The sequence below is a fragment of the Pithys albifrons genome, chromosome 10, assembly GCF_047495875.1.
Source record: "Pithys albifrons albifrons isolate INPA30051 chromosome 10, PitAlb_v1, whole genome shotgun sequence".
Classification (NCBI taxonomy): domain Eukaryota; kingdom Metazoa; phylum Chordata; class Aves; order Passeriformes; family Thamnophilidae; genus Pithys; species Pithys albifrons.
The window spans coordinates 18,476,486-18,598,381 of NC_092467.1; the positions used below are offsets into that span (position 1 = coordinate 18,476,486).

Genomic DNA, 121,896 nt, shown 5'->3' on the forward strand with positions numbered 1-121,896 from the left:
GAACGCAGTGCCAGATGTAACAGAAATAAACCCCATTGAAACTGGCTGAGGATACATATCGTATTCTGATTGGTAACAGATTTGCAGATTATTGGACAGGGAGGAGAATTTACTAAAAAACAAAAGTCAGTTAAAATACCATCATGGTTCAAGCATAAACCCTCCATGAAGTAAGAGTCTTTCCCAAGAGGAATGCTCAGATGGAAACATACCTTCTACCCTAGCACAGGATCCCAGAAGGAAGCAAGAGGAAACCTTTTACTGTAACGCTGCCCATGGCTGAACACAAGAAAACTCTGGCGCCAATAGGACTTCTGGAAAAAGAAGAAAACATTAGGTTTGGATTGAACTAAAACCTAGGAATGTCAGACCTGTGGCAGTATGCTTTGTGGGTAACCTGTAGAGGAGCAAGTTTCAGAGTGAATAAAAGGTGTCTCCATCACTTTACAGAGGGAGAAGTATCTTGGTCCCACAGATCAAGGCATGGGAAGGGGACAGCCCTCCTGTACCCACCCTGCACTGAGCCCAGCTGCCACCAGCATGTCAAGTTAATTCCTGCAGCCTGAAGAACTGATCCTCAGCATGGGTCTGCCTTCCAGAAAGCTGCCCAAAACAGGGCTGGTGAGTGAGGAAAGCAGCTCCTGGGCGGCCCAGCTCTGCCCTGGCTCCTCCATCCTGCTGCAGATGAGTCATGTAGAGAGCCGGAAAGGAAATAAATGCAAACACATGGCAGACAAAATGGCTTTCACAGAAAAGAAAACACTGGGCTGGAGCTGCTGTGCGTGTGCAGCGTGGAGCTGGGCCTCGTGGCATGCAGCTCCACGGAGCCATCTGCCATGGCATGGGCATGTAGCAGCATTTCCTGACTTGATAAAGCTCTTTGCCAAGGTCAGGTAAATACATAATTTCTTCATAGCTGGATTTGAAATGTTTAACTTACATGGTTCTGTTTGACATAAAAAAGGCTGAAAGAGGGAAAAAGGGGCAGTAGAGCAAACAGAAAAGACAGCAAACCTGGATACAGCAGGAGTGGAGGGACACAAGGGAAAAAAATCTATCTGGAAAGAATATATCTGTCTACTTCTAGTATTAAATGCAAATATACATTTAAACATACAAGATATACAATCAAATCTGGAAATATCATATATTTATCCCATGCCACTTTTATTTCACTTCCTCTTAAAAGGACTGTTTTTAATTGCATTATCACGTTCTCACCTTTCCATAGCACTTCTCTGCAAAGGAAGGCCGTCAGTGGCAGATGGACTGTGGTGTAGCAGATCCCTGTTGCAGGACCCCCCCTTTCCTTTGCTTTGGAGGAAGGCTTTCAGTTGGGCCTGGTCTTGCTTCTCCTCAAGAAGTACCCCTGCTGCTGCTCTTGCTGAGCTTTCTGCTCTGACAGGAGTGTAAAAGCACCTATAGAACAACCCATGACTTTTATTTTGATGGTCTGACAGCATTTTCCCACGAAATTAAAGGAAAAAGATACTATATTTTCAAGAAAAGTTTTCAACATTTGATGTGATAATGGACAAAAAAAGTACTCTCCTTGCAAACCTCCTCTATTCCTCCACCCAGAATGATGTGACTTTTTACAAAGCATGTGCCTGTCCTGCAGCTTTCAAAAAGGTTTATCTCTAAGCAGGGCCAACATACTGACTTTTACCAGAGTCCTCTGCCAACACAGTCTCAAGCTTTCTATGTGTTCTTGGGCCTTATTCCTTTCAATATCTGGGAAGACCTTTCCATAAACAAAGAAGATTCCCTGTCTCAAAACACAATGTGTCTCCAAAGTCAAGGAAAATACTCATGATTAAAACGCTCACAGAGCAGGGCCATGACTTTTTAAATGCCTGAGTAACAAAATAATTCAACTCATTAATATCAGCACTTCAAAATTGAGAAGAATTCAGTAGTTATTGCCAGAAATACTTTTCATATGTATATCATGGATATCAGCTTCTTATTTTATGATGAATACACATATACATGTCAGGTGTAAAGATGTAAGAGAACAGCCAGCCACAGCATGTTTTATAACATGAGGCAAGATGCTCCCCTCAGTTTTTGCGTAACTATCTAGCCGTGATTTTAAGTACTCATTCTACTTGTATGACTTCTTAAAATTCCCTGCAATATAAATATACTGATGGGAATGCAGACAGATAATTGCTTTTAGAGAAAAGTTTCTCTTTTGTGTCACATTCATCTGGGTTCCATAAATAGAACAGGAGACCTTGAACAGCAGCAATGTGCATCCATGTGTCTCTAGCTATTTACTTACAAAGCTAGACCTCGACAAATGTAATTTGTTCAATAAAATTAAAAAGTATGCACAATAATTCATTTGGACAAAAAGGCTTGAAAAGGAAAATCACTGGGAGTGTGTGGCATCACTGGAAGTGATCAGCTGGTTCCTGAAGAATTGGCAGGTGCTCTCCTTTTGGAAACCAGCAGTGAGGTAGTCCTTAGGAGAGGAAAAATGTGAGCTAGGAATCAGCAGCTCTTTATTCAGACAATAATTATACAAATTAGATCCATGAAAGCCAGAGAATGACTGTGCCTTGAACCCTGTCTGTGTGCATAGAACAATGAAGAAATTAATAATTAAATCTATTACATGTGCTCATAACTCAGCACAAAAGATACTTCACTAGCTCAAACAATTCTGCATTTTCATTTGAATAAAGATTTCACACATTATTTCTCATTATATAAGTATTATATTTTAAATTTAACAGCTTATTTTGTTGCCTTTATGTCTTGAATTAATAAGGCCACACTTTAACACTCTAATGTTGAATAGCATTAGAATGCTTTACAGTCATTACTTGGGGGTGGGGTGTGGTAGAAATCCCTACTTTCCCAGTGGTGAAATCAATTTGCCCATAACTTCCTGTGTCTCATAACCTATGCTAGCATAGCTTGAAACTTTGGGCTGCTTTTCGTACCAAAAGACTTGTTTATATGTTCTGGCTGCGGCTGGGGCAGGATCTGAAGGTAACACTACTCTGTTAAGTTTGCACAAACAGTTCAGGAACAGACTGAAATCTTTTCAGCCAGTTAAAGCAATTAGCAGCCAGATACACCGACCTAATGCTATTTCCTTTGTAAGAAATAATTTAGCCTCAGAAACACAGATGGCTCAGTGAGTTCTGCCCCAGAATTATTTTCCTTTGGCCAGGCGGGGGGATGCAGACACCCGGGGGAGGGCGGGGGCTGCAGCACCAGCCAACTGCGCCCCTTCCCAGCTGGGAAGAAGGACTGGCTACAGCATCTGAATGCCGAGGGTGGAGGGAAGAGGACATGGGGGAGAGAAACCACTGAGAGACTTCAGATAAAAATTTCTGAGAGTTCCTCCAAAGTCCTCTTCCTAGATGGAGGCTGACGCTGGGCCCTCACAGCCTGCAGCCCACGCAGGCCTTCCGACGGCTGCCAAGTCAAATAACGCTAATTGCATTACAGATTGCAAGCAGAATTCGCTGTTCTTTTCAACCAAACCCAAGACTTTCCATTTCCATTTTGTTTGGGGAATTTAAGTGGCCTGAGTATTCCTACCGCCAGCCGGGATGTGGGGTTAGGAAAGGGGTGGCAATCGCTCACTCAGAGACCAAAAGCAGATCTGTAAACTTGAGAAACCAGAGAGGGTAAAACTGCAGGAGCAGGCCAGAGACTGACAGCTGTGCGAACAGGCGCCTGGGAGGGGCTGGCTGCTGGGCAGTGCGGCCCCATGGCGGTGGCTCGACCCTGGTCCAGCAGAGGGACTGAAGATGCTGCTGTGGCTCACCACAGGTGCCCACAAACCTCCTGCTCCCCAGCACGGGGCACCCACATCCCCTCTCCCTGTCCCACTATGGGAGGCACCAGGGGCAGACACTGAGCCACAACACAGCCCTCACTCATCCTCCCAAAAACAGGAACGCGGCACAAGCAGTGCTGAGGCTGCTCCCTGAGCCCCCATGGAGAAACAGCCCATCTCAGGGGGCACAATCACAGTCAGTGGTGCTTCCTTGCAGCAGCAAACGGGGAGATGATTTTCAGTATCACAGCATAAAATTTCCCCCCTTTTCCCCCCTTACTTTTTGGAGTAAATTTTAAAATATTTAAAAACTTCTGTAGGAAAACCAAATGGCATATTTAACTTAAAAGCTTGACATCATCCTATTATTTCCTCCTATAATACAAAAACACACATGTGGCCTGTCTCTTTTTGCTTAGTTGCACATGTCACATTCAAAATCACTAACACTACCCAGTCTTGAAGCACTTTGCAAATATTAGGATGCCCCTGTTGTCTGGCAGCTCCAAGGAGAAATTAACTCCAATTTTTGGAGTGAACAGAAATTCTGACAAACCCTCCCATCAGTCATTTAATACAAGAAGAGTATAGTCCCACTCCATCAGCTGCAGTGTAATACACACTTGGTACTGCAGCATCCCTTCCAGTGGCACTTCAGCTGAACAGAGATGTTAGACTGTCACACTTATTTAAGCAGAAGGGTTATCACTGTTCCTTCATACAATATGATATAGAACAAAGGTGCAATAAGAAGCCCAGAAATATGCCAAAAAGGTTTGAGAAAATAAACAATGTCAATTTGCTCTTTTAAGTATCATCACGACAAATTTACCAGGAGGCTGGAGAGATAAAATGCAGCACTTTAAATACCTAAACTAATCAATAGAGAGAGCCGAGCGTGCAATCCATTTTCTGAGAAGGGCAGCCTCTTAAGGTTAATTCTTCATTCATATAAACACAATGCCAGGGTCATTATTTAACTTAAAGCAGCCCTTCATTAAACTATAATAATTAGGCTCAATTTAGCACTAAGATTGGCCAGGAACACGAGTCAACTTACAGAGAGCGCGGGCAGAGCGCGCTCCGTGCCCGCCGGGGCCGCGGGCAGGGGCGGCCGCGCCGCTCCTCGGGCGCCACCTCGTGGCCACTCCGCAGGTGGTGCCGCCCCGACCCCGCTCGGGGAAGCGACGCGACTGACCGGGCTGGTCCTTCCCTTAACGCCTCGGGTTGCTCTCAGGAGCCAAGGGGAGCAGGGAGCAGGGCACGGGCGCAGAGCGGGAGCACTGAGGGTGACCCTGCCGAGGCCCCCAACCCCAAGGCTTCCTCCTGCCAGTGGTCCGTAGAATCACAAAATCATTAAGGTTGGAAAAGACCTCTAAGATCATTCAACCAGTAGCCTAACACTGCCAGGTCCACCACTAAGCCATATCCCTAAGTGCCACATCTACTAAACCATAAACATCTATGCACTAAACCATATCCTAAGTGTCATATCAGACTTCCAGAGATGGTGATTCCTCCACTTCAGAGCCTGATTGAGACTGAACTCTGCAGCTAATGGTTTAACCATCCCTGGATCCAGCTCAGAACACCATCCAATTAAAGACTAGGCCCTTAGGTCACAGTAATAAAAAGCACAATGATCTTTCTGATTCCCAGCCATGTCACTGCAACTGTGCAGCTGCCGCCTCCTAACAGAGGCAAGGGGACAGCAAGCAGCCCCCACGCAGCCTCAGTGTTGGCAGCACCCATGTCCACAGCCCCCTTTCCCCATGCCTGCCGAGACCCCATAGCAGTGTGGCACAGGCAGAGGTCCTGCCTCTGCCATGGCCTTGGGCAGCCAGCTCCAAGTCCTGTTTGCAGAGTGGGTTCTGAGGGGGTGAGGCCAGGGCCCTGTCACTGGCACCATGCTACAGGGCTCTCTGGCAACACAGAACTTCAGTCATTTGTTGGCCAGGCCATTCCATATGTTAGTGCCAACAAAAAAACCTTTCTGTCTGATCTTGCCATGCCTCAATTTTCCCCCTTATAAACCAGAGCTAAATCCTTTTTTTTAACTGTATGATAGCACTGTAAAAATCCAGTGCTGTTTCCATTATTCTCATCTCCGAATATCCATCCTTCTGCAACATATTATCTAATTTCTATCCCCTAATAGGCTCAACTGCTTTTCCATCACCCTTCTGTGGTAGTGCACATCTTCAAATACTGCTTAGAGAAGAAAACAAAGTGATTGTGACTAAAAAACCAAAGCTTTTTGCAAACTTTTCCCTCAAACATTGTCCACTATGCCCTAAGTGACACTGGGGAGCACTGGCATCACCCTCTGCTAAGGTACAGCACGCAGACGGGGACAGATACAACCACCCCCCCCCAGTCCTGGGACAGACTGCTCTGGCAGCCACTGGCCTCCCACACCATCAGTGTTAATGCACAGTCAACTTCACAAGAAGGAAAAGGATTAGCAGCACTTCTGGTCAAAGCAAAAGAGATAGCACGAGTTCAAAATTACTTTCCTATGGCCACACAGGAAATGTGCAGTGAGATGGAGAGTATGACCGGAGACTTGTGACCACAGCTCATGCTGGGCACGGCAAAGGGGCACCCTGTCAGCACTGGTGGAAGGGCACAGGCACACACGTCTGAGATACAGAGTGAGCTTAATGCCTTTCCTTGGCATAACACATCAGCAATGTGGTTGCAACTGGCCTAAAAGGTGAAATAAAAGTGAACTCTCTTAGAACTTGCACTGACTTTCTTTGCTTTGGTCTTTCTTTCTCGTAAGTAGAGCAGTACTTAAATGTAGTGAACCAAACCTTAAAAAGAAAATAAATTCTTACATCTATTTTTCAAAAAAACCCACAAAACAGGTCTTTTGCCTTCCAAGAGAGTCTTCTGCAACACATAGCCACAGAGGCTCTGGCCCCTGTGTGTGCTGAGAGCCGGTGACAGGCAGGAGCAGTTCTAGGCAGGAACTGATTTCAGTGGTTTTCCAATGCATTAGCACAGACCTAAAGCTCCCTGCCTGAGAGGATGGAGGCATCAGGGCAAACACAGGAAACACATGACACCTACAAAGAGGCCAAAGGAGGTAGCAAAGCTGTGGGACTCTGCTGGGTTGGCGGGGAGGGGATTGCTTGGAAACCCTTGCAATGGCAGCACACTCCCGGTGTGTACCACAGATGTCACATGCCCTGGACATAAAGATTCTTCTATTGCCATAAAAAGGGAAAAACTTAGTTTGAAGAGGAAGGGGGAGGGGAGAAAAGAGATGTAGAAACAAACAAAGTTTTATGAGGAGAGCTGAAGAGCACTCAGCCTGTAAAACAGCCTGTGGTACCGTCAGGTCACCACTGGGCAAAGGTACCTCACAATGGTGAATAATCAGGTTTTATGAGAGGGATACCACTGTCAACAGGTGATTGAATAGCTTTTTGCATGACGGACCTTGCAACGGATCAGCAAAGGGAAAGACAGAGACGGCCATTTACCTTGACATGCTTCTTCTACACAAGCCAAACTAATTGCACACGTCAAAAGGAAAAGGCAACGCATGGCTTTCATCCGCTCCTGATAACAATCAGATAGGGCTCTTCCTGTCTTCTCCAGCAGCCCTTCCTCCAGCATAGCATGCAGAGGAGGAAGAAAATACAGCTTTGAAGGTCAGGTAATGGCCTAATTAAAGCAGAATTCCAACTCAAATGCTGTGGCCCTGCCCTTTTAAAGCACAGCACTGGGTCAGGCTGTCAGTTGTGGTTTAGTGCACTGGTGCTGTTAGCACACCCCTAGTAATATGCTCTTTGGCTTAACGTGGGTCATTTGACAAGGGGGCTTCTAAATAATTGCAGCAAGTGTAAAGAGATGCGTTAAATTTAAAGCAGTTACTGCCCTGTGAAGGACACCCACCCCCAGCCCTGCTGGAGATGGGGAGAGCTTTCAGAGGTCATAAGAGCAAGCCTCCCCTACAAAAACTAAAGCACAGAGTGGGTGGTCAGGGACGGAGAGAACAGTAAAATGGCCTTTGCAGCAGTGGCCAGTCAGAGTTTAAATCTGTTACTTGTCCAGAGTCTCAAAAAATTGTGCAGTGGCCCTGTGGGTATGGAAAGCCCTGGGAGCATGGCCCTCTAAAGCAGAGGTGATGTTACAGCCCTCAGCTTGCACAGGCATGTATTTATGGTCCAATGGTATTTGTTTGGAGTGTAGGGGAAGATAATACTCCTTTTGACAGTTTTACTGCATGGCAAGGGCACAGGTTCTTTTGGGCATGTTTTAGTTATACATAGGCCTGAATATATACCAAAAAATGAAGCTCTTTTGGCATGATCTCAGACCATTTTGTATGACTAGTCCTTGCTAGGGCAGAGGAAGATCGCTTGCTTTATTTTTCAAAATGAAGTAAAATAACCTTTTTTCTACCCTGCTAAATATAATAGTTTGGGCAAGAGGGATGTTGGTCTGCGAACACAAATTCTAATATGTTGCTTTTTTGTCTCCCTAACTCTTCCCACCAGCTGCATACTTCACAAGGCTATCTGAAGCATTCACTAGATAGGACTCTGAAACACTATTCCTAATAGTTACAGATGTCCAAAAGGATCAGATCACTTTCTCTGATCTTTTTCTCCTTGTTTTTTAAAGTATTTAATATAGCAGACAAAGAAGGTAATTGTGGCATTTCTCTTCCCTAATCACAGAAACCCTCAGAAGCAAGAATCAGACCTTGGGGGAGAAAAGCAGGTGCAATTGCTGCACTGTAATCCCCTAAGGCTGCCAGCACAGACAGCTGTTCCTGTTCTGACTCTTTTCCAAATGAGTCAAAGGAGTTAGTTCCAACTTTCAGAAAGTTGTTGTATGTTGCTTTATTTCCCACTTCAGGGGCTAGGATTCATTCTGGACCCCCACATAACAACATCTTCTTCCCTGATATGGGTAAATTCAGCAAGTTTGAGGAATTCATAACTCATGACCACTGATGCAAATACAGACCTCTCCTGACATCCACACCTGTTCTTTGACCCTTTATGGTGCCTGAAATGTGACAGGGGAATACAAAAATTAAATTCTGTATTAAGACATAAATTATTATTTTATTATATTAAAATGCTAAAAGTTAGTACACATTATTGGAGAACATTAGAAGGTCATATGGGCATAAGATTAGCACAGAGACATAGTAGGAGCCTGTGCAGGGCTCAGGAGGTCTCAGCTGAATTCCTGGCTCCCACACAATGGTCTTACATAGCTGTAGGCAACTCACCTATACCAACACCCCTGCTATATTGGCAGGCACCACACTCTTGTCTTAGGAGTGTAATGGAAAGTCCAATCTTGCTGTTTTCTCAGCACGGACCAGTATCAAAGCACTTCAATGAGCAGACCCACTAGGTGAAGGCCTCATTCCTCAAAACTGTTCCTGGCTGCAGTACCTGACAGCAGTGTTCCCACTGCTGGCAGAATCAGGAACCCAGTGAGCCATTCCCTCCCTGGCACAGGGCAGGCCTGCTGAAGTGCCAGCCAGCCCATGCTGTAGCTGGGTGAGGTGTGAGCAGCAAGGATCAGAAGATGCAGTTTCTCAGGACAGGTAAATCTCACCTGTGTTCCAGAGCCTTATGTCTGACACAGGGCAACAGTACCAGATTTTCTAACAAAAATATTGGAAAGAATAAGGGAACTTTATTCAATATTACCCAATAACAGTCAGACATTATGGCAGCCACAAGCTCATAATTCTTACCAATACAGTCTTCCTTTTAATCTGCAGCACTATTGGTTTATGTGCTAATAAAAATATTTATGTGCAATAATACTAACACAGCTCTTTATCTAATTGATCTACAAAGAACAAGCATCTATACTGCTCCCAAATAGGAAAAGAAAGTTCTTACCTGATGGAGACATTTTTCTCTGCTGGATAGATGGTGATGACAACAGATACCCAGAGATGAGTAGAAAGACGAGATGAGCAAGATGCAACAATTCACATCTGGCATCTACGTTTGTCTACTTGTTTTGCACGTGCAGGGTGAAACATCTGTCTCTGGTGAGTAACTGTGAGGAGGTTACTTAAACTTCTCAGTTATACTCTGTGTCATCTAAGAGACTGGAAAACCATCATTCCTAAAACCAGACACCAATATTCCACAACTAACCTCTCTCCTGCTTTTCAACAGACAAGTCTTCGCTCAGCAGCCAGTACTGCCCATCACTTGGATATTCCTCATAAAAAACTGAGACATGAACAAATGCTGCTAATAAATCTCACTATTTGCTGCAGTTCTAGAGAGCTGATGCATCAACAATTGAAGGCTAGAAACCAATCTGCAGGACCCTAGAAAACACTCCTAATCTGAAGGGACGTTCAGAGAGTGGAATCCTATCAATTTTGAAGTGATTTGGGTAAGGATTGGCCCCAGCTTTAGGCAGGGGGGAAATTTGGCTTTGTTTTTAATTTATATTGTTTGAATCTGGTTTCTCAAAAATCTGTTGCTGTCCTGTTTTTTTGTGGCAGCAACACCACATGAAAACCAACTACTTAATCCTGATTTGGGAAAAACAGTAGTACGGGGTTCTTTTTGATTTATATGGAAAGAGGAAACCACTCTGGGCTAAAAAGTCTACAGTCATCAGAAGCATTGCTTTGCCTTCAAAGACTTAAACACAAGGCTCCCAAATGATTGATGTTCCTAAATCACACTTTTCTTGCAGATGTGGTTACAGAAGAGAATATGAAGAGGATTTTTAAAAAAACTGCTAGAAATGCATGTATATATTTTCATGACAAGGAATGAAACAACAGAAAACAAATTTCTGTGTGGTTTTAAAGAACAAAGTCAACAATTATAAATTCAGATGCCAAAGTCTTGACCCATGTCCTACCTTGGCATCAAAACTAAATATTCTGCTTTCCTAGAAAGTTACTGATATTTCTTCAAACTGGGGAAAAAAAAACCACCAAAAAAACCCCAAAAACCAAACCCATGAATAATTTATTACATAACCACAAATTAATAAAAATACCTAAATTCAGGCTCCACATTTGAAAAATTGACAAATACTGTCAACAAATAGTTTTTATTGCTTTTAGCTATGGAGTATCACATACTGTAAGAAACCTTAGAATATCCTCTATGGCTGTGATACCCAGGTCCCCATTTCCTTGTTTTCTGGAGTATCTTTGGAATCTGACAGTAAGTCTTCCAATTATCAATCATTATTTCAATTTGAATAAACAAAATGAGAGTGCCATGGGGGAGAGTCTACCAGTGCAGCTACAGAGAAAAGCACATTCTTTTCAGTTTTTGAACACATCTTTTTCGTGCATGTAAGAAAGGACAAGAAAGGGTTTAAATCACCACACATAAGCCGTGGACATAAAATGATGAAAGAAATTTGAACAACCATCTATGAACATCTATGATAAACTATGAAGACATCAGGGTTTCTCCCTCTTCTCTCAGTTGCAAGGCAAATAATTGTCTTGGAAACCACTGTTGTCAAAAGAGCAACAAGCTTTAATATCAGGATCTTTCATTGCAGAAAGCTCTATTAAATCTGTTTCCTGATTTCTTGAACCGAGTACAGCCCCAACTGGACTGCTCAACGTATATTGAGAGGCTGTTTCACAAAGCAGCTGGGTTTTGAAAGCATGTTCAGGCATCTGCCTGGGCATGCTTTGCTCCCTCTGTCTACCGAGAGGGTTTGCAAATTTGTCTTCCAAAGCTGCCTTTGAATTTTTTTGGCTTTGTAATTCACGCTCCATTTTCCTTAGTATGATGAAGTGATGAGAACTAGGACTCTGTTTGAGTAGACACACACACACATTTATATGTAAGAGAACATTCCTGGATGGGTGAGTTGGGAAGGAGGGGCATGGAACCAAAGATACATGTGAGCTAACTGCAAAGCTTTCTTTAATAAAACCTGATGATTGCAGCCTGATTCTCATCTTGTCAGACACTTCTCCTGCACAAAGAGTTAAAAAAATCTCCCCCTCAGACCTGAAAGTTAAATATCCTTGCAAGACACATGGGGTAAATGTACCCAAACTGTTGCAGCACTCTCACTATAAATCACAAGCTAATTCAACACAGTATACAAGTGCTGCCTCCAACACACAGGACGGGGACCTCCATTGCCACAGGCTCTCAAAGGTGATCCTGAGTAAACACCAAGTTTGATAAACTCCATACTGGAACATGATCTCATGTCCTATAACAATACCTGTAAGATAAGACTTGTCCTTTGCAAGGCTTGTGGAGGAATGAAAACCACTACACTATCACACAGAGCCAGCTGAGAAACAGGAGAGTCTGAACACAGATGTCATACACTCATTCACATTTTTCCATACACTTGGGGGAAAAAACAATAAAAGGCCACAGACAAAGATTGTTTGCTGGGGTGGGGAGGGCACTGATGTGTTCCTGTTTTGCTCTTTTTAAGGGGAAAATTCCCTGTTTGTCTTAAGAAAAAAAACCAACCCAAAACCTTGTTGAAAAATTTTGTGGAAAAACAATGTTTACAGCAATTTTTGCTAAACGTAAAACTCAGACTTCCAATCATCTTTCTGAAGTAGCCTTTAGTATTAACAGATGTCTGGTTGGAATCTGCCTGAGCTGGTGAGCTCATTCTGAATGGACACCAAAAAAAGTGCACAGTTTTTGCTCCACATAATCTGAGTGTAAGATGCTTTCTCCCAGTTTAAGGACTTGACTTCTCTCATGAAATTATTGTTTTATCTTCAAGAAGCAAAGACCTCAAATGCAGAGCAGACAAGCCTGCATTCAATGTAATTTGCTTTTCCAGATCTATAGCTTAGCTATAAGTAGTACTGGACTAAAGTGCTGGAAGAAGGTATTTGGTCTGAGATTATAAATAGGAGACATTCCATTTGTCCATGTACAGGCCTTGCTTATAATAGCAGTAGCCTTGATGGCTGCAACTATGAGTTCATTAACTCAGTCAAGAGAAGGCACTGAAGATCCAAAGCAGATAATTAGGCCAGAGATAGCCATCATAGCTGTTAATTTAAGCAATTACTGCAATTTATAATGGTTATATTTCTGCCTGCACTTTCCTCTGTGTTCTTTATATACTCTCTTCGCAGACATAAATACACCCTTTCCCACCATCGACCGCTTTACCCAAGGATCGCCCATATATCCACTGGTTGTTGCACACAGCCAGCCTGGAACTGCACAAGCCTCTAGCAGTTAAGCATTCCTTTTCCTCTTGCCAATTCTCCAAGTCACACAACATTTTAAAAGTTATTCAATTCTAAATAAAGGAGATTAAGGATGCCAAATTCTATTCAGTGCTAAAAACAGCAATCAATATTTGTCAAGACAATAATAATGGGTTTTGGGCCAGAAGACTGCTATTCTCTAGACTAGTTTTTTTCTCTTTTTTGGTAAAGAAACAGTTCATAATACTTTCCAGCAACTGCTGCATCAAACTCAGAGTTCTGGTCAAGTTAGAGCATTTAAATTATCATACCAAATTAGGTATGTTTCTCTTTCAAAATAGAACAGTGTTTTTTCTTATTAATACTGAAACAAAACTTGAAACAACACGTGCATATATACAGCAAGGCAGCAAACCATTTCTTAAACCATCAGAGGAATGCATTCTGGAACTATAACCACAATTCCCATATATCACCATTTTAACCTATTTTGTTTTGAGGGGTTTTTTAATAGGAAGATTATTCTCTGTGCAATTATTTTGACAATCATATTTATTATGAGAAGTCAATGTCTGTGTGCAGCAAATCTTAGTGGATTCAGGATCAGCCTTGTAAATGTGCAGAGGCTGTTTATCACAGTATTTTCCATTTTTATGAGGATGCAGTTGGTTATTATGACAAGGTGAAAGGTCTCAAAGCCTTCATTTTTAGGCCACAGGTGTTCTTTGTAGAGGTTTTTTTTAATAAAGAGTATTATTAGTCCTTTAAATTAACTCTTATTGAAAGTTACCACATCTGTGTTATGTGGTAATGAAGCCAGGGAGGAGGTCATAGCAGGGGACTTGTGCTTGAAGAAAACATCTGGACGTTGCTTTGACATTCACTAGCAACTTCTTTTATTTTATTAAGAAGTAAGGAAATTATACTGAAATCAATTGCAAGAGGCAAACAATAAATAAAATGAAAATACAGGATCTGAAAAAAAAAAACCCTAGGCTGGAACAAAAATCCCCTTTCCACTCTCTTGTTCCCCTCCCATGAATTCCAACCAAGATTAAGTACCTGTGCAAATGGCAGCATCAGTTAAAAAATGGTTCAACCATTATTTAACATATACACTACAGTCATTATGTCTTTCACAGGAAAAGCTACTGTCATTTTAAATAAAGGTTTTCTTGCATGGCAACCTTTTTTGGCTGTCATTTTATTTACTACATCATTTCAGAGACAGGTACAGTGGCCTTAGGAAGTCCTGTACCTTTATATAGGCATTTTTTTCCTTCACTTCTCCCTCGCTGATATAAGCAGAGAGATTGTGTTTCCTGTGCACAATTACACCTATCACATCCACTCATGGTAGGACAGAAAAGTCTATTTTCAACAAAAAGGTGATTGAAAAGCCATCAAAAACATCAAATGGAAGTTGCTGAGTAACTACTGGATGGTTCTTAATCATCAAGACTGATAGCTAAATATTGAGGAACTTGGCTGGGTCAGAGGACTGTTCAGCTCCGCAGCACACAGTGAGGGACGTTCAGAGGGCAGTGGCTACAGGAGGCCTTGGAAACCCCAAACAGCAGCACATCCATGCTCACTGCTTTTCTTGGTCTAAGTGCTGGCTTACAAATACAAATGACATTCCTGGTCTACTCAAGTTCTTATACCACTCTTAACACCACAGTAACAGAGGGTCTTCCCATATCAGTGGTCAGGACATTTGTTCCCTCAGGCAGGGAAGTGTGTAGCAATCCACTGCTTTAATGCCAGTTTTCTGTTCTCACAAATCTTGGCTTTAATATGAAGCCCTTTCCATTGACACTTCCTGCACAGTGTATACCCTCTGCAAACTTACTATATATCTGGTTAGAAAGCCCAGTTCAAATTTCAGAGGCCTATAAATATATTTGGTTATAGCTATATGCAATTATTACAGACAAGCTACAGCTTGAGCTCCAGCTCACCCCTCCCCTTCCAAATCACAGTAACTGCCGACAAAGTTCACAATACTGCATAACATCTTCCAGATAAAAGCATTCAATGTGAATGTGACATGCAAATATTAAGACAGGACACCAGACTTCTTTTCTTTCCCCTTCCCACTGGGTCTTTTATTTTATAGCATTTGCATTAGGTAATCAACTGAAACACTTCAACAACAGAAAGCTGGCAGCATAGTGAGGAAAAACGGAGATTATTTCTCAAACAGCTGTGACAAAATGGTTTCAAGTTGGAATAGTATTGCACAAACAAATCAGTTTACGGAGGGTGAGTGGGAGCAAGCATCTTCAACATGGATTGTGAGGAAAAAAGGCACTATTTAGCTATGTGTGTGTTTAAAAAGAAAAAAGTCATGGAGCACAATCCATGTTTTTCAAAATTACATTCAGTACTGCTTTAGAAATGCTCACAAACCTGTCTCTTTTACAGAAGCTACAGAAAGCTGCTGATGTAAATATCAGACAGTACAAGTGCATGAACATTTATAATTATGCTCCAGAAACGTCTCAGGAAGAGGGCTCTTTCCCTAAATAGTGTTGCAAGGGTTACACAGTTGCATAGGCTTACAGTAAAGGAAGCATCCATCCAACTAAGCAGCCTTACATTTTCCTTCAGTTTAATCTCTAGTAGTCATAAAATATGCTCTGAGTTTGAAGAGCTAAATTGGTACTGCACTTGAATCAGGCTTTTCCACCGACTGCTTAAGCAGCACAGACAGCATCATCCACACAACTTTTTGTCACATACACCTTTAGCAGGTAAGCTTAATGGAAAATTTTAACAGAAGTATGACAGAAAATAGCTGAATTCTCCCTGATATAAAATATAACTGCTCTAAGACCATCAAAAGCAAAAGTTTATTCCTGTAATGTAAAAATAGCTAGGTATCTTCAGAAAAACTAAATACCCAGAAAAGGCATTTCAAATGACCAAGATGGGCTGGTTCTTCATCTCCCATATTCTATGACTATAAATTTTCATGCCTGTTTGAAAATGAAGCCATGATCAGCATAGTAATAGAGAGACTGCTTGAAAATCCACCCAGAGCAAACAGGAATGTGCACAGGGGATGTTTTGCACCCTAGCCTTGAGTCTGCTTACAGATGCACTAACAAAGTAAGAGTGAAATTCTTGTTGCATGGCTGCAGAATTATTATGGGAAGGAGCTAAAAACACTGTAGCTCTCCTGTCAACACTGCCCAGTGTATCACAAGGGCTCTGGGGCATGCTGTGGGTATGGCTATGCAGTCACCAGTGCAGCTGGACCTTGTGCCACTGGGCTGACAGCAGAGTTTCAACAGGGCTACAGTTTTGCACAAAATCTGGGCAGTAACCTCGTACAGAAAGTAAGGAACAGTGTAACAAAATCTACTCTCAACTATATATATAAATATATGAGTATTTCAGCACCTTTCAAATGGACTTAGCCCTGCAAAAAGCCAATCTCGCTCCTCTGCACAGGGTACAGTGACTTCAGTTACAGATCCATCTTCAGGAGGCTGCACAGGGGTTCTGACCATACAACCTGCAAAACCAAAAATTCATGTATTGCTGCTTTCTACTATGAGTCATTAAGGGAAAATATATGAAATAAATTATATTTATATACTATAAAATATTTTAATGGCAACAACTTGGATTGTTTTCATTTCCAAATAGAAGATGAATACAGTAGACTAATAAAAATCTGTAAAGCTCTTTTGCCTAAGTTGCCTTTTAGAAAATCCAGGTTTGTCAGTTCTGAATTCAAAGAATTCTTAAAAATTCACAGTTGACTTTAATGGTTGCACTAGATAAAAAATTAGAGAGTCTTGGTTCCTTCTGTGTTCTACACAGGATCACATTCTCAGAGCACATGTGGAATGAATAGTCTCCAATTGTTGCTAGCATTTTTAAAACATATTCCTAAAATTCTTGTTTGTCTCAACCTTGTAAGTTCATAGAAAGGAACAAGAAGTGATATTTGAATAAATAAAATGTGGTCTCTTACATGAACCATGAAAAATATATTGCTTTTTTGAAAGTAAAAAAAATTTGCATTGTTCTATTATTTTTGTTATTGAAGACTCATAGTTAAGAAATTCTAAATCCTGGAAGGAAGAAAAAGAACCACAGCTTTTAAAATTGCTTGCAGAACAGGTTTCTGTAGACCCTACTGAAATCAGTAGAAGTTTCACCTATTGTTTTCTTTTCAATACAGAAGCATTTATCTACATACCTATTTCATTACTTGGATGAATATTTTGTATTTTCACTTAGTATACTCTTCTCTCTTAGAAGTGCTCTTCTGAAAATTTTGAAGGAGATGGAAGAAGGTAAACTGATCCAAATTATTCTGAAGGAAAACAAGATAGTCAAAATAAAATCTAACATAAAACTATTACCAAGTGGAAATCTTTCCTGGGATTATAAATATTATTTCCAAAAAAGTTACTGATTTTTAATGAAAACTTTTAGATCTCCATTAACTACTTCTTGTGAATGACTCCTCAGTTCCTTTCTTTAGTTAGGAAACATGTCTTCATGTGTGACCTGACATCCTATATCCAAACACGTTGGCATTATTTTTGGTGTCAATAGACAAGAGCTAGAACAGGAAGTCTTATGCATGGTTCATACTATATAAATGGTAAGCTTTGAGATGGGACTTCCCTGATTATTTGGGAAGAACAAAGAGAGATCTATTTTTAAAATTAGAAGGGAAAAATCTAAGAAAACAAAGAAGCTGCAAGATGTACTTGATAGTTTCTCGTTATCCTCCCTGTAACTGGGCTGTTGCTTTTGGCTGCAGACATCCAGTTTCACAGACCATTTTCCATTTCCTTTGTTTTCATTACAACAAGCTGGTTAAAGAAACTCCACTCCTTAATTTTAAACAGCCTTCAGCATCATCCCTTAAGAATTTAAACCTTTATCACCATTCCTTACTGTATCTCCTCAGTGCCTTCCCCCACCAAATCCTGTGAAAAGCACTTTAAGAAAAGGCAGGTGTAAGATGTTTAAACACTCAGATCTTTAAGAAAATTCAATAGGAAACAAATTCTTGCACTTCTCTACTGCTATTTGCTATATTGCAGTGACCCCAAAACATCTGTTCTCAAATTTCAATTTACTTCATCTACCAGGTGTTTCACACTGCTAATGATGGCAACTCACAAATTTACAACAGTCACGTAAGGCAGTTACATAAATACAATTATGTCAATCAAGTTCACTGCATCTTTCTCAACTAGACTACACATGACATTTTTCTTCTTGTTCTCTTACCCTAGTAAAAGGATGAAGACTACATTTCTGCAAAGAGAATCCCCGGACAACATTCTGGTATTGAAGTCAGAGAGGTCACTGAAGTGTGTTTCAGCAACGTCCAGCAGGTAACTCAACTAGGAAGTAGATGGGATGTTTTTCACTTCACACGTAACAGAACTGGTGCAAAACCCCCACTTTAAACTAGTTACTTTAAACCTTTTGGTCCAAATACATAAAATAAGCAGTATTTACAGCATTTTTTACTCTTTCTGTAAATGCAATGCTTTAAAACACGTTATAAAGCACCTCAGTAAAAATATTCTACAGATAAAAGTATTGAAGTAGTAGGAAAACCCTAGCCATACCACAGCTCACTAATAGAGTCATAATATGGATTCACCAATAGCTCAGTTTACAATTATTACAAAGAATCCATGGAGAAACTTACTGAGTTCATGGTTTTTATACCACTGTGTAAGGATCAACTAGAATGCAGACAATACCAAATTTCTTTGTAGTTTTCCCAACCTCAGTCAGTGGTGGTAGATGTAAACCAAAACAAAACAAAAACACCACTGATCAGATTCTTGAACTTTTTACAATATTAATGTGAAAATAACATTTTAACACTAATGAAGAGTTGTAATTTTTTAATAAAACCACATATATAAATATGGGCAATCCCAGCAGCAGCAGCATTTCTCAGCAGAACATGATTAACCATCCCAATTAATATCATGTGACATGACTCACAAAAACAAAGCACAGATGTCAACCAGTTATTAAGACTACTCATACTGTATACAACCCAAATTTCCATGTTGAAAGCTGGGGAAAATGATTTCCTCTTCACAGAAGTATAAATGAAAATAAATTGCTCTGAAAATTAAAAAGAGCATCAACAGAAACATTTTTGTTTATATTTTCAAATAGAACTGCTGTGTATTAATTGCTCCAAATTACTGTGTAGATTTCTTCAGGTTAAGGATATAGACTCCCACTGAAAATATTAGTTAGATAAAAGAAATTAAGCCTTTGCTTCTGGATTACCAACACAGCCATATCCAAAGCCCTGGAGGTGATCCACAGCCCACTTTTCTCATATAAAGAAATGTCTTGGAGGTCTACAAGCAATCTAGTTTCCATGGCTGAGGACTAAGATGATGATGTGATCAAGATTTAGGTCCATAAATCTAACAGTATAGCGTTCTTAGTTTGATTTAGGGTAAATCTTTTCATAGAAAAAGTTTTGAGCCAGAATATACAATTCTCCATCCTTTTCCCGAACTGCATGTGCTCTGACAAACTGAAATTGCTCCAGTGCAAATTCATAGAACTCATTCTCCATTTTCCAGATTTCAGACTGTTGTAGCTTGGCAATAGTTTCTTTTGTGGGAAGTTTTTTCTCAGTTGTTTTTCTAAGATGAGACTTCTTTCCTAAATGCAAAACGAAAGCAATAGCTTCACTTTAAAGTTCACATGCTTAAAAAATGTTTACAGTCATTTTATTTACAGAGTTTTTACACTCAGCATGTTGACAAACTGCATCAGAAGTGACAGGTTTTAACCCAGAATTTATCAACATAACGTGCAGGGTTGAAAAACTACAGTCTCTCACTAAATGTTAATGAATTTTGCATCAATTCTTTCAATTCTTCCTCCTTACTCTAATAAACCCAGGGAATGAACATTCAATTAAGGAACGAGATTACTCCACATAATATATTTGGAGCAAGATTGGTCTTTCAAAATTAATTATTTAGATGTTAATCTGGTATCAAAAATGTTAGGAATTTTAGAAACTGCAGAACAAGAACTTCTTTCATAGAAGCATGGAAACATTTAGGTTGGAAAAGATGTTTACGGTCACAGAGTCCAACCCCAAATAACACTGCCAAACCCCACTAACCCATGTTCCTGAGTGCCATATCTACAGATCTTTTAAATACCTCCAGGGATGTTTATATTTAATTCAGACTACAAAAACACCCTAAACCTGTTCTGGAAAAACCACTGCACTGGTGTAAGCCCTTTTTAGCTCTCCACCAAGGAGAAAAAAAATCCTGTTTTCATGTGATTTCAGTTGTCTCTTTCTCATCAAAATATAATCTCTACTAATGTCATTTAAAGCATTATTCTCCCATCTAAATAGGATACTATGGTCTTATCATAAATGATGCATAAGCCACATCCCTGTAGCACAGAGTTCCTGAGGCAAAGATGACTAAAATGATGACCTTCCCTAAGAAGTGCTACCTGTGGCTTTGTAATAAGCTTGTTAATAATACACATCTAGGTTCTATACATCAGACCCTTTTCTCCCTCTATTTGTAGATAGAAGCCCTGCTAAGAGGGACCTTTTCTTCACCACAAATTGCATGGCCAGCTCCTAGAAACTGAGCTACTAGCTATGTTACGTCTTCCTAGGAGCCCAGGAAGGTAAACATGTCCCTGGGTCTCTGCATCCCTCGGGCCTTATTGCTCAGCCAACCAGGCTGCAAGCACATTTAATTTCAGAAGAGCTTCTCAAGAAATGGAAATCTGCCACATTATCCACTTTAAAAAACTGAAGTCACTGCAAGACCTTATAAAATGTTCTGTTACATTTTTTTACGTGCAGTATACCTACAGAACTGCCTTTACTCCTACTTTAAATATTTACAATTTGTGTAAGGCAGGAAGATACTTGGGCTACCCTCAAAATAAACATTGCTGTGAATCTTTTAAAAGGAGTTTATCTTTTTGGTAGGAGCATCAGCCAGCTGAGAGGCGAAAGACTGTCAGAGCCTCAAAACTGTTCATCTAAGTCTACAAAATTCACATTAAAAAGGCAAGAAGAGGATGAACAATCCATGGAATCCATGGATATCAACTTCGTAAATACCTGTCCGGTACAGTTCTGTGGCACCCCTGAAGAACCGGGGCAAAGCTGCCTCCAATAACATGATAAAGTCTTCAAGCTCTTCAGTAACTCCCACTAGGAAGTATTCATTAATCAGATTGTATTTGGCTTGTTCCAAAGCCCATCTGCTTCCTACATTCCTAAAATGACAGAGAACAATTACAGCAAGTTCTGGTGGCAGCCAACAATCCTTGGTCTCTGGGTGCAGATTACTTCACAACAGGACATTTGAATAGCAAAGGCAAGACTCATTCCAAGTTATAACAATTTGTAACTTCATTTCCCTTTCCATTTTCTCTTGTCTGTGTTCTTACCTAAAAATGTGACTCCTCTATTTATAGAGGAGTCTCCACAAACATGCCCGATGCGTGTAGATGATTAATGTCTCTATTAATGCAATCTTTGGAAGATTTACATTTTCTCAATGTTAATACTTGGTCTCCCCTTTCCCATTAGATACCATAAATCTGATAAGAACACACCTTCCCTTTTGCATCTTCTTTCCTTCTCTCCTTCTCCACCTGGCCACAGTGCAGATAGGTCTGACCCATAGGCACTGAAAGAGGAGCTCCCAAGCGACCATTTACTTTGCTTATGTTTGAATGAACAGTACCTTTGACTAATAATTGTCCTTGATATCACTCAGAATGCTTCCATTAATCTATGTTCTTTTTTTTTTGGCTAAAGAGTTTTTTAAAGTATGTGCCGTTGTTATAAAACACACTGCATTGACAGACAGACACTATTTGCTTTTGTTTCAGTGTCCACTAAGTAGCACTGACTACTGGATGCCTGGTAAAGTTTTAAGAAGATAATTTTATGCTGATCTCAAGGATTTTATTCTCCCTAGAAAATTTAAGAGCTTGAACTAAAATATCTCCATTTGGAAAGAAAGATACTGTAGTCTGATATAAGAGAAAAATGTCAAGACTCCGTATCTGCAAAAATAATTTTTAAAATTGAAAACATATGTTTTCCCTCATAGCACTGCTGATACAGTATTCTAACATATTGCTTGGTTAAAGAACTGCAATACTGTTTCAGTAATTGCACCTTCAAAAGAAAATACATCACTAAAGTATACCCACTGCTTCACTTGGTCCAGTTCCTCACACTGTCCCCCAAATGTGCTACATATGGAAATTTGCTAAAGTTTGTATTTCAGCACTGATATACTTGACTAACAAGCTATATTTATCTCCCTACCAGCATTCAGAGCTGTGGCCACAGAAGAATGGAATTTGAAGCCAAAGTTTCTCTGGAGCACAGTCGGAACCTCCAGCTGCCACACACTCATCAAAGGTCTGGAACAGAGACAAAATTGATTTGAACTTTAAAATCTCAGATACATATCAAACATTTCAAACTGGCTAGTTGCTAAATGTAGAGGGGACAGAAGATATGACGTGAAAGAAAAAAAAAGAAACCTTGCTTTCACAGTATTATTAAGATAACCTATTAGTCTCAATTAAAATACTGCTTGGCCAGTCTTCTATGGTTACAACTAATGAACAATTGATCTTACCTGACATACACTGATATACCTTTGATATAACCTTAGCAAAGGCTATTTGTCAAAACTAGCACAGATAGTCAGTAAGTATTGATATAATTATTTTCCCTTATAAAAGAAGTCATTAAAAACACAGCATGAAATGCCATCAGGAATTTTGTGATCCTGAAACAGCTGGATCTTTATAACAGAACACTGTGCATTTCATGTTTTAGATTAAAGACTGTTCTATTATATTTTAAATATTATGACAAATAACTGCCATATCAGAGGCTAATTTGGTTTTGGCAATCAGAAGAACTGAAAGGAAGGTGTTCACTGCCTAACAGAATATTCCATAGAATATTACTCTCTACATGGACACACAGCTGTAGCAATGCAGAGTTTGAACTGCAGTAACACAGTTATACTACCAACTCCATTACCACTGGAAACAAGTTGTAAATGTTCTACTGGGTCAGCATAAAGTAAGCACTTATGATATTTCTAACCAAGATATAAGCCATGTATCTAGATATTTAATAATAAGCAATCACAGACAACTTTTCAGACTGTGTCTTCTTCATAATTACAAGTTTCTGTTCAAAACAACAATGTAAAAAACCGCATTTGCATAATTATTTGGGTTTAAGAACTAAGACAGCATAATTTGCTTCTATTTTGTGGTGAAGTTTCTGAGATAATCTGAAAAATTTACTGCTACTATGTCAAAGCAGGGAATAAGTTGTGGTGCCTTGGCTCCTAATGAACTTTGAATTTAGAATACCCTGTATATGTCACACATTACAGATAAAAATGCAGCTTAACTAGGAAAACAAGGTACTGGTATGCTTTTCCCAGCATAATTCTCTAGAGAAATTCTGCACTAAACTACCATGAATACTGGATAACTCCAATGTTACCTTAGAACTAAGCTGTTAAATGCACCTCCTAACTTATAAATGTATATACTAAAAATGAACTGGCATCTGTCTAAACACACGATTCTTTTCTCATACCTGTAGGTTATTTTACAGTTAGTAAGCAAAAGGGAGCAAATAATTTTCTAAGTAAGATGAAACAGGACAAGCCTCCTTCCACAATTCCTCTCATGTACCTACCTTGACTGCTCCATCCAGAGGATTTATGTTAAGAAACACTTGTCTTTAAAGACTCTGCACTTGGAGCCAAGCTATCTACAACTGGAAGCACAGGGATACACGAAAAAAAAAAAGAATGAAGATTTCTTCCATACAAATGTTGTGGTATGGACTAGGAAAGGACAAGGTTGTAAAGTACATTGAGATTCTTTTCCACTAATAAAGGAACAGCTGACTTCCACCAGAAGCAATTTTTGACCTTTCCTACTTTTCACTTGAAGAGCTCTTAGGGAATCTAATATCACACATATTAGAATAAATATCTGTATTAGAGACACTGCAATCCATTTTCACAGAACTTGCTGAGTTGGAAGGCACCCACAAGGATCACTGAGTCCAGCTCTCAGCCCTGCACAGGACCATCCCCAAGAGTCACACCATGTGCCCAAGAGTATCATCCCAAATGCTTCTTGAACTCTGTCAGTCTTGGTGCTGTGACCACTTCCCTGGAGAGCCTGTTCCAGTGCCCAACCACCCTTTGAGTGAAGAACCTTTTCCAGATATCCAACCTAAACCTCCCCTGACAACTTCAGGCCATTTCCTCAGGTTCTATCACTGGTCACCAATGAGACACGATCAGTGCCTGCCCCTCCTCTTTCCCTCATGAGGAAGTTGTAACTGCAATGAGATCTCCCCTCAGACTCCTCCAAGCTGAACAGACCAAGTGCTCTCAGCCACTCCTCATAGGGCTTCCACTCAAGGCCCTTCAACATCCTTGTTGCCCTCCTTTGGATACTTTCTAATGGCTTAATGTCTTTCTTACACTGTGGTGCCCCAAACTGCTGCCAGTATTGCAGGTGAGGCCACCCCAGCACAGAGCAGAGCGGGACAGTCCCATCCCTCGCCCGGCTGGTGCTGCTGTGCCTGATGCCCCCTGGACACAGTCGGCCCCCCTGGCTGCCAGGGCACTGCTGATTTATGTAAAACTGATATCATCTGTACATCTACAGTTCTCTAGGGACACTATGGAATCTAAGTATTACCTGATTTAAATCAAAGAAATCCTAACACTTCATATAGTAAATCAATTTCAATTTAAATGAACTTGAGACACTTACAGGACATGTTAATCTCTATAACAGCAACTAAGTCTCAGACCTAAATAAAGTGCTATTATAGTGACAAAATTAAAAAAAGTGTATTTGATAGAAAGCCACAAAATTATTAATGCAATGCATTGCACACATTATAAACAGGAATGCATTTCAACTTTTCCCAGCAAATCAGCTTACAGTGCAGTCTACCAAGTGGAAGCATTAGGGATTTTTAGCTTAATGTTTCCAATTGACTACCTAACAAGGCTGTTTGGATTATAATTCAAAACTAAAACAACACTGTTAAATTTCACTCTTTTTAATAAGTTTTAAATCCTATAAACAGCTTGGATTTGTCAGCATGCTCAGCTTTCCAAGTGATTGATCTCCATCAGGAAAGAATTCCATTGGCTTCTCATGGAAAAGAATAGGTCACAAATATGAGATCCCATCTCTCTTTTTAAAAAGGCCTTTAAGATACCATATCATCAGATCATCTGTCATTTCAGTTCTATGAAGACAATTTTTTATGCTTAATTTTAATTTATTCTTGAAGCTTTCTTCTACCTATACTGTAGGATGCCTGGACAACCTGAAATGCAGTAGCTGAAGATGGCACTAAACCCTAAATTAACAGAGGAGCAGTTAGTTACCAACTGGAAAGAGGAATGGTCTACTCCCAATATTTAAAAAGCACTATTTAGATGGGGGGCAGCACATGAAATGATTAGTCACATGTATTAGTTGTTATGGAGTTTATAGACTAAGCTGTATTTAGTATGATTTTTGCTTATTTTTTCAATATCGCTTGGTATTCACACCATGTGACAACATTACAGAAAAATTGCATCAGCTCAAGAAAATATTGTCACTGAAGTTCTAAACAGTATTTGGCCCTGTAAAGTACAAAACCTCATTACATTTCATAAAGGATACTGTTCTACCTATAGTTTTATAAACTATACTCACAAACTTAATACCCTAACTTTCTTCCAATATAGGAAAAATCCAAAGCAACATGCCCCAATAAATATCTTACTGCAAACCACAGCAGTGGATGTATAGATTCTTTATGGAATAAATATATTTTGGAGACTACATGACGTTGCCATTCTGAAACTGTATTAGTAGTCAATGTCTGAATGTGCTAACCTGATCCTATAGTCACTTAAGACAGATGGAGGAAGTGCAGAAATGTATGTATCATACTCTACAGTTTTCAGAAAGACTCTTTACAGAAGTTCATTGAAATGTTTATGTTTTTAAAAATAAAATAAATTGGGTTACTAACGAATCGCAACATAAAGTGAGTTTACAAGGGTACAAAGAACATCCTTAACATCATGCTCGGCTCCATTATGGACATGAAGTAGAGAATATAACTTACAAAGTCACCATTATCACAAAGGCTGATAAAAGAATGATTCAGCTTTTACCAGGATATTTTAAAAATTGTCTTCACACTAACTTTAGTAAGTACAACACGTGTAATAAAGTGTACTTTACCTTTTTATCCCCCTGTTTTCGCCTCCGTAGCCCTGGTCTGTAATCATCTCCAAAGCGCAGAAAGTAATAATAAGAAACTAGTCGTTCTATAGGATCTCTTATGACATTTATGTAAATTGGTTTCTTTTTAACACCAAATCTAAAGTAAAAGAGGAAAAAAAAAATCTTTCAAAGGACAAATCAAAGCTTCTCATCTAATACTTAAAAGCCTGTCTCTATTGACACAACAGAAATCTCTACACAAAACAGATGATACTGAGAGGAAGTTTAATGATCACTTCTTTTCATCCTCATATGCAGTGCATTACGTGGATGTGAAAGTCAATTCAATTTCAGTTTGCCTAGGATTATGACATTAGGATTTTTTTATTGAAGAAACAAACAAAACTGACATATTTTCACACAAATAGATACTAAAAACATTTACAAACCCAACCTTACCCTAGAAATGTCTTAATTAGATTAGCAGCCTCATATGTGTTTATAAATTTGAAGAAGTTTGATATTTAGTTCCTGCCCTCCTGAACTGCAATGCTGCAAGTGGTTTTCCTGGCAGGTCTCCAGTTGTCAGAAACATTAACTCTAACAGCAGGAAGACAGAGCTCAGAGCCCGTCAACCTGGGCTGGATGTGTATGGCTATGCTTATTACATATAAGTCTAAGACAAAGAAGTTAATATGGTTACAGATACTATCTAAAGATACTACATTTTTCCTTAGATGTTTACCCTAAGCAAAAATTTTATCTACTGTAGTGCAAACAGGAAGCCTGATGAAATGAGGTGGTAAGCTCATAGGACATGTGACAAAGATTTAAAACACCAAGACTTTTGCACAAATATTACCTTTCAATGATCTATGTTCAAGCCAGCTTTTACAACACATTTCTCAGTTTTACTTTTTCTTCCATTTGAGACATCATTGTGGCAAATAATTATGGTATCTAAACATTAAAGAGTCTACATCACAATGGAAATTGCAAGTGTGTCAAGTGGCCTGGAGTAAAGCTAGGAGCTGGAAAAAAAGTTCTCTTCTGTTTCCATGCAAACCGGGAAAGTGTTCTGCATTGACAGAGGGCCATTCAAGCCTCCTAGCTCGGCTAAAACAGAGAGCACTCATAGTTTTGATATGCAGTACCATTACTGTTAAAGGGGTACTCTGTAAATTTTACTACCAGATACTGTACATATGAGGAATCTTAAGCTCAAAAGCTGAAGAACAGAAACACAGAATAAGCAGCAGAAAGGAGGAAATTAGAAAAGAACAATTAACAGGCATTACTTTGGCAAAAGACCAGCACTACAGACAGAGAAATTGTTAAAGGCTACAGATTCTCCAGTGTTGCCAGCAGAGTACCAATGACTCAGACTGGAGCATTCAAAGGCGGCATTGCTGACATCTGTCTGCATGCCAGCTCCCACTTCCCAAAGTCTGCAAAATAGGGTGTGTGAACATTTCAACCATTTTGATGCAATGTCCAGACTTTGAACTGCACCCTCTTTCAGGTCCCCTGAAGTGTGCGAGAACGCGCGTGTTCCACAGGCTCTACTGCAAAAGCTGAGAAAGCTGTAACGAACCACTGGGGCACAGCAACCACCTCAGCCAACAAATAATATGTACCCATGGGTTAAAGGAAGGGGTCGAAGTCCTTAGAAATGTTTGTGCTGGACTGTACATTCATATGGATTTGCATGAACTAGATTCAGTTACAGCAACATAAGCCAATTAGTACTGTAACTTATTAATAATGATAACAAATTGGCAATTGCATTGCCAAAGAACGTTTCTTTTTCCAACTATTTACCATAGAAAACAGGGAGGAAGACTGGATGAGAAATTAAAAAAAAAATAGGGGGAGGGAAAATTTAACATTTTATTACTCTAATTTCTGTGCAGGTGGGTTACAATAATCTGTCCTCAATACTGCAAGTCATCCATGGAATCCAGTACTTTAAGTTTCAGCATCATTTAAGAAGTAGTTCTGATATTTGACAGAGGACCTAAGTCTGATGTCCCTGTATAAGAAGGCATTGACTTTTCTGAAATACTTCACACTTGTTAACTACAAGAATGTTCATTACAAGAACATACCTCACAGCCTTAAAGGTGTGGGCCTTGCCAAGCACAACCAGCGTATTCAAGATATTATTTTAATAATGAAAACCCAAAGTATGAGAAAGCAAGCTGTTGTGGGAAAAAAAATAAATCATTTAGGTGAAAGGATAACAAACAACAAAGACAAGGATAACACAGTCCTGGAGGGAAGATGCAGATGAAAGAAATCTCTGAAATTGCTTAGATGCTTTCTAGATGTAAAATAATTATTTTAGTTTTAGAAACTTCAGTATGTGAAAATGTTTTCAGCTTTATGAAGTAAGTAATGTATAAAGTAACATTCAACTTTGCTGTTCCAGAAAGCTGTTACTCCGTTCAAGCATTTAATGTTGAAGCATTTTAATTTTAAAAAGACAGAAAGGAGACTAATGAAATTCAATGTGTTTTATTTGATTGATTGATTTGCAAGTAAGTCTTTTTGCCTGTTACTTTTTGTAAACTTCAAGCTTTCACTTGGTGCCATTGGTCATTTTCAGCTACTACTGTAGCTTTTAGAATTATCTATTGTATAACACACTGTACTGGAAATCTATGAAGGTCTCACTCTCCCATCTCATTCTTCATAATAAAAAGCTCACATTAAAAATCAGTGTACATGACTGAATAATTAAAACAAATGACTAAACAAAAGGAATTATTACATACAAAAAAAGAACTTCATTAAATAAATACTTTAACGTATAGAAACATAACAACATTGAGGACTGACCATCGGCAAGAGGTAAAAGTAGTGGTTACTATCATTTGTTCAATTAAATATAATGACATCTGAAAGTTCCCTTTTCAATTTTAAGCCATTTTCCACATGCTCCAAATGCAAGATGAAGCACTGCCTAGTAAGCACCTTAAGCAAAACTGTCTTGTCAGTTCAAGGGGAGGTTTCCTAAGACTGAGCTATGCAGGATCACTGCTGCAGATCCAGAAGCAAAAATAAGACAAGAGAAGAAACATATGAAAGTGGGAATACAGATTTGATCCTGACCCTTTGAAGTCAGTGGGAAGATTTTTGTCCCATTTTATTTTAAATTAATTTTAGAAGTAGCAAGATTTAACTCCATAAGAATTATTTCAGTGCTTTTTACAGTAAGTCACACTATTAAAAGCCAGAAAACTACTTTAAAATATGACTTTTCAGATTTGGATAAAATGTAATGGGATACTAAGGTAGAGAAGAACTAAAAAACCTCAGAGGTAGGTGGTATTACACTGTATATGAAACATTTTGAGAACAGATATGTTAAACCTCCCCAAACGAAGCCAATCCTAAGACAGAACTGCCAGTGTTTCAGAGAACAGCCATGATTTTCAGCAAGGCAAACTTGCAATACAGCCAAGGAATACTAATCCCAGTGTATAAATATTTTTAAATGAGACTCGGCTACATTTTACCATGCGGGAAGACAACAGCACACGGTGGAAATCAACCCTAAATATTGCCCATCGTGGGTATTTCGCTGCATGATTTTTACCAAGCTGCAGTTCCGGCCTCTACCCACGAGAGGGCACTGCGAGCCCGGCCGGAGCCCGCTCCGCGCACGGAAACCTGCAAGGGAACGTACTTGGCAAAGTCCAGGTAAGACACATGGCCATGGTAAAATCCTGGCTTCATTTCCTTCCAGGAAGTCACATTCTTCACAAATCGGACCTGCAAAAGTAGACAGCAGAAAGTGTTTCTGTACTGCTGGAACACATTAGGTTTCCCCATTCATGGTGTTTCCTAGTTTGTAAGTAAGATCTTAAAATGCATTAGAAAAAAAAGGTCTATTTTGAATATTAAAAAAAAATTGTGCCAGCGAAAATAGACTTTTCTGCAGCATATAGATGACTGAGTTTAGATCCTCACAATTTAATGACCAAAACTAAACAAAAGCAGAATAAAGCAATCAGAAGGGCAATTGAAGGAAAGATATCACAAAAAAACAGCAAGAAAAGCATTTATACTCTTGTCAGTACATTTTGTCATTTGATAGGAAGGTGGAATTCCTTCAGTAGAAAGGCATGTACATCTTTGACAGAATTGTCTGATCTGTATTTAGTCTTTCAGTTGAAAGTATACCAGATTTACAAGCATGTTCTCAGACCTATTTCACTAGGACATAAGAAAAATCTGATGGTTCACTTGCTCTCCCATCCCAAAATGCCATGCACAAGCAAACCAGAAATTTTATAAATGTATGCAGTGTAAATCAGGTCTAGAGTTTACTATTTTGAATAGTCACCTTAAGCCTAACATTCCAGTGAAACTTTCGTGTTAAATCATGAAGTAGCCCTTGAACAAGGGCTGATAAAGCAGCTAACTTTATTGGCAAATTTCACAAAAATAGGAATAGCTTTACACTTCAAAGAACAAAGATACAAGCCCCAAAACAGAAAGTGTGATGAAATTAAGTGGGACATGCAAATCCTGATAGAGCTTGGCTTTATTAGATGAACAGACTATTTTAACATCAAAGCATTTAACTGAAAGTTATTTCAAAACTAGTGAATTGGATAATAAAGAAAGGATGATAAATTTGCACTGCCTGAGCTGTCTGACAATGATATGCCATTTCTAAGGGCTGAGAATTAGAAGATAGTGTTCCTGCACATCTACAATATCTTTTCTGTTACACAGTGAAATAGATAACCATAAAGATACTGAGGTAAGAAAAGACAGTAAAAAATGAAAGTTCAAGAGCTCAAGACAACACTCTGTAAGGTCAAATGGATTGAGAGTGTCGTGAAGCATGATATTTATTATTTATGATAACCTAGCAATTGAGGATTTTAAGAGGCAAGACTGCTCTGCTGCTGTTTCTTCAAATATGCAAAACTCGCAGTCTAGGGTTTAGAAGGTCAATAACCTGTACTTATTTCCTCAAACACTGGCTCAGACTCTCAGGTAAAAGAAATACACATTACTTTTTAGTAACAGACAACATTACTCTTTCCAGTGTACAAATTTCGACCATATATTGCACATGAGTATTGTGGCAAATCTAGCTGAAAAACACTGCACACTATGTAGTACAGTGGTGTTTCTTAAATTGCATTGGCTTTCTGTCTGGTTTCATCCACAGCACAAACTGGTATCATGGGGCTTTGAATCCAGTTGAACCACCTTTACTGCTACTTTCATTGACTGTATCTTTCAAAGATTAATGCCAAGACATTTTCAGTGGAGAGCCTCAGCTACGAATATCTGTTTACCTGGGAGAGAAGTTTTCTAAATACACAGTATATACCATCCTCCTTTCCTTCACCCACAAAGCCCAAAATATCATTGTTGGTTGATACAACTCCTCAAGTAAACCAGTTATGCCACCTATGGTGTGCAGTGCAGTGTGCATATTGAAGTGTATATTGCAGTTACATTTCCATGAACAAGCTTTCTGAAATCTAACACCATGTAGATTTCAGTTTCTAATGGACTAGAACCAGACACAAAGAAATGCTAAGTACAAAATCCCAAGATTTTTGTCTCAGATCCCCATTCCACCATCTAGCATCAAACCTTAGATGTTCCAGTAACAGTTAAAAAAATCCTTTATTGTCTTTGTCTTACAATGTTGTTGTCTGCTAAGGAAATAATTTTTATGAACATAGGATGGACGGTCTAACCTCTAACATCAGCCAAGCTAAGAGAAGGCTACAAAGGTTTTATATGACAGCTATGACATTTACATCTGCCTTAAGATGGACCAGCAACACACTGAGCCCCTGAGAACTATAGTTTGTGACACCTATAACTAGCCTACAGGCAAAGGATTTTTTTTTCTCCCATAGTCTGCAGCATTCCAAAAATCAGAATTGTTCCAGGTCACAGACAGCCTAATGAGTCTGGATTTGTACATTTTAGATCAGAGGTGAATATTGCTCACTGCTTCATACTGTTAAAAATATGACCAATTTTACATTTCTTTGCAGGGCTTAGCAGACACTGGAGCTTTCAAGAGACAGAGAAAGCTTCTCCATCTGAACCCAACTGAATAAAATTTGAGGTGACTTTAAAAGTTCAGATAGACGTGAATGGAATTCCTGTGAAGTTCTTTCATGGTGCTTTTATATAATCAGCTACAAAGTTGCTTCACAGCCTTTACTAGGTGAGAAATCAGCTGAGCTTCACTGAATTAAAAGCCAGATCAAATGCACTCCGGGGTATAAGATGTCCAGAAAGGTAAGTTAAATACATTCAGTTTCTAGGATGAAAAGAATTTAAAACAATTCCCAGTAAGCCAAAAGGAAAAAAAATACAACCAGCATATTTGGTCTGAGAAAAATGTGTGTGAGCAAACTAAAGTGACATTGTAAGCTCTTACCTCTGTCTACTAAATGAAACTCTCACTCTATCTTCTCTACAGTCTCACCACACCCCCATACACCCCTGTGCCCAAAAGGTTGTATGTCATTCTCCTGTGGCCTGGTATCACATTGGTATCAAAACAAACCCAGCTTTTCACACTGTTATATCCTAGATTTGTTTGTCAATTGCTGAATTAAGTGACTTAAAATTACAAAGAACTGGAGGGACGAATATCATAAGCCCAGCCTAGTTAGGACACATGAGGCTTTTCCATTTGAACTACAAAAAAGGGGCTCTCAAGTAAGACTGAACTCCAACACAGTGTTCCCATTAAAGGAAATCTCAGATTCAGATTTCAAAATCAAACATGATGGAATGACTGAAATCAGAATCTTACTGCAGCAAGGCACGGAAAGCTTAGCTATCCCTAACTGCCATATTAGCTAGTAATTTGCATTTAGATCTAAATCAGAGGGTCAGGAATGCTGGAAACAGGCTAGCAGCACACCCTTGGCTGCATGCCACGAGCAACCACAAGGAAGCTCAAGGCAAGGGCAGTTAAGAACCAATTTTGTGAGATGATGAAAAGATTGAGTTCATGGGTCCAGCCACAGTACAGCCAGGATACCCAAGTGGCACAAACACTTCCTCCTCAGAAGGAAAAATACAACTGGCACACATGCAGCACTCGCTAGACCATCTAACTCCCAAGGGAAAAATTCTTAAAAGTTCAGAAGCATATGACAGTACTTCCAATTCTAAGAGAGTTGCTGCAACCTTTTACTTGTTCAACTTCTGACAGCCATTGAAACTTTCACTAACAGAAGAAATAAATACTCCTAAAGTCAGTATGAGTGTGTTGTCTTCTGAGAGGCCACTGTTTTAGAACACACTTGCAAGCAAGATGATATATTTTCAGGTTGCTCTTCTGAGAAAAATGGAGACAGAAATTCCAGGAGAAAAAAGAACAAGAAACAGAAAACAGCAAACTGAGGGAGTGAAACACTGGGTAATTGGACCATTCACAACAGCACAGAGAATGTTCTCATACCCACTTTTCTAATACTGTATCAAGAATACATGCTGCAATGCAGAACAATCATTTCATTTTAGATGTTTTAGATGGCAATTTCACCATGTAAAAAAATTATAAAGTTTGTGTGGCTGGTCTGCCATCCCGATAGCCACAATATTGGCACACTTGTACAGAAAGAAAGTGTCAGTGCTGAAACATGCAAGCAACAAATACAATCCAACCAAACAATTACTCTGATTTAATGAAGAAAGCAACTGTTTCTACTACAGACCACACAGGTCAGAAATGAAACACGGGCAACACAGCAATCAGCTCGCTGCGGAGGAAAGGCCCAACCTGGGGAGAGAGGGGTAGTTCCCAGGATCCTGCTGCCAGAGATGCTGCAAAATAAAGGAAGGCTGCTGGGGCAAGTTCCATCTGAAACTAAAATGGGCATTAGGACTCTTATCAGATTATCTCAAATCAGATATAGATTATATTTGGAGTGGATTTTAAACAGCAATTTTTGAGATCACATTCAAGAAGAGAATTCTCTGGCAGAGAATTTAAAAGCTGTTACAGAATTACACTAGTTTGGAAAAAGCATAGCAGAAATAGTGCATAAAGGAAGGCTCACTATTTTACAAATTTCTGCCAGGCCCAAGGCAATCTTCCTCTTGCTTATGCAGATGTGCTTTAACAAACAGCATCACTAATAGAACAATTTTGGCCCTATGATGTGTTTATGTATTATACTACTGGTGCATATACACCTAATGCATCAAACGAGCTATACTGATGAAGGTGGCGTGTGAGTATGTCATGCAAATCCAAGCCCACATCAGCTACCAGTCAGCATCCCTGCCACCTCCAGAACTAGCACTATGACTTACAATGGCAAGTTGCTATCTCCATATACTAAAGATGAATAATTATTTCTTCACCTTTGAACAACTACGCAATATAAGAAGTTTTTAGTTGACATCATCTCCCAGTTAATGGTAATTGAAGAAGAGTAGTATCCACCGTATAATTAAAATACATAGTTTACTAGCTTGGACAACAGCACAGTATCAAATTAAGATAGGACTGCCAGTACTATATACATGACCAGCACTGGTGGATTTTCATTTTTCAACTGATAATTATTAGAGGGAAGATGAAGAGGAGAGTTTTTCTTAGACAGCACTAAGCCAGTGAAAAACAAATTTTATTAGAATGAAGTTCAAACAGAAGTAGAAATTTAAGTTAAGGTAGCCTACGTTTAATTTATAGCATCAATGACTAGCCCTTCTATCCTTCAGGACAGACCACTACATTTCAAAGAGACAACTTGACAGAAGCAGAATTTGTGGTGGGCAGTGCAACACTAAGTATGACTGACTTAAGCATGATTTTTAATTAACAGATATAGCTTTATTAAATATTTCGAAAAATCACTCTGCTCTAAGTACACAGGACTTCAGTGTTTGTTCCACACAGGGGACTGGACCACAGGGATGGCTCTCGGATTTACTCTCGGCAATCTCAGTAATCATGACAATATCACCTTCATATTTAAGAAATGATTTCATAACAAATACTAACAATAACACAACTCCTTTATCACAAACCAGATTCCAGTCCCACCCAAGTACACTCTGTCCCCTGCACTGAGATCCCCACCTCAGCCTCCCCCCAAACAGAGCCAGAGGCAGAGAGCTGTTGGCTCTGCCTCCCTTGCCCCAGCCCAGCAGCTGTGCTGAGCTGCTGCTGCCTGGACACATCCGCTTAAGGAGCTGCAGGCTCAGTGCTGACATGCTGCAATGCAGAACAGCTCCTGCCTCTGCTGCATATTAGCCTAGGATGATCAGCGTACAGCTGGCAGCACAGACCTGAGAGTTTGGAAACATTTGTTTTACAGACAGGGACGATGACAAAGTGATGTTTCAGATCTCTGACCTGGGTGCCCTGCAAGTGCACTCATGACAACCAAAGAAATACTTAAAAAAAATAAAACAAAAAACCTATTCTTTTTCAGCCCACTTCAAGGAAAACAGGGCATTGATCCTTCATCATCTTTTTTTAATACTCACCATCTGATGCAGTGGTAGCCAGGATCATTTCTAGCCTGGGACTACAGTGATTTTAGTGCAAACTTTAGGTGGATGCAAAGTGACCCATCCTTTAGAGAGCAAGCTATTTACAACCACTTCTTTCTACCGGTTTTTTAACACCTGTGAGACCTGACTAGACCCAGTACTAAAGATACAAGTATAGTCCTGACAGCTCGGCACAGTGCCTGTACTACTCACAGAGGAAATCACCTACAACTGCATTCACTGCAGACAGAGGTGACAGGCAAGTACTATTACACAGCCAAACCAGTTGTAACAACAGAGGTCATCTCTGTCCCAGCTTGTTCCTTTTTAGCTTTGTTTTTGTCCAACAAAGAGCTACTTAGCGCCTCCACTGGCCCTGTGAAAATCTAATGCTACTATTTAAGAAATAATATTAACTCTTTACAAAGAAAATACGAACAGATTAGAATTCATTTATATTGGAAAACATGACATAAAAGCCAATTACATCAGATCTTTTAAGTCTGCAATAGCAAATTTTTTTCTCTGCTTTCCCCCTGTCATAAAGACATCCCAAATACAGCAGCTTACCTGATCTTGCAGAGACATAACAGGATTATTTTTGGTTGTATTGATGTGTAGAACATGATATTTGTTCTTCGCACAAAGATCATAGGCAATATTTGTGAAGGATGTGCTGGCAGTCTTGGGCACTCTGTTGTAAATAATCACCACGTCATCTTCTTCATCCAGTGTCACATCTTGTCGGGGACCATCCACTGTATGACGTTGTTCTATTTCTCTGACTTCATGTCTTGCAATAGCCCTTTCTGTGAAGGATCAAAAATACAAAATTTCAATGTAAATATCACCAATTAACAAGTTCACACCTTAGAACACGACCAATCTGGTCAAAAGCACTAAATAACTCGGCAACGAAAGCAACACTTACTGTCATATGTATTTCTGACACAGCTGAAGGAAAACTTAATCTTTAAAAATGTATGAAAGACAAAAGGGGAGTTAGTCCAAACACAGAACAAGAAGACTTGAAAACAATATGCTTAGAGAGCACACACCATATTCTATGACTCACACTGACGTCACTGAAAATCATCATTCCTAAAGAAAAAGGTACATAATGCATCAAAATGGCAACATCCCCAAAATATCCCAAATCATTCTATAATACACCTATTTAAAAATTAGAAGGAATAACTTAAGCAATTAGAAGAAGATGAATTTTCTGGAAACAGTAGAAATACTAATACCAGAGATTAAGTCAATAAACTCTGTAGAGGCACTGTCATTCAGATGAAATCATTGTTGGTTATTTCAATTGATACAAACCCCAAGAGTAAAGCGTTACAATAAATGGGCTTACAACAATTCAATTAGATTTATTAATTTCAAGTTTGACAAGAATAAAAGCAAGAGGTGCTTACAAAACGGTTAACATTAAGGTGAAGAATGACCTGTAAGTACTGAAATACTTCAGATGCATCAAAAAGAAAGGGACATGGAAAAGCAAGCTATGAACAAAACATTTTGGCAAGGGGAGTACTTTGCAAATAAACCATCTTTCCTTTTACACAAAGGGCAATCTCTGAGTAACTGAACACTGCTTCAAGTGCTAAAAGCTTCTTTGGAAAGTAAAACTCGCAGTATTACAACATTTTTAATCTTTTTTGGTATGCTGCTGAATATCAAATAGCCTGTGCTGATTCAGACACAGCTTTGTTCTGTTCTACCTAAGTATATACTTCAATATGATTTGTAATATAGATGTCAAAGCATCTTTTCTCATTCATTTATGGTGATATTGCCTTTAATAATGTATTCAAAGAAATCTGCATTTGTCAACAGTACAAGCTGAAGCTGATAACACAAGAGTAACCTGTAATTCTCTGTATTAAGTTCTTACACAGAGTATGGATGACACAATTTTAACAGCAGCAGCTCCTGGCCTTTACTTCCCTTGCTTCCTTAGCCCAGCTCCTTCTATTCTCTTTCACCATATCTCTTTAATTATAACATAAAATCACTTTTAAAGCAGAATCATTAAGCTGTGAACACCAGTAGCCTGTAATTCCAGATAAATTGTCTTCAACCAGAAACTTCCATCTGTCTAAAATGCTTTAAAGCTTAAACTCACTCACTCTCTCATATGCTCACTTCTCACACCCCATAACTAAGTTACATCAGTATGAAAATGTTTGTAGAAAACGCTTATTGAGTATATCTCAATTTTCCACATGACATCTGTTGCTCCCCACTACATCAGTCACAGTTTTTGCTCCTTCCTTTCTCATTTGCTACCTCTCCCATCACTGCTGGCAAATGTCCTATTTTGGAAAGAGAGGGCAACAGACCCGGGGTTTCATCTATGTGAGCATGGCTGCAACAAAATGGGGCTGGCAACTCTCCCCTTCCTGCCAGTAAGAGATTAGTGGAAGCATTTGTTAGGGGATATATCCATGTGTCTGCCCAAGGCTACACGGATACTTAATACCACCTAGAGAGGCTAAAATGAAACAAATTTAATTGGTATTTCTCCACCAGAGTAGTAGATGTAAGCTAGATTTGAATCTTAGCCACACAGAACCCCAGGGCTGTAGAGGCTGTTGGCACAGAGGGAAACTTTCCCTTCTATGAGCAAGAAGGAAACATTCGGGAGAAACAGACATGATTTGCAGGAGGATTGATGAGAAGTGTTCCTCTAATGAGGTATCTTAAACCACGATGATTCAAGAATTAGTGGGACAAGTGCACTTTAAAGACCGCGCATAAGATATAAAGGCTGTATGATTGGGTGCAATTAGCAAAAGGCGACTACATTGCACCTCCTGCAGCCTCCCATGTCGAGGGGGGAAAGCAAGAACTCATTCAAGGAACACAACCTTCCCAAGCGTGAGAAACACACACAGTCCTATTACAAAAGGATAAGGAGCCTTTAAATTGCAAACTAAACCAAAAACTAACCTTTATGATGAAGCACTGAAATCACCTTTTTGAAATAACTGCAACAGTTACAAAACAAAAGCTGAGATGAAGTGAAGGACATAAACTGCTGAAGTGCGAGGGAAACTAAAGCTACTGAGAAGGGGATGAAGCACCTGAAGTGTCTAACCTGGTCAGACACCCTATTCATTCTAGTCTATGAATAACACAATAAAAAAGAGTTTGCAGTTTTTCCTGTGAAGTCAGGAAGCTCTTTTGATACTTTCTGAGAAGTCAGTTTAACTCTTAAAATGATAAGTGATTTGATGCATGTGGATTTTACTTATTTCTTTGTTTGTTTGTTTATTTATTTGGGGAGGCAGAAGAGGGCCAGTAATGGTGACATACATCTAAGAACAGTATTTGGGATACCTAGTTAATAAGGAGTTAGAGAATTTGATGAGTTGATGAACATTTGATTAACTACTTCATTTGCTTCTCTATAAAATTTAAATAATCTTGGAAGTAAAAGTACTGTAATAGTTGAAAAATGAACACTGCTCATATGTGGTTTTAGAAGTATGGTAGAAAATGCAATGTATGCTTTAAGGGTTTTACATTACATTTTAAAAGGAAGAAGAAGACACTAAGTATTTAAGAGTACTTCTTTTACCAAAAATCTGCTCAGATGACAGCCCTGCAAACTTAACGTTATGAGAACCTGTCCCCATAAGGTTGGACTGGTTTCACTGAAATCAATTAAAAAAACCAAATCAGGATAAGCAATTACTTTCCTATCAGAGATCCAGTGGACAAACATCCTACAGTTTAATTGCTTTCATTGCATTCTATTTAAACTTCATTTTGTAAGGAAAACATTTAAGCAGAATGATTACCATCCAACTGCTTAAACCGGATTAAGACCCTCCACATTGAATTTGACACTGTGTAACTACACCCATTTAAAAAGACAAGCAGGATTTAAGCAAGCGATACATTGAATATGAGACAGATTTTCACACAGGATAATTTTAAGGCATAAAACATTGTCTCGCACTTTTTTATTACTGCTGGTTTAGGTTCACTGTAACAAACAATTTAACTACTATACAGTTGGGGAAAACTGTTCTGTCATCTGCAGTTGTTCTGTGAGCAAACATTCATCAACTGCAAGAGCAGTTCGCACATATGATCAGTGTAGTAACAGCTGCTCCACTGATTTTTTACCAGCCCATGAATTACTTGCAGAAAGTCTTTAGCTGGTTGAAGTAGCTGCTTTGTAAACAGCAGAGCAAGGTTGTTCTCTCACCTATTTGTCTACATGTTCTGCTAAATCCTCCTTTATCGCATTTCTGTAATTACCATCTTCCCATGAGTTACATTTCTTCAGCCATCCTCTTGTAGCAATAAACGGAAAAATCATGGTTAGCAATAAACTGGTTTGCCAGTCAGATGCTACCAGAAAATAACATATAATGGGCAAATTATGTCTTCTCCTTCCAGAGGAGCACTAATAGCAACATTCAATCTGTATGCCACCACTTCGAGATTGCTTACCCTTTCAAGTCAAAGCAGTTTCTCAGTAAGCTGAAAAGTTACTAACAAAGAACACTAAGAGAGAAATGGACAGGCCATGTTTGACCACTTAGCCCCATATTGTTAGGATCTCAAGTAATAAAATCACCCGTGAAAATTCAATGGACCCAAACATAGCTACAAAAGTATTTGAAAACCTAACTAAATAATATTTACCAAATTACAGAAACAAATCACCCAACTAAACAATATTTAAATAATTATCGAAAGAAATCACTGTGATCGTAAGCAGTTACTAGTCTACATTTCTTGTACATTCAAACAGATAAATGTCTCAGGTAAAACAAGCTTATTAGCACTTACTTCAAATCCAAGTGTTAACTGCATACAAAATACATTCTTCCCAAAGAAAATAGCGTGACACGGATTTTAACAGCTTAAAGATTAACAAGACCAAACATTTCAAACTCCTCACATTTTTCACAGAAGCATAAAAACCTCCTGGGATTTTTTAACAAAGAAATCCATCAAAATCAAACTCTTCTTTACCCTATAAACTTAGCACTTACCACTTGTGATGAAAGAGCCTCGCTGGCTGTCAAAGTCAAGCTCACTGAGTAACTGGAAGAGTAATTCAGAGCATACTGCTCTACTTCCCCAAACTTTGCTCTCTGTCCTCTACATCTGTTTTCCTTCTGTATGTATCTGGATATTATTTAGTCTCTCCCTTCAATGTGTCATATGTGCCTGTCACACTTGCTTGTGAAACTTCCTACTCAGATGAGGAAAGATTCGGCCTTAAAATAAGTTTTAGCTACGCAGCCTTCAAGTGTTGCCCAACCAAAGAAGATGACATGGACTCAAACTTCACTCACACTGATTTTTGATGGGAAGGAACTGGACAGACATCTCATGTTGATAGTACTATCCCTGAGCAAACAGTTGCTGCCCATGTATAACAGTGGATGCCACTTTAAACCGATAAGCAGGTTTCTTCCAGCTGGGAAAAAATTGAAGCCAGCTGACTTGGTGTCTCAGCTTCTTTCCACTGTGCTCCCAGGCCAATTAGGCAAGCAGCTGGTAGCCTGAGGCAGTGAGCAGCTCTCAAGCTGTTTCCTTGTCCAAAAGCTGCATTGAACACATGATTGGCCTAAATACTGAACCCAGGCAGGACTGAAAACCTACTCACTGTTGACTCCATTCTCCTCTGATGAAGAATGAAAACTGAACAGCAGCTTAAAACTGAACCATAATTGCATAGCAAAGTTAATGTTCTGAATCATTTTCAAATGATACACACCCACATTATACACACAGCCTCCATCCGTCACTGAAACGCGGCCTCCTCTGGGAGCTGTTCAGCAGCAGACTCAAACCGCAGCGCTGCTCTACGTGGATATCAATACTTCAGGGGTGCAGAGAAGAGAAAAAATCAATGGTGCTATGACAATTTATGGGCATGGAGGATTTGTGTCACTATACCCAATTAAAACTGAAGGAAAAATACAGACTGAATTAATAAAAAGTTAAAATTGTGCAAGGTACCAGTATGCAATATACTAACTCTTTCAAAGACCTTTACAAATAACAACGCTATCCTGCTCTAGTTCTTACTAACAGCAGAACTATGACTGCTTCTTTAGCAACTTCATCACTTAAAGACCAACACATATTTGTGGGCAAAAATAAGAAAAGGATTTGTAAGAAACAAAACTGAAATTTGAGTTAATTTTTTTCAGGCACCAGTGCAACCTGATGGTAGTGAGAACGCTGGTACTGCCCTTAGACAGAGGGCAGACAGTCCCACTGCATTCTCAGCCCATCCCACCACTACTCCAAATCACTTCACAACTTCAGAAATTTTGGTTAATAGATACCATTCATGGAACCACACAGTTCTGGAAATCACTGCTAATGCCACATGCAATAGACATAATTTATTCTGGTTAAAAGGGTAACTGATGTTTTGTTTTCTTCTCTCGTTAGGTATTTACCTGTGTAGCTCAGAACAACTGACCTAACCAAAAACGTCTTAACACTTAAGATATTTTAGCTATTTGCATTTATGACAAAAAATACCGTTAGTTCTATCTGCAAATCTAGCTGTCTTTAATCAGTCCATGAAATATCTGCTAAAACCTTTAATGTAAGATTTGTGTGTAAGAAGTCCTCAAATTCCAGGCCAGCCTTAGCACATACATGCTCTGAGCCCAGTTCTGACCTACAGAAAGTGAAGAATGTACAAAGCACATACAAGGATGGAAATGGAGTACAAAACTTAAAATAATACCAGAAAAGTAATTTTAATTTTTTCCAATCAGGTCAATAACCCCAGCTTTTCTTCCCCTTCTAAGAACTAAATTGCCTGAGCGTCAAGAAATTCTAATAAAATTGTATTTCATCTTGCTTCTTTCCAGTAATGCATGAAAAGAAACCGGTCTAAAAGATCTCCTGTAATAAATCCCAGTAGTTTTGTGACAAGATAAAAGTCACTAATATTGCCAGAACATTTTCCTTCATAGTGGTTAATGCACTTCCAGGACAAAAGAGAACTGTTTTGAACTCCAAACTTTAAACTTTCACAAACTTTGGAACTGGTTAAAAGGAAGATCAGCACCCCCAAAAATGACTACATAGATCACTAAGACGACACTGAACCATTAACCAAAAAACTAACGCAGCAGCTGTCTGAAAATTAGAAGTAGCAATGCTAAAAAACCTCTTACAGTTCCATTAGCATTTGATATTCATCACTTTATTTCAGGACAGCATTGTTGTCAGGGTTTTACGAACATGTAAGTAAAAACATATTGATTAGTGAGTAATATTGTTGAGTTTATTCTAAACTAAGACAAAAAAGGTTTACTGAACAGTGAAATCACTATTCCACATATCCCACATATATATTCAACCTGGTTTTAATATCAGAGCCTGCATTTCTCCTTTTTCTGCAAATGTTTTTAGTTGATCAACTGCATTTGTGAAGAACGTATTTAAGGATTAGGCTCTGACCAAGTATTTGCCCTTTTTTTTTAGACTACAGTTAACATACAGCCTTGCATGTACTTTAAAGTCAATCTGTGTTTTAATTAAATAATATATATTACAGATAAGGGTCTACATCTCAAGCTGTCCCAGGAAGGGCAAAACTAAACAAAACCCCACAGAAAGTCACAGATCAGATGAATTGCATGTATACATCAAAGCTTAGCCACCCCAACAAGCATGGTTACTCCCAGAAATAACATGACTTTAATACAGACATTTTGGTATAGTAACATCCAATAAGACAGAAATTTAAAAAGGTTTAATTCCACCGAATATGAAATTTTGAAAAACTTGTAAATGCTTGAAAATAAAAGGTGCTTACTTAAAACACACCTTCAGCTCTAACTACAGCATCACTACCATGCCTCCTGAATACTGCACAGGGTAGTAATTATAAAGTTATACAAAAATTTACAAAATCACTTTAGACAACATGGTGTAGTAGTATATTTAAAAACAACCATATGTTGAAGAGCTCCATTAACTCCAACTTTGAACTTATCTGTTTTGCTTGACCCAAGCGCTGACTTCAAGTTGATGAATTAGCATGAGAACAAGCACAACAGTCACCATTCACCTCCCTTTCTGCCCTAGTCACCTGCTATTTCATGTTTCTTTAGGACAAGTAAACCGGAATAACAGAGAGCTGCAAAGAGATGGATGTAATCACACAAGGGAAAAGGTTTGTGGCTTTTCAGAAACCCAAAACTGTCAGTAAACTGTTAAGAAGCACTGTGACTATGATAAACAATGAAATGTACTTTCAAATCAGGGATCTGTTCTCTAAATAATAACCCTCAGCTGAGTATATGAGAGCAGGCTTTGCTCTTATAGTGCCTTAATATCAAAACACAGGCCTTCAGTGTTAGCAAGAAAAGTTAATGGAACTGCTTTATACACAGACACAATTGTAAGAAGCTTTGCACTACACAAATGTGCAAGCATTTGTGTAAGCAATGTGAAAGCAAGATCAATGTACAATGTCTGACTCTATTTAGTAAGGCAGCCTGGAGACTGGTTTGTTATTTATATTATTATATAAGCCTTCACCAGCTATACAATCATTTAGTTTTTTTAAAAGGGTACTGACTACTAAAAAAGAAAAATATCACTGAATTATCATTGAAAGATATCTATGTATGGCCAATACTGTGTTACAGTAAGTCACCATCATGTTTAATATAACTAATAGCTAAAATATACTGTTATTTGCAACATATTACACTTATACCCCCACTTGTCTTCACACTTCCTGGCTAAACTAACCTAATCTGAACAACAAGCTATTGCCATCTGGTGTAGCAGCCAAAAAAGGACGACAGCAAACAGCACTGCCTTCTGATTGGAACGGCAACTGACGTGGGTAAGGCAGAAGAGAAGTTTGAGTACCAAGAATAACCTTATGAGAACTCGATGTAGTACCAACAGAGTGATATTTGCTTAATTAACATTTGCTATGTACAGATTAAGCATTTAAACTGATAAACATGATTTCTAACCCTAATGTAGTTATAGGAGTTTGTGTCAAGTCCTTTGAAAAAACTGAAACGAGCCTCCATGCTGAACGAGTCCCACTGTTGTTAAGCTGTAACAAAAATAATTTTAATCACATTTTTTAAATCTGACTGGATAAGCTCTTGATTATATTTTTTGTTTTCTTTATGAAAACCATTTATCTTGCACTTAGCTTCATTTAAGATCTTCAATATAGTTCTATGCCCTGGTTGCTTTAGATGTAAATAAAAGTATGTTTTATTCTTCCCTCAAATATGCAAATACTCGATAGTTCATGTAGCTTAACTATCAACACATATATAAAAAATACTGCTTTATCTTTTATTCCTATCTAAGACTTGTAGCCTGAAGACCTCATCTGAGACAGATGGAAAAGATAAGCATGAATAAAGATAATCTCTACAAACATACATACCACTTAAAAATTACATTTTAGGAACATCGAAGCCATTTTAAGTAAATGAAAGTACAAACCTCCTCCTCTTTTTTTTATTAAATGCTACAACAAATACTAAATTAAATAGTTTGTAAACTACCTCTAGAAAACTCTTCTCTGTACATCCTACACCTCTTCCAAGCTGTCCAAGCTATTCTCAAGCAGAACTGGCAAGTATAGTACAAATACAGGCAGTATCAACCTGGTTCCTTTCTGAATAAAATGATTACCTGCTTTAAAGGGAGCCCTTCCTGACTTTGAGGGTATTCAAAGGAGCAGTGGACAAAAGGAGTCCACAGAGGGAACATTACAAAAGAAAACTTGCAAGTCCTCCCAGCACAAACCCTCCCACAACCTGCCCTGGAAGTTCAGCTGAGCTCTCCTAAGAGAAGCCCAGATGAAATCCTCAAGATGACTTTGAAATCATACATTGGAGAACACTTGTGACTCAAGTAGCAGCACATGCAAACCTTCCACATCCATCTCTCCATTCTCACAAACAGTGACAATCATACTCAGCTCAAATACTTGCATACCAACACTACTATACAACCCTTTGCAGCAGACACTGATTAGTAAAATCAGAATTACACAAGCAAGAGCATAGTTTCATGTCAGTGTGATGTAGAGCTCCTTGTGCTTGGTAAAACAGAAACATTCCAGGCTGCTGAGGTGTGCAGTAAGGTGGGTTTGCACAAAAAAATTCCCACTGGTAGAAGAGCCAGCTGCTCATTGGAAGCCTCTTGGTGTTAATCCTGATTTAGATTGGATTAAGCTTTTTAATTAAAAAGAATTCTTTTCTTACATGCATGAGAAATATTTTGGTCTTCCCCCAAATCAGTACTTTTTTGAACAAGAAGGACTATTTGATGAAAATTTGATGAGAACAAAAGGGCAAAATTCCCTCACTGCATCTTAAGTAGCAGTTGTAAAAAGGTAAAAACAACACGAGCCCCTTGCTCAGAACTTTGTTCCCACAGCAGTAAAGGACACAATAGACTTGCATTCATCAATCTCTAACAATGCTTCCTGACTAAAATACACCATAATTATTCATTATCAGAAGGTGTATCATCACTGAATTTACTAAAAGTCAAAATTGCAGGGGAATGCAACACCATTGAAAAAAAGTCAAAAAGAATTCCTACAGATTCCCCCCCCAGTAAGTCCAGAGAAAGAAAGGTATTAAGATCCATTTTTAGTATTTCAAATTCATTAAAAGTTATAAAAAATTAATTTAGCATTACATATGGTTTTATTAGCGGTGCATGTAGAATTGCACAGTACATAAAGAGTTTACTAGTCTTGAAAAAAACCCACACAAACCACCCCAAACCAAACACTACGAACATGCACATATTTGGTCAGATTATTTTTTGCAGACATTAAGACTTTAAATTGTCAGATTTTATTTTATACAAGCCAAGTAGTCTGCTTCCAACAATAGTCAATAGCCTAAAATCTAGCATTAACCCATTTCTAATAAGGCTGAAACCTGTAGAGCTCTGTAAGGGATTAATCCTTTTGCTGCCATTCAAAGCAGAAGTGTTTTCAACTGTCAATACTGAGTCAATGATGACATTTTAACTTGATTTTAAAGAATATATTGCATTGGCAGCACAGCTCTGAGTAGCCATGCTGAAACCATGTTTCAAAGAAAAGTTTTGTGGAAATTTCATATCCCATGTTCCCAAAGAAAGGAATGTGACATGGAGAAGTCTGTGCCCTCCCCAGAGGTGCAGGTACTGTCTCAACTCAGCCTCCCTCAGAGAAGCTGCACAGCTGTAACACTTCCTTTCTGTAACAGCAGTAAAACTACTGAATTAATCAAAAACAAACTCTTACTCTCTGTTCTTCATGTCTTCATACATGAGACCAAGGTCTTGTGAGTTGCTTTTGGTTTAAGTCTCCAGTGACCACAGATGGTTTCCATACATACAATTTAAATTTCCCTTGCTGTTGCATTGTCTCCATCCTCAATTTCCATTAGTCTTAATTACTATTTTTGTGTATATCAATAGAAGGGTTCAAAAGTTCAATTTATATTAACAAGCTGTAACCATGTAAGGATATATACATTTTAATATCTGTTGGTAATTCAAATAAAATATGCATGAAAAAAGACACAAATCTTTCTTTTTGCGACATAAAATGGAAGTTACTACTTCAGAATGTCGAGGCTGAAAGATATTTTAATCCAATCCATTACTGGGGGGAGGGGCTACAACAACAACTCTATTATAAACTTCTGTGGGAGGATATACCAACTGATACAGTTTTTTATAAAAAATAGCTTATTTATCCTGGATACTTCAAAGCAAAAAATACCTCGATGAATTCTGTTTCCAGGGAGATGACACATTACCTTCTAGAAACATGTCACACACTGAAGTTACTCCTCAGAGTGAGAGAGCAGAGGAAACCATGAAAAGAATTTCTTTGTCATGATACAGACTCTTTGGCAACACTGTTACATAAGGAATAAAATAAAGCAAAGCAATAAATAAAATAAAATAAAATTTAAAAAAATCCAACAAAAACCTTTGACTCAAGATACTCAGCAAATTTATTTGCAGTGGTTAGAGGGAACTACCCATGTACTAACATGGGTAGACTTGGAAGACATCATATTTTGGTAGGAACCATTCATACACAAGTTTGGGCATAAAAGAGGAAGAAAAGACAAGAAGCAATAGTCCTTTATAGTCTCACATGGTGCAAAGGAAGCTCCACGATGACTAACACTGAGAATGTGCATACTCTCAACCCTTCACCTCCTCAGTCACTGCTCTAGATCCGCTCCATCAATTTTATCTTTTTTTTTTTTCAATTCACAGTTTATCCTTCAAAAGACAGAAATACTTTGGGTGTACGTAAGTTGTAAACACATACCTCCCTTGCTCATATTAAAATAACATCTGAAGTCTTATTACTTTTACATTCCCAGATAGAAGTAACTTCTCCGTTTCTGAACAGTCACCTCAAAATATTTTCACACCTCTTTTGACACCTAGTTCATACCAAGCTATCTCCTCCTCAGGAAGGTGAGGATATCATGGGCTGACATCAATTTGCAGGATTAAAATTGACTAAGGGTAAAAATTCTCACTATGTTTCAAACATCACACTATCAATGAGAAAATGGGTCACTTTTCATCAAAAGAAAATTTAGTATTGAAATTGTAGATCAGACTTCAATCTGTGCACCCTACTCGCCTATGGCCAACTGAGAAGACAAAGAGAAGCCTCAAGCAAGATACAGATCTGTTCTTCAGGACATACATATCAGTATTTTTGTGGCATACTCTCCATGTTCCCAAACGTGGACAAATTATCCCTAGGATAATTTGGTTACAATAGCAGCCATTTCTTCCAGAGGTTACAGAAAAGAACCCCCTCTGGAGTCCATATTAGAAGTCTGCAAATTCAACAGGTAGTAGAAATTTCACTTGACTTTACATGTGACATTTAAAAGTACCTGGAACTTCAATAACTTTGTATGCCCCACAAACTATTTTAACGCGTTCTTCACCTGAGGCATAATTTCTGTAAGACATTGACTTCTAGAAGCTGTATTTACAATTGTACATAGTAAGGTTTATTTCAAAATACATTTCCTGTTGAAAAAAGCTCTGAGCTGCCACAGCTGTTCTGCTTTTGTGCCTTCCAATTGCTCAGAGGGGGGGAAAGGGCTGGTGTAGGTATTGTGGGGTTTTGTTTTTAAACCATGGCTCTCAAGATCTTCGAAGCAAAGGAGTTGCAGGCAGTTTCTCTCCAAGAGGCAAAGCTGACTGTGCCCGGAGTGCAGCAGCCTGTCCCGTGCCATCCAGGGGAGCTGCGGGAGCTGCTGGGATGGGACTGGCCAGGGGCACCTGACACGAGTCTGATGGGGCTGTCTGGCCCAGCAGAGCCGCGGGAGTCACACTGGCTGTCTCTGCACATCTGCTGTGGACAGAAGCGTCTGAGAACAACCCCTACTCCCAGCCCGGAAACTAACTCATGCAGGACATTCATCAAAAAAACTGTTGAACCCATCACCTTTTATTTTCCAAAATGATAGATCCGTGCTCCCTCATGGCTACATACATGATTATTTCCAACTTCTGAACTTGAGATGGAATGGACTCCTACCACCTGGTCTGTGAAGGGTCACCTTTGCAAAGCACTCGGCCACGGGAAACAAATCACGGGAAATCAGCTCATCTATTGAGAATATTTTTAACTGATAACAATTGAGCTGCAAACCCCATGGAAGTTCAGATTCACGACACTAAATGTGTGTAACAAACTGTCCTGGTGAAAGGAAATCCAACATGAATATGAAACATATTCCATTTTAGGAAGTGAGAGCATTTGATAATACTTATTTAGGCTATTATAGAGTTAAACCTCACTAGGGGGAGCACCGTTCTCCCTCTCAAAGGCACTTTCAGACCAATCTAGAAGTCACAGACAGCATCCTGACTCATTGAACACAAGATATAGTTGTCTTTAAATTAGTCCTAAACTGATAAACATTAAAATGATAGTCATGTTAATTTTATTATTCAGATTATCATTATATGTGAAAGCAGGAAATTCTCAGGCAGTACAGATATTTAAAGGCAACTTGATTGCAAAGCTTATAAAGAAAAGCAATATAAATTTACCATTTAATAGAGAACAACAAAATAGTTTGGTGTGGAAGGGGCCTTTAAAGGTCATCTAGTCCAACTCCCCTGCAATGATTTACAGTCAGTTGTGCAAAAATCAAGACTGGCACATGATGAAGAGCATGAATTAGAGAGGTTAAGCTTTTGCCATTTGGCTTCTTGTTTTCCCACCGTACAGATACACCTGGTTCCCATTACCAAGCTTTTCTTCCCAGCTGGGAAGGATGGAAACCTTCATTGTAAAACATATGCTGACATACATCCTTCAAGCAGCCAGTGTTTTAAACAGCTTTATCAATTACTCTAAATACTTGAGGAAATCGCCTGAGTTGTCAAAATTAAAATTGTATCTGTTACCATAAATGCTCTGTAATCTAGTCCTCACTAGCTGGGAAACACACCTTAGTGATCACAGCAGTTTGCTACTAAGAAACATTTCAGTAACAGTTTTCTGTTCCTGTTGCCTACCTTTTCTTTTCCTCTGAATCAGGGGTGAATTTTATTTTCTTATTTTACCATGGGAGTAAAACTATTTGGATCTTTCTTTTAAAAAATACTGGCAGTAGAAAATGAGGCACTATCTTTGTTAATTAGTGGGAATTTTTGCATCAAGGAAGCTGTCTTGAAAATGAGTTACATGTCTTCAAAAATCAACTGAAGTACTCATTTAAAAAAATAATTAGTACGTGCAACAACCACTTGAAAGCCTATCTCCTGCTATAGGACATTTCTGTTGGGCAGCAATCTGGACTGCATTATAAGACACTATTATACATGAACAGATGGAAATCATAAAATGATATTTAGCTACAGATTTCCTGTCAGAAACTTATATAAAAAGAAAAGGAGGAAATATGCTTAACATTTTCCACTAGCCAACATCAAATCACTGAAAAAAAAGAGGCATCCATATAATGCCTATGACACAGCAACCTATTTTTAGCCCATAATTTTTCAAGTTCCTTACATATAAGAGAGGCATAAATAAGACCAAGTTTTCACCCTTAGGGACACAATGTAGGATCAAATCCAATAAACTACCCAGTAAAGAACACACATGCCTTTCAGTTACGGTTAGAAATTAAGACTTCTCAAGTTTGAATTTTTACTACAAAAGGTGGAAAAACATCTTGGGGAGTAGAAAAATATACCCCTGTATAGCATAATGAAAGAATACCAGGCACTCTTGATGGTTAACTGGGTGCAGTGGAGGTAAAGTAGTGCTAGTTCCACACAAAAATACCCCAGTAGTTTCAGAAGCTTTTAAAGTTTTTTTAGGTAGCTTTTAATAGACTTGAACAAGAACACTGTGAGGCCAGAAAGCAGTGAGGCCTGAGGAATCCATCTCCCAGCCATTAGGCTTATGCAATCAACTACCTCAGCCTTTTCTTCCGTGGTCGCTTTATCAAAGAACAGACACAAACACTTATTTACAAAGCCTCAGGAATCTGAGCGGGAATGAACATTTGACTTTCTCTATGGAGAAGAATGACAGTCTTCATCTATTTTTTTATATGTAAGGCAGTTGAGATAACATTAGCTGTTGTCTTAATGGATTCTGTTTTAGTATCTTCCAACTCAGGGGTAATATAACATGACATACAAAAGGCTGAAAACACCAGGGACATCACTTCAGCTCCCCTTAAACTCCCTCCAAGCACACACTTCTGCTCTACAGAACATACCTATTTCTATAAAAATAATCAAGATATTTCTTTGCCTGTTTATTAGAGACTGAAAAAGGAACCAAATATACAGAGCCACTGATTTATTCAGAGAAAGAACACGAGCATCCAGCAATATATCAAAGTGAGGAACCTGAGGATCTTTCAATACACTTGGTATTTGTGCTGGCAGACACAAATGACAGTAAACAAGTTTTTTGATTGCAGACCTGTAAACTAAAGGGGAAGAATATATCATCCAACTTCTTTCCTCTCAAAGTTCTGCCACTGGGAAGACAGAGCATTTACTGCATTTAGGGGAAAAAAGATCTAGTACTCAGTACTCTTCCTGAAAAGATTTCACCTTCACTCCGAAGAAGCTGTGGACGTGAGACAAAAAAAAATCACTTGGAAATGTTTATTTTTAAGCTCTTTTATATATATCAAGATCTGGATAATCACCACATTGTGACAAATGAAACTATTTGGGGTTTTCTTCAGTGTGTTTGTTTTCTGCTCCATGCTATATTTTTAGAGAATTATATCGCCATACAGGTTAGCTACATGCATTTTTATGCCTACATTTTGCTAAAAAAACCCAACTTACACAGATTAAAAACGTTGATATAGCAAGCATGCTGATGACTAATATACAGACTAGAGGCTTGAAACCGCTTCCACTTCAATCATTGTTTCCCTATTCAACTATTCTGTAAAATGAAACCAACCCTTGACTGACAAAAAATACAAAAACGTCAAACTGAAAGAATTTTTCAAGTTCCAGACATATAATATTCTGCTGCTCATACTGGTGGTCTATAATTATGCAACACAGATAGAGTGCACTTATGCAAATGAAACGTATGCTAAGGGATCAATTCCTCCATCCTTGAAGTGGAATATCTGACAACACAAAACCAGAACTTCCTCTGAGTGGAAAAAATTTTGCCAGTAAAAAAATTTAATAGTGTTCATGTACATTTGAAAGAATGAGTTAAAGACACTATAATTCTGATTTCAAAGTGAAAATACTCAATCACTCTTCCGCATCTCACAAGGTCCATTGTCAGTATCCATTTTGGAAGCAGTTATTACACATCAGCTTGTAATGCCCTTCCTAGGACAGAGTGAATGTAAAGGTTCACGTATGGGAACTGCTAATTCACACCCTTTCAGAAGGAATTGAGACAACTACAATATTGCAGTTCCTCCTCAAAACATAATCTTCATGTCACACACCGTCATATTCTCATTATAAAACTTCAGCTACCAGGTACAGCTCATAGCCCAGCCATACTGTAAAATCAAACCCAGCCATTGTCTTTACGAGGCTGATCATTAAACTTGTGCTTTACTTACCAGAGTCTCTGCTTCTACCAAAACGTTTGTAGTAGAGGTGATAACATCTCACGCTTTTCGTTCTTTTGTTTAGCTTTCCTAGAATTCCAGATGCCAGTGCAGTATTTGTCCCCTCCTTTGGCCTCTCAATTGTACAGAAGAGCTCAGACAGAGGCAGCAGAGGCTGGGAAGTACCATCCACAACAGGAGTGAGGAATGGGCTGAGGGTCTGCTCTCCTCAGCCCTCCCTCCCATCTCAGCCTCTCACACAAACCCATCTCCATCAGTGGCTTCAGCCAGTATGGCAAACCACAACCAAGTGAGGCACCTTCCAGGGAAGACACAGCAAAGAGCTGATGGAACCCAAGGACGTTTTCAACAGCCATATTGAAACACACCAAAATTCGCCTACCAGGGCTAAAGAATGATTCTCAGTTTGATCCTCTTATGATTTTTGCTTCATCTGGGAAGCAATGCTGGGGTGAAGAAGAAGTTTGGGAGAAAAAGGCATTTTGTCAAAACTGTCTGGTGCTATGGAAATGTCATAGTCATTCAAACTAATTAAAAAAGGTTGGGATGGTTAAAGCCAGACTACTATTCATTCTGCATAAAGGCAATAAAAAAAAAGATATTTTCTCAGTAAATTCATGGCGACTAATAAAACAACAATTCTCAGGAATAAAGTCACTATATACAGAAGAATATTATAAAGAGAAAGCAAGACATCATTGTTTTGCCATTACCAGTATTTGTTCCTTGTTTTTCCTGTTGTTGTCCTCCAGCTGTACACACAAATATGCTGTTTTTCCAAAAGAAAACAAGTTGTGCAAGTTTACTGCAGAGCACAAGGTGCAGTCTGATGGTCTGTGTTTTAATACTAATAACAGTTGGTTAATCTCAGTGAGAAGCTTATAGAAACAGTGCTTTCCACCTGTATGAACCAAGATCAGGGACAGAATTGCTTCATACAGTCTGCATATGATTTTTGTGACAATTAAACACTGGGAGACAGCACAGACAACTGGATTAACTGATACCTCATTCCAGTTATATGGGAATGGCACTGAAATTTCAAAGCAGGCCCAGAAGTACCACTATGGGCACAGTTAGTGCTAAGGAATGAAAGATGCTGTCCCAGGAGCACTAACAACACAGGCCATCATAATCCAATTCTTACAATATGCCAAAAAGTTTACAAGTTCCCTGTAATCTCGCTCTGTTGGCCACTGAAAAATAAGAAAAGCCAATTTTAGCTGTTTCTGGAGCACGTGTGTGTGTGTTGTGTGTGGCTATGAACAGTGCACTTTGCTCTTTCTCAAGCGAACAACAGCGCTGAGGAAAGTAAAGTAGCAGAGCAGCAAAGTGGTGCTTTCTATTTTTTCAGTCTCCCTTTGTTTCCCTATATTCTCATCTTCATATTTTCCACCTTTCCATTTTACTCCCAGCCCCATCATCTTTTGGCCAAAAGATTCCATTTTCACAACACACATTTCTCTATCTTAAAATCTCGCCCTGACTGCAGATAGGTCAGTGCTAACTTTTAGGCTGTCAATTACTAAAATGACACTCTTCAAATATGAACAAAAAAAACCCAAAACAAAGCCACAAAAAATCCAATCCACCACAACAAAACACTCACCAAAATTACATGGCCCAAACAGTTACAGGGTCACAAATTATTTTCTTACGCTTCCTTTCATAATTTTTTTATACAAAATACTATTACAAAGAACAGAAGCAACAAATGAATGACACCTGGCAACGTTTTGTTTAAAATAACTATTTCTACCTCTGTATCTCGCTCTATTTCTCTCAACTTTGAGCTGATTAGATTTTTACTTTAAGACTGGAGGAAGGAAGAAAAAAAAATTAAAAAAAAAAAGGCTGCAAGGTAAAGTTCTTAAAAGATCTCTATAAGCACTTGCTACTTTCTGGTTCCAAAGAAGAAATGGTACCAAACCACCAGAAAAGAATTCTCTCTCCATGAATAGCTAAAAATGTAAAGTCATCATCTAAATTAAAAAGGTTGAGAAAGATTAGGGAAAATTCAGATAAGATTTATGTTTAGATAGCAATAGGAATGAGTTATAAAATACCAATTTATAAAACATCTTGGAAGAACATTCAATACAGAGGTTGTAGTAGGGATGGTTAATATCAGTTTTCACTGTGACAGCAACTTGTAGTTTAAACTAGCTGTTAAATTTGTGCTAGAGACATGCACACACTCAAAATTAAATTTAAGTCCTGCCCTTTTCCAAATGTTAAGAACAAGTGTTTGATTAACATTATGTAAATGTATTCCTATTTTGATCATGACCAAGCAGAAAATGTTCATTAAGATGCAAACACAATATGCTGAGAAAGTGTCAGTCCACCTCTTTTGCAAATTATTCATTAGGAGTCAGGCACTACATTAACACAAATTTCTATCACAATAAATACACATAGATCTGAAGCTTAATGTGGGATGAAATGATGGGAACACTCGCATTTTGAAACCAACTTTAATACACTGCTACATAAAGTTTCGTGTCTGTGATGGCCTTATTTACATTTTGTGAAACAGCATATTAGATAGATAGAGTTTTTCAGCTGTTCTCAGGAACACTAATAATTTAGTCAAAAGTTTGTAAAACATTTTGATAAAACCTCCTGTATAGCTATATTTTTATACAATAAACAATAAAATTACTAGTGCTACAGTTAGAGCTTAGCTTGAGGTTTGCACTGGAAACTAGAAATCAAAATTAGTGAATATGCTTATAAAGATTAAATAGACAATGTGCTTTTTCATAGCTTTAAATGAACATTAAAAGAGAATGCCAGCTGCAGAACGGGTGTTTCAAAGTAACAGAAAAATAAGTGCATGTTCTGGTTTGAAGTATGGTCTTGTAAAAATCTTCATAGATGTGATCAGAGAAGCCATTTGCCACACCAAAGGAACCTACACACATGCTTTTTAAAGCAGCTACACAAGGATGGCACTACGTTTTTATGTTTAGTCAACATAAAGTGGTGATGCCTTCCCTGCTCCTTCCTCCAGTATCCCTTCCTGATTCCACAGCCAGGAGAGCAATCAGAGGGAATGTACCTGGCCATAACTTTACTCCTTGCAAACCAAACTGCCATTTCAGTTTCTGATGGCTCATAGTGCTTGATTACGCCTTTCACCATCTTCAGAGCCCCTGCTTTGGACACTTTCTAAGTAGATTTTTCTCATACTGTGGCACCCAACTGTGTTACTAAAAATGTCTCTCTAAATCCAGTGATTTTTCTTACCCCTTTTGGAGCACCACAAAAGGCTGGAATGTCACAACAGAGCTGTTCTTTCTTTCCCAGAATCTGGTCTTGTTTCTTCTCTTTCACTTCTGACAATTACATCACAGCGTAATTACCAAATTCAGAAAATTAGTGCAACAACTTACTAAATGAATATTGCCCTCAAAACTTGAATTCCTTGCAAGCAGAGTGCTTTTAACGTTGAACAGGGGCTGTTTCATAGAAGTGGTGAGAGTGACATTGCTGATACCAAGAAAGCCTCGTTGCATTTACCTATAGCTATTGGATTCCAAGTTGGTACATTCCTAAAATGAAGTATTTCCTGTATGAATTTTTTTTTAAATAGAGGGGGGGAAAAAAGCAATATTTCTAAAAAGTACCTAACTAGTATACAGTGGTCCTCAATGTGACTGCCTTGGGCGCTTCAGTCCATGGTGGTGCTTTCTTGTATCTTTGGAATTTCTGGAATGACCACAATGGCTTGTTGCAGTTCTCTATAGCTCTGACTGGTCCAAAAGTGCAATTGATATATCAAGAAGGGTGTCCTGAAATCTTACTCACGTTTGTTTGCACATTTTATTTTCAACTTCACCAGAATGTTTTGCCAAATATATATACACATTTATTTTGCTGCATTATCACCTTATGCCCTACTTTGCTACTAATGCAGTTGCCAAATATGCATTAAATTCCCTGTTTGGGCAATTGACACTGAGGTAGATGGATTAAAAGGACATACCGTGTTAGGTTTGAATTTTGCATACTGCAGAGAGCCAAGACAGTAACAAAGCTGACACTCATTGTAGATAATTCAGTTACATTATTGCATTAAGTGCGGTACCTTATCAAAATCTGTTAAGTCACTTGTGTCCTTTGAGGATGACAATAGACACACAACTATCACCAAAAAAAATCAGCCATCAAAAGTTTACCTTTTTCTACTCATTTCTCTGATGAATTTCAAACTACACAAAATTATGTACCTGGAGGAAAAAAAATAGGTGAGGAAATGTTCAGTCCCTGAAGTATCTGATCTGACAAAAAATGACACTTTCCAAACTAATTACAGTTTTAGTGAACTGTGCTTAGTTAAGCTTAACTGTAGTAATTAGGCCCCTTGATAAAAACAGGATAGCTGGTTTCAAAGAGAGCATTGCCATGGGACCAAGTTGCCAGTACCTGTATAAAGACACAGAGAGATTGTCGCATACCTGCTTGTGAAGGGTACTCTATCAAGTACCAAGTTTATTCAATGAAATTTAAAATTTTAATTATGAGACTTAACTTCCCTACACATCTTGTGGTTTGCCCTGAGAGTAAGGCCCAAAATATCAGGGGTACAGAGTCCCACGCTGCAATTAGACATTTATCCATCAATTATGTGAAAATTCACCCTCGTATTTTAGTTCCACCAACACAGTTTCCATGTGGACAAATGGAGGCTCAGACTACACCAAATACACAGTTGTGACTGTACACACACCAAATCCATGTGCTTTGATGTATTTTTCTGAGTGTCCCTTGAGACTTGCAAGCTCTGCAAGGTCTGGCACCATGTGATGTTTATGGCTCTTCACCAGTAATGATTTAGTAGAGTGGGTGAAAGAAATTCTGGCAGATCATTCAAGATACATGTTCCCTTTTCCTCCAATACAAGTACTAATTGTGTAAGGGTTTTTTAAAGGTATTTTAGTTAGGGAATATATGGCTATTAGAGACAAACAGTCTTGCCTTTGATAGTGAATTTATTTAGCTTCTTAAAAGAAGGAACTTTTTTTCCCCATAAAATGTACTTGTTAAGTGAAAGTCATGTCAAAACTGCGAAGGAGAATGTCAGCAGTGTTGGCCTCACACACAGACACAGTGCTACAGAAGAGCCTGGCTGTATTCCTCAGCTTGCTTTGGGGATGGCAGCCAGTTTAGCAAAAGCAGGTTTGGCGGCCTTTGTGAGCAGCTATTTTGTTAGACCAAGCTCAGTAATAAGAAATGGTTTTACACTTTGATGCTCATTGTTAAAATTGATCTTAAAAATACTATGATCACTTCTTTGTGCTTTTGGAGACAAAAATAATTCTTTGCATCTTGCAGTTTCCATGACTGAATTTATGATCTCTCCTTCTATCATATATACATATGATTTTTCTTCTTGGAGGCATTGAATAAACTCATATTCTAAACATTAAGCATTAGATTCATTTTTTAAAAAGACACATACCATTGTACAATCACCCTTCACAGAATTAAAAACTGAATTTAGAACTTAAATGAAAAATTTAAAACATATATAATGACCACAGTTTACCATCAATCAGTAGGTTTTGCTTGCTGTTTAGAATAAGAAAATATCAATCCATCATCTAATCTATCCAACGAATTATACAACATTAACTAATCAGTTTTAGAAAATGAAATCTAGAAGTTTAAGGTTCTGGAAACACATGGTCTCTCTCAAACTGTGTGTGATAACCCATTCCTGTTCCCAGCTTCCACATTCACGACAATGCCCCAGGACCTGTATTACTCTTACAGCTTCCTCAATTACTTGATAATCTAAATCAATTTTTTGAAACTACTTGCCCCAGAAGTGGATTTTCCTCTTAGTATCATAATATTTAGAGGAATGTAGAAGTAAATGTCATGTTTCCCCATTTTCAGGTTTTTCTACAATTCTGATAGGAAATGTTTACAAATAGGAATCAACAGTCTCTCAGCAGACCCAGCCAGTGAGATCAAGCCCCATAATGTCTTTACCTGTGATTAGCCTCCTATACCTGGCAGTCTGCACGTAATGACTCATTTGTTGAAAACAAACACAGCCTTACTGGAATGAATGCCATCAATCAGCAGGCAGCCTCTGCCTATGCAAATCAGTCCCACTTGACTTCTAAGTATTACAGACAAACGGTTTACATTGATTTTTTTTATTAAGGATTTAATGGTATTTATAATGCACTATACCAACAAATCAACACAACTAATATAGTTGGAAATACTGCTATAAACTGTACTGAATTTCTCTTGCGGCAAAAAGAAGTCGAGTTGGTAATGTCAATGTAAAAACTAGGCCTTAATTCAGGAATTCGCATGAGAAAATACTGTCATGGCTAGTTCACTCTACATTTTAAAGTAACAGAAGATACTCCAAGGAAAACAGCAAATATTTCAGTGCAGCCCTATTGATGAACTGAAGAACCTGTCAATGTATTCCGGAATTTCATTACAAGTTTACAGTAAAATGAGAAGTTTCTCTTCTCATCTCACTTTGTGCAAGAAAGACATCCAACACAATTTAACTTCAGAGCCCAAAGAATTTAAGTGTTACTCCACAGTAAACATGATCTGAATGTTCTTATTCAACTCTTCTTCCCTCGCATCAATGGAAACAAGTGTATTTCCATTTATATTCTATAATATATTTTTAAAACTTAATTTTTCTTCATTTTTTTCTGGGGAAATCAATTGTAAATATGGCAGCAGGAAAAGCTGACACTGTAGTCATAAAAAACAATGATGGAAAGTTGCAATAGGAGTCAGGACTAACAGGCCACTCATCTATTGGCAGCAACTATCCAGAGTATCTCTTTCATAGGTATGTTCAAACCCAAGAATTTTGCACTGACCAAGCAGTTCCTTACCAGGGACTTCTTGTTCACCACTCAATAAAATAGTATTTATAGCCATAAATTGGAACTGCTTGTCTTCCTTATTTTTCATTATGTTGTTGGGGATTTCTTCTAGAAATAATTTCAGTGATTTCTTTCAATAGTTTCCCTTGTGTCATATTGTTTCTTACCAACAGATGAAACAGAGATGTTTCTGTTACAAGATGGGATGGGGAACTTTTTTCAAAACACTTCTGGAGAAACTGAGGGAATCAGTCGATAATGATTTTAAAAACAATAGCCAGTAATGTGATACCTAAAGGAAATGCAGAGAAATAATCTTAAAAATCTAGCAAGCTTCTCTAAGGGAAGGTAAAGCATCCTGAGGTCAGGTACATTCCCATTACCAGTATATTAAAGGTGAAGATTAAACCAAAAGCATTGTCCTACAAACGCAGACACTATTTGTATCAGGCCATTTCCAGAATTTTTGCATCTTCATTCTTGTACCCAGATGTTGAGAGCCATTCTCTAAATCAGATGACAATGGAGTAACATTTGATTGCAAGCACAGAGCAAAATCTGAGTTAAGTACCCATTAAAACATCTTCAGGATCACTAGTGCCAGTAATGAATAACAAAGTACATTTACCATCCAGATGAACATACAGCACTCAGCAGCACTTTTACAGGCCAATGGGTTTTCTATAGACCCAGTGCAGAGAAATATTTCTAAAGTACCTTCTCAAATACGCTTGTCTAAATCTATATGCTCAACTGCAAAAGTAAGCTCTCAGGCCATAAATAAAACAGACTATTTGGCAAGCTATTTATTTATTTCCTCAGACACTGTTTATACTGTTGCATTTCCTTTTAAAGTGCTATAACTATAAAGGTATTTCAGGTTATGCATGTAAGGAAGCACAAAGTATCAACAATTAAACTGGAGGTTCTTGTCTCCTAATGGCAGTCACAGCATTCCCAGATCCTATAAAGTTGTAAAGTGTGAAAAGACCAACACTTGGTTTGGGGGGTCTTGAGAGTGGGTGGGGGGCGTGTGTGTGGTGTCCATAAAGAATCCATGAATATCATTTTAGCAGACACAATCAGAAGCAGATACAATCCCTATACTCTTTTTACTGCTGTAAAACTGAAGGCTGATTAATAAAAAGTACAGACACTCAAATATTTTCAGAGGCTTAAAAATAGTACAATTCTAATCACAAGTAATTGCAAAAGACACTACAACTTGCATGACACAAAAACCTCAAGACTTAAAGAAATTATGCTCAAGCTAGAAAAATGTAAGATGGAAGAGATCTCCATAAGCAAGAATGCTAAAAAATTTATGAATTCAGAGACAGCTCAGGTCAATCAAGATACAGAGATAGTAAGATTCAGGCTCTCATGAAAACCAGAATGGTCTTAATAGAGTATGCTGCTGGTGTGCTCAGATATATTTCAATACACGCCCCATAAAGTCAGTCTTGGGGTATGTGAAATGTCAGATAATCAAATACTAAGCAATTCCAAGAGTAAACTTGTAAATAATGCAAAATACAGAGCATTTGAGTGTAGCAAGCCCAATTACAAGCAGTTTCACTTGAAAATGCTGATTAGAGCAAAATGTCAGGAACAAAGTAGGTAAAGTGTGCTATAGTAATCAAGTCTAAAGATGACAGAGATAGATGCCTGCAGTTTTGGTCAAATCCTCAAAGAAAAGCTGCAGTCCGCTGGCCAGCTGGAGAAAAATATACTTTCCTGGCTACCCAGGATATCCAAAGAACAAGCAGTAAATCTCTCACAACTCAGACTGCAGTTCACCTTCACAACTGAAGACCTTATGCCTCCAATTTACCAACTCAACTAATTTCTGTCCCAAACCATCCCTGTCCTTAGTGAAACCAGAGGGCATGTCAGGCAACCTTCTGGGTCCCTGTCTTTCTTAGATACTGTGAAGAGAAAGAATGTTCATTGAATGGACCAATAAGAAAGTATTAGAACAGCATCTCTGCTGACTTCCCACAGAGCAGTGGCCATGGGAGACACAGATGTCTGTGACAGTGCAGAGAAATGTGTATGAAACTGTTCCATAGATGATGAAACAGGGGCTATGGAATAATCAACACCTAATGTTGAAATAAAAACCACAGATCAATTAAGACTCTTTCCTGAGTCCTGAGCTACAATCTCCCAAACTTGATGAAGTCTTCATTCCACTGACTTAAAATGTGACAACTTCAGACAAAGGAAAACTAGAAATAAACATCAATCCTCTTACTTTTCTATCCCCTTTACCTACCACTCTTTACTCTTCACCAAAGCTCATACATAATAGAGTAAAACACAACTTCATCAAGTTTTCATTAATAGTTTAATTACACATACTGGGGAGGGGGAATATGATATTACAATGAGATACACTCAAGTTACTTTAAAGGTATGTTTTTTCAACTTTGTGCCACCCCTACTGTGCCATCAGCTTTATAATTTCCTGTTCCAATGTCCAGCAGTAGGATGTCAGCAGCCAGCTTCTCTCTCTGTCACAGTATCTAATTTTCAGAGAAATAAAGGAGTGAAACAGAAAAAAAACACCACCAATACACAGATATTTAAGCAATATCTGTATTTTCCACTGCTCTTTTGGTCCTTTTACCTTTAAGTATCACTTTTGCTACATAATAAAACAAGTCTCTGATTCAGTTTACCTCTGTATCCCTCAAAGATTATACAGAACTCGGAACATGCACCAAGGAAGGAGAAGTGGAGTGTGCCTAAGTCAGCATTGCTGCCAGAAATAATGAATGTCCAAACACATCCCTAAGACATCTAGAACATTGAGGAATGAATAAATAATATGTCTGGACTCCAGCCTGCTTTTCAGAAAGGCAACATTCTTCTCAAAGCCTCTTCTCCTCCACTGTAATATTAAATATAACTGGATATCCGAAAACCAAATATAACAACAGTTATGATGCCTTAAAAAAGATAATTACAAAAAAACCACACCCAACCAAAACAAGCCAACAAACAAAAAATCAAAGCAAACCTCCCTCAAAACACAACTGCCCCACCCCTCAAAAAATGAACCAAAAAACCAAACCCATGACTTTTCAAAAAATTCTTGTACATTTCCATGTAATACAACTCAGCTTTCCAAAAACTAACAACTACTTCATTACTTAAGTGACAATCATTTTAATGGAAAAATAAGCAAGAGGATTGTAGCATTACTTCCTAAAATTAGAAACTAAACATATAGCTAAAGGGATTTTGCCAGCTACATTTACTTATTCTAATAGAAAAAAGCTCTGCTCAATGTCCCAGAGAGGAGCACCCAGTTAGCACATTCACCAACAACATGCCCAGGAGTTTAATTCTTGAAGCTCTGTATCTAAGCGAGATAACATCTAATCCTGTACTAGTTTGAGATACTGCTAATGGCTCCGTTTCCAGCTCAACAAGATAATTCAGTACGTGAGGGAGTGTTTCCACTCACTTGCACAGGACTAGTCACATTTTAAATTATTTGTAATTGGAAATCTTACATTTCTGGGGCTTGTTCATTTTTTCAGGGAATACTATTTTTTTAATCTTGTATGATGAAGATATACATATATCCTGTGAATAAAATAAAGCTTGTACTAACATGAAAAAATGTGTAAAGACATCTCTAGGAATACACTGTATAAAAGTTAAACAATGTGCTTGCAAGATCAGTATAATTTTGCCCAACAGTAGCAAAGCAGAGACTGGAGTTTGATGTGCTTGTTCAAAACAAACAAAGCCATCAATTTCCTGTCATGAATATTGCTTATGTAAAGAGCAAGGCCAAAATTCATAAATATAAGACTCAGAAGTGCTATACCTTTGTCTGTTAAACATGGCAGTTAACACCTACTGACTCACTGAAGAGAAAACGTTTCTAGACTTGAGATATTATGCAAATTTATTCCTTCCTAATTAAAGAAATCAGTAAGTTGTATCTGCCCAATCTTAATTTTCAGCCACTTATTTCTATAGAAATTTTATAGGTTGTTTTTCTCAGGTCTTAGACTCATACTGACCTAAAGATCCCCTAACCTCAGAGTTCCTGACTGCTGACCTCCATCAGCTGTTCCTCACTTCCTTTCCTCTGGAAAAATCACCTAAAAGAGGCTCAGGCAAGGTGAGTTAGCTCATATCAGCCTCTATCACCTGGTTAAACGACCAGCCTAAAGCAGATGAGGAAGCATGTACATAATCCTTTTCTGTCAAAGTTAAAGAGTGAGGGCAACAACCTCCAGCTGGGCTGTAGCAGCTCCAGCATCTTCTAAAAGCACAGCTGGATTAGAGGGATCCCTGTCCCAGCCCTCAGGGATCTTCTCCATCAACTACACAAGCACCCAGGACTGTTTACTTCTATAGCGCAAAAAGTCTTGGCTGGGACTCTTGGACTCTTATAAAAGAGTCAAAGGGCATGAAGAGAAGCAATGTGTGTCCTTGCTTAAAGAAGACTGCATCTCTTCAGTACTCATCCATTCCTTCTGAGCATGGGTCTTTGATCTTATGCATTTATCCTTCCTAAAAACAGAGCTTAGATTCCATTTCCTCCAAATCAGAGCTATGACTGTCACATTATTTACTCCACTTTCCAGCAGACTTTGTATTCTACTTTTAATGGTAGAGCTTCTCAGTGACACCTACTGACACATAGGAAGCCCTGGAATCTTACTCTGGGTGAAAACAGTGAAAATTTAAAATAGCAATACAGTTCAAAGTAAATACCATCTGGTTAAGTTAAAAGACACTTTTGAGAGCCACATACCTACATATCTCCTATTACTCCCTCTCTTCTGCCTCCACATTACACCTCATTGAAATAGCAAAAATACTTGTCATGGCAGGGTTCTAGCTCTTTTGGCTGGTTGCCCAGATAGGAACATCTACACCTGTTACAGTAACTGCAACTAGAAAATATGCACTGTCCTATACAAACACACCATGAAATCCAAATACAGTACAGTGGGTGGGAATCAATATTATAGCCAGTGATAACCCATATTTCTTATCAATGAGTCATGTCATGCACAACTAAGAAAATTACACTAAGATTTAAGCTAGACTTACAGAACCTACCTGACAAGTACCTTTTTGTTATACTAACACTCCCAATATTTATTTTCTAGCGTTTATTCTGTATGAAATAAGAAATAATTTTTCCTCCACACACAGAAAGTAATTTTCAGATCTCAAACTCCTTTTGTCAACTTTCTTTGCTCAAAGACTTGCTACGTCTCTTGCTGCTGTGGAGAAATGCTACAAATGTTGAATAATCAAACTAATACTCATGGGAAAAACGTTTTATATTAAGGAATTGTTTTCCATATTCTTCTAGTAACTCTCCCCTGCAGTAACCTCCCACACCACACAGTACTCCCCAACTGGGGTACTGCATTCAGTGCTGGGGGCTCCAGCACAGTAAGGACAGAGACCTGTTGGAGCAAGTCCAGAGGAGGGTGCCCAGGATGGTCAGAGGAATGGAGCACCTCTCTTACAAGGAAAGGCTGAGAGAGTTGGGGTTGCTCAGCCTGGAAAAGAGAAGGCTTTGGTATGACTTAATTGCAGCCTTCCAGTGTCTGAAGGGAGCCTATAAAAAAGATGGAAAGGCACTTTCTACGAAAGTGTGTAGTGATGGGACAAGGGGAAATGCATTCAAACTGGAAAGGAGGCAGGTTTAGATTAGATATTAGGAAAAAAATTCTTTACTGAGAGGGTGGTGAGAGACTGGAACAGGTACCCCAGGATACCCCATCTCCTGAAGTGTTCAAAGGCCAGGCTGGACGAGGCTTGGAGCAACCTGGTCTAGTTGAGTGTCCCTGCCCATGACAGGGGGTTGGAGCTGAATGATCTCAAAGTCCCTTCCAACCCAAATGATTCTATGTTTCCATGATTCTAGAACTCCATGAAATCTAGACACTTAAACTATGAGAAACATCTTCAGAAAAATATCTGCACAATCTGAAAAAGCCATTGGGAAAATATGTTCTGAAGCAAATTGAGTTAAAAAGCTATTTCTTACTATTTCTAAAGTAAAAAAGCAACACAAAACTAACTGAACACATCACAGTAAGCAAGAAACTCTGTTTCATATTCACCCAAACTCCCATTTACTAAATTGCATCAAGGGAGAAAATATAATCACAGTGAATTGATTATGCAATTATGATATGATTATGTTGCCTTTTCCCTCTTGGTACAATTTGGTAAATGTATGTTTATGCAAATGCTAAGCAATACTTCACAGGTAATGCAAGTGACACATCTCTTATATTTTAGTGGGAGTATCACCAAAAAAGCAGGAGTCATGAGTGCACATTTAATGCCTTACTACAGAAGATTATTACAAATATACATTACTGTGAGAAGGGAGACACTGCATAGCTCATTACTATTACATCTTCATAAACTCGTGCTTATCTTAATTTATGTGTATGGTATGTACTTTAAAAAGCTGAAAGTCACAAGTCTGCTGTAAACTGAAGATCCAGAAATGTAATAACAAAGGAAGACCACACAAGTGGAAGTGAGAGGATGAACTTGGTTTGGGGTTTGGTTTTTTTTTTAGTAGTAAGAAATACACAAAATTTGTTTCGTTAATAAGTCTGTCTGGTATACAGGAAGAATTCAATGGTGATTTTCCTCATCCCTTTGCTTCCAAAATCATAGATTTATAAAGTAAGATAGAAATACAAAAGATAAATGACATCAAGTCAGACACCACAGAATAGTATGAAATACAATATATTCGAAAATCTGAAAAGCACATTTCACATTTTCAATTTCTGCCCTCAAAAGGAGGAGAGAAATAATCTGGTAGAGTTTTCAGGGTAAACATTTTGCACTATCCTTTTTCAAAATACCGTAATAAGTTTTTGTTCTTTGCTCACAAGTATTTCTTTCCTGTACTAATTGAAATAACTTTCTAGATTAGTCAAGGAATGCTTAAACGCTCTTCAGATTGTGATCATCTTCACTCCTTCCTCCTGTTTCTTTCTTGGACAATCCTTATTTAAACTGATACAACATAATAGCAGAGTTCTGAAGCCTGTTTTGTTTAAGGGGGACCCCATATCCCAGCACAGCGTGTTCCCACATGATCCCAACATTGCACATGGAGCAATTAGTCTCAATGGTTTAACTCATAGCATGGAATCACAGAACAGTTTGGGTTGGAAGGGACCTTAGCAATTATTTAGGTACAATTCCCTGCCATGGACAGGGACAGTTTCCACTGGACCACGGTGCTCCAAGCTCCATCCAATCTGGCTTTGAACCAGGAGCAGTTTGAGTCTTTGTCCAGAAAGTTGGAAGCTTCATTCAGCGTTCTCCACCAGGACAAAGCCAAGACAGGATAAGGTTATGGTCAAGTTAATGCATTATTTAGAAGGTGATCACCGTTAAAAAAACAACTCACAAAGCACAAAGTTTATCTTGATCAATCCAGCCCATTGTTAGAAACCTCACAACTTGTCACTGCATTAAATATTTCATTATTCAAACAGCTAGAGGAAGCCCTAGGCTAATCTTGCCAAGATCAAATTGCTATTTAAAACCAGTATTAGATCACATAAGCATTCTAAGATATTTCAAAGTAACTGTTCCATGCAGACTTCCAAATTCCAAAATACAATGGGCAAATTTATACTAATTATACAAGACAATAACAAAGCTGTTAACCTACATCTAGGTATAAAGAATTCTATTCAGAAAAAAGTCAAAGATTACATCCATTTATTTTTTCAACCAACTTACATCAACATGTAGTATTCACTATTCACATCTGTGTTTTAGTAATTTATTTTTTAATGATTCAGCTAACCTTTACTTACTTTAAAAATAATAGATCAGATTATCACCAGATTTCTGCTCAGGACTGAATCTTGGTGCACTTTGCTGGAACAAATCTTGTAAATATAAAGTTCCATCCCACAAAAAAGTAAATTTCTGTTCTTAGTAGTAGACTATCAAGCACCATGATCCCACTGTACAATGTGCTAGTTGGCAGAACTGCATCAATGTCAGCAACTTGCTGTGTGAATATCAGTTTTAAATAAAATTTTATTTGCAACTACTTAGATAACCAAAAAATATATTTACACAACAATTTAAAACAGAAGAGAAAGCTTTTGTATTCTATTTATCCTTCAGCTTATAAGTAGAATACAAGTTTGGAACCCAGATGTCATGCTCTTTTAAACCTCTAATAAGCAAAACTATAGCTTGATTTTGGCCAGACTTCACTAACACTGATTAGAAAGGTAAGGATTCTGAATTGTAAAATGATTCCTCGTGTGATTAGTAATGCCCCAAATGAGGAGGTTTAAGAGCTGCTCTCATTCATATTCTCCCCCAGGCAAAAATTACTCTTTAGGAGTGTTTGAAAGCAACTGTAATTGAACATTGGAGTTGTTAAACAGCTGTATTTCCATAATTGAAAAAAAAAATAAAGAGGAGGATATGGAAATCTCAGAGATACAAAGGGGCATGGGATACATAAAAAAAATTTCTCAAGAGAGAAAATCTGTTATGCTGGAGTAGTGGTTTGTATGCAAAGACCTCAGAAAAGGGAAAAGTCTGCATGTACAGAACCTCAGGTATAGAAGACAACACAACACAGTAACTGAAGCCCATCTATGCTTTGAGTCCTTAAATATAAGCTAATAGTTTTGTCAATGGCAATATCTTCTCTCTTGGCAACCCCCCTCACTTGCGAATTAGGCTGGGTAAGATTTGTCTCTGGCTAATCAATGTTTAACCATTTAACAGAGACATTTTAATTCTATGTTTAAAGATTACTTTCAATGGATGTTTATCAATTATATATACTTTGCTAAAAGAAAAGATCATATGGTATTCTCAAAAGACTTTTGATCTATAAAATGAAGACTGGGAAACCAGTCATGAAAAGTCCATTTTGAAACACAGCAAAAATGAAAACAAATATGAGAAAAAATGATGCTCTTCTCTACAGATATCTGCAGAATTGCGACAGATAAAGCCTACACAATCTAAACCCCTATATTGCTCAGAAAATCTACAACTCTGCTGTGATGTGGTCTTACATACTTTACAGAAATTGAGGAATTTTACTGGGGCTTGGAAGTAAAGAAAAATTGAAGTGAAAGGTCATATTTTCCAGTGTACTGGTTCTAAAAATTTTATTTAAGGATTCTGCTTTGCTGACATTCATATTCAGTCTGTGATACATCTGTAGCACTTGGGGAGCCAGAAGAAAAACGTTTCATTTGGGTGGCACTTTTTCCAAGAGTGTCATGTAAAAAATCGATTTCAAAACCTGCTGCACGAGCCAACACCTCAATGACAGAAGTTAAAGCATATTTGATTATTTCAAGTAATTGCAAAAAATTTAACTGTAAACCCATTTGTCATGAAATACGATCCATTTCTGAATATGTCCCCAAAAGCAGTATCACTTAAAAAGCCAACTTAAAACCTCTACTGCAACCCTCAGTGTGAAATGAAGAGAGTGCACTCATAGCTAACCCTAAGCACTGACTTAGGCAGAACAGGAATAAGTGGCAATGTCCACGAACCTTTTCCAAGTTGTGGAAAGCAGAAGAAAATCTATTGCTAGGCGTTTGCTTGTATTGCTAATGACTTTCATTGTTTTTTATTAATAGAGCTTTATTTATAAATTCATATTATATTTGGAAATTCCTGACTAGTCAATCTAGTCAGACACTTTACATGCCCATGCCCTGACTGTGCATCCTTCTCTATCCCCACCTGTAACCCCCTTAAATAAGCAGTCAGTGATGAAATTGCCTGAATGTGTCTGAGCACCCAACCCAAAGCCCAGTGATCACGTTCTGTGCTGTTTCCTCAGCCAGGAGACTTTGCCTCTGGTCTCCCCTTGAGTTCACTTCAGATCCTGAGGAATATCAGCACAAATGTGTCCACGAGCTGGTGCATCTCTCGTTTTACCATCCCTGCCAGGGAGCTCTGCTTTTGGCAGATTGGAAGGTCAGGCCCGTGAGGCAGAGAATCACTTAAACCAAGATAGCAAAATCCATCTGGGAATATGAATCAGAGCTCTTTTATGAAGGAGAGGCACTGGATTTCTAAACACTTACCTTCCATCTACTGTGCTAACATTGATTGCCAACCACTACTGGCTCAGCTCTCATGTGGCTTTATAACAGCACATTTGGAAAGGCTAAGTTGTATCATCAGGGGATTAAATTTTCTTGAATTAGTATTCCAGAAATACGATGATCAAACTCGATTACTGCCACTGAGATACATTAATACAGAGGAGCAAGAGCAGAAAAAGGAACAGTTCTATTACTATACAGGCTGTCCCAGTAGAACAGGTTTGAACTATTTGAATCAAAGTAATGCCAACCAGTTACAGTAATGGGGTAACTGAAAGTTCAATTACATTTTTAAGAGTTTACATGAATTTAAAAAAGTGTTACTTCTTAATGGGGGGTGGGTGGGGGGAGGAAAGAGGACTATGCTACAGTATAGTAGTATTATTATCATCATATCATCATGGCTCGGCTTCATGAACAAAGATTTGGGAAGGGTTCTCCCCACATGGGTGTGCCCTTCCAGCCTGCACAGTGGATATTTTAGGTGAGGCTCAGCGTGTGCAGAACTGGCCCCACCCTTTAACTCCTGAGCTCCATCTGCCACGGCCGAGCGAGCTTGGAGGGTGACAGTGAAGTCCTCAGGACTAGAACCTACAGCCCAGGGGATTGCCAGGAGGTCTCCCATCCAAGTACTAACCGGGGCTGACCCTGCTGGCATTTAACTGCCTGCTCAGTAATATTTTATATTATATTGTATCATACCATATTTTATATAGTAGTTATTATTTTCTCCTTTTTTAAGTAATAGGAAGTTTGTTCACCAAAATGAAAATGTCTACTTTTAAATTACAAAAGGGAGAATCTAAAGATATTTAGATGAAACTGGAGGCTAGCCAAAAAAATGACTGGAAATACTTGCTTCAGTTAAGTAAAATAAAGCTTCTCTGCTGGGTAGCCTGGATGAAGGAAAATGATTTGCAGACAGATTTGGTTAATCCAACCTTGATTTATCTCTATGTCTGGATACTCAAAATAGTAAATAGTATATAGTAACTATATACTATAGTACATAGTAACTAATCTCATAAAATTTCTGTTCTGGTATCAATCTAAAATCTGAATTAAAGAGGAGCTAAGCACAATAAATGCACCAGCGAAAGTCTACAGTTACACCAAAGTGGCCATAGTTCAGACATTGCTTCATTCACTTCAATATTTTGATGATCTGTGGCCAAGATTCACTTTTCCTATTTTGTGAAGACATAAACAATAGGTATCACAGAGAAGAAAAACTGAATTTCCACTTTACATGAATGAAATCCAGAGCAGAAAAGTTGAAGAGCCCAATTTTTCCTCTAGTCAAGATCAGAGAGTCTTTGCACAGAAAGTCTGGTTACAGGTATTCATATAAACAAATCAAATTAAAAGCTGCAGATCAAAGCCCTCATCAGCCCTCACCCGCAAAATTAAAGATAGAAATCCTCCCATTTTTTATTTGAAACTTCTCTTTGCCAAGGTGGTATTACTTTGTAGTTTGCTATTCCCATCTGCGGCATGTCAGCCATCTCAATTAGATACCACAAAAACACTGTGGGTTTTGTAGGCAGTAGCTGGGAACAAGTGACACTCCAGCTACAAGTGGATACAAACAGAAATAGCATCTCCCTGTAGATCTATATGTGGACCCCAAAGCATCCTAGGAGTCGGGTTCCCAGACTCTGAACTTCAGCTGTGCATGACTGCTGTCTTACGAAAAGAACTCTTTGGCTCAGCTACAGTTGTCATGGAAACAGCAATTTTGATTTTTAGATCTTTAGTATACGTGGTATTTCAGCCATATGTTACATGCATTTAAGTTCTCAACGTATTCCTCCTCTTTAAAACTGAGAGAAGTAAGAAAAACAATTTCAACAATGAAGTAAAACGTACACCATGTACTTCTCAATGTGGAGAAACATGCGTGCAAGCCAGAATAACCACAAATTTGAGATACTATGAGCATACTTGATCCATGTTTTTCCCTCCATCCCAAACAGTTTAATTTGTGACTTCACCTGAAAAATTACAGCTGTTTTCCTGATAAAGCCACAAGATGGGTTTAATCTTGCTTTTTGACAGAGCAAATTGTGCATTACTCCTGCATTAACAGTGTCTGAGAGAGGTTCCAATGCCACTCACACAAGGGGTACTGCTGGGCAGACACCACGCTCTTCAATATCCCAATTGGTTTGCCTGTCTCTCTCCAAATTGGGACCAGCACGGTCCTTTACAATACCTTAGGAGGCACAGTAACTACAGTCTTGGCCTGACAGCATGGCAATGCTATAATAAACATCACATACATATGCTCTTCCAAAAAACACCCCCAATATCCAGTGACATAAAGGACTCAGCTGGATTCCAGAAAAAAAAAAAGATTGCAAAATACTGCTTAGCTTTTACAAAACAGTAAATAAAGCAGTGCAACTGTGCTCACACTTGGCATTACAACCATGATTGCTTGTGTTGCCCTATTTTCAAAGCTGCTCAACTCCTCCATCATCCAGCAAATCTGTACAGGCAACCAAAAGGGTACAGAGTGCCCATTCTGCTGGCCCTCAGGGTGCTCAGCACAGTCACTTCAGTCCCAGCAAAGAGCACCCTAACAGTATTTCTCCATAGAATGGAGAGCACTATATATCTTCCTCCCTCTCCTGGGGATAAGTAAGCAAATGGATCAATCAATGGTGAAGAAAAAAACATGACAGCAACTTACTTAGCCATGGGAACAACTCTTAAAATTCAAAATAGTTCACTTTCTCCTGCATAAATATAAATGCAGTGTAAAGCAGTTGGTACAATGACTTGTTTTCAACGTAGAGATACTACAACAAGGGTTTCCAATCTGTAATAAGACAATACCAGGTATGGGACCACTTTAATAAGTGGTTTAATACAAGTTACAAACCACCTTATCCCCAGCTTAAGCACATCACAAACAGAAATCGGAACATTGAGGCAGGAAATTGACTGTTGCTCTTCTCTCAAGATGAAGAAATTACATTTCAAATATTTAAGCAGAAGTATCACTTGTCAATTATAGAATTGAAAAAGCCTAACTACTTTCTCAGGAAAAAAAATAGAGAAACAGTTTTCCCTAAGGAGATACACAGAAGCAAAAAAAACTTTAAAGTGTGATCTACTTTCTCTTCCACTGCATTACAAGTGGACTATTACAAGTAATAAAGAAACACATTATCTTAACATGTTATTTATTCCACCAGCACACTCAGAATGTAACCCATCACTCATCCTGAAACATGTTCTATGGTGTTCTTTCATACTGTTATAACACTGAAAATTATTCAGTGTTACAAATAAATACTAAATCCATACACATTTAAACACTCCAAATGCCGCTTAGACCTTTAAAATGAAGACATGGGGGTTTTCATGATTTGCCTTCTATAAAGAAATTCTTCTGAATCCCTGAGTATCATGTGGACAAACTTGAAAATGGCTCAAAAATAAAAGCAGCACAGTTGCACAACTATGGCTCCATGCCAGTTAAACTCTAGTGCTTTTGGACTGAAACTAGAAACTCCACATTACATATATTCACAGCATTTGATAGATAGTAGATGCTAGATTTTCCTATCAATAAAATAAATCAGTAAAAACTGCAAGTATCAACTCTTCAGAAGAGTTTGAGGAAGTTTTAGCTATACTGTCATCTTCATCCTATAAAAGCTCTGTATTTATTTATAAACTAAGTTGCCACTATCTATCAAACAAATTGAAGCCAATTATTTGTTGGCATTCTCAGTTTGGAGATAATGATAAATTCCCTGCTTTCAATTTCATTTAGCGCTGCTGTTATGAGAGTCCTAACTACTATTTGATTTCAGTACAAATTGGGAAACATCAGAACATGTTAAAACAACCAGCCACTTCATCCATACCTGCAGCTGCACAATCAACCACAAAGGGCATCCACTGATGGGCAAGGGTTGCAAAACAGAGGAAACACAATGGTGTGCGTGGCAGGGAGGAGCCTGCCACTGAAACACTCCACATTACTTATGGCCACAGTTTGAAGTGGTAGATGGAAAACCACGAGGGTGCAGAAGTGCCATAAAAATGATTCAAGAATCAGAAAGGTATCTTACAATAAGAAGCTCAGGGAATTCCACATGTTTAGTTTTGCAGAGATTGAGAAGTGAGATGATTATAGGACATAAATACCTTCACAGGGGAAAATACCACAGGGTGGTGAGGAGGGTGCAGACAGAACACAGGAATATCCAGAAGCTGCAGCATGAGACCAACCATGTCCAGATTTCAGGAAACTGTAGCTTTATTTTGAAACAGTGAAAGGTCCCAAATGAATTAGGGAAATGATCCATTTCTGGATGACATTTTCAAAGCAAGATTGCATACTCTACTAGAAGAAAAGGATTAACAAATCTTTTGCTAGGTATGGCTTGAAATTTAAGCAACTAATGACAAAAAAAAAGTCTTTAATTGCCTTCTGTAGAGGCAAAAGGCATGAATGAACACAATGCTGAAGAGCTGTCAGGCATCCCCTGAAAAAGATGAATGAGGATGCATTAAGGGACACAAAGGATTTAAGGGAAGTGCCTGGTGCACACATTACCTAAGGTTCAGTCCAAAGTTCCAATATCCTGTTTCTGACAAAGGCCAAGAGCTGTCTGGAGAAGACATAAAAACAGGTCAAGCACACAGTTATGTTCCTGATGTATTTAACATCATCCACCTACTTGCAACTTGGCAGATTAATGAATTTTCAGATCAATGACTTTTCCAACCCTAGTTCGTCCAAGCATTTCAATAATCACTTCATGCTGTAGTATTGCGTTCTACAGTTCACCAGTTTGTTTCAGTATTTCTGAGACTATCAACAAATAGTTTATTTTTGATTGTTTCCTTCTAGTTGTATAATAAGCATTCCTTGCTTATTTTATCCATTCTACTTATGATTTTACAGGCTCCCACCGTTCATTTCCTCACATGTTTTCCCAAGTCTGGTTAGCCTTGGTCTACTTAATCATTCCTCATATGGGAAATGCTTTGTTCCTCTGATTATTCCCAGCAGCCATAGATCTTTTCCAAATCTGCTATAACCTTTCCCCAGATGAAGGGCAAGAAAGGACAACACAGAAGAACTTCTGCATCCAATAGAAAAAAATATTCTGGTGTTGTTCATCATTTGTTTTTAATGCCTTCCAATATGCTACATGTATTTGTGATCAGCACTGAGAATTGATCAGAAGCTTCCATAGAGCTAAGTTCTGTAACTCCAAGAACTGGCTCAGTGAGGACAGTCAGTTCAGAATTTAACATATGTAAACTTGGGATTCTTTTCCTCCGGATACACTTAAGGTATCACAAAACTGAATTTCACCTGCCATTACCCAGTCACCTGGTACTAAGAGTCTTCCCCTGAATAGCTCATTATCATCAAACAATGCACAATAATCTCTAAGCAGAAAAATATATATCACAAGTTCAAACCATGAACTTACTCTCAGTAAAATATACATATAACAATTCTAATCAGTCCTCAGAAGATTCAGATCCTTTCCCAGCTAATTAACAAGATAGAAAGACTTTGAACGAACATGACAAATCTCACTCAGCTGCCATTCAGCCCTCTCCCTAAAGCATTAGAAGAAGCAGGAAGCAGACGTAAAGCAGGAGATACCTGCAGAGGTCACACTATGTGGTTAGTTTTTAAAAGCCCACACAGGCCTCAACACTGAATAACTTGAACTCAACTACTCAAAAAATGTTAAAGCAGTTTCTGGGCAATAGCTCTTTTTTTTTTTTTTTAATTTTTAATTTTTTTTTTTTAAACAGACTTCTTTAGAACTTAAAGATACTTATACACAATGCAAAAGCATTCCCTAGGTACTACCGTGTCCAGTGTAATTACATTAGAAACTTAAGCAATCTAATTGCAGACATAAAGTCCAGATAATCAGTCTCACTATGAATACCTGTGTATTCCTCACCACACCAAAGCCCCAAGATTTAAGCCAAACCCACCATGTGGCTTTATTAGAGTGGCCAAGCAACTGGGTTTTTACAGTTGCAACTACAGTTAAAACCTTTTCCTATTTCATATGCAACATACTGTTACAATGTTGAGAGCAGAGGGTGACAGTCAGCATGGAGATAACACCATCCTCCTCCAAAGTGCCATCAAACCACAAAGTAACAATCCCATTGGATGAACACAGCAATGGCACAATCCAACAGGGAAGGGTGGAATACCCAATCCACTGTCTAGTTCCCATCTTATTTCAGTAAATCTATGCCTAACTTGCCTTTATAATTTCCATGCAACAATACATCTCTTAGTGTTTTATGCTCTCCTGATAACACCACTTTCTGCAAGAATTTATAATACACAAGAGTGTATCATCCTGAACTCATTTTATTCCCAATCATTTGTGAAATTATTAATCAACTGTTTTTCCTGTGCACTGGATAAGAACAACCACTTTAGACATTTAAAGTTTTTAAAACTTCAAACTGAGTTTTTATAATGGGTTTTCTGTTTGTTTAGCTGGAGGCCCTTTTTCCTGGCACACATTTCACTACAGTAGAATTTAAAAACATGGTTCATGCAGACATGTCTACAGTTAAATTATTTGTTGATTTAATGTTAAATTTATATTGTGTTGTTACCAAAATAGAAGAATCTGTTCAGAGACTGTAAATTTAACAGGCTCAGTTTAAGTCACTTAGACCGAGTGGGTTCCTATTCGTCCCTAAAGCAAAAGCTTGCACAGACTGAGCATCTTTCAGTTGTCCATCCTCACCCTGCAGATGGTTATGTCTGAAAACACAGTAATTATATTACTGCATAGACAGTGCCATTAAGTTTGAATGGCCAGGCTAAATTAGCTTAAAATCATATTTGTTACTGAAACACATTTCCATTGAGAGACTACAAACACACTGCCATGCTATGAAGCAACAGGTTTATGAGAGTAGAGGTAAAAGGATGTGAGGCTGCAAAGCACCAAAAATTCTATGCTGTTATTCTGACCTTCTGTACTTCATTTTCAGACCCAGACTTTGAAAAACAATCACCACAAGCCTTTGTGTGTTTTCTTATGAAATATGTCATCCCTGTATTGCCACAGAGAGAAAAAGTTCTCTTGTTTATGTTAAGTCCTAAATTTATTAAACTTACACCATTTTCAGAGTAATAGTACAGTTTTGCAACAATTCTAACATATTTATCATGGGAACTAATTAATATGCAGCAGCTTTTAAATTCATCATCTGGCAAAGGAAGGAAGTGAGAAGGAGGAACTGTCTCATGTACTGAGGGAGACAATAAGTTTTCTCATATTATTATCAATTGTGAAACCTAGAGTTGCACTAACAAGAAGTATGTTCATTAGTTGGCCTGTGATAAGTGGAGCATCAGGCCAAAAAGAAACCACAAAAATTTGCATTCATTCATACAGGGATTATTCACAATCTCTTCTCTGCCATCACCTCACTCTGGAGCGAGCTGGCTGTACGTTTCCATGAATCATGTCCATTCCCACAGCCGGCAGTGCAGTGTTCCATCTGCAGTATCTCATAAGGGATTTTTAGCAAAATCCCTCACTGACTGTTCCACAGATTCCAGTAACAGAAATACTGCAGCAAGTTTTCCACTTAAACAGCAGGGTCATACATTGTCATTAGAGAAGGAACACTGTTAAAATATGACCAATTTCAGTTCTGTGGTTTCAGATCAATATAGCAAGTCTTCAAGGAAGAAATAAGACTCCTTGAAAGACTACATTTCGTATTTGCAGACATACGGGGATAAAAAAATAAGGAAAAAAATCAATATATGAGAGGTTGTCTTCAAGAATGTTATGAAATGTTATCATCTTGCAAGCAATTTTACATGCCTTTTCTGTTACCAGCATCATTTACAGTATGCTGGTCTCCTTAGCTGATTTAATTTAACTTATTGCTGAGTAAGTGGTATTCAAGCTGCTCACAGGAAGAAGCCATGGAAGTGTCAAAGCAGGTTAAATTCTTGAAATAGCCAATGAGCTCCGAAGGCTGACACTACTGCTTATTTAAGGATTAGAATAATAAGCATAACACATTTGTCCATACACATGTTAAACATTGAAGAGTTTTTAGCAGTATGATTTTATTATGAGGTACTGCACAGAAATTATATACTGTCCCCAAAACTGTCATTAGTCTTCTCAACATATGCTCTCTCCTCTGAAATGTTAGTTAAATATGCTTACTTCCAACTAATATAAAAAGTACCTAACTCTATAAACATTTTATTTCAATGTTTACTGAACACAATTAAATAACAATCCATATGGACTAGTAACTAAAAATGTTTCATAAATCCTTTAAGCCCAACTATACAGACTCTCTCAACACCAGAACGGTGTGCTGGTTTGAAAGCAAACAGGTAGGAGAAATGAACCCAACGCAAAAGAGATTATAAGTCAGAGTTACCATTTAATAACAATATTACAATAAATGAAACTGCACAAAGAGAAATTAGTTTTAACCCACAAAACCCAGAAGTATGACCCAGGGGCACAAACGCAAAGGGGTTTGTCAGCCCCTGTGCTGAACCCCAAGTCCAAAGTAAAAGGAAATGAAAAACCTGTTGGTGCAGCTGACGGTTGCAGTCTGGTGAAGAGTGATGGTTGCAGTACAGTTGAAAGTAGTGGCCTCCTCCTGTTGAGGTTCTGATGCTCCTCTGGATCTGACAAGTGGTTCCCTGAGGTCTTCAAACCCCCAGATTATGTACCCTCAGGTCCAGGTGGGAGCACCCAGTCCCTCCCCCAGGGCGGAGAGTTACACAGTGGGTGATCTGACTCTGTGAGTCATGGGGTATTTTGGGATTGTTGCTGGCCCATTAGCAGACACGCCCCCTCAAGCTGGGTGTGAAGGTGCTGAAGACTCCCTGGAGGGGAGTTATCACAGCTCTTATCTCACAGGTGTCTTTCACACCCAGCTCACAACCTGAGGGGGTCAGGTGTGCCCTGGGCAGCTGCTGCAAATGGTCCCTTGTTCTTGGGAAATGAATGGAGGAGATAGAATACATAGCTTTGGTCACCCCCACACAGTGATAAACTGAACTAGGACAAATGGCTGCAGGAGTGCAAGGGAAAAAATTGCTCCACGTTCTGTGCGAAGTGCAATGGAACAAACAGCACGGGAAGAAGACCTGTAAAACCCTTTCTGTAGTAACTTCAAGCCAACACACATCATGAATAGACTCATGCTTAAATCTAATTACAAATGCAGCACTTTAGGAACATGCAAGTGAGCTGTGGAAGAAATACCTGGGCAGACACAGGTTTAGAGAAGCCAAGGTCATATTTCCAGGAGAGGTTGCAGTGGCCTGAGCAAGCACACTGGCCCACTCAAACCTAATGCAGGCAGCTCTAACAGGGGAAGGGGCACCAGGCAGCTCTTTGTCAGGTGGCACAAGGATACCAATAAAGTTTTCTATACATAGCAATACTCATAAAATCTGTGTGAAGAAATACCAAATCTAAACTTGAGTATGAATATATATAGTGGCTTTTTGTACACATACAAACCTGTAATGTCACATACCTGCCACACACCTGTGAAAAAACTGGATCAAACAAAGAGACAGTATCATTTCTATATTAGGGCAGTCCCTACTGATATTATAAAAATTACCATCCATCTGTAATACGAAGACATTGTCACCAACACCCCCAAACACACACAGAAGCCAATCCACTACATCCCTGGGACTGCACGGACAGGGCAGCAGGGGCAGGAGAGTAAGGGAAGCTTTCCATGCTTGGTGGCCTATGGTGACCCACATCATTAGTACCAACCTCCTGCCATTGTGTCATCTTGTGTATTGCTGTGAATCATCAAGAGGCCCTACAGCCCCAAACTTCCCCCTGCTTCAAGTACAGACTCTTTAAAAGATGTGGGAAAATTACTCTGCCCAACAAACTCTGTTTTATTTGATTGTTATTCCATGTTACAAGGCTGCCCTTTATAGTCTGTAAAAGTTGTTCTGTTCAGTCAGTGGTTCACAAATTAACCTGTAAAATGGCAAAAAGCTCAATAAAAAATGTTCTTCATTCTAGCCTCGTAGCCAAGGCTCACAAAACATCATAAAAAGGAAAATTTCCACAAAACACACAAACAGGGAATGCCATGTGTGCTTTGTTGATCCCATGGTTATCAGACCACTCAAGGCAAGAGATCTTAAATTTTCATTAGAAAATGCTACTCCAGCAGTTGGCATTAGTTCTTCTTGGATGTTCATTTAAAAAAAAAAACAGAAATAACATCTCTCCCTCACCCACCTCTAAAAAAAACGCCCAAACAAGCGCCAAACCCAACAGCCACTTCTACACTAACACATAGTTTAGCTCTTTAGCAACCATCAGGAAAGACAGTGTCATTGTATTGTTTTATTACAACTATTACAAAATAAAAACTATTAATCACAATAGTGCCATGAGAATCATTACAATGTCTCACATATTACCATATAAAATTCTCAAGTACAAGTCGTCACACTGACATTTTCTGGTCATGGCAATCTCTTTACTAAAAAAAAAAATCCAACAAAACAACAAACAAAACCAAAGTATTCTAAATTCACCCGACATAAGCCTGCAGACAAAACAAGCAAACAAAAAACCCCTCAAATTCAGAATACTAACCATCTAGTAAATGCTTTAACTACTACCTTACACAAAATTTGAGTCTGGTTCTAGTGTGGAAACACAACCACTTCATTTTGTGGCACTCTGATGTCTCCTGAAGGTTTACAGGCACAGAATGATAAATAAGTATTCAAGTGCAATTTAGGAACTTTATTTCAGATCAGGCTACTTTTCTATTTAAAAAAAAAAAGGAATCAAAGCCTAACTAATTTTTACATTTATAAGATCACCAGTGCTGCCAAGGCAGCAGTGTATAACAGAACAATAGCACTAAGATATGTAATGGTTGCAATACTCTCAGTCACACTTTGGAAAGTGACAAGTGACTTGTTTTCTAAAGAAATATTAGAGGAAAATAGCCACTATTACCAAGAATACCTGTGGCAACTAATTCATATGCTCTTTGACATATGCTAACAGTTCTGGGACGATACACCTCCTAAAAACTTCGCATTTGACAATAATGTAAGTGCCATACCTTTCAAGGACTGTTGGAATACTTACAGCTAACTTTGACCATGCATTTAGATCAAACAGGAAGCAGTGATAAACTTAAGAAAATCATTACCCTCAAATCATTAAGTTCTTTCTGCCTACAAATTGCCTAAAATGAGGACTCTTTGCTCTGAAACCGAACAAAATACTCAAAACCTGTGTGAGGGTTTCCCTGGGCGAGGAGACACAGACAATCCATAAGCAGATACATTAGCCATGTTTCCATATGCCATTGCTTAAGATCTTCTCACCACAAAACACCATATATTATATCCTGCAGGAAAATTATGAAGGATGCTGAAATTACACAATACAACAAGGCCAGATCAGTTTGAAATCAATGCATTTCTTATCCATAAATATCACAGGGTTTTTAGCTCTTCAAACTTGTTGCAACTAAGCTTTTGACAAATGAAAAAGAACTATCTATTTTTACAGTTTTACATCTCTACTTAGTTAACCGTCATCAGTTGGTAAAGCTTTAAAATAACTGGTAGTTCTGCCTGACATGTATTTGAAAGGACTAGAATTTTTTTCCATAGAAAAGCCAATTTGGGTCACTATTTAATTGTGGAACCTGATACAGTAAAGGTTGAAGGATTAACAGAATTTACAGTGTTTGTAGATAAGCAATTCCATCAATGCCAGAAAACTCATCCAAATCAATCTGTGGACATCTGAGAGGATTTTCATACAGGTTTCTACGGCATAGTAGTTACCTCTAGTGCCCCTACTCACATTTACATTGACATGCACATACTTAATATATATTAAGTAAAAGAGCTGTAGGAACAATAACTGTATTTCCTGTTCCTGCTGCTACATGAATACTTAACAGATTTTGTTGGTTAAGCATCAAGTTGTCAGACATTTAGCAGTTTTTTTCATACTTAAAAAGCACATGATGTGTTATTTTTATTTCTATGTTGTTTTAAGATGGTACAACAAGAGGAAGCAAGTCTAAAAAAAGTCTACTATTTTCCAACATTCATTCTTGAAAACTCTAATTTCAATCTCAGTTAACATTTAAAGCCTTTTCTCATAATTTCCAGCAAAACAACTATTACTTATGAAAATTTTATAGTGCCAGTTTAAGAAATGTATTACATCCCATTATTTATCCCAAAACAATATGTGCTTTGAACTGCAACGTTGACACAAGATTCTACCCCCCATATATTTAAAACTTACACATAATCACCACTACTGCTCCTTAGTCATTCAGTTTTTAAGGGCTTTTTATTATGGATTAGAACAAGGCAAAAGAAACCAAACATCTTTCAATAACTTTATTCCTACTTCACAATTTTTTCTTTTAACTTGATATGTGTATATTTTATCATCTATATCTCTTTCCTAATTCTCATATTAAGACTGCCTTGCCATCTGCACTCTGCAATCACACTTAAGCAGGCACATAAAAATCAGCAGAAACAATGCTTTGGGTTGCTCCAGCAACCACAACGTTTAGAAAAATGTCCCCACAAGCACGTCAGCAAGATCATGTTTTTCAGAGTATGGTTTGGAAAGCAGACAGGAAAACCAGAAGAGGATACATTTAAATGTTTTGCTGTTTGATTTATCATTTCTTAGTGCTAAACCACCACCTCAGTTTTATGCTGGTTTTTCACATCAAAAAGGAGAGGAGGGTTTAATGGCATTTTAGAGAGTAAATAACACAGCAATAGCAATCAGAAGCAAGTACATTTTCAGAGTGTGTCAAACTAGACTGAAGCCAGCCTTGAAAATAAGCACATTCCCCACCAGTCACCAGCTCTTGGTTGAGATCAACCAGACCACATGTGGATGGCTCACAAATGCAAAAGTTGCACTGATCCTTACACACACATTCTTTCTACTCCTCATTTACATGCTTTAGAAGCTCATCTTTAATATTTTCCTCTCTGCCTGACCATGCACTTACAAGATAAATTTGCCTTTATGCCAAATGCATTTAACATGTCTCAGGAATAACTAAGAATACTGACAAATATCCTCTACCATTTTCTCTGCATTAGATGAAGTGGTGGCTGTCCTTTCCAGAAGCAAACATAAGCCACCTCTGCAGCTCAAAGCCAAGGCATTAAACTCAGCTGAAATCAAGTGTTTTAACTCCATGCTCCAAGCTCTGATCTGCTGGCAGAGAAACTGGCTACAGCTCTAGTTGTCACCCTGGCTATTGGTGAGGTGATCCGCTCCTAGCAGAGTGCCAGGCACACTGCTGGGAGAACAACATTTCATGCACCCTCTGCTAACTTCAACAGCTCCCCTGTTGGGTCCTGTGACTTCTCCAGCCCTCTTATATGCACCCCTATGACTGACAGCAATTTTACTTCATCAACCACTCCAGAATCTCTCCTCAAAATGCGAAGATTTGGAATAAGAGCAGCTCCAACTGATTTCTGTGCGGAAGGGTTTATATAACCCCAGCTGCTTTGGCCATTGAATAGTTACAAAGATGGTTGTGCCAGACATGACAGGTTATGAACACTGCTATGTTTAAGTGTAAGCTTAGACAAGTATTTCTGGTCATTCAGCCTTTGCTTTTGGCTCAGAATGCATGTTTGTTTGCAAGGCAGTTCAAGGACTAGAATAAATACAACTAGCCCACTAGCAAGTAAGGCTTTCTGGTACGTCTCATAGCAGAAAACACCTAAACTACTGCCTGTGCATTCAACACACAGACTATAACTCCTATTTTATAAGCATAGATCAAGGTATAGAGCAAAAGGAGGGACGCCCAGATAAAAGTAGAAAGATAGTAAAAATGCAAAATATTCCCATTCCTACTTAATGCTAATCCTCCAAAAGGTTGGTTTTGTGACAAGAACAGCCTTCAAAAAGCAAATATGCATCTACTCTTGAAATGCTATCTTTCTAGGTGAAATGGAATTCAAAAAGATACTCAGTCCAATCCCACTTCACATGCTTTGAAGTTATCAAATTGGACAGCAAGATCTAATCACTTCATTGTAAATGATTTTTAGGCACTTATCTTCAAAAGCTTGCTTTGTTGGCAGCATCACCAAAGTTAATACAAAATAGTTAATCTGCCTCAAAACCTATTAAAACAGACTAAATTATTCTCATATGAGGAAGGCTTTGTAAGGGTTTTTTTGGTTAAAAAAAAAAAGAAGGGCAAACTACAAGACATATTGGTGCTATGGTCATCTCAGTTCGTAGGATAATGTAGCAAAAATAGTATGCAATTATAGGTATTTTGCCAAGAAAATATCTTCTCACACTTTCAAGAGTGCACACTGCTGAAGGGTTCCTGACAAATGAGATGCTGAAAAATCTTGGCTCCCAAGTTGTCACTGAGAGTGCAGCAAAAACCAGGATTCTACCACTGAAATGCTTCATTCAACACTATGGGACAAAAAACCTGACTTGGTTTCAAAAAACTCAGATCCTCGTGCAAGGTATTTTGTGTGCCTGGTGCACAATCACATCCTCAGAAAGCAAATGTGTGCTTGGGACAGAGTGCTCTGGTCAGTAGGACAAGGTGAGTGCTCCTGTCCTCTAGCCTGGGAATATGCCCTGTGAGCCTCTGCTTTGAGCAGACAATGAAAGGCCAGGGCTGGAATTGGGTTTTCATAGAAATTAATTCCCAGTTCTTGAAAGAATAAAATCTTTTAAATTAGATCTTCCAAAACAGTATGTTTTCCTCAATTTACATCTGTCATTCAAATGCTAAAGGAGCCAAAATCTTAGACTGCTTTGCTTTGTTATGGAGACAATTTTTGATCTATTTAATGTGTTAGAGTAAGATTCTATCATCTTCATATCTATTTTTTGACTTTTACTCTAAATTTGTAAATCCCTCTTAGAATTAGAGAAATCCTTTGTTCAGAACAACCAAAAAAAACTCCAATACAGTCAATTGTTGATTGTTTTGTATATTAAGATCCATTGCAAATGCCATGTTTTGCAAAAAGAGACTTTTACTCTTCCAAAGCCCTCCACAGAATCCATGCAAAGAAAATATTTTAAAAAAATACAGATATGCTATTTATGCAATTCTTTTGAGTATGTTCAACAACAATATATCCAGAAAAAGGATAATAGAAATATTGAAAATGGAAAGATACATAGGGGAAACATTCAATAGGGAAAAGAAATAATTAAATTAGCTGGATTTCCCTCTCCACTTTGCAGAAAGTGAGATGCACATACATAATCTCTGCTCAGCTCATATCTCCCAAGTTCCTTCATGTTCCCAACTGCCCTTTTGCACCTTTTTTTAAAGTGAAATGAAATGCTACTGCCTTTCAATCTGTTGTCCAAGACAAGGGTGAGGAATACAGACATAGAGAGTATTTATATTTCATAGGATCATATGCATCATAAATTTATATATTCCATACTCTCACCTGCCTATGTATTTTTATACATATAAAAAAAAAAGAAAAATACAAGATCATCATCTGAGAGAAAAGCCACTACAGAAGTAAATGGAGAATATATGCATTTTAAATTAAGGAACCTAAGAACCCATCCCCACACTCTTTACAGTTTTACAGCAATTATGCAAAAGGTTTGCATAAACACTTCAAAATCATCAAAAGCTGTTTTATCAAAACAGCACTTAAGTTTTACATATGTTTCAACACAAATTAGTATTCAGAATTAGACAGCAAGTTGATGAAAAAAAAAGGATGTCAGCTGTCATTTTAAACTCTAACCAGATACAGAAAACGGACATGAAGAAGAAAGACAAAGACTGGACCAAAGTGATATTTTCTTTCCAAATACTTTTTGTAATTTAATTATCTTATTAATTCTTTCACTGCCCTAGACTCCGAGCTATTCATGATGAATTTTGTCACTACCAGAAAGCTTGAATAATAATCATTATAGTAGAAATGTTATTGGAACCATGATGACACAAGAATATTGCAAAGTAAGGACAACAATAATAAACTCAATACTAGAAACAATAAAAAGACGTGGATGTAGTTGGGTTTCCTGCAGACACATTTGCAAACAATACCTCTATGGTAAAAAGATGCCCTTAATTTATAAAAAGCTGAACTATAGCAATGAATTAATTCCTTGGTAACACACAGACACTCATTATCAAGCCAGTCCCTGATACCCAAGGGCATATCCTGCAATAATACTGATGTCCTGATAGTCAGCATGTTCCTGACACAAACCCATACAAATCTGTGCAACATGAAAGCTTCCACAAGCATCAAGACTTGATATCTTTAGTGAAGTGCCTGGGCATATCAGTTAAAATCAGCACTAGCAGTTATTTTAATACAGGCAATTACTGATAGGAATGTCAAACAGAGGGACTTGAGTTCTCCAAAATTTAAATGGTCAAGTGGTGAGGAACCGGCTGAGCCAATTCCAGGAATTGCTTTTCTCTCCTAAGTGAGTGGAGACTTCTCTGAATGCCACAGTTCTCCAGATGCTGGGCTTTCAACACAACAGCTTCTCAAGGCCACAGGTTTTTAGGGCATTGGCAAATCCAACAGAACTGATGGCCATGAGCGCCACACGAAGCTAAGGGTTTGATAAAGATACTGCCTGTCTCCCATCAGACAGGGAGTAGGACAGACTGTAGCTATAAGTCTGTACATATTTATGAAAGCCAGCAGGCCAAATTTCAGATGCCTCTCTCCACACTGGAGCCCTTTTGGTCAGCCTTTTATCTTTTATTTGCAGTTGAAAAAGTAAAGCAAATACACGTACTGGTTCAGCTATTTTTCTACAGCGTGGAACTTCCATTGTGCCTGCCAGGCTAGTATTGCAGACACATAAACAGATTTCAAGTAAAGCACTTACCACTATTTTAATACTGCTTTGACAAGGTTTAAATACACTTCAGATAAGTGACAAAAACTACAGATTGCACAGAGTTACACAAAAAGGCTGTCTTTTGATCCATTGAAGTGATAATACATGGAGGATTCCATATGCAAAAGCCATCTAATTCCAAAAGAGGAGCAAGAATTTGAGGGAAGGCACTCAGAAGAGTGGTCTGGCCAGGATAAGTCTAGCAGTGAGTGACTCATGGTTGCCAGCCAGTAGATATGGAAATTACTTGTTCATGAACTGCTCAAATGTCCCTAACTTCAACAGCCAGAGGCAATATAAAGCTGTGTAAAGAAAAAAAATAATCCAGTTGCAATTATGTCACTTTTCTGAAATAAGGAAGAAAAAGAATTCATATCATTTATTTCACTTCCTATGTACACAGAATCAAGAATGGCTTGGGTTGGAAGGGACTCTGAAGACCATCCAGTTCCAACCCCGCTGCCATGGGCAGGGGCACCTTCAACTAGATGAGGTTGCCCAAAGCCCCATCCAACCTGGCCCTGAACACATCCTGGGATGAGACACCCACAACTTTCCTGGACAACAATGACAAACTGGAAAGCAAAGATCTGTTATGCTAACTCCGAAGTTTAAGTAGTTTAACAAGGTCTATTTTGGACAGGTTTTTTTAATATTTATAGATTTTATGTGTTTATACACGTAAGTAGATACACATACACATAGAAAATGCACAACCAGTCTTTTAATGTAGTGGAGTATTTGCAAGTCTCTGGTTTTCTAAGGGTTTTGCTGCCATTTAAATCGGTTCCTTTGATAAAGTCCAGCGAGAAGTAAAAAAAAAAAAACAAAACAAAAGACGTAGGAACTTCCAGTCGTTGGATTTCAGGGGAGCACTGCAGACATGAAAATTTTAGTTACTTACTTTCACCATGCTCAGAAGTAGAAAGTAGACAAGGAAAACAAAGGGAGTATTGGCATGGCATTATACCATAATGCCATTGTTTTAGTTCCTTTATCACAGAGTAAATAAAGGCATCAAAAGCAGCTTTTCCTGATTTCCAGTAGTCCTGGAAAATCATTTCTACTTTTCCTTTTAGACTGCTAAACACAACACTAACACCTGCCAGGTGTTTCCCTATTGAAATAACTCAATCTCCCTTCCTATGCAGAAAAACAATGATATGGAAGAACAGTTTGTAGAACTCCTTGAACACTTTCTTCTGAGGTTCTCAGCCCTGAACTAATACTCCACCTCACAGTTAGTTATCAGTACCAATTCTGTAACACTGCATCAATTCACAATGAAGAAGAGCACGGCACTCACATTTCTATGGCTGACCAAAAAAGTTTTCCTGTTCTAAACAGGTGATTGCAAACTTTGCTCTTTTCCAGGATTTCCCTGGAGGATGGTATTGCAATTCCAGGCACTCTCCAACTTACATTTTTGCATTACAGAGTAACATCTGTACTGGCCCAAACCTTCTTTTTCAATGGAGAATCTGGAAAGACAGAGTAGCTTCCCAGGTGATTCCCTCATCCACCGCTGCCCATGGCTGGAGGGACTGGAGGCTCTCGCTTCATCTGATTTCTCAAGTCCATTTCATCTCTCAGAACTGTCCTCAATATTATCTAACAAAAATATCCCCATGCCAGATGACTCTTTAGCACAGCATCTGCTATTAGAAGTGAAGGCACAGATCTCACATCACCAGTTCTCAAAGCTATTTCACTAAAAGCACGAGGCCTGAAAACAAGGTACAAAAATACTAAAGCTTCTCATGTGCAGCCTTTCAGAGGAGGAAAGAAATTAAAAAGTTATGCCTCTTATTTCCACTGTTAGAACCAGCTGTCGAGGTACCAGTGAAAGGGGCAAGATCAATTCACAGCGATGTGTGTGCTTGGAAGGTGCAGAGTTCTGCAAAAGTCAAAATTCAGACATTACCAATTTCACAGAAAATACAACAGCAGCAGCTGCAACATTTATTCTCCAAGAAGTTAAAAATAAATATAAAAATACAAACAGCAATGTAATAAATTTTTTAAAAATTATACAATTGCTCTATATCACACTTTTCCATGGGAATTACAAGCGTAGTATGGGAGTACTTTATTCTGAAACTAAAACAACTGGAAGCATGATGAAGGGAAATGGCAAAGAGGAACCAAATGAAAAAGTATGACAGAACTAGCTAGACAAAGTGGAAGAAAGTTCCACTTGCCGGACATGTATTGAGGAATCAGCGTTACAACTCTTATTTCAGGAAATCCGGTATACAATAAAACACCTTCTGGAAGAATGCCTTGGGCTACTCAGCAGCAAATAATAACTACTGGTTAAGAGGGAGATATTTCAAAGGAATGCTAGGAAATCATTTGCATAGCTGTGTGTGGCCAGAACTGCCAAAAATCCTCTTTATAAATGAAGTTCAATTATAAATAACAATATACTAAGGAACCATGCACGCCATATTATAAAGGTCAATTTAGGAAGTCTTCTGAGGGATCTTCCAAACACATGCAACTGGCAGGCCTATGACAGGAGATTCTTTTATTTCTAAATGAAGGAAACATGAGATGCCTATCATTTCAACATCCCAAAAACCAGAAAATCTTGTATTTCTATAAAGCATGAGATTTAATCAGTGGGAAGTTAAATCTTTTAACTTCAAAGTAACAGTGGTTTATTAGGAACTTGCACAGTGCTTAGAAAGACACTACCCCAGCAGGGCACTAAGAAACTACCTTAAAAATGTTTAAAATCTGGCAATCAATCATTAATTAATTTTGTGCCCCTGGGACTAGGAAAAGAGCCTTAGCCTTTCAAATTATTTATGCATTTTTAAACAATAAAAAAAGAAAAAGTAAAATACTAAGAATTTCTTTCAAATCACAGAATTCTGTATGCTGAATTCAAGGTGCTCAACTAAGCAGACATGAGCCGTAAGTTTGTTTATCACTCAGCAGAAGAAATACTCCCACATTACAGCTCAACATGATCTGAAGCAGGTTCAATCCTTGCTTTACCTATTATGGTATATTATGTTTCTCAGAAAGAGACTGTTTCCAAAAGCAGTATGTAAACATCTGCTCTACAACAGCGTTATTACTTCACTTACACCCTGCCAAGGACCAATCCTTCCCCATCTCCATCTCCTGTCCTCACCTTCTCTGATCAGTTCTATAGACTTCAATCATTGAATGAGGCACTGCCTTCTCCCACTACTCTGGTCAAACTTGAAGTGCTTCTAGTACTTGCTGTTGTAGAATACAATTATTATTTTACCAGAAGAACTACAACATGTACAAACTTCCCTCTTCCTTCTCCCCACCAATAAATCACAAAACTTTGGGGATGGAAGAGAAGACAGGGATGGATTGCTTCCAGCTGGATAATTTGTAGATCCAGCTCACAACAAATACAATGTGAGGGCAGGACAAGGCATGTTTAGCACTAAGGCAGTTTATACCAAAGGCCGAGCTGCACCCACCAGGCTTTCAAAAACCAAAAGGGATAGTCAGACATTATTTCTGTTCCAAGAATGACAGTGAAACCTCAACATTTGTCTTCCACGGGCAACATTCTCTATTAGGGCTGTGCATTCCTAGAGCTAATGGGAAGGCACCTACACCAGGTTTAAACAAAAAATAAAGTTCTCACCGGCAACTAGGGCCAGCTTAGTCTAGAGAGAATGCTAATTTAGCTGCCTTCACATGTAAACTTGAAAATAATATGAAAGATGAATAGCTGTATGTACAAATCTCACCAAAAAATGTACTTCAAACTATTATCACTGGGGTCTGCTTGCGACCTCACCACTGCAGGCTATTTAAAAAGAGCTGCAAAGAAGTTACAATGAATATTTTATTTTTCTTTTATTTTTTTAATTACAGAGTTATCTTTCATATGAAGAAGGCCATAGGTTTAAAAATACCTTTTTAAGTTATATTAGGATCATCATAATCTCATCACAGAGACACAAAGCAGCAGCACTTGTGATGGTTATTTACTTCTATCCCCTATAGTTCTCAAAAAAGAAAAGTTTGCCTGGGTGACTGAGTTTTATCTACATAAAGGAAAAGAGTTTCCCATTCTTTTTTCACACAGAAATATGCTTCAATTTCACATTATAGGCAAGATATTTTAAGTTGTTGAACTGAAATTAAGCTCCTCAGCTGTTCAGTACAGAATCTGGAGTTGCTCATATGTGAAGAAATTGGACAAAGCCCTTTCTGTCACAAAGTATGGCTGAATATTATTAGAACTGCTGATAATACTGCACAATTACTTCATTTGCTATCGAATCTGAAGTCATTTGGTTCTCCTAACCAATGTCTAACTCTTACAAGTACTTTCCAACATGGCAGTTTATCATATGACAGATCAATTCAAACACTGGCATAGCCCAAAGCCCAGAACCCAAATGACATTATGAGACCTCTGACATAAAGTGCCCACTGAAACATGACTGAAAGACTGAAAGAGCCACTTTGGCCTTGCCATGAAATCACAGTATCACTGCCTCTTCACACCCTTCCCCCCTCCAATCTTTTAGGGGGCAGAGAGAAAGACTGGTTTTCTCCAAATCAGTGTCATTACTTGGCCTAAAGCATTTGAATTCCACTCTCCATATTACAGCTCCATAGAAATATTACCAACCACGATGGCAGAAAAATGGCCGTGATGAAATCTTAACATTTAACAGTCATAAAATACATACCAAACAAGTAAAAAGGGAAACATGCAGACAGCTAGAAGCATTTTAACAAAGCATGCTCTCAGACTAAAAAAAAAAAAAGAACCCAAGTTCAAAATTGCTGCAGAAAGCCTTTTTTCTCCTCCTTCCACAAGTTTTAGAGAATCAGTAGTAAGTTGCTCACGAATCTTTCCTTCTTACCTTTAATAAACTTCACAATACTTTTCCCCTCTCTTTAAGAAATAAATTCAGCAAAAGATAGTAATTAGATTGTTGTCCCAAAGCAGTATAAGCTGTCTGAGTATTTTAATCCCCTAAACACGTAACTTAAACAAGCCCATTACACATATATTAAGGAGAAAGAAGAAGTTTTACCAGCAAAATTCTTTATTTCTCACATGCATTACATTATTCTTTTCACGCCAGGAGGCAGTTTTCCCTAAAGCAACACACACTGTCAGCAACAGAGGCATTGAAGCCATAGGTACCACACACTTTAAAGCAGATGGATTCAAAATTCCACTGAACCTTGAGCACTGTGTTAACACCTGTTTGAATTATCTTCCAATTTCATTCATTTTCTTCTCCAAATATTTGTTTACAGCTATTAAGACCCTGCAAAAATTATGCCTTGATTATACATGATATAAACGTTCAGTTGAAAAATACGCAGAGTAAGGGCATCCCTCAACTCAAGCACTCAACCCCTGCAGTTTCCAGGGTCCTAATGTCCAGTATCCAGATCAGAGAGAGCGAAGTGGAAACTAAATGCTCTGAAGGAAAATCCCAATGGCATTCATACAGCTCGACATTAAGTTATGCTGACTCTGGCTCTGTTGAAAGCTCATTGTTAAACTTTCCATGTCACTCAAAGTCCAGTTCTAGTTTTAACACCAGAAGGAACATGATGTCCACTTTTCTTCCTACAGTCTTAAAGTGTTCATAGTCTGTATATCTTAGTACAGTCAAATAATATGAGAAGTAATCAACAATGTCTGCAAACCAGTCCCTGCTCCTGTACACACCAGAAGTCTCAGTGCTCTGTTTTTACAACTCCTAGGCACCACAAACTAGGTTCAGGGTGGTGATTTTTCACCTTCTTGAGGCTCTTAATTAAGTAATGTAAAATCTTTAAAAAGTTCTGCCGCATTATGTACAACAGACAAAGTGTTAAAATTTTACCTGCCAGGCAGGCATTACTCTAAAAACATCATTTTAAGACAGGAAAAGAAAAAGAAATCTTCCACAGGAGGTTTCAAGTTCACCACTATTCTGTTTAACTATAGCTCAGTCAGTCTAGGACACCACTAACTACACCCAGTACCCGCAGAAAATTGCATCCTACATTCAACGAGAGTAAAATAAATTACCCATTTGTCATTAGGAGCAATGTCTTTAGCTTCCTGGGGTTTTTTACCCCGTGCTTTCCAGTACAATGCCAAGCGTTAGTAAAACATCTTAAATAAAAACCAGAAGATGACAATTGGTTGCAGCAGCAGCAGCACTGGATGGTTTCAGCCCCACGGCGGCTCCCCCGTCCCTTCCCGGTGCTGTCAGGAGGCACTCGAGGCCGCTGCTCCCCGCGCTCCGGGAGCCGCTGCTGCTCCAGCAACCCCCATTTACACACACGCTATGGGATATTTACCCTCCCAGCACCGACCTCTGCCAGGTCTCCCGATCACGCACTGGAGGCCGAGGCTGCCGAGGGCACAGCGGGTTCCGCAGAGTGCCGGGGCCGTGCCGGCCGGGCTGCCCCAGTCCCCCGTGCTGCCCCGGCCCCCCGAGCTCCGCCGGCCTCCCGTGCTGCCCCGGCCGCGCCCGCCGCCGCTCACCCAGCTTGCCGCGGGACTCCTCCAGCTTCTGGATCTGGTTCTCCAGGAACAGCACGGCCACCCCGAACACCAGCACCGCCAGCAGCTGCAACTTGGGCGGCAGCATAATCCTGAGCAGCCCCATGAGCAGCAGCAGCAGCGCCGCCCGCCCGGGATCACGACATAACGCGGGAACCGGCCCGCGGGGCCGGCGCGAGCCGCAGGGACGGCGCGGGCGAGGAGGGACGGAGGGAGCGCGGTGGGGGTGGCGGTCAGGGCCCGGCGGCCGCTCTCACATCGCCGCACACGCCGCGCACACACACCGCACCCCGCACACGCCGCCCGCTCAGCCCGGCCCGGCCCGGCCCCGCCGCCGCTCCCGCCCCTGCGCGCGCTGCTCGGCAACCGACCGCCCCCCCCGCGCCGCCGCCGCCGGGCCCGCCGGAGGGACACGCCCCCTCGCCGCCATTGGGCGGTGCCTCCGCCGCCCCGCCCCTCCCGCATGCCGATTGGCCTCGCTCTGTCAATGCCCCGCCCCCCGGAGCACTGGCCACGCCCCCTCGACGCCGAGCGGCCGGAGCGGGGCCATGTCCCGCCTACATGCGTCCCTTCCTGATTGGAAGGCGCTACTTGAAGTCCCGCCCATCTACCGATTCTCATTGGGCATAGCACCACGGCGCTCGGGAAAGACACAACGCTATTGGTCGGACTCGTTGTCAGTCACTGGGGCTAAGAGCCGATGGGCCGGATGGCGGCAACTCCCCAGAAAGAGGAAAGGGCCTTATTCAGGGTTGTGTCGGCGATGCCCGACCAGGGCCGGGGAGCGGCAGCTCCGCTTTCCTGGCTGCGGAGCACCGCTCTGCGCATGTCCTTTCTCTGGCATTCCAGATGTTCTGGGTCAGTTGTTGCTGCCCTCGGTGCTGGGGGTTGGGAGCACGGCGGTGCTCTGCCGCACAGGCAGCGCGCGGGGCAGCCTCGCCGGAGGGGTCCTCGCGGGTGCGGGCAGGGCCGCGGCGGGTCCGACATGGCGGCGGCGGCCGCGCTGTGGGCGCTGGGACGGCGCTGGCTCTGGTGGCTCCTGGGGCTGCAGGCGGTGAGAGCCGCGTCCGGCGTGTTCGCGCTCGGGGCTGAGCGCGGCGGCGGTTCCTGAGAGGGAGAGAGAGTAGTGGGTGCGAGGGCGGGGCGGGGCGCAGTGAGACGTGTCCCGGTGCAGGCGGCGGCCGCTCTGCCGCGTCCCGGCCCTCTCCTGCCGCCGCCTCTTTCTCTGTCCTTGTCGGAGGCTGTCTTTGCTTCTCCTCTTTCTAGTACTATTTGTATCGGTGCTGCGTTTGCTTTAATATATTAAATGACCTGGTGTGAAAGCAAAGCAATAGTGTAACGTTTATTTGTAGTCAGAGCTTTGAAGGAGAAAACGCAGCTGAAATGAGGTGCGTCACTGGCCAAGCAGTTGAAGTTATCTTGTTCTGATGAGAATTCTGCTTCTGGAGCATGAGGGTTCTCTTCTAATCCTAATTATTGACACTTACTATGATTAGTACTCTTACTGTTTCACGATAGTATGATAGTTAAGGTACTAAAATTGGTCAAAATTAATGAGAGAGAACGTCTTCCTTCTGTTTTTTTTTTCTTTCCCCTCCCTATGGTTTTATTCTCAAGCTGTTTTGAGCTTGTTGTGTAACCAAAACTTCTTCACTGAGAAATTCTCTTGCAATGGACTCTTTACTTTCATACACTGGTTGGTTTTTGGATGGTTCCCTCCACACCTTCCCCCCAAAAACCAAACCAAAAAACAAAACCCCAAAGTTGGCCTTATGTTTGCAGGTCCCTTAGGGGTCTGCTGGGGAAAGATGTGAGGAGTGTGGCCAGTTGCAGCCAAGTGACAATGCCAGTAACACCATTTTTACTCGAAGGTGAACAGATCCAAAAGTGAGGAAAAGATGAAAGCATAAAAGGGGTGAATGGCAAACAGCAAGGTGGAAGAAAACTGCTTTAGGTACTACCATGATTAATGTAATAAGTGAACAGTAATTAAAATGTGTCTTTGGCAGTGTTTGTCGTATTTCTTAGATTTTTTTTTATACCACTGTTGTATTTCCTATTGCCAGTATCCCTGAGACAGGATAAATATTAGATTATTCCAGTAGAACAGGCTCCCATTTTTGCTTGCCTGTTGTCATACAGACAAATTACTTAATCATTGTCTTGTAGGAAGAAAAATAATATCTTCCTGACAGAATAGGGATTTCAAAATAGTTTTTCATGTATTTTACTTTTTGTGCTTTAACTTTTTTTTATGGCAGATACAGAGAAACACAATAATGAGGGGCCCAATGTGCATTTTCCTGTCTGTCCCATCAGTGCCACGTCTGTCCTTCCGCTCTGGGCTGGCCACGTCAGGGGAGGGAATGGGCTTTGTCTCTGCCTTCCTTGGATATGCTATAGATGATATGCAATCCATGTACAGATTAGGTGATGTGTGAATGTGAAGAAAAGTCTGATTTGCTGAATGGCAAACTTAGTTTTTATTCTGTGCTTTTCTGTTTGGCCCAGCATCATTCTCTTGACCCTGGGCCTGTTACCAGGCGGTCCAGTTTGGTGGTGTCACCCCACCCATCTGCCAACAGTGGTGCTCATGGTTTTGGTGTTTTGGATGTGGCAGGTTTTGCCTGAGGTCTTTCACCCAGACTGGGAAGCATCTGAGAAAACTACTTCCTTTATCTTCTTTCCTAATATTCCTCTCTCCCTTTTCCACCTCTGAGGCAAGCAGCTGGAAGGGAAGGGTTTAAGGCAGGCTGTGAGAAATCCCTGTGTAGGTAAGTGTGAATTTGTGTTTGCTGCAAGAAGGACATTGAGGTGCTGGAGCAAGTCCAGAGCTGGTGAAGGGTGTAGAGCACAAGTGTTACGAGGAGCAGCTGAGGGAGCTGAAGGGGCTCAGCCTGGAGAAGGAGCTCAGTGGGACCCTCTTTGCTCTCTACAATTACCTGAAAGGAGATTATAGTGAGGTGGGGCTGGTCTCTTCACCCAGGTAACAAGGGACAGGATGAGAGAAAGTGGCCTCAAGTTGCACCAGAGGAGGCTTAGATTGAAAATTATGAATAATGTCTTCACTGAAAGACTGGTCAGTATTAGAAAGGGCTGCCCAGGGATGTGGTGGAAGTGCTCAGAAGGTGTGTGGATGTGGCACTTGGGATGTTTGGTGGTGGACACAGTGGTGCTGGATTAATGGCTGAACTCAATCATGACCTTAGAGGTCTTTTCCAGCCTTAATGATTCCATGAACAAACCCCAAATGTGATTTAAGGGCTGTGACAATTGGTTACATTGGTTTTGCTGCCCATAAGAAGCAGAACTGGTGTTTTGTGTAGAAGCCATGGAATTGCATTGCCTAGTTTAATGTATTGCTAAAAAATCAGAATTGCAGAGTTTTATCTACACTTCCATTTGTAGTATGTGACAATCCTGCCTGTGTGCCTTGTTGAACAGTTTGGTCCATTTCATCACTCCTTGCCTGTGTTTTTTCCAAGCTCAGCTGTTACTTTACAAGTGTTTTTTTTCTGTGATATGAAATTTACTGAAATTGTTTGGAAAGAGCGGCCTTTAGAAAGCTGTAGCCATGTTCATTTCAGCTGATTCATTAGGTTTGGATTTTTGTCTTGACTTGTAAATAGGAAAACAGTAGAGTTATCAGCTGTATATGAATTACTTTTGCCAGGTCTGACACCTCAAAGTGTACATATTGTGAGTGTTTGGAGTTCACTGTTAGTTTAAGACCGTTTCAGAATAGGGTGGTAATTTGAACCTGTGGGCTGATCATTGGGCATTACTGTAAAATAGTCTCAATACTTATTCTTTCTAGTCATTAAAGCATTTAAAGTCTTCTTTAAAAAAATAGTTTAATACTGACGTATGACGTTGTACTGACTTTCAGGTAAGTGTGTATGGAGCACAGTTGTCATCAGAGGCTTGCAGAGAGCTGGGCTTCTCCAGTAACTTGCTGTGCAGTTCCTGCAATCTGCTTGGACAGTTCAACCTGAACCAGTTGGATCCATTCTGCAGGCAGTGCTGCCAAGAGGAAGCTCAGTTGGAAACTAGAAAGGTGAGTTTGGGACTAAATCCTTTGTGGAATAATTTAATGTGTTAAGTTATGTTTATGAAACTTTTCATTTTAAAAATTTTTTAGAATCTGTATTATAATTTGAAGAGGAAAATGCAACATTTATTTATAACTCCATATACATGTATATGATTTGCAGACCTGCCATACTGCTCTGAAATACTGTCCTGATATGAACAGGGGAATCTTTGGCAGCCCATCTCTGGTGTGAAGTGACCATATTTGCAAATTATGTCCAACTTCTTTGAAGGGGAAGGTGTATGGGATTTGCAGAGGGCAAAAGAAGAGGATAAGGAGACTGATGTTACTGACCAGGGCTCTTGCTTGGTCACTGACCCGTAGTGTGAGGGCCAGGGCAGTTCAGCTCAGCCCGGAACAAAAGGTTGGTGCAGCTGCCAGGGCAGCTCCTGAGGTGGCACAAACCTGACAGCAGCAGCACTGCCCAGCTCCATTCTGCAGCCCAGAGAACAGCTGGATATCTTGGGAAAGGTCTTGCTCAGAGCCCACGCTGTGTGTGCTTCAGCCAGTTAAGCAAAGACAAAACCTGTCCTTTATCTGTAGTAAATAATTACCTGTGTTTCTTAAGGAATGTCATCAGGGAAGAATTTTTTGAGTTCTTGGAAAAAATACATGTTTTCTAATATGTGGAATTTAAGAGTGCTCTCAAATATAATGAGGGCAAACATCAGGAAAGTAGATATTTCAAGGAGAAGAGATGCTGAAATTATTTTTAATGGCTAGGAAATAAGTAACTGAGAACATGAAATTAATGATGAAATGTAGCCGGTTTCTCCCATCAGTTTAATTCCTTAAACAGCATAATATTTAAAAAAGATTTCATAAAATCACTGTTTACAGTGCTAGGTACACTATATTAAATATCAAGAAGCAAGTGTTTGAGATTTTCAGAGAATTAATAATTAGTAGGTTCTTGAGAGACATTAAGCTGTAAATTGTTCTGGTTTATGTATTGACAAAGTAATAATGCAATCTGTGTGGGATTGGGTATCTAAGGCTTTTTCCTTGCTAGATACATGGCCCTTATAAAGGACAGTTTGTCCCTGGAGAATATATATATAAGTATGTACATATTTGTACATACACAAAAACTGAAGTTTCAGAATAAAATCTAACAAAATGTACTTAACAGGGAATGGCAGAGTAGGAAAGGGTCTCCAGCTGAGTGTGCTCAGTAAGAGTTGTGGTGGCAGCAGCAAAGCTTCCTGTCCCCATGGGAGGAACAGATGCTTTTATTTGTGCAGGTAATATCCTCACAGTTTCGCCTTTGTGCATAAGGTGTAGCACAAGAACTTGTGGAGCAGTGCAATTCCTGTTGTCATTTGTTGTGAAAATGAGCTGGGGGAGTTGGGATGCATTTCTGTCAATGTGACTTCTGAGGAAAAAAGCTGTCTTACAATTTATCAGTAACTTGCTCAAGGATATAACTTAGTTTGTATTGTAAATGTCACATCAGTAAAATGTGGATCAAAGAACAGAATTTAAATCAATAGGTATTCTTCTGAATTTCCTGAATCAGACCTGGGTTTCATTGTGTGGACAATCATACTTTCTGTGTAAGGCTAAAAAACTGCTATTTTGTGGTCAGGACTTCACATTATAAATATTTTTAGTCTGAATTTTTTTTATTTGAATCATGATGAATGTAGCAAAATAAATAGCATAGAGCAGGACAGGGTCTTGAGGTTGTTTGGCCAATCCCTTCACAGGAAGGAAGAGATATTATAAATTGTTGGGGTTTTAATCTATTTCTGTTGGTTTCCCAGTTTCATTTCCTGCTTGAGCTTTATAATAAATGTGAGCAGTGCACATTTTGGTTGTTGCTTTGTTTTCTTACTTCCGTGACATTTCTGAAGAAATGTAATACAAATGGTCTTTGAGATTTGGAGCTAATATAGTAAGCATTAGCTTGAATTATGGGAGTGATTATGGTGGCCTTTTGGTATCTGAGATTGAATGAAGGTTTTACATACTGTGTGCATGAATAGAAATATGTATTAACATTATGATTGTGTGGTTGATGATTAGCATTATTTCTAATATCTTATGAATGCTGTTTCAGAAAGTGGAAATTTTCTATACTGTTGCAACTTCTTAGAAATGTGTTTTTTCAAATTTGGTGATTGTTTTGTGGTTTTGTTGTTGTTTTTTTTTAACTTGTACTCTGCAACTTCTCTTGAAGTCTACCCAGTGGAAAATTAGTATTTGGAGAAATGACTATTATTTCAACAGATTGTATTCAGAATCATCACATTTTGGATTGACTTGTGTTTTAACATAGAGCTGTTTGCAACAGTTGTCTGTAATTGAGTTTAAGATTTTGCTGTTATATAAGAAGTAACAATATAATTTATAGTAGCTTCTTTCTAAACAAGAATTTCCATTATATGCATGCAGACTAGAAAAGCTGAATGCTGCCTTTTGCTGTAGTTCTCCCCTTTCCTTCTAAGGAAAATTTAATAGTGAAGAATAAATGGTTGTTGAAAGTCTTGAAGAGTTTTTTTCCTACCCTCTTGCTTGTAGAACTTTTAATCTTACTCTAAAAACCTGCATCTCCATGTAAGATGTTTGACTTGCTGATTTGCAGCTTTGTGTGTTGCCAAGTTGAGAGCAGGGGTGCTCTGGGATTTGCTCATGCTGAGACCATGAGCTTGAACATCCTCAAAGTGTGTGAGTCTTTTTCTTCCTGAGCCAGGATCGTGGTACATGATGGAGTTTGTTTGCTGTTGAGCAAATGTTTGTTCCCATGATGTGGTACAGCATGTTCATAGTCTGTGCTACAAACAGACCTGCAAACTATAGGAATTCCAGGGCTGGCCTCAGGATTCAAATCTAATTCTCTTTGCAAGTATGTGGCAAACACTGGAAACAGGGAAAGCAAGAGTTAATTTATTGCATGACTTGTGCCTGAGTTCTCAATGAGAATTTAAAGTTTAAGGAGATAGCACATCTATCTGAGAATTTTTATGTAATTGCCACTTTTCACAAATGATCTGTGAAATATCCTCAGGGCTAAAAATACTTTGTGCTGCATAATATCAGTGCAACCTCAAATGAGATGTTTACAGATTTGAACTGTTTCATAGCTTGAAAAATGTTTATTAATCCTGGTTTTGTTATTGGTCCAGTAGTTTGTGAATTGACATTGTGGAAAATAGCTGTGAGGTGCTCATATTGCACAGACTTTGTCTTGCTCCAAACTTCTGCTGACACCTGTCCAGTGAAATATTTTAATTGCTTCAGAATTGGACTGTGGGTAAAATGGAAACATGTTTTGGTTATTTCCTCCTCCTCTGGAGATTTTATATGCAGTTTCACACCAATTCAGAAGCTGGCTTAAACAGTATTGCCTTAGACAGCTGCAAGTTTTAAACCTCAGTCTGTCAGATGCAGAGCTCTGCTGGGGTGTAAAACGGGGAAGGATGAAATGGAGGTGAAGCAAACTGTGCGTGAAATTGTAGTAGCAGGAGAGATTGTCCATATTTTGCAGTAGCTGAAAATAGCTGCACTCCATCTGCAGCTTCACTCAGTCTGTGGGATCACTTCAGACACAGCTATAAGCATATTCCGTTAATTGTGTATTACAATCTTAGACTTATCAATATATGTGTGTCAGAATCCAAATTGATTTTCAAAATCAACTCTGTGATAAAGTTTGCAATACATTAAATTTCACAGTCACACTCTGCGGGATTGCTACAACCCATAAAAGTTATCAATAAGTCTAAATGGAGCTTTGAAATACATTTTTGTTCACTAAGGTGTGTTGAATCTCAGCATTTTAAATTCCTACTGTCAAGTATTTGTCATGTTGTAATGTTATGGTGTTTGCTGACTTAGAAAAGATGACATCAGGTGTAAGCAAAACCAAAAAGGCAGAAGAGTCATGAAAATGGGTGGTTCAGATGGCAAGTTGTGATGGGTAACATCACACGTGTCTATGGTGCACTATTTCTACATAATTTATGATTCTACTGTGACATAAGGCAAACAGTGATACAGAACTCTATATGCATATTCTAAAGTGCCACAGAGATGGGTAATAGCTGCTCCACTCCACAAATGTAAGCAAAAAGTCTAAAATCCTGAGATTTTTAGCAATTTTCTTGCCCATGTTCAGGTTAATCAAAGTATGCTAAACTGTCAAAGCATGGAATAGTAATTTATTGAAATATCCAGCCTCTGCATTGCTAAGATAATGAGAAGTTTAGGATTCTTTTTCACCAAATTTGTAATAGATGTAACAATACTAAGTACTAAAATATTTCAGAAACTTGAAATGCATTTTCGTAGTCTAAGAGGAGAGATTTGCACCTTGATGTTCTTCCCACACCATTAAATACAAAAGTTTCCTTTCAAACTTAATGCAAGGCTATGGACATAACCCCATTAGACAAACAGAGCCTGTGGGATGTAGAAAATAGTGGTATTTAGGGACTTCAAGTATTGTGTTTTCTCAAGATCTTGAAAAATGCTGAAAAGGGAAAACCACCTGGGGAGAAAATCCCAAGAATGCCGACTAAAACACTGGGAAATGGGGGGAGTGGGAGAGCAGAGCAGCAGAACATTTCCTTGATTTTTGCTACGGGTTCCTGGCCCTCTGGGTACAGTGCCTGCCCTGCGGGTGGGCCCAGCCGTGTTTGCACAGCTGGCCCAGGGTCACTCTGTAACCAGCGCTGCACTTCACCGGGTGCTTGGACATTGCTGCAGGAAGATGTTTCCACTGCATCGAGCCGTTCTTCTTCCAAGTCCTTCCTACTTGAAACTGTGGGAAGTCATTTTAAGGCATGAACAATTTGGTCTGTTTCAATACTGCAAAATCACAGAACTTGTACTCTGTTGAAAGTGAAGCCTGACTCTGAACTCCTCCTTCTATATCAGTCACCTGTTTCTGCATAGTATCACACAGGTTGGGCGGTTTTGTGGTGAGGGATGATACACAAAAAAGACTGCATTAAACCTATTTAGCCTACGTAATAAGTAGCTGCAGATGTTCATCTTGGTCTGTTCACTGAAAAGTAAAAATCATGGCCATACAAGTTCAGATGTCTGTAGTCTACCTTAGCTATCACTCATAACAAAATTGTCACTCAGGCCATTAAATGTTATTAGGAAGCAGATGAGGATGTATTCAGAAACTCTTTCTCAGAACAAGTTATTTTATATTATCCATTATAATGGATAATATATATAATCTCCTTGTGTAGTTTGACCATAAGTTAAAACCTGTTCTTTGCATGGAGTGAGTGTTAGACCCTACCAGGAAATGAAATAAATATTTGCTGTGATATTAGTGGTAAACATGACCAGTGTCATTATCACTATGTGCTACTTTTATTTAAAAGGAAAAATCAAATGGAAAACTTTCTTTAAACTCCACCCTTTTAGATGTACAGGCTTCTTATATGTGCTGTTATGAATTACAAGGAGGAATAAGATGACATTCTTGTTGAGACTTAATTTTTAAAACTCAAAATATTTCACAAAACTCACAGTAATTACTGGAAGTAGAATAACTTGAAGTGCTTTTATTGCTTCAGGCTACTCCTGTGTAACCCAATTTACGCTCATTTTTCAGGGCTTTTTTTTCTTTTCATTTCACTAATTAAAGTGCTGCTCTCAAATTCCTGTTGGCTGCCTGCTTGTTCTGCCAGAGGCCCTTAATGTGAATAGTTCCAGTGAAGCAGTCTCTTCTCTTAGTTTTCAACTCTGTGGTTAAAAACACAACTCCTTAGAACACATTGACATCTCAGTGGTGTAATGTAAGCTTAAGTTTACTTCTAGCTGTTTCTCAAAAGCCACATCTTTTTCTGTCTTTTGATGTGTTCTGTAAAGTCTTTTGACTGTTTTGTAAAAATTGTGCTTTTACATAACTGTACTCCTTATTTCTAACATAGTACATAAAAATGGCTCATGTTCATTGTTTTTTACCAAGTGTAACTTTAGTGTAATTCAATGGCCGCATGTTTTATTTAACAATCAAGTAATCAGAACTCTGTAATTAAGGCTAATGTCATATGACCTCCTTTTAAAGTTTGGTGTTAACTAAGAAGAGTCCCATACAGTTCATATAGGAATGATTTTTATGGGCAATATTGATATGGAAGTTAAGGGAATTGAGGTGACTGTTCTCTCTGATTTGGAAAGTCTCTTATCAGAGTATTGTGCTTAAGAATATTGTGCACAACCATCCCTTCTGCTAAAAATGTGCTGCAGTGGATGTCCTTCTCAAGAACTTTACCATGTACTCTCTTTCCCTTCCTTCTGTACCTGCTGTTATTAGCAGTGGAAATTAATGTTGACAAACAGCAGTCCTAGATAAGGAAGGTGCAGCTAAGCTAGTCAGTGCCTAAGACAGAAATTTACCATCTTTTGTTTGGTTCAGATTCCCCAAAGGTTCATCTCTGTCAAACAAAGTAAGGTAAAACACATTGTCTGTAATAGGGCAAGCCTTACCTATGGAAGACCTCTGTTGAATCTTATGAATGAAAGAAAAAAAAGAGTTGGGCAAACTGCAAATGTGAATTTGCTAAATACAGTTTTAAGTTGTTGATGTGCATCTGTGCTGGTGAATGGAATAGATTTAGCTAATTAAGGCTGACCTTCATCTTGAGAAAGTACTGGCACTTGACTCTACATTTGTTGAAAAAACTTCACAAATTAAAGGTCTCAAAATTAATGAAATGTGCAGGGTCAAATAAGTAGCTCCTGAGATCTGTTCTCATTCTTCTGTTTGCAACTCTAAGATGCTTTGTTTTATAATAAAAGCACAGATGCTGGAGAATTAGAGATATTCAGGGTTACTGCTTCTAGAGGTAAGTAGATGCTTAGATAGAATCAAATGGTATATTCCAAAACTGAAACTTGAACTGTTAACTTTCTGTCTCTATCTACTCACTTGCATAATTCTGCTCGCCAGGTCCAGGAGCCTGTTCACAGGAGCCCTTTTCTGCCACTCATTCCCATTCCACTCCGCCCTCCACCACCACTCAGGTTGGGCATTCACACCACCATGTCCAGGCTGCAGTCCCAGAGATCCAAAGTTGGTGGTGACTCAGCTTCTGCATTTTCTCTCTCACCCTTTTTCCAGATCTGTTGCTCACATGACCTTACACCAAACCATTTAATAGAGCAAAGTTAACAAAAATGGTCTGCCAGAAGCAGAAGTTGTTTTGGAAGTGGATTTGGAAGCAGCAGAAACGTTTATATAATCCTGCAAGGAGGATATTGTTTAACACCAAAAATAAAACACTTCGGTGGATGACACATTTTGTGTATGCTGGAGAATGTAACAGTAACGCACAACTGTGTTTTGTACGTACAGAGTGAAAAAACTGAGTCTCCTCCTCAAAGCAGAATTCAGAGTTCTGAGGATTTCCAAGAATACAGATTCTACAGCCTTTCTTAGTAAATTATTTCAGTGCTTAAACATCCTCATTGTGACTTCTTTTTAACCCTTATATTCAGTTGGAATTTTCTTCTCCACAAATAAATGAGAGCTCAGATTCTGCTTCAGCTTTGTACAGAGGAATTTGCTTGTAATATAAACCACTGATCCCAGGAATAGCACTGAACCACATAACTGGTTTTTGATTGTTAGGCTTCTCCCTTCACAAGATAATGAGTTGTCAGTGTGAGAAGTTGCTTTGTGGCTAAATTTACTGATGACACCAGTTTGGAATGATGTGTGTGTAGCAATGACTTTACTGGTTTTCTGTATTACAGAGCAGTAATTCATAATGTTCCTGGCAGTGAGGCTTTCTGACTGTTCCCTGTTAACCCACAGATTCTTACTCATGTTCTGCCTCCAGGAAAAAGAAAGACTAGAGTGATTTTGACAACTTTGAACTGTCCATGTCAATACCTTGCATTGTCTCCTATAGAAGAGAAAATACTTTATATCTCAGTGTATATTCTTTTTAAGCAATTTAGCTTTCTTGTAAAACTCACAAACTGGTGGAGTTTAGGAAAAAGCAACAAGAAACTTGCAACAAAATCTCTTTTTGTTGTAACTTAATTTCTCAGAAAAACAAATATTGATAAATACGTTGTTTTGCTTTCTGGGTAGGTGGATGCAACACAGTAACAATGAGTTGCAAGCCTTTGAAAAAAAGAGGTGATTCACCGTATTTTTCAATAGTAGCAGTTTGCACATACCAAGCAACTTTGGCTGTGAAGAATAATGATATCCTTATTTTCCTGATGTGTGTGAAATAAAACAATAGTATGAGTTGATAGGACATCAGGAGGTCTCTTCAGCAGATCTGCTTATATCATAACATGAAATCAAAATTAAAGTGAATTTCATAAAACAATTGTTTCTATTGGAAAGAGATTAATTTTTGGTCAGTATTTAGTGGAAGATTATCTTGTACCTGAGGCAAGTTAAAATTCAAGAGTTTTAGCTGTGGTCATAAGTTGTGCTTTATTGCTTATTCTTGGAGCTTAATTAATATTTAAACCTTTTGATGTGAGGAGAGGACAGTACACAGATATCAGAGAGAATCCAACTACCATAAGACAGCTATTCAACCTTGTGTGGCTTTACCTTAACAGCCCCTTTCATTTAATTTCTTAAGACATGCTGGTAGGAAGGGTTTTTTCAGCTGATTGCAAACAGCTGTGCAAATCCCGTTTGAGTGACACTTTGTAACCTGGGTCAGGCAGGGTCAGGATTAGTCAGCAGTTTGGAGAAACTGGTCTGCAAAAGATAGGTGTTTAAAAAGTAAAATTAGGTATAACTGCTTGTATTTTGTGCAACTTTTTTGTTACCTTTGAACTAATGTAACTTTATTGTGATAAAGGAGCAATCTGTGTCAGGTACTACTTTTTGCAGTTCAGTTTGATCTGAGTTCTCATTTGATTGTAAACAGTAATGGTTACGTAGCAGGAGTGAAATTTTTCTTCTGGAGATTTCACCATGACAAACTGTGATAACAACACTGTATCTGTGCATAAATGAGGCACCACTGGAATTGTCTTGCACAAATTGCTTCAGTTCCCTTCCTAACAGCAGGTGAAATGTTTTCTTTCACCCAAGTTAAAGTTCCTTTTTTTTACTTACTGGAACAATTATTTTTACCATACATATTTTTATTTAGCACAGTTCTTATGTAAATGATTGTATTCTGCTGTAATTACCACTTTTCTTCATCATCTAAGCAAACATGACCAATGGTGTGGTTTTCCTCTTCTCAGTTGTGCAGATTCATCTTGATTACAACAGTATGAACTGCTACAAGAGGTTCAGGTGCTTTCAAAAAACATTTGAATGAATTGAGCTCAAGTTGATGCTTTGGAAAAGATGAGAGAAAAGTTCAGATATTGTCACAATAGAAAGCCTGAGAATACATGCTATTAATCTGTTGTAAAGGAAGGTAAGTCCTGGCTATAGATACAGACATGAATCAGCTTGGAAATCATCACAGCATTTGCATTGGATGTTAGTATGGACAGTAGTAATAGTTTAGAGGATCTTTATTTCATTCCTTGTAGTACTAAACTCACTTTCATGGGGCATCACTTTAAAATGAACTAACCCATGAGTTAAGCATTGTGTGATGAACTGGCTCGAGGTGTTTCTGTGCCTCTGTGCTGAGTGATCCGTGTCATTCTCAGTACTACTTGAACACAGTGCCTGCCTCACAAGGAAGGCTGGAGAACGTCTGCTCTGGGCACAATGGGATGGAAGCAGCAGCAGATATTGACAAGTGTGCTTTTGTGTGGGGCTGAGTGATGCAAATAAACCTCTGCTTCTTGTAGAGACACCTTTGTTTAGAGTTATAAATGAAGCAAATTGATTCTTCTTTTATTCTGGTCTAGCCATCAAGAGCAGCTGTTTGTCCCAGCATGAATCTCAACTTTTTTGTACCAGAACAGTTGGGTTTCAATTATGGCAGAGTTCCAAGCTCAAAATTTGGACATCAATAATTGAGCTGTTTTCTTTGTTAAACTTCTGTCAGGCATTGCCCAGGAGTTACAAACTTGGAATAGTGAGTAATTAAAAAATATCTTGCATATTTGGAATTGCTACGGTGATCTTGTTCATAAAAATCCTTGTTTGAAGGGAAGAAAATAACCGTAAAAATTATTTGCATAATGAGAATTCAGAAATATTCGTTTGACTGTTGTCCTAAATTTGAGTATACTTAGTTATACACTTATATAAAATAATAAACTAGATAGAAGGCTATTCATTCCCTTGTCTACTTCTTTATACTGATTTCTTGATAGAAAAATGCTGATAACTGTCAATATGAGAAAACCAGTGTAAATGCTCAGTGGATTAGTGAGTGTGCAAACTGATACCTAAATCTTGGACGGCTGATAGAATTGTTCTTGAATGTTTTTTAAACAATAAGACAGAGAGACAAGGTAAGTGAAGTTTATCACAATTCTATTTTTCTTCCATGTTTGCAATTGCTTCATGTTTTAATTCTAGAAGAACTTGAATTATGCAAGCTAATATCTGAGCTGTTTATCATTGCCTTTTTTAATTGAAACCTTTATTTGGGTGGTGAAGAAGCTTTTAAAAAAGTGGTATTTTTGATCACTTGAATATTCTTTCATAGTACTGTCCATGTTAGGTTTAAAATGGAGAGTAAAATTTCTTTTAATGAGACTGTGTTACCATCTTAAGGGAGGAAGAAACAGTTTTCCTATTACTAGCAATTCCTGTTGTAATATGTCCAACTGCAATTTTATTAAAATTAAGCTTTGCTTACAGCAACAGTATATCTACAACTATCATTTTTTTCTGTTTTTACACTTTCAGTATAATGAATGAAAATTACCATGTATCTTGAGGGAACAGTCAATTGTTGCATAAATCAGAGACATCCGGAATTGTGATTCTGTTTAGCATCTTATTTGTAATTGGCAGCATATTGTCTCCTCCAAGAGAGATAATTCCACAGGTAGCACACCATATATAAACTAGTAATTTATATTATTTTTGCCATTAACAGCTGCTGTTTATTATTACAGCTTTATGCAGGAGCTGTCCTAGAGGTATGTGGATGAAAATTGGGAAGGTTCCCTCAAGTCCAGGGTAAGTAAAGCCACTACTATTTTTTCAGTTATGAAATACTGTCACAGCTGAATGACAAAATGTATTTTTAAGTACTATTACAGGTAGTCATAAATTTAGTATATTTTATCAGTAAGGTTGCATTGACCTGAGACTCACGGAACTGGTCTCCGGTAATTGATAGATGAACTTACATTCTGCGCTCGTGGAACTCTCTGTTTTCCTGCCATGTAATTGTTTTATCAGTGGATAATGACAGTCAACTACATGGAATGGAATACAGCAGTGTTAAAGGAAAACCAGTACCATCAGTGTGTGCTGGGAGGAAGCTGCAGGGAAAGAATCTGTGAGAAATTTCAAACTGGAGAAGAGCTTAGGTGATACCAGTACTTTGGTTATTTTTCGGGTTTGTACTGTAATGAAGACCCTAATACTGTACTTTGGACATAGTTGAACATAAAGACTAATCTAGCTTTGGAATTAAAAATTGTACAAACAGCATGTCTCCATCTGCCATGGACAGTATTAATACCTCCCTGTTTAAAGGCTGCCTGACAAACAAGTTAAAAAAAAAGGTTTTAAAACAGGTTACAATTTATGTAAGTTCTGCTGCTTTATCTGGTTGTCTGCCATGTCTACCCACACACAGTTCAGCTGAGTGACTGCAAGACCACAGCAAAGCTATTTTCTCTTTTCCACTTTTTAAAATGTCAAAATAAGAATTGCTTAAATGACTTGTCCTACTTCAAGGATGTGAGGAGGTCACTTTGTTAGCACAGAACTCCATATTATCTCTATGCAAACATGATAACATTCCCAGCTGTTGTTGCCCATTCACTCAGCTGCTTTATGGTTGTTAATTTGTAACAATTAAGTGCTCCTTTGAGGTATAGGTTTGAAGGAAAAGCTCAGCCCCTCAGCCTGCAGTATGTCCTCAGTTATCTTCATGTGTAGGGAATAGCCCTCACACCATTAAATGTGTTCCAGAGACTTGGAATGGTGCAAAAGGAAAAACTTGAAAATTTGAATAGGGTTTTTTTTTTACTTTCAATCCTTGGTTATCTAAACCTGCTTAAATATTTACAGTCCATTAATCATATAGCTTACTTTTTAAAGATAAGCAGCATTAAAATGGCAGAATAAATTTCAGTGTTTTTTAAGTAGGATCTCTGTTTTGACTGTCACTTTTTCTTTGGCACAAGAAGAATTAAAAAAGGACTGAGTATTGCACTTAAATTTATCTTTTCCCTTTTCGTCACCAGTTTCTGCAGGTTATCTAAATTTTTCTGGACCACATTTGCTGCTAGAGTATCAGAATAGGTTGGAAGATGGGAAGTATATTTTAAGAGAATACTTAGAAATTTTAAAAAGCAGTAGAATATATTCTTCCAGCTGGTATTTGTCTTCACACTAGTATTAATCTCAGAATACTTTTACTTATATTTTCTCCTTGATTTTAACTTCCCTCAGAAATAGTATCTAATGTCTCTATCTTAAGACATTAACATTCAAGAAGTGTTTGTGTTTTTTATTTCAACTTTTCACTTGGGTGTTTGCTGTGGAAGTTACAATGCCTGAAGGTCGTGCTGCTGCTTTCGAAGCAGTGTCTTTGCAGCCTGTCATTGACAATGTCTCATCACAAACAACTGATTCCTTTCCCACAGTTCTGGAAGGATTTTGTTAAATTTTGTTTGGGTGTGTTTGGGTTTTTTTCCAGAATATACACAAAATGGTGCTGTTAATTGCTGGTTGTGTATGTATTAGAATTATATGGATTAGTGTGCATTACTCCTATAACTGTGAAGTCTTCACCTTTAAGTACTTGTGTAAATTGTTTTTTCACTTGGCCTAGTCCTACAGACTTGATGTGTCTCAGACTACTTCTGGATTATATTTTATTTGGCCAAAGAGTGAACAGTATTATCTTGGGTTCAGTTATTGGGTTTTTTTAATTATGAGATTCGCATTTTTAAATAATTAAAGCATTAGAATTGGTTGAAGAGATTTGTAAAAGTTACACAGTTGCAAAAAGCTGTAGGTTGTTAATAAATGCAATATTCTATGATCCTTCTGTATCAAGGCTTCTTTCCAAATTACTAGTCATATGATTTTTAGCTCTAAACAGTTGCTGAATACACCTGTGTGCCTGAAATGTGAGAATCATTACATATGGAATATATTTGTAGATACTGGGAAAGCAAAGAAGTGAGAAGTGATGAAAAAAATCTAGTCCTTAGCAAGAGTATGAAAATGTCTCATTTTGAGTAAGATTATCTCAGTCTTAAGCTGGATGTTATTCTTTGTAATGTCACACCAAAGTACTGAAGGTTTTTGTGAAAACAGCCAAGACTGTCTGTTGGATTTGTCAAATACAACTTCTGGTGATAAGTCTGGTAACAGACCACACTTCTGTACATTTCTTTCAAGGTCAGCACTGACCTATTTTTCCTGATAAATTTCCCTTGAAAATAAATTGCTCCATTATAAATACTGTACTCTGAAATTAATTCCTATGTTACATATATTTTGAAATTGTTCTGTATAAAACTGATCTTAAATATTTATCATTCAAAAGCACTCCATCAAAGTAGAACATTGAAAACCTAAGTGACAGGATTCGTAGATGAAGCAATACCTTATTATACCAGGTAACACAAAATGTGACAGTTTCTGGCTGACATCCATAAAACTAAGACTCTGGAATAGAATAGTAAATTAGCTGGGTCAGTGATTAATCTGGCATATGTGGTTTAAGCTGACTTTGCAGTGGCAGCTGTGTTCTGTTCACAGTGAGACAGGAGATCAGGATTTAGACTCCTATGTTCTTTCCAGTTTAACAAAACCCGAATTAGTCTGGGTTTCTTCACTGAACATTTCTTTCATATTTCTCTGCATTTTTTTAACCAAGAAAATAATTCTCACCTCTCCCTGTGTGACTTTTAGTTAAGAAATGGATGTGGTCCCAGCAAATCAGTTACAGAAGCAAGGTGCTTAATCCTTGAACTCTTGCACTGTCCAGCTACATCAGATTCTCTGACTTCAGAGTCAGTAAGCACTGTTATATCACCCAAGTTCTGCAAGTGTGAGGGGGATTTTTTTAGCTACTAAAATGTAATTTCTTTTGGGAGTCTATTGTATGAAGTAAGAGCACTCATTTCCTAGTTATTTAAATCTGCAATTAGTAAATACGGATGAAAGAAAGAAAAATATATTAACCTTAAATCTTACATTAATAAATGTGTCAGTAAAACTCTTGTTAGGAAACATGGACATTGTAGTGGGAGACAGACATTGCTTTATCATAATCTTTTGTAAACAGATGATACAGAAATTAAAACAATACTTCTCTTCAGACTCAGAAAAGCCATTTGCCCAACTGCTTACACAAAGTACTCTGGGATTTTGTGAAGTTTCTTCTTCAGGCTTGCTTGGAGCTCTGTTTGGAATTAGTTTCTGAAAGCGTGTGGTGCTTTCTATAAAACCATGAACAGCTGCATTGTAACTTGGTTAACAAACTGCAAATAGTAGTTATTGATGTGCCCTATGAATTGTGAAATTCAAATTTTTATGTCAAACTGAGGTCCCCAAAAGGTAAAGAGCTACAGTCATTAAAATGTAAATGACTGCTTGGTGTGTTCTGTAATTCAGCCTTTTTGCTGGGCTCTTATGGTATCTTTTGAAGCAGGCTCATACTGTCTTCAAAACTGCAGAGCATGTGTTTGTCCCCAAAACAAATTAATAAAGAGTCTGAGGAAAGACATTAATGCTTTTGGTCTGCTTGTATTCCCAGTGATGTACATACTCACATTTTGAACAAATATTGCTAGTTGTCTTAGCAATGCTTAGCTGTTATGACATTATTAAATGCTGGGATTTCCTTTCTTCATAAAATATCCCTTTTTCACTCTTTCTTTTGTTTTGGTTGCATTTCTTTTCGTAGGTTTAAGACTTGATAATTGGCAATGCCTTAATAAAACCATTTTTAAGTTCATTTTGGGTACAAAATGGTCAAGTCTGTGGCACGGTCAAGTCCTTTGTGCCTTTTTTATGTACAATTTGTGACATTATGCACAAACTTGTGTCTCCAGTAAAACCTTATACTTTCAAATGGCTTGTGTATAATAATTCAAGACCAAGTAAGCAGAATACCCTTTGTTCCATGAGCTTATGAAGTCATGTTACATTTGCTTTCAGTTTATTGAAATTAACTTGGGACAGCTGTTCTGGGGAGATGTGGCATCCTACCCATTTAGGGTCAGACTCACGATGTGTCCTCCTGTACCTAGAGAAAACAGTGCAGGTGTGTGTGTGCATGTACATAGACTTGCTGTTTGGGCCACAGTGATTCTTAATTTCCTTAATAATCTCCACATAGGACTCCAGGCTTTAGTTCCAACAAACTAGTTTTCACAGACTTTTTCTTAAAACAAAGAGACATTATAACAATAGCAGTGAGTTCTCCACTGTACCCTGTTCATGGGTAAAGGCTGCTTTTAGGGCTTCAAAAGCACTGCCCAGCACTTCCTCTCTTTGTGAAACAGTTCGATGAGCTTTACAATGTTCATAAGACCTGACCCTTCTCTGAGCTTTAGCTGTGGTTGGCTGTGTGGCAGTACAGGGAACACCCCGGGAAGTGAGTGCCTTCCAGCAGAAGGCGTGTGCTCTGGAATTGCACATGTTTTATAAGAGCATAAGGTGAAGGGATTTACAAAGCTGTCAGTACAACAGCTCTGCCTTTAGTCTGGTGCTTAATTCACCATAACATACTGTCATGACACTGAGCTCAGAATTCAACCTACAGAAGTCAAAGTGGAAAATGCCTCTCCTGCTCACCCACGGATGGGTTAAGGAAATGCTTGTTTCTCTGCAATGTGTAACTTGTAAAGCTGCTACAGGGAAAAGAAAATGGAGAGATAGCTAGGGTTAGTATTAGACATCAAAGTATTAGACATCAAAGTACTAAATAACGGTGTAAAGATGATGTGAAAGTAGCCTTTAGACATAGGAAACAACGACGATGATGTCAGGGCATAGAGGGGAAACTGTTGGGGCAGTGCTGAAGGTGGAATGTATTCACCACATCATATGATGAGCAAGCAGTTGTGTGTCCCAAAATGTCCACTGTAGCTGTCTCTGACTTCCTGACCCCATCATTTCATTTGAAAGGCTGTTAATTCAACTCAAGGACTGATTTTGTGGAAAGAAAAAGTAAAGCATTTGATGGGATAATCTGTATTTTTAATGCATGCCAGTATTTTAGTTTCTCATTTTAGCTTATAAAATTCAGAATATACAAATGCAGTTATTTGTACAGTGAGTGTTTTTCTTTGTTGCATTGCATATTCAAGTGACTGATGCAGAAAGTCACTATGATCAGCATTAGAAATAAATATGCCATAACAGAAACTAATTTTGTTCCAGCTGTCTAAAATAGCAGCAAAAATATTCTGTAGTGCTTCAGCTTTCAGAACATTTAGACATTTCACATTGATACAAGTGTGTAATAGCTACTTCTAATGTGACAAAACATAATGCTGCCTATAGAATACTTTCTTCTTCCACCTAGTTCTGTTTCCATTCTATGTGAGCTTATTCAGTCCAACACTGCAGGCAGAGAACAGCCACTCATGTCCAAATGAGCTTCATCTGTCACTCAAGTAACAAATCCTCACACCTGTTACAAGCTTAAAGTGCAGTAATCTGAGGTAACTCCCAAAGGCTATTTAACACAACTGTGTTCCAGAGTTCAGATCTGCTTTGGAAACTTCATCTGTTTTACTGTGCTCTCTTACAACTTTTTTTTAAGCTTTGCAGTTAAAGTTATCCACTATACTGACTGCTTCTTACAACATCCTATTCATGCAAAGCCCCAGAGACTGATTTCAGCTGTAGATTCAAATTGAAGAAAAATGTGGAAAAATTCCTGTAGAAATAGTTCAATGTTATATGAACTTATCAAATAATGAGAAATATCTTTGCCACTTTTTTATGTTACTGTTGATGACAGCCAAGACAACAGGCCGCAAGGACATGGGGAACATTCAAGTTGAAAATGTTTTTGAGTTTGAATCAGAGAGTATGTGAACAAGTACTAGTTATTTAGTGCTATTTGAAATAGCTATACAAGTACAGGTTACAATATGATATTAGTGTACAGTCCTGCAGAAAGAACAAAAACAAGTATTGTTGTTTTCGAGGGCCTGGCAGCTCGTTGGATCATTGGTATTTTGTTACCTTGTTTATACTGTGTAGTGATTGGTGCACCAGGCAGAGTTTATCCAGCACAGTGGAAGAGGGAGGAAAATAAATGTTACTCTGTATAACTATGCTAGAAAGTGTTAAGGTAACTGCAGTAATATAAAGATGGGTATAAAGATGCCAGGAGACATCTCTGCAATTACTGAGGAAAGCACTACACTTTGTGAAGCAGTATGAAACATTAGTCCTGAGGTTGCACTCATCTCCATGCACCAGTTGGATTCACTGCAATTTGTGAGAGATTCATTGTGGTCTAACCTTGAAAAAGCAGCTTTAACATGCAGCTAGCACCTTTGTAGGAGTCCATCCATACTGACAGGGTTCATCCTTGGGGAGGTGCTACTGACGTACTGTTGGAGTGTCCTGAATCCATTTAATGTCAAAACAGATACTAAATTCAGCCTTTAGCATGGCCTGACTGTAAAAAGGAGCAAGGAGGACTGTATTTCCTAAATATGTTTTAAATACTTTGAGAACTCAGACATTCATTCGTGTGGTGTTTGGAAGTAGGGGATTTTGCTCACATTTTGTCCTGAAATAATTCATAGTCTCTTCAAAGTTAAGGTTGACACAAGGCCTGGGTTGTGCTGCAGCGATACTGGGACTGTGCTCCTGTCAATGCCATTTGCCCAGTAGTGCCCCAGGTGCAGGGCTGTGCAGCAGCAGCAGTAGCAGCAGCATCTCCCCTCAGAGGGGAACTTCTCTCCATGTCACTGCGTGCCAGGCCATTAGTCCTTCTTGCAGCATTTATGAGTGTCAAGGGAGGAGGAGATACCAGCTTCTCCTCTTGTTTTCTGGTCTTGTTTCCTTGCTGGTTTTCAGCATATAATCATGGACATCTCTGCAAGACAGGATTGTCTGTCTTGTTTGGAAGAATAACATCTCTACCCACAGTTTCCTCTGTGCCCTTTCCCCGCACTGCTGCAGTGGAGTGTGCTGATGAGATGGGTGTCATATTCAGCCTCCCTCACAAAGCTTATCTCCAGCCAGATTTCCATCGCTCCAACGCCTCTCCTCACATTTGCGTGTCACAGCAGCATATGGGCCAGTCTGCTGAAGGCTGTCAGTTCTATGTGCAGATAAACTGACTTACACAGTTGCATCAGTGTTCAAGGAAATTCCAAGCAGATAGGAATCTTGTTTGGATTACTAGCAGAAATAGGTGTTCCTTTGGCATAATAAGTTTAGTGTTATTAAGGTTTTTAACATTGCAATTCCTTCTAAAGCATAATTTCAAAAGAAATAATTTGTGGAATATTAATTTGATGTCCACGTAATGCAAGTGGAGAGGAGTTTGATTTTCTTTCTTTCTTTTCTCCAAACTGTAGCTTTTGTCAGGAGTGATAAGCCAAAGCTCTTCAGGGGACTGCAAATCAAGGTGAGTAGTAGCCTACCTTTTTTTGCAGGATGTTAGGAAGAATTAAATTTGGTGGAGACAGTCCTCTCGTGGATTGTTCCCTAGTTGCTGATCAAGTAATCCTTTAGTAGAGGACATAAATTTGCATTACCTGTATGAGTCTTCACAAGTTCCTTCTAGTAATATTACTTTACTGCTCAGTAAGTGATACCAATTCTTTACTGGTGGTGGGGTTTTGGTTTATCTTATTTTTGTTTAGTTGATTTTAAGCCAAGAAAAGAAATACTGGAACCTGTAATAGCAGATGATGAAAGAATGTGAGGAATGCTTACATTCTGTCCTTATTTTGTGGATATCTTGGATTTACTCAAGCTTATTCTGCCATAGTTTCCTTTTGTCCTCTTCTATTATCTCCTCATTTTCTTACAGAGCTGCCATTTCCCTGCATTCAGTGATTCTTAGATTTTTCGCCTCCCTCAGAATTTCCTTGCTATGTTCTACTGTGCTGTTTTTTCTTCATAGGCTTCAAACATCCAGCTTTATAGAAATGCATATACTGAATGGTGTTTCTTATTACTTGCGTATATGCAAAGCTGCATAAACTGTATTGCCATAAGCTCCAATAATTCTTTGGTTTCAAGATTTAGTGTAAGAATTCACCTTCCTCTTAAAGTCCTCTGTGAACTTCAAGTGCACTTCACAGATACACATCTTGATTCTCACATCTTGTGCTCCCATCTCTATTCCCCAAATGGCACCATCTGGAATCACTTCATAGCTGTGCATGGCTGCAATAAGTGATTTGTCTTCTCAGCAGCAGATTCCATCTAAAACAGATTTCCTCTGTCTGTCTCACACATTCATGTCTCCATGTCTTCCAGTTTCTTTCAAAAGCTTTCTCTCCTTCTGCATGCCTGTTTCTTTTTTTTTTAACTTTGTAGATTTATTGAACCTCAAACAGTCTACCCTACAATTAGTATAGAACACTACCAGAAAAAGAAATGTTCTGCAAATGAATCTGTATTTATTTTACAAGACTTTTGGAAAACTGATTAGAGGTAGAGGTGCCACTAGCTTCATTAAGTAAAACCAACTAGGTTAGCTCAGTCAGCAAAGTGAAATACTCCTGGGGAAATCTTTCCATAAACGGAAATGGTCACAGCTTTCTAATACTGTTAAAAGCTTTTATTTGCATTTCGTATTTTGTGAGTTTGCAGAAGCATTGAAGAATTGTGTTACCAACAAAGAGTAGAAGGCACAGATGCAACATAGCAGGAAAGAACATGATCACATTTAAAACTGATAGTAGAACTTTGATGTGTTAAAGTGACCTGAAATTTCTAAATGGTAGAAAGGCAATTGATCATATGAGAAAGATTGTTCATCTGCTTGATTCAAAAATCCAACGTTGGTAACTTAGAACAGGTGAAGTAAATATCATCTTTCGAAACCAGGCTTACAGTATTGCCTCTCTGCACATGCATTAACTGGTGTGGTGCACCAAGGACAACAAATAGGTGTTTCTGACACACCCTCGATCCTCCTTCATTTGACTTGTTCCTCCACTTCCCTCTCTCTGACATTAAATGCAAGTTAGAAATCTGAACTAATTTAAATCACTTGGGAGCAGGGATGTATTAATATGGAGAATGCATTTTCTGCCCAAGATAACTGACTTTTCTTTTTTCTCCCCCACAGTATGTGCGTGGTTCTGACCCTGTACTAAAGCTGCTGGATGACAATGGGAACATTGCAGAAGAACTGAGCATCCTCAAGTGGAATACAGATAGTGTGGAAGAATTTCTAAGTGAAAAACTAGAACGTCTATAAAGCATTGCTCTCCGTCCTCTTTCCTTTTCATATTTTGTCACGGTAATCTTCTCATGTGAAGTGCACTGCAATTGAAAACACATTCCAGCTTCTGTATTTGTTTTAAAATATCTGTTGTGCTGTACTAAACATCTTGTAATTAGAAGGGAAGCTTCAGCACACATATCTGACAAGCTGACAAACTAGCTTGTCTTAATGTTATTATTTCAGCTCTTAATGCATTTATCACTTACAAAATGCCTTGTTTTAAAGTTAATTATGCAAATATCAATTTGTTATAATTGAACATGTTTTTACAAATGCTCTTAAAACCGAAGAGCTTCAAATAATTGAAACCATTACCATGCTTTTTGTCTGCTGCTCTAAGGAAGTCAGAACCAAGTACAATCTTCTATCTCCCAAAGAAACTTGGCTACTAATGCCCTCTACTTTTTTTTTGTATTTCAACTGTCCTTTTATAGAAGCATTGTTTACAGTAAGTATCTAGTTCACAGGTTTTGAAGCTGATGGAGGAACTCATGTTCTGATACTGTGAAACATTTAGTAAGTACACTTTAGTGAAGACTACATAGAAAACCTCTGAGGTATATGGAAGTCAGATGTCAGGTGTGCTTTACACTAAGTGTTTTGCATCAGAAAACATGAGCAATAACTCTTGAAAAACCTCTCCAAACTTTCAGAAATTTATTGTAAACCTGTTTATCAAATGAATTTAAAAGCTGTTACTTTAAAATGTATATTCTTTTTCTCAGTGGAAATTTATGTGAGCAGGGAATACAGACAGTACATATGGTAATAAGTCAAATCCATTAAGACTTGTCGGGCTTTTTCCACTTAGAGTCAATAAATATGGTAATCAAGGATAAAGTGGGGGGGCTTTCTTAAGTTTAATTAGTAAATAAATCTTCCCCTTAACTACTTAATGCTCATCAGTTTGTGGTTGAATGGGTGTTATGCTATGACTTGAAATGGTACTCAGGTTTTGTCTTTATACGTATCTCAAGCAATTTCTCTGTAATTTACAGAGTTTATTTCTTACATTGGAGAGGAAATCATCAGCTTCATAGCAGAACAGTAAACCTGGGACTGAGACCACACTAAACTGTCAGAAGTAGCATTCAAAAGTGATTTTTTAGGCATTGCCTTTGGAGTTTTTATTCCTGAAATGTTCTATAAACTCATAGAAAGTGTGTGCAGCTGGGTCACATGCTGGCTCGCTCTTATGCTATGCCTTCACTCCTCTCCTTGTGACACATGCTCTGACCTCCCAGCTGGCTCAGTGTGAGAAAGCTACAACAGTGGCCACCATTGTCTTGGAGAAATACAATCTGTACAAAAAAGGCACAAATCTTTGCAGCTTATGCTGAATCAGAGTCAAACATGGATTTGTTCTTGGGAAATATGATGTGTTAGTCAGCAGATGAGCAAGAACCAGAAGATGTGGCATGGTGGCCAATATTTTGGTAGTAAAAATATACTGCCATCCACTGGTCTTTCAATATACTGACTATATCCATACTTCCTGTTCCTATGTTTGCCAGCAAGGGATTTCAGTTTCTCTGTGGATGATTTATCATGCTGTTTTAGCAGAATATTTCAATCATGTCCTTCTCTCCAGCTTTAGGTCCTCTTTATCACTCAACAGAGAGATTGTTTGCTTAATTTGATATTTACTAAATATTTTTCTCTGCTTCTCTGTATTTCCTTCTTCCTTCTTAATATGACAGCCAGTGGGTTTCTGACCTTCAGTCTCCCTTTTCCTTCTGTGTCTTCCTACTGCCAGCCCAGTCCTTCCCTACACCCGCTTTTGTCTTCCCACACCAGATCCTTCACTGCTGCTCTTGCTTGTCTTTTACAGAAGCAAGAAACTCACTCATGTACCAGGTGATAACCAGCCCAGAGTGGAGGAGCATTACAAGCCAAAGAACTTCTCCTCCAGCATAACTTTGTTTTATGATTGCAGTCTCAGTACTGTTTCTGCAACTTCTGACTTTTCCCAGTACTGGTTCTCACATATTTCCATTAAGGAGACTAGAAATGAGCTTTTCTCCCAGTTTTCCTCCTAGGTTCCTGATTTTCTGATTACTATTCCACATGCTAATCTGGCCTAGTAATACAGATACTCATTCTCTTAGCTTAAAAATGCTCAAGGTACATTCCTGTATTTCCCTATATATAGGAAGATGTTTAAAGTCTTCCCTGACTCTGTTAGTGAGATGCTGAGCCCTCATCCTACTTGATCTGTAGCTTCTAGCAAAAGCTTAATTACCTACATTTCCTGACCTGTTGGCTGTGCTCCCTGCTGTTCTTGAAGTGTCAAATTCATACTGTCCTGGCTTTCTTCTTTCTCATTCTGTCCTTTAGATGATACTCAGGTTCTTGGCTCTAGCTAGGAACATTTAACATTTTGGCACAAATGAGTTGGGCTTTGTGCTAAAAGAGGCAATTAGAGTGGGGAATAATTTCTTTTGGAAATTCTTGAGTTTCTATTTATCAGTGTAAGGTTTTTTCCTCTAGTCTGCAGCTGTGAAAATCCATAGAGCTCAAAAGGTTATTTTGGCTTGTGGCAATTAACCACACAGAATACAAGGTTGAAAGCTCCAGTTTAAAAGGGAAGTGATTCATTTTTACTTATAGCCATGATAAGCACCCAGTACTTCATGAAAGGCATTCACTCAGACTTATGTAAGAATTATTTAATCTTATATAATGCTCTTGTTGTGCCAAATCTTGAGAGTTAATGAAAGGACAAATAAAAGCAGAAAGCATGCATGACTGAGTTGGAACATGAACTGTCCATCTACTATTCCTGCCTTTTTAGAGGAAAAAAGGCAGTCTTTTTGTAGAAAAGAGTATCCTTGCTTTTAAGGGAAAAAAAAGTATTGTGCATTCCATTTTACACACAGATATGATGTTTAGAGGAACTTGAATCATAATGTACAAACTACTTGGAAAGGTTTCCGGGGTACCTGCTCAATCATAGATTCCTGCAATGTGAACCTGAATAACATGATTGTAACAGGCAAAAATCTGTTTCAGAGCTAAGGGAAACCTTCCAGCAGACATTAAAATCATGGAAAGAAAGAAAGTATTCAGCTCAGCCCATAGACAGAAAAAGAACACATCCCACCCCACAAAAATGGGAAAAAAAAGCTTTATTGTCATTCTAATTAATTAGCATGGAAGCTGGGCTGGATTGTAAGAGCTGCAGTAGAACTTCTTTACATTGTACCCATAAAGGCAAACAGGCTCAAATCTAATGAGATAGATTTCCAGAGTCCGTTACAAGAAACACCATCATTTGCTGGTTGTTGCAGCGTGTAAGGAAGATTAGATGAAGTACAAAACTTTCTTTACTAGGGATTCTTTGACCACCTAAAGTAAATGGACTTTGAAATTGGTCATGTGTGCCTTAGGAAGGGTCCACCAAAGGCTAAAATGCAGAGAATTTGTCTCAAGAGCAGCAAAAGAAAACTTCTGAATTTGTGTGGTTTCCCTTAAATTGCTAAGGCCCAAGCCAGTTACTTTGAAACAAATTTGCTGTCATGTCTAAGAGGAGCAGCCCAAGGGAGAGAATATGCAAGGAGACACAGAACAGACAAGCCACTGACCTGTTATTGAACACTCTAGTTCAGAACATCAGCTTCCCTCCCAAATGCATAAAAGGTCTAAGCAAAAGGTAGATGGAGAATATTATCCAGAATTTTTTTCCTTATCCCTTGTCATGAAGGATAGGTAGAAGGAAATGCATTATGAAATTACTCAATAGTGAGCTCAGACAGGAGATAAACTACAGAATTGATCAGAGTATTCTTGCATTTATTGCTTTAAATTGGAACTGTGGCACCAGGTGAACAGACTGTTTCAAAGAGTG

At 38.7% G+C, this 121,896-nt stretch overlaps 2 protein-coding genes and 1 long non-coding RNA gene across 3 annotated transcripts; 2 read left to right on the forward strand and 1 right to left on the reverse strand.

The window, feature by feature from the left end:
- Positions 1-18,868: 18,868 nt before the first annotated feature.
- HS2ST1 (heparan sulfate 2-O-sulfotransferase 1) lies at positions 18,869-93,832 on the reverse strand. Its single transcript, XM_071565204.1, has 7 exons — positions 93,438-93,832; positions 36,390-36,628; positions 30,001-30,086; positions 26,328-26,466; positions 22,342-22,439; positions 21,118-21,275; positions 18,869-19,670 (listed from the first exon to the last, which is right to left on the reverse strand). The coding sequence occupies exons 1-7, from the start codon at positions 93,559-93,561 to the stop codon at positions 19,444-19,446; spliced, it is 1,071 nt and encodes a 356-aa protein (XP_071421305.1). The 5' UTR covers positions 93,562-93,832; the 3' UTR covers positions 18,869-19,443.
- A 564-nt stretch (positions 93,833-94,396) lies between these two features.
- Positions 94,397-118,945, forward strand: SELENOF (selenoprotein F). Its single transcript, XM_071564755.1, has 5 exons — positions 94,397-94,509; positions 97,345-97,512; positions 108,535-108,598; positions 116,164-116,213; positions 117,891-118,945. Exons 1-5 carry the CDS (start codon positions 94,441-94,443, stop codon positions 118,020-118,022), a joined length of 483 nt encoding a protein of 160 aa, XP_071420856.1. The 5' UTR covers positions 94,397-94,440; the 3' UTR covers positions 118,023-118,945.
- LOC139676142 (uncharacterized) lies at positions 104,319-107,740 on the forward strand. The gene is made up of 2 exons (XR_011698604.1): positions 104,319-106,925; positions 107,371-107,740. It is a non-coding gene; the product is annotated as an uncharacterized lncRNA (long non-coding RNA).
- Positions 118,946-121,896: the final 2,951 nt, after the last annotated feature.

What these genes read in the sequence shown, in the direction of transcription:
- HS2ST1 (XM_071565204.1), bottom strand. Translation starts at nt 93,561, where the DNA reads ATGGGGCTGCTCAGGATTATGCTGCCGCCCAAGTTGCAGCTGCTGGCG. An exon ending in TTATGTCTCTGCAAGATCAG is followed by an intron (nt 30,087 to 36,389) that starts GTAAGCTGCTGT and finishes CTACTTTTGCAG; the next exon opens with GTCCGATTTGTGAAGAATGT. An exon ending in GAAAACAGGGGGATAAAAAG is followed by an intron (nt 22,440 to 26,327) that starts GTAAAGTACACT and finishes TCTCTGTTCCAG; the next exon opens with ACCTTTGATGAGTGTGTGGC.